This window comes from Anser cygnoides, chromosome Z, assembly GCF_040182565.1.
Source record: "Anser cygnoides isolate HZ-2024a breed goose chromosome Z, Taihu_goose_T2T_genome, whole genome shotgun sequence".
Taxonomy (NCBI): Eukaryota; Metazoa; Chordata; class Aves; order Anseriformes; family Anatidae; genus Anser; species Anser cygnoides.
This window is the reverse complement of record NC_089912.1, coordinates 21,512,639-21,656,817: the sequence shown is the minus strand read 5'-3', so window position 1 is coordinate 21,656,817 and position 144,179 is coordinate 21,512,639. Positions and strand designations below refer to the sequence as shown.

At 36.1% G+C, this 144,179-nt stretch overlaps 2 protein-coding genes across 21 annotated transcripts in view; one reads left to right on the top strand and one right to left on the bottom strand.

Moving 5' to 3' along the window:
• Positions 1–31,556: 31,556 nt before the first annotated feature.
• CSNK1G3 (casein kinase 1 gamma 3) lies at positions 31,557–106,829 on the bottom strand. 19 transcript variants are annotated; one of them, XM_066987999.1, is made up of 15 exons: positions 106,705–106,820; positions 97,968–98,039; positions 93,907–94,342; positions 89,519–89,559; positions 83,303–83,372; positions 64,443–64,591; positions 63,153–63,387; positions 52,787–52,872; positions 52,569–52,653; positions 49,319–49,467; positions 48,185–48,280; positions 47,427–47,522; positions 39,769–39,875; positions 39,371–39,394; positions 31,557–33,164 (listed from the first exon to the last, which is right to left on the bottom strand). In XM_066987999.1, exons 3-15 carry the CDS (start codon positions 94,079–94,081, stop codon positions 33,110–33,112), a joined length of 1,368 nt encoding a protein of 455 aa, XP_066844100.1. In that variant the 5' UTR covers positions 94,082–94,342; positions 97,968–98,039; positions 106,705–106,820; the 3' UTR covers positions 31,557–33,109. The 19 variants fall into 19 exon arrangements, 17 of the variants coding, with proteins under 17 accessions (XP_066844100.1, XP_066844105.1, XP_066844101.1 ...); XM_066988004.1 differs by having other exon boundaries at positions 47,433–47,522; XM_066988000.1 differs by lacking the exon at positions 106,705–106,820 and adding an exon at positions 106,497–106,697.
• Positions 106,830–133,905: 27,076 nt separating this feature from the next.
• The window catches only part of CEP120 (centrosomal protein 120), a 61,715-nt gene continuing 51,441 nt past the window's right edge, over positions 133,906–144,179 (top strand). The window contains exons 1-6 of one of the 2 annotated variants that reach the window (XM_048048794.2): positions 133,906–134,106; positions 135,537–135,693; positions 136,611–136,725; positions 137,692–137,833; positions 140,853–141,001; positions 142,760–142,957. In XM_048048794.2, coding sequence (XP_047904751.1) covers positions 134,055–134,106; positions 135,537–135,693; positions 136,611–136,725; positions 137,692–137,833; positions 140,853–141,001; positions 142,760–142,957 — 813 coding nt within the window. In that variant the 5' untranslated portion in view covers positions 133,906–134,054. The remainder of the gene's footprint in view (positions 134,107–135,536; positions 135,694–136,610; positions 136,726–137,691; positions 137,834–140,852; positions 141,002–142,759; positions 142,958–144,179) is intronic. The other variant, XM_048048795.2, reaches the window with a different exon arrangement.

Here is a 144,179-nt window from a genome sequence, read left to right as displayed (position 1 = left end):
ATCCACAAGGGCAATCCACATCCAATAACCAGGTGCATCTGTTTTATCCCAAATTGTTAAAAGGGGATCTAAGAGATAGTAAATCCTAGAACTGTGTAGGTTAGAAAAGACCTTAAATATCATCAAATATAACCATCTACCTGAATCCCATCACTAAACCATGTTCCTTAGTGCCATGTCCACATGTCTCTTAAATACCTCCAGGGATGGGGACTCCACCACTTCTCGGGGCAGCCTGTTTCAATGTTTGACCAGTCTCTTTGTGAAGAAATTCTTCCTAATGTCTGATCTAACCCTCCCTGGTGCTACTTGAGAAAGCTTCCTTATGCCCTATCACTAGGCACCTGAGAAAAGAAACCAACACCCTCCTCACTGCAGCCTCCTTTCAGGTAGTTGTAGAGAGTGACAAAGTCTCCCCTCAGCCTCCTTTTCTCCAGACTGAACAAACCCAGTTGCCTCAGCCACTCCTCACAAGTCTTGTTTTCTTGTCCCTTCACTAGCTTCATTGTTCTTCTCTGCACATACTTTAACAACTCAATATCCTTCTTGTAGTGGGGGGCCCAAAACTGGACACAATTTTCAAGGTGTGGTCTCACCAGCACTGTGTACAAGGGATAATTGCTTCCATAGTTCTGCTGGCCACATTATTTCTGATGCAGGCCAGAATGCCCTTGGCCTTCTTGGCCACCTGGGCTCACTGCTGGCTCATGTTCAGCTGGCAGTCGACCAGCACCCGCAGGTCCATTTCTGCTGGGCAACTTTCCAGCTACTCTTCTCCAAGTCTATACCACTGCATGGGAAGGCTATGACCTAGGTGCGGGACCCAGCACTTACCCTTGTCAGATGTCATGCAGTTGGGTTTGGCACACTGATCTAGCCTATCCAGATCCCCCTGCAAAGCCTTCCTACCCTCAGGCACTTCAACACTCCTGCCTAAGTACATACCAACTGCGAACTTACTGAGAGCACACTCGATGCCCTCACCCAGATCATTGATAAAAATGTTAAACAAAAATAGCCCCAGTACTGAGACTAGTATCTGGGCACACCACTTGCGACCAGCTGCCAACTGGATTGAATTCCACTCACTAGTCCAGCCATCCAGCCAGTTCTTCATCCAGCAAACTGTACACTTGTCCAAGCTAGGAGCAGCCTGTTTCTACAGGAGAATACTGTGGGAGTCAGCATCAAACACTTCACTAACATCAAGGTAAAGAACATTAATGGGGCTCAATTTTAGGGGTAGTTCTCTTTAACATTTTCATAAATGACTTAGATATAGGACTAGAAGTTGTTCTTTATAAGTTTGCAGTTGAAACTAAATTAGGAGGAGCTGTTGACTCTGTCAGGGGTAGAGAGGTCTTGAAGAGATCTTGACAAATCAGAGAGCTGGGTAATCACCAATAAATTGTAGTTTAACAAAAGCAAGTGCCAAATTCTGCACCTGTGAAGGGGCAACCCTGGCTGTATGTACAGACTGGGGGAACGAGAGGCTGGAGAGCAGCCCCATAGAGAGGAAACTGGGCATTTTGGTCAACAGCAAGTTGAATATGAGGCAGCAGTATGCCCTAGCAGTCAAAAGGGCCAACCATACCCTGAGGTGCATCAGGTACAGCATGGCTAGCTGGTGGATGGAAGGGATTGTCTCACTTTGCTCTGCATGGGTGCGGTCTCACCTTGAGTAATGTGTGCAATTTGGGGCACCACAATATAAAAAGGACATAAAACTATTAGAAAGAGTCCATAGGAGGGCTACAAACATGGTGAAGGGTCTAGAGGGGAAAATGTATGAGGAGATGTATGAGGCCCAGATGCAGGATTAAGTGCAAGTTCCTGCCTCTGGGCTGGGACAATCCCAAGCACAAATACAGGCTGGATGGAGAATTATTGGAGAATAGCCCTAAGGAGAAGGACCTGGGGGTATTAGTTGATAAGAAGCTCCACACGAGCCAGCAATGTGTGCTTGCAACCCAGAAAGCCAACTGTATCCTGGGCTGCATCAAAAGCAGTGTGGCCAGCATTTCAAGGAAGGTGATTGTCCCGCTCTACTCTGCTCTCATGAGACCATGCCTGGAGTCTTCTGTTCATCTCTGGCACCCCCAGCACAAGAAGGACATGGATGTACTAGAATGAGTCCAGAGGAGGGCCACAAAGATGATCAGAGGGCTGGAGCACCTCTCCTATGAAGACAAACTGAAGGAGTCGGGGATGTCTAACCTGGAGAAGCAAAAGCTCTGGGGAGACCTTAGAGCACCCTTCCAGTACCCAAAGGGGGCCTACAGAAAAGATAGGGAGGGACCCTGTCAGGAAATGTAGTGACAGAACAAGGGAAAATAGCTTTAAACTGAAAAAGAGTAGATTTAGATTAGACATTAGGAAGAAATTCTTCTCTCACAGGGTGGTGAGGCACTGGACTAGGCTGCCCAGAGAAGCTATGGATGCCCCATCTGTGGAGGTGTTCGAGGCCAGGTTAGACAGGGCTTTGGCAACCTGGTTGAGTGGAAGGTGTCCCTGCTCATGGCAGGGGGGTTGGAACTGGATGGTGTTTAAGGTCTCTTCCAACTCAAACCATTCTGTGATTCTGTGAGTGGCTGAGGTCCCTTGGTTTGTTCAGCCCAGAGCAGAGCAGGCTGAGGGGAGGCCTCATGGCGGCCTGCAGCTCCCTCACGAGGGGAGCGGAGGGGCAGGTGCTGAGCTCTGCTCTCTGGGGACAGCAACAGGACACGAGGGAACTGCATGGAGCTGGGACAGGGGAGGGTCAGGCTGGGTGTTAGGAATAGGTTCCTCACCGAGACAGTGAAGAAGAGAAATGGAAACTCTAATGAGCTCCACAGGGGAGTAGACACAGCAGTGAGTTTTCTGTTGTTCAAGGTGTGTTTAGACAATGCTCTCAGACATATTGTCTCATTTTTTGGCGGTTCAATGCGGACTGAGAAGTTGGACTAGGTGATCCTTGTGGGTCCCTTCCAACTCAGGATATTCTGTGATTCTGTGAACAGCATTTCCCTCAGGTCATCTTGATATAGAAGGAGATCAGCTTAGTCAGGCAGCATCTGCCTTTCATAAACCCATGCTGGCTGCATCCGATCCCGTATGTATTCTGTGATGGTATTCAAGATATGTTCCACAACTTTCCCCAGTACTGAGGTCAGACTGACAGGCCTGTAGTTCCCTGGATCCCCTTTCCTGCCCTTCTTCTAGATTGGTGTCATATTCGCTTACCTGAAGTCAACTGGGACCTCCCCTGTTAGCCAGGACTGTTGGTAAATTACTGACAGTGGCTTAATAAGCACTTCTGCCAGCTTCTTCAGTACCCCTGGATGAATCCTGTCTGACCCCATAAACTTAAGAACATTCAAAATATGTAGTATACCACCAGCAGTTTTCCATAGGAGATTCATCTCACTCCCTGTTGCTGCCTTCCAACTCAGGAGGCTGGTTACCCTGAGAGCAATTGGCCTTGCTAACAAAGACTGAGGCAAAAAAGGCACTAGAAACGTCAGCCTTATCTTCATCTTTGGTCACTGTTTCCTTTCATATTCAGTAAAGGATGGAAATTCTCCTTAATCTTCCTTTTGATGTAAATGTATTTATAAAAGTATTTTTTATTGTCTTATGACACTAGCCAAATTGAGTTCTACGGTTGGGCTTTGTACCTTTTAATTTTCTCCCTGCACAGCTTGACAACTTCTTTATAGTCCTCCTGAGTTGCCTGCCCTTCCTTCCATAGTTAATAAAATCTTTCTTCTTGCTTTCCTGAAGAAACGTTATGTTCATTCAGATTGATCTTCCAAGCACAGTTTGAACCTAATTCTAGTCTAAGATTACCGTATTTAAAGGAAGGATTTTCTCCAGTCAAAAAAATAAGTACATATTTCTTCAGTGACCTTGATTGGGTCACTTAATCACCTAATCACCTTTTTTCTCAGCTGCTTCCTCCTCCATATAAAAGTACTTCTCTTAACTCTGTTCATTTTCATTTATACAGCAGCTCCCTTTGCACAGCAAAGGCTCTTATTCAAGATACTGAGACTTCATTAGACAAAAAAAAAAAAAAAAAAGCATTATTAGTCTGCTTTATACAAACTAAGATGTTCTAGTTACAAAGCATGTAAGAAAATTCTCTGGACAAACATTCTAATTCTATGGCCAATGAAGTTTTGATAGAGAGGACTCACCTCTTTGAGGATTTAGCTAGTGCTTTTGAAAGGAATGACTTGTGTTAAGATATGGTTTTTTGCAGGTGGTTTGCATAGGAGAAGAAAAATAAAACGATAAGATGCAGGATAACTGTTGCTTCCAGGTAGAGTATACAGAATGCTAGAAGACATATTAAAATGAGAAGGAAAAACAAACTATTTCTAATGAGGTTAATCACAATGCACCTATCTAAACGTGTGCAAATTTTTGTAATGTCCAAGTTTATTACCTACTGGCATAAAGAATCTTTAGTTCCTTTCTGGAAATAAATGTTCTTTCTGCATTATACTTGAATAGAGAAAAGTTTATCACTGAACAGGAGTAAGAGAGTACCAAAGGAAAGCATAGACTCTGAAGAAAATGCAAATATGGTTGCTGTGTTCTGGCATTAGTGATACTGCACTGGATATACTTTACACATTTTGGTCAATATGTGGTGAAAAGAACAATGCTCAAAATAACTTTGGTCAAAAGGACAATGACAAAATCATAAACAGCTCTCAAAATTATTCAAGAACTTGAGTATACAAGTTTGCATTTAAAACTAAGGGGAAAATAGACAAATGACAAACCATGAAAACTTGAAATAAGACAAACCTATAAAATAAGTCAGATTAGTAGCCAATAGTCTTTTTGGACTTAAATGGGAGAGGGCAACAAAGCCCTGTTGCACCAACACTGGCAGCATATGGAACAGAGTGCCACAGCAAAGAGCTGGTGAAGATCAGTTTAAAGGGGATTTGACAAGTTTGATGAGAAGGAATGCGTTAACATATCAATAAGCATTCTATTTGGGAGCAAGAGCTGAACATAACTCATTCCCAAATGGCCATGAATGCACTTTTCTGTATTATTACTACTACTTTATTATGCACAAACTACAACAGCATATTTCAGAGGGTGTGACAAAGAGAGCACTTACAAAGCGTGAGGACATGGAAGAGGCTAAAGGTCCATTTGTGGTAACTTATACAGTAGGGCTCACATGGACAACTAAATTCATTGCACTGAAGGGACGACCAGTTCTTTGACAGTGCAAGCAACACACTGTCTGACTGATTAAAATGATTATGATTTCTGAATAGCTTCAAAATGGTATGATTTAAATTATTTTTTACCATTCTATTTTTTTTTTTTTAAATCCATGTTGGATTTGTTGGTTTTTGATAGACTTAATCCTAGCTTTTATTATTCACCTTACTTTTGGAAACTGTGTGGGGAAAAGCTCTTTCACCCTTTCAAACATTAAGACTTTCATTTAGGAATCATTTTGTTTAAGCATTCGTCAAGAATGAAGGTTCTTTAATTGGTTGTTGTTATAACACAAATTTCAAATATGCATTGGGAAAGCAAACGTCTGTGACAAATTAATCAATATTACAATTCTGGCCTAAAGTTCCTTTTCAATGACAGCCATTTCTTGGTTTGATTTGGGATTCTTTTCTCTTTTTGTCCCTTGCCCCTAGACTCCTAAAAGATCAGAAACTATGATTCTTATGAAACGAAAAATGAATGTTTGTATTAAAAATGTCATAGTGAGAAGGCTACAGGTGAAATGAGGTATCCAGATTCACTGCATTTTGGATTTTAGACCATATGATGTTGCTGTTTTACATCAGCAATTAAGTATTGCTCACAGACAACTAAGAACCAAAAGATCAACTACACAACAACAACAGAGAATACACATCTGCAGGATGGACACACTATTTATTATTCAGACAACATAACTATATCATCTGTAGAGACCATTTCAATGCAGATCTAAACACACCCAATAAAGATTCTAACTACTGGGACATTTTTATGTGAAAAAGCATAAGTACCTAAAATGAAACAGAGATTTTAAATACTAGCAGCACTTACGAATAATAACCATTAATTTGGACTGGATCTTAATGCCATTCTCCCATTCATCAAATAGCTCAGTACTTAAAGAAAACTGTAAGCAGTGAACTCTAAGTTAGTATGGCAAAGAAAAAAACATTTTCAAATGACCTTCCATTCTTGACATTCATGCACAAGAGTTAGTCTATAAATCAAGTCAACAATTTCAACCATCTGATTTAACTGACCTCTCCCACTTAAAGATATCCAGCTGAAAAAACAGACGTCCTGCAAAACTAATATTCTGTAATGCCCCTTAAAACCACCTGAGAAATATGCTGTGAGGATGTGCCAACTTGTCAGTGATAAAAGAGAACGCATAAGAGCAACACGTACCAGCTGGAGGGAAGGAAGATCCTGTACACAGCAGCAAGCTGACAAATAACTATTCTAGCTGGCATAACTACTACTTGTCTATAGCAAATGTAAGGGGCCAGCAACCAGCAGTACCTCCCAGAGGAATGTAGGAGGGGTGAAGGTGGCAGTAAAAAGGGATGGAAGTTATATTTCTGTAGAATTTAGTGCTGACCTGTTATCTACCAAGAAAAATGTGTCAAAAATAAAATATTGTTTAGGTTGTGGGGAACATACATAAAAGTAATTTGCAAATTCTACAGTTACAGTTCTTGTGATTAGCATGTTTTTGTTTGAGGATAGTTATAAAAGTTTGTATATATATATTAAATAACACTATGATTTAAAAGTTCACTTTGCTCTTATACTATAAGAACAAGCAGTAAAAAAGACCTCAGTAGTAGCCTGAGATAAGAGGTGCAGAGCAATGTAGGGAATGGAAGGTCCAAAAACCTTGCCCTACTCAGAATAACAGAGTAGGAATGAAGTATGAATGAATGAAGTATGAATGAAGTCGGAATGAAGGGCCCAGAATGAAACCCCTGGTACTAGACAATTCATCCAATCCAGATATATCATCACCACCCCATCCTTCCTCTCCATTCACCCTCCTCAGTCTCAGTCACACACACACAGATACACACACACAAAGCCATCTCACTTTTCATGTATCTTCTAAGCACTTATTTTTATTCTATTTTTATTATTTATTATTTTTTAATCTGAATTTGTGTATGTCCACAAGACACCTAACAACTTGGATAGTGAATACAATGTACTGTGATAACCTGTGTGTGTATCTATTTCTACTATTTATTGTAAAACTTAGAGAAATTAGACATGGTACTTTGATACTGATGCCGTACTACATGAAAATATTGCAAAGTTCTGTGTCTCTTACCAATATATTTATTCTTCTCATCATACTTTTAATGAACCAGGATTTTACTGTTATGTTACAGACCACAAAGATAGAATTAGAACTGTAATGTTCTATTTATGGTCCTCATTCTTTGTGCTTATTCATCCTGATTTTTCTAGATCTCAAGCTTTCATGTGGACATACATATGTGTGTGTGTGCATGCACATGCTCTTATTTGTGGGTTTAGTATTACTTTTGCTGTTTTTGCTTTTACGGGAAATAACTCATTGAAAGACACAAAAAACAAGCACTGGTATCGGACATGTCAATACAACACAAGCAATGTTTGTCTAGTGTAGAAAGGAAAGTACAACCAAAATATGAATACAAAAGATGCTTCCTCTCTCTCTCCTTTACAACTTCCTGATCTTGGACATTCTGCTTAAGACTCAAGAGCATTTACAGCAGTTCCAAAATGCTGACTTTCTTAATGCACAGACCTCAGCAGGACAAGGAGTGCTGAGGACGATTGATTGAAATTGAGAACACCTTAAAATAATGATTTGTTTGACATACCCAGTAGGGAACTCTTGTTTGTTGAACTTGTTATTCATTCATGTATTCATGAAAAAAAAAAAAAAAAGAAAAAAAGCATAATCCATCCATAGTGCCTGAATGATCACATTGAAATGAACCCAGAGCTTTGCAGTGCTAAGCAAGGACTTTGCTTTGCTACAGAACAGTTTTATATTGCGATATCATTACCTGAACCTAGAGTTTATATTATACTTATAAATCAGCAAGGGAAATTTATCCTGCATTGTAATCTAAAGTTATGCTGAGAATCAGATATTATAAATACACATGCATAATAACAACTGCTTGTGTGACTTTTTGATCTTCTTCCTCCTAAATGATTTGGCAATTACTGTGTTGAAATGTAAGCCTGTGAATCTGTTTGCACTTTGACAACTAAAATACAGCTGAAAGGAAATAGAGAAATAGCAAATATGCTTTGATGATTTGAAAAAAGTTCCTAGAATAGATCACTATTACAGGGGGAAAAAAAAATGAAAAAGATAACTGGCAAGATTTAAACAGGACTTTCCTGTGTTCAAATTAGTGAGAAAACAAAGAACAACACTTTACAGGGAAAAAATATTATCATAAGCTCCAGCACCGAAAAGCACATATATTCATAAATGTGAATGGGCTACATGTAACTTTTTCTGTACAGTACGATACCAAATAAAACAATGCCTGATTTTCCCTTACTTCCTAAACTTTCCTAGTTTTTCTCTTTCTGCACTAAACTTTTGGATGTTTTTATTTTGGTTGTACTGGTTTTACATTGTATATTCAGATCCATTCCTATCCCAAAAAGAACTTTAGAACTATATTCACACATGGGGGGACAGGGACATTTGGTATTGCATTACTAATTTCAATCATTTATAATGTATTTTCAACCACAGCAGACACAGAATTACTTGGTAACTCACTGTTACTGTGTGACCTTGCCATTGTCATAATTTTGCGCCAGACCAAAAGTACTTCTGGAAATCATCTTGATTAGTTGTTTCTGCTTGCTGTAAAAAGAATCTCCCCTCCCCTCTCAATAAATGCTTTTAACTTGTGATAGAAGGACAAGGAGTCTTCCCTGACTCTGAAAGGTATGCATCAGTTTTAATCAAGAAAACCAGGCATGAAAAAGCCTCAAGTTAATGAAGTGCATCTGAATGCATAAAAAATTAATTTGTTTTTGGAAGGGATTGATGGAGGAATTAGGCCCAAAACCAGCTTCTGAAGCTGAGACTAACCAAAATAATAGTCACCTATCTCTGTTCTCAAAATGAAAGTTGCATGACTTCTGTTAGGGGACACCTATATTAATTACCTTCACAAAATTGTCTTCATCTTGCATTAATCTGTGGTCCAGTTCCTTCAATTAGACAGAATACTTTAGTCAGCAGAGGTAGTGTGGTTGCCCTGTTCACCTTTCACAAAGCATGTTGATAGGTCCCAAACCACACATAAGGTTTTTCCTTCCTCTTCCGTTCCTCTGATCTAAGCATAGAAGATTTGCATGATGTCATCACAGCAGTAGGAAAAGCATGAAGTTTCATCTCTGAGGTGATACACTCACAATAGAAAAACAGCTAAGTTTGTAACTAAGAAAGATTTCAGCCTTCTGAATGAACACCTTAAAACTTTAACACAAAGTCACTTAAGGCTGTCTTCATTAATAATGCCAGAGTTTCTAGCACTGTGCGCAATCACACTCTATGCTGTAAAAAAAAGGTGCATTTTGTTTTGTTTTGTAGTTTTTTGTTGTTGTTATTTTTAACCGGTAAAGTTTTAAATATTCCATTTTATTTACAGTCAACACTTTGATATGCCCTTACTCCTGGTAAGCAGCTTGCTGTGTTCACAAACAGAAAGACTAATACTGATATCTAGAAGACAATAGTGCTATTTTCTAGACAGCAATGAAATAAGAGTCTTTTTTTAAAAAAAAAACAACAAACAAACAAACAAACAAACAAAAAATAAACTTTCTTCAATTGGGAAACAGTGCCAATTTGTTAACAGCTTGTTGTCACCTCATCAACTACTTCTGAAACAACATACAGTTCTTGAATTCATTTCTTCTTCATGCTGTTAATGGTATGAGCTATAGATCAACAGGAAGCCTAAAACCATTACAGGCAACTATATACCAGCTAACAAGACATTCTGCTAACAAGTCAATTAACAGTAAAGCTTCCAATGCATTGGGGATATCTAGAAATGTCATTTCATAGGAAATGTCAACGTTACTTTAAATGGTGGCTCTGATTTGAGTCAAAATGGAAACTTTCAGAAAAAGTCAAACTAGTTAATAACCCCATAAATTGCACAGCTTAAATTAATAGAAGATGATTTCAGTCAAATAAAAAATTGGAAGGTGCTTGCATTAGAATTAAATGATTAAAAAGAAAAAAAAAATCAGTTTCCAAAAACATATGTATAACCTCATCTGTTGGTGGAAGAAAAGTGTTTTGCATGATGGCATGGGAGAATTTTTATTTTACTTTATTTATTGCTGAACTGAAGAAATTAATAGTCTCTCCTTCCTCATCTCTTCAGAGATGGGGTCCATCAGAAGGGTTGCTTAAAAGTGTCTCCATCTTCCTTCTACTCTCCATATCTTGAGTCTTACAGTAGTTTCAACTAGAAATATTCAATTTAAGTTTTCATCCTTCAGTCTCGCCATCTCATTTTTCCTCCTTATCAAGGACATACAAAATTTTCAAGCCACTGTATACCATACAAAAGTGTATTTGCACATCAGCCTCCTGTATCCACATGACTGATAATGCAGCTAGGCAGGGATGATAGTTCAGTTTGCAGAAGTACAGTTGTATTCACCCTGAGAAGCATGATTATTCAGTTCTATAGTAGTAACTAAATAGTATCTTCACTGAGAAGGACCAGGCACCCTGTGAGACCAGCTCAAGACCACAGTAAGTGAGTCTTCTGCTATAGTGAAGGCCTGATCAAATATCAGCTGAAGTCAGTGGGAGTCAATGTATTTCAATAGTCTTGCTCATCTGTATCAGGAAAAAATGCTTATCCTCTTAGTCAAATCACAAAATCATTCCTTACTACCTACACCTGCAACAAACACCAGTCCATTAGGCACACCGTATTCAACAATTCCTGTATTTCTAGACACGTTAAAAAATTCTTCCTAAAAACTCTTCTTCCGCCCTTATTGTAGAAAGGTTAACTTCAAAGAGTTTGGCAGCAGCAGTCTTTCTTGCTCATGACCAACTGTTTCACCAGGTAATTTCAACAAGCTTTGATAATGCCAGTGATTTAGACAAGTGTAAGCCCCTGTTCCCATGTGAAATTCATTTTAAGATCAACGTCTTAGTCAGTGTAGCCATAGTAATATCAATTTTATTGTAATATATTAATATACAAAACTGTTACCATGGAAACCAGTGACAAAGATTTGGACGATCAATTCCAATTACTATAGTTAAATAGTCATGCCTTAAAACCTATCAACAGTAAATGTTATATGCATAATCAAATGAAAAAATATATTTACTGTGGACATGAGAAGATGTGCTCAGCATTGTAATACCGGCACAAGTCATTCAGGATATAATTTGCTTTGACAATAACACAAGTTGGTTTTTGTTTCTGTGTTGTTTGTTGTTGTTGTTGTTGTTTTGTTTTCTTTTGTTGTTGTTTTGTTTTGTTTTGTTTGTTTGTTTGTTTTTTAAAGGGGAGGGGAGGGAAGGGTGGAGAGCTGGGCATATTGAGGGTTGGTTGGTTTATGTGTTTGTTTTTTAACCTACAGTCAAGAGGCACGCAAAAAGGTCAGCTCCTGCTGTCTTTGAGATCAAAGAAAATCAAGAAAATTACTTCCCATCTGATCCTGAGCAATCAAATGTTCAGCTGCTCGATATTTCAACAAGCAAACACATCAGCACCAATTAGAAGCGGCTTTTGCAAGGTAATTTTTTACCGTGTAGCCAGATAATAGTACCACTATATTTCTGTGTGAGATGATTTTGGAATAAAACAGAAGAAAGCTGAAGAATAGAAGTGGGTGATTCAGAGAAATTTTTAAATCTGGATATTATTTTAGAAAGAACAAGAATAAACTGTAATTTTAATTTCTTTCTGACTGGAGGGAGAAGCTAGAAGGAAGAGAATGGAGTGATGTAGCAGACTACATCAGCAAAATGCTTTCTTGTAACAGATGACAATGAATGCTTTATCAGCATATACCCAAATACACTATCTAGTGATCAAACAGAATCAAATATCACAGCTATGCCAGGAACACAGTTGTTTCTTGGATTCTGACAGGAAAATAAGCAAACAGAATACACCCTTCAGCAGAACAAATGCAGCCTTTTCCACTCACAGCCCAAGATACTTTGGGGCCTAAACATAAGTTACACCTATTGCTCATTTGGACAAAGGATGCAGAAATCAAAACAGCGAGTTGTTTATTTTTTGCCATCTGCTACCAACATGACAAATTTGGACAGCATAATCCATTATAATTTGTAAAACAACAGCATGAAGGTGTTTACTGGGAGCAAGAGTTTTGTTGAGAAAGTGTTTATTTTGCAATTGTTCACAAAGATTTCAACCTGCACACATAATTTCTTGGAGGAATGCTCTATCAGTTGAGTGATCAGTTGAGTGCTTGAAGTCCTGTTCACCCAGAAAAACTGATTTACAACAAGAGAAACAACCAAACAAACTACATACAACATCATGACCATAATATCTCTGCAAAGCAAAAAAATACTTGCAGTAAAGAACACCATACTGATTTGAGCACTGCTGTCAACATTTGCTTCCTTTAAGCCCCAAGGACCAATAGACTCTTATAAGAAAGCAAATCTGGGTCTTAGAGACATGCAAAGCCCCTAGTACTGATTATTCACAGTCAGGTCCCCAGGAACCCTTACCACATTTCATATTTTTCAATTTGAAAGAATGCAGTACTTATCCTGAAAACTCCTTTTTCCCAGAAACATAATCCATCAATAAAAATGTAACATCAGCACAAAAACAAACAAAAAACAAATAAACAAAACAAACCTGCAGAACTGATGTTTGCCACTGATCTTGCATTGTGTTCAATAAATTAAAATATAAATATCAACCTCAAAAAACAATATGCAACAGTATTGTTCATAATCATAGAATAATTTACTGATCATTTACTGATGTGAAATGACGTTAGAAGTCTCTCTAGTAATCATCACTGTCACAGTCTACTTTTCATAACTGCAACTGTATTTTTGCTCCTGGTTTAAGAAAGACATAGAGGAACTGAGTTTGACACTTAAGTAACCATTACAATAGTTAACCATTCATTTCTTCTAGCTGCTGTTTCATCTTCATGAACTGTAAAATGAAAAAAAAAAAATGCTACTTTAAAGTTAATGTTATACTGAGTTCAGAAAAAAATAAAAATAAAATGAGAGGAGTAGAAAAGAAATAGCAGTGGCTCAGGAGAGACCCAAAAACTCAGAGACCTAGTTCAGAGACCTACAAATGCTGACACAATCCAAATCTACACTATTATGGTGCATTACATTTCTTCTCCTTTTTTTATGATTGATGTTGATGTTTATGATACCAAAGAGCAATAAACCTTGAAAAGCTACTCAAAAAGTAAAGAGCACAGCATATATTTACAAGAACAATTGTTTATCAGGTCTAAAAAATTTAAACAAAACTTGAAAGAACATCATCAGCATTTCTGATTTATGCAGAAGAAAAAACAACTTATTAAAGATTTACTATGTTTCTCTTCATATTATAGCATGTCAAATTTTACTCCCTACCTAATCTCCTCTGTTACCTAATTATAAAATATTCAAGAACTTCCCTTTATCTAAACACTCAAAAATAGTTTAAATTTGTAACTGTGCACCAAACCAGTGAGGTATGTGGATATAATTTTGTTTCTGCTCTTGACAGGAGCTAAATCTGCCTATGAACTGCTATATACTGATCCTATTGTTTTTTCTGTCCAAACAGGACACAGACTATATGCAAGCTTCTGTCTAGAAATGGGAAAATTATCCTCAGAGGCTTTTTTGTAGATATACCTTCAGGCATATCAGGTAAAGAGCATATATAGGGGCATATCAAAGCATAATAGAGCATGGAGACTTCAGATTAGACCATGTCCCTTTTTCAACCAGACTGAAATTCAGACAGAGGAAGAGATGTCTCTGTATTAAAGAAGTAGATACAAATACCATATATATGAATGCAAATGTCTTCAGTTTTAACAACAAACTGCAAATATTTTTTTTGTTGATGACTCTACAACTTTAAAACTCCAAATCTTGCATCAAATGAATGAGGAAGTGGCATAAGAAGAGGGAAGAGGCACATACTACTCTTACATGTAGTACCTCATTTTTTTGTGCTAAAACAGTATTTTTAAATGGCCATTGCTTAACCTTAAGCTGAAAAACAACAAGTAGCCCTGTAACCATCAGAACTCTTGAGATCTTGTTTCTTACGTTTTTCTCTGATCTTCTTTACCAATAGATCTGATGTTCCTTCCAGCCCCTATTTCCTGTTTAAAGCAGTGAGTAGTAATGTGTGCTAATTGAGGCTGGTGCAAAAAGAATGGCTAATGGCTGACTTCTGCCTGCTGTTCCTGCCACTCTCTTACCACTGATTTTCATGAATCTTGAAAGAATGTAGTTATGTTTAAGAAATCTAACTTCCTTTCAAAATTAATTTGAAACTGACCTATTTTGTGAGGGAATGAAGACAAGTGACAAACAGATGACTCCCTTCAGAGCCTAGGTCTTCTTACAGAAGGAAATAATGGAGAAGTGTGGATAATAATTTTTACTCATCTGTTTTTCATTTACCAGTTTGTTACAGTGCTCAGATTAACTAAGTTGGCACCTACTAGATGACATAACTTTTGCTACCATTACTTGAAAGAGTGAAGTTAATTAATTTTTTCCAGACCCTAAACTTTTAATTCAAAATTTATGAGAAGAAGCAGCACCATAATTGCATGCAGATACACAAGAAACATGGCACAAACGCATTTGGTGCACTAAAAACACAAGTTTATCCCAAAGTCTGTGCAAATTAAAAACAAACAAACAAACAATAAACAATCAAAACAGCCAGTATTTTGCATAAGAATATTCAGCTCATGTTTTTAAGTTTCAAAAAAATATGTGCTACTACTAAGTGTTCAGGTCCACTTACATCTTTGATATAATCAAAGAACACATTTTGGAGAAGAAGGTCTCAACAACAGAACTATCTGAAGAATAGTTACCAGGTAGAGAACATTGATTTAAGCTGGAAAGGAAGCAGGATAACACCAAAAATATATATATATATATATATATATATATATGCATCTGTTTAATCTCTCTAAACTAGATAAAGAAGAAGACTGATAGAAATGAGTCCAATCAAAGAAAAATAAGCTAAAGTAAAACAAACTATTCTTTTACTATGAAAGTTCAGATGTTATATTTGTGTCCAATCAAGTTGAATGGTCAGAGATAATCTCTTACATTGAAGGACATTAAAAATACCCAATACTCAGTATATACCATGTGTTCTTTAGCTTTTTGCTTTTTTTTAGCTTTTTTTTTTAGCTTTTTCCCTCATCTTCTGTCAGCCCTCAAAATTACTCATAATTTATTTATGTGAAAACACTAGAGATACAAGATGTTTCCTAGCTTGAACAGAAGAGCCTTGAAGAACATCTGAACCTATCACGACCTTAAAGATTACTAGCTTTTTTTTGTATTGCCAAGGCCTAACAGTGAAAAAAAAAAAAGAAAAAATTAAGATAGCAACTGAACTCACATAATATAGACCACAGTTTTAAGCTGAATCAAAACCATGTTCACATTTGGCTTTGATAATACTGAAATCACAAGACCGTAGGTGAAAACTGCAGCACTATTTTCAAATTTCAAGAACTTCCTTTTGATTTTTTTCACCTTGAGGTGGAATCACATAAGAGTATTTGTGTTTTTCTAGTAATCTTGGCAACTGAATCAGCAATAAGGAAATAAACACCTTATATATATAACTACCAACAACAAATACAGGGACTTTAATTAGGCCTTCAAGTTCAATATTTACCCATAAAGAAGTTCAGTTTTCCCAAAATAAAGTGTTTCTGCTATTTCAGCAGCAAGCAATATCATTTCAGTTCTCAAATGTAATTATTGCATAATATGTTCACTTAATGAAAAAAATGCCTGGTCTGAGTCAAGTTTTCATTGCAATTATTTGTACCTCAGAATAACAAATATGTTAGCAAAATATTTCAGACAGACCTTCCAAATCTCACTAGTCGAAATTGTTCCAACTTAACCACATTTTAAATGCAATAAAATTCAGCAACTATAATCTAAATCATACACTTACCAGTCTTTTTCCCACAAGCCTTGAAGCCTAAAAGTTACCATGGAAACAAATTCTACATTTCCACAAATTGGAAGAGTCAGTTGAAAACAAAACAAAATTAAATTAAAAAAAAAAAAAAGATTAACTCATTATTAACTATACTTCATTCAAATTATAAAGGTAGCAATAGCTAACTAGCTTGTACTGAGGAACATTAAGAGTGACAGTAAAATTATTCAGGGATCCAAACAGCATGGCTTTCATAACAAATTCTAAAAATCAAGATAAAATAAAAATAATAAAGCAGTTTTTTACAACAAAGCATTTTTACAGTATATTTAAAACACGCCGTTGTATCCATTAATGTGTGATGAGAATGACACTAAACCACAAATTATCCTATAACTTGAGTGTGTGCAGAACTACTGGTTGAAGCTTTAGATTCAAGCAGCATATTGTCTAGCAAGGAGATTTAATCTCTCACAGCTTTTGTTACCTATCTCTAAAATGGGGATGGCAATGCTTTTGATAGCAGATAATACTTTGGGAAAGATATGGCTTATATTTGTCTGCATGGCTACCTAATCATGCAACATCATATATGATGTGCAACATCAAAAAAATGCCAGATTGTGCTATATAGGGTTAACCATGCTGTGATGGTTATCTGTAACCCTGAACCAAAGAAGCTACAAGGTTGCCTCTTATATCTCTCGAGGTAAAAAGATGGATCTCCTGATACCTACTTTACACAAAAGTCTGATACATATCAGATTATGCATGGCCTCAGAGCATATGAAAATTCAAAAGAGAGCCAAGAACATGCACATCCAGGGATCATCTATCCTCATTTAACTTAAGTGCATGGAATTTCTACTCTTGGATGAATTAGGACTAGAATTCTTGTTACTCCAGAAATCCTTTCTTATCAATACAAGAGAAAAACAATCAGAAGTGGTTCTGACATGGGAATATGCTTGCAGCCTCCTGCTCCAAGGTGACAATCCTGAAAATATCTGCAATTGGAAGGCAGCACTCTCCAGTTCAGTTTCATATATCTAATTTGTCATTTAAATCATAATTTTTTTAACCTTGTTTAATCACTGTATTGATTTATATATATTGTGTCTTCTGAGAATGCCAATGAATGTAAGAGTCCTGGTGATGGCTCATGTCATGTGAATTTTGTCAAATATAAACCAGTTCCAAAGCATTAATGTCACTGAAGTATGTCAGGTAGTGACTGTTCTTAACCTAAATGAGATTTGAAAACACAATATAGAACAACTCTGTTTGGGTTTCTCACATCTGTTTCAGTACATACTTCTAAGAGATCTTTGAAAAGTAATAAGCAGGAGTTTTGAATTTGTAGAGAGGCACATAAACTGAAGAAGTTTTAAATCAGGTGTTGACCAATAGACAACACACCTTTGGAATGCATTACCAGCCTATCTTAGCAGGATCCCTAAAAACGCATGAAAATTTCCCCTTTTAATATTGTTGACAGTTAATGTCATGTTTTAGGACTTTAGTCCTTGGCTGTACCTCATATAAAAGATGAATAAGGTTCCAAAAAGGTTAAACACATTCTAGATGTATATCCTAAAACTTATATAATTTCTGCCTTATATATACATATATATATACATATATTCTTTAATTCTTATGGTTTAGAATGATTCTTATAAAACAAGAGTGCTTTCTTCAGCCTCAACTGCAAAACAATAAAGATTAAAAAAAAAAAAAAGACAGCAAATACCTAAAGAATCTCTACATTTCTTTACTTAAAGTAAGTGTAGTGGGGATTGTATTTCTTTTCTTTAAATTATGTATTTGAGGCAGACTATCTTTTTGTACTTCTCAAAAATAAATATGGCTACAATGGAAAGTCTTAAGCCCTCAGTATTATTCTTCCATGTTGTTTCATTGCAAACAGCAAGACTATCTCTAGAATTCCAACCACTCTTGTGAGTGGCAGGTTGTAGAATCAAGCCTATTGCTAAAGCTAGGTTTATTCTTCTTTTGTCCTAAAAAACTTCCTCCCATGGAACAGAAGTCTGTATGCTATTTTTGGATTTGTAAAGACCACCTATGGTCAAAAATTTCATCAAATTACCTACTGTCTGCACAGGATAAACATTCACTGCTTTTACTCACAGGAATATTTCAACATTTCCAGATGAGAGAAGCTAGGTACTCATGTGGCTCCAAGACATTCTCCCAGTTTTGGACCAGCTACTGTTCTCAGGTCATTGAAGAAAATGTCTGTGATTAATAGAGCTCATAAGTGCTTTTTAACATGATAAAATGGATAAAATAGGGGGAAAAAAGAAAAAAAAAGTAATAGACATTAAAGGAAAGTGACAGAGAACAAGAGGAGAGAAAGAGCAAGGTGGAGGGAGCAAGGAAGACTGCGTGTTTTCCTGTTTTTCAAGAGATACAGCACAGAAGATACTGAGCAACCAAAACCATCTAAACCAGAATATTCTGAGGGTGTTAAATCCCAGTCAAGACTTTGATAGAAGAAGTTACTTTACATCTTTCTCTGTTAAAAAAAAAAAAAAAAAAGCATACAGTGAACACCATCCAAAAAAAAAAAAACAGTCTCTAAGTCACTCTTTGTTTTTGTCTTTAAAGCACCTTTGTACTGCTTTTCTAAGTCCATTCTGCTGATGTGGTTTGATCAACTGCAAATCTCTTGTGCTGGAGACCCAACATTTATTTTGGCTCCAAAATTTTTACATTTCCCCTATATTTTCTCTCAAACAGGAAAGAAACAGGAAAATATTCAACATTCTTTACTTCTATAACATGACTACTGTATGACTTGGAACATTACTGCTTTTTGAAACTTTTTTTTTCTTCAAATATTGATAGAGCGCACATACTCTGGTTCATGTGAAGTTAAACAACAAAGTTTCCACTCACAAAAGTATAATCATTAGTTCACCACTGACCCTTCAACATTTTCTACAAATAATTCTTCCTTACTACATAGGAATTACAAAAAAACTTACTCACTAAATAAGGTACATTTTTTTCTTTAACCAAAAGTTTCAAAACAATGTGGTTTCTTATTATTTCTTAGTAACTGTCTAAAAGAATTATTTCTTTCTCCTCACATAACAAGTATTCACCCTGCAGATCAGTGCACACTAACCTTATTTGCATACTGAATATTCTTCCTTACTCAGTTCACTAACTCTTCTGCATATTCCTTAGAAATCTGTAACACAGTAACCCAGATGATAGTAGTGTTACCTTGTTTTCCAAATTCAAGGCTTGTTTGATTATGTTCTGTAACATGGAAAATTCCAATGTTCAAACATCTTGTGTATGTAACACATTGCACATCAATCATATCATTCCCAGCTGTTAAGAATGGGAGAAGTCTTTGATGCATTTGTGGTTTACATGTTTTGTGACACTTCTCCCTCTCTCAAAGTTTTGAGCATAGGATTAATTTTTTAGTCTTATGTACACACCTAAAAACATGTTCACGCAAATGGACTACCAGATATTTCCATCCTCTGAAAATCAGCTCTTGAGTAAGACTGATCTTAAACCATCTAACTTATAATCATATCCCTGTTTTAACTAGACACAATTAAGTTTTACCGACATGTAGGAAGCACCTTAAACTACAATATCTTTCAGTCTCTTAGAAACCAGGAAACAATTACAGAGGACATTAGCGTCAAACGACAGTTTCTCAGGTGAAGAGAGACTGAGCTATTACATTTCTTAAAACCGCTGACAGCTTACCCTTATTTAAACAGGTATTAGCAATGCCTTCCAACAGTAGACCCAACGCTGTTCCATTTCTTTTCTATGGCTAGGTAAAGGGCAGAGATTCCACATTCAGCTAGCTGTGCAGATCTTCTTAGCAATTCTGAAGTTGCCAGTCAGGACACAAGACAAAACTCAGTTAGGGTAGGTTCTGCATTGACACGCTCCTACCTTCATATCTTTAAATTGCTGTGGAAACCACTCAAATTGTATTTACAGAGAAAACTGAAATAGTGTCTCTTCTTTGAATCTATTCTCTACTATCAGAATACCTGTTTTAAAACTGTTTTCTCACAGAAAGGCCTTCCACAATTTATTATTTCCTTTGAGAAAATCATCATCTAGATTTAGAACACACAAATGTTAATGGCTAAAAATATAATACAATCTGATTAAAAATTGAATGCCAAAAATATATATATATATATTCTGTAGTGAAAAACAGATAAATAAACATAACAAATATAAATATAACCCTACAGTTACAGATAGAACTGACTTTTTTGTTGCTATACTGTGAAATGTGTAATCGGGGCCAGATTATTACCTTTGCATTTTTATTTGTCTTATCTGCACTGTTGTGTTCGCAGGCTACTACAAACATTGCATGAAGTCTTGTTTATATGGTAAATAAGCTCTATCCATAACACAAACCTTACTCTATGAACCAAATAAAAAATTCGTCTTCTAAAACTACAAACTTCAGGGAAAATGACAAGTAGGTGTTCTGCCAGAACATGTGATATATATTTCACATACATAATATCCTGACAAATTTCCAAACAATGCAAGGGAACAATATTTAATGTGATTTAATTTAAAATTTTATGCTAATTGTAAGTGACCTCTGAACTCTGCAAGTAGTTCTACTGTCCACATGGCAAATGTAATTATGGAATTTGATTTCCTATATATTGTAAGCAATGAAACTACTTTAATTGACACTGATGTATATTTGTAATAACTTCTGTGTAAATTAAAAATCAATACCAATTTTAGTTCCCTGGATACTATTTTTTCATCAAATTGGTTATTTCTTTGGAATAGAAAGTATACCGAAGCAAACATTTTGCAGAATGTATGATTTATGTTTTAAATCATACTGCAGTTTGCATGCATGCCATTTTTGCTTAAAGCTTGTGTGTCTCACACTTGTGCACACACACAAAGACAAATCCCGTCAGATCTAGGCTGCCTTCAGGAGATTTTGCTTCTAGATGATTTTTGATTGATTGCCAAGCATGCTTCACAATGACTAAGTGGGATATCATTGTATTAGCTGATATCAATGCTGCAATGCACCATAGGTATCCAATACAGAATTACAAGAGAAACTAAAAGTAGGGTAATTCACTTGGTTGTTGGTTGGGTTTTTTATTATTATTATTATTTTCATTTTTAATAGAACAGTCCATATTTAGGAAATATTTCAACGTTGTTGCACTTTCAAATAAATGCTTGGCAAGAAAGAAACAAATTAGTAATGTTTACTATATTATTTCTTTATCCCCATACACAATGATTAAATGTTAGAATGCAAAATATAAATACAGGTATCTAAAGTAAAGCTACAGCTCCATACAAAGGAGGGCATCTTTATTCGGGTCAATCAAAATATTTTGCCATCTGGGAACCAGTGTTCTTTATGAATTCAAGTGAATTTCAGGCTAGGCTTTGAAATGGTTACAATAGTTGTTGTGAGGAGTGGAACGTGATCGTTGTGGTTTCAGACCCCCAAACCAGTATGCTGTATTGTGTGAAATATTTTTCTATTGTCATAAAAATCATGTCATATTCTTCACTAAAATTAAAAGGACAAATATATTTTGAAATGACCTTTTATGTTTAAATGGTATTAACTATATAAGCTACATACTGAATAAAGATTGATTGAGGAACAATGAAGAGAATAAGAACACTCACAGCTCAAAGGTCTTGCTCTCACACATAGTACAGGGCCACATCTGATCTCCCAGTGTTTTATCCCGCTGTGACCACATAGACTTCATTAAGCTTCATCCTTTATACAAACACAAATGAATACATAAATAGAAAGCAAAGAGCTGCACAGATTTTGCACAAGGCTGGAAAAAAACCTTAATCAGGAATCACCCACCAACAGTGCCAACTTTGTTTTCAAAAGCTCCTGTTTGTTCACACTATACTCCTTAGCAAGAGAGCTAATTTACATCACAGGTGCAAAACAGAAAAAAACAATGTGCTTTAAGGTCTTTGGAAAAATTTTCCTTTAAGAGAAATAGCATTTCTCACCTGTAACAAGGACTCGAAGTGACCTAAACTGTGTCTGTCTTTAAATTAAAACATTACAGGCATTTTACAATCCTTTTTTTTTTTTTTTAACTCTATGTCAAGTGGAGAACTCTCTTCTTTCCTGAATCCTCTCCCAGCAGTACTAGTCGGTCATCATCAGTATATATCTAGGATGTGCACTCCATAGTGAGAACTGTCCTTCACACCCCATGCTTTCTTCAGCAAACTGGGTTTACAAAGAAGGGAAAATAAAAAAAAAAAAAAAAAACATAAATAAATAAAAGTGAACCATAATTGATTTCTGCTACCTTGCAAGAAGATTTTTTTTTTAATGAATGATTTTATTATATGCAATTTCTTATAAATTAATCTCTTCTGCATATAAAATAATGGGAAGAAAAAATTTTATACACCCATTTTCATAAATGCCACAGAGGCCTAACATAATCCATTTTACCTGTAGTTGCATTTTACTCAGCAAACAAATCATCAATTTGTAATTTGCTTTTGATGTAGGCTAAAAGCACTTTAATATAATAAAGCTTATTGATGCCTGTAAGGCCCTTTTACCTACAAATATTTCAAATGTAGTGAAATAATGCAACACTAATCTCTAAGACTTTTATTCTATAATAGATGTTTTTTCTCACTAAATCAATTCAAAGGCTAATTGGGGTGGAAGGTGACTATCTCTAGTGGTTATAGATACATTTGCATTGCTATCAATCTTTTACACGACTGATGTTTAACGAGCCTGAACAGGAGCTCAGACCAGCCCTACAGCTACAAAACTGCAAACATGTAGTCAATGCTTCCATCAAGTGGCAAAACCAGGAGTTGCAATACCCGTAATTTCCCAGCTTACACCTCTTGCAGGCACTCAAGAGGCTTCACAGCTCTTCCAGCATGCGGATACTCTCGTCCAAGTTCTCTCAGCTCTGCTGGCCACCTGAAACTCAATACATTACCGTCTACCAAGGTCAGTACAATAACAAAAAGCAGCAAACACACCATGACTTTTCAATGCAGACGAGCCTAGCCTCAAGAGAGACCACAAAAGGTCAATGATCCCTTCATATATACACTTTATATGTGTATATAAAGTATACACTTTAGTCTACGTGCTTTCTAAACCAATCACAACAAATATAAGTACATTTCATCCTCCTGTAAATTAAAGGGTCTCATCACAGTCTTAAATAAACTTGTTCATACTTACATCCCAGGAAAAAAAGCCAGACACTTTGCTGCTATACTGGAAATGCAATTTAAGGTGCTATGTGTACTCCACAAGACTTTTAGGTGTCAGAGAGGGAGAAGAACCCTTTGTGTCCTGGGAGCTCATACTCACAATGCTTAACATTTGACCACCTCCAAAAAAATGTATAGGCAAGGCTGCTTACAGTATTACTGTGAGCTATGTAGAACAGCATATCCAAAATAGAGAAGCCCAGTTTACCTTGCAAAAGATGTAGAATTTGTCAGAAAGACATTCTCTCTCCTTAGACAATAACCTCACTAAATATTTTGGGCTGAATTGTGTTTAAAAACACTTCAACATTTTTTCGCCTAATGAACAGAAAATACAACTATATAGGATAAACTATAAAGTAGCTGGTTTTTCTATTCAGAAAGTTATTCTGAAAAAAAAATGTTTATTTTTCCCACCTGGTTTGTCTATGAAACAGATTATCTAAGTAAGCTCAGTGGCTCTTTCCTCCATGGATCATTTCTGCGTGGACAGCTTGCAATTAAGTGTATCTTCCTCTTGAGGAAACAGTGATCTAAAGCAATTCTTTTGTGTACACCTGGAACTTTTAACCATCCCCAGTCAGACAGTTACAGGCATTATACTTGGAGGTGTCATACTTACTGAATACCAAATGTATAATAAGCAAGGAACCATAACAACCTTTATGATGTTACATCATTACTAGATTACTAGATGCTCCAGAGTTTTACAACCAGAAATTTAAAGTAGCCAATTGCTGATATGACAAAAGACTGGGTTTACCGAAGCTAGCTATTATGATTCCAGAATTTTGCTTTTAATTGCCTAATGTCGCAGTAAACAGTTCATAAACCATAAGCAATGGTGTTAAGGTAGCAGGAAGAAACATGTATTTTGTCCTTTATTACTGAGTGTTCTTATGTATAGAGCCACAAAACAGTACATTCCCAGTGTAAACGTTAACAGCATAGATAAGCTTTTGTGTCAGTGAATATGCAGGCTAAAATGAGAACTGAAATAGAAGTAGAAGCCTAGGGGAAAATGACATCATGAAGACAGACAAAATCCACAGAATAAGTTAAATCAATTACAGGCATAAACACATAATGTTAGTTAATAGCACTCTAACTGCAGTGTAAATTTACATTGTTGTTTCAAAGGAACTAGGGGCTACACTTGTCAGAATATGGGGGGGTGGGGGGGAAGACAGGATTTTAATCATGAGCCAAGAATTGACACTTTAAAAGGGGGGGTGGGGGTGAGGGGGAGAGAAGGAGAGGAGGGAGAGAGATTCCAAGATCACAGCTGGGACCATCTGGTATCAAACTAACATCTTTAATTTCTGCCTTAAGTACCTTTAAAGAGAGATGTGTGGAGAAAGACAACTGAATAGACTACATCTTACCATTTATTAGTTGGTCATAAATTGAGACTTTCACTGTTTTTTGAAAGGTTCAAAATATGACCAGTTGAGGACAAGTCTAATTGCCTGCACAGTTTAAGCAAATGTGAAAAAAAGAGATACCAAGTACAGACAAAACATACAAGATGGCAAAACAGACATTCCATATATATAAAAAGTCTATTTCAGATTATTTTCTTTGACATCATGAAATATGGCAGTACATTAACAACACGTATGCACACAGGAGGAAAAAAAAAAAAAAAATTGCAGAACTGTAAATTACAGGCACTTATAATGTGCCAGTGCAACCAACTCTACAATCAGAGTGCCAATTCAAGCAATGTTGCAGCTGTTACTGAACTTCCTCACTACTACGCCACAACAATATAGGGGACACTTCTGAAATCAGGCTCTAATACTGTGATCAGGCACTGCTATAGTGGTTCAGTTCCAGTCTAAGACAAGTTTCTAAAACCCTCAGAGCTCTAGCACACTGCTGCATCTTACAGCCCTTTGCAGTTAGTATAAAGGAACTAAACCTGTGATAAGCAGAGCTGGTTATTTAATGGGGAACAGAATTATCCCAGCCAAGTGGCAGCATTTTATCATCATGCATTCTAAGAAGCAGCCTCTGAAGTTCTGCAACTGTTGCACAGAACTACCAGATTTTAAATAGAAGGGCTAAAGCATATTTTCAGGAAAAAAAAAAAACAGTCAGATATTGGATAAGCACAGTTGAACTAATCTAGGAAGGTTACCAGCAAGATTGTCCAAGTGTCTAGTGTCTAAAGAGGTACATGACAGTTAGCTCTCTGCAGCACATGACAGTGTCAAAGATGCTGAGGACACACATAGATGTCTGAGTTCAGAAAGCAATCAAGGCAAATTAATGGTAGGAAAAAAAAAATCCACCACTAAACAAGAAAATACTGCTTATGATGGAGGAAGTTCCTAACTGTGGAATGTTGAAAGAGGCAACTACTAAGGTAAGGATTACTACAGGCTTTTCACATATTCTTCCTGTAGTAACTGATAGCGATCATTGCTGGCAACAGAATTCTCACCAAGTATACATTCAGTCACTATAGCTATATTGCAGCAGAGATTTTTCAAAACCGTATCTGTTTTCACTCTTAATTTGAACCAAGCATATTTGGATAAACTACATGTGAAAACATTTACAGAAATTCATTAGACATGTCTTTGTTATCATCCTATGCTGGGACTGCTTGTGGTTTCTGATAGACCATACGACTTTAAATGTACTTCATTAAAAGCCTCACATCTGTTGGGTCAGACAACCTTCTATTGTCACATGAAATACTGACTAGGAGTGATCTCCTGAATTTCCATGCAAACTGATTTTTGCACCTTTTTTCATGGGTTATGATGGTTCACTGCTGCATTGGTCTAACTTAGTGTACTTGCTGAAGGCAAGTCGCAAACAAGCACAAGGTCAAGAATTATCAGCTAACTTTTCACTTATCCTAACACTGGACACTTGAATTTAAATCACCCAAACTCTTCAGCAACCATAAAGCCAAGTTAATAGTTTAAAGTGAAAAAAATACATAACAGCCAGCTATTTATCCATGCTTTCATGTTATTTTTTTTTGGATCTAAGAGCAACGTTCATATTTAAAAAGACATTTTTTCCTGCACAGAAAGATTACCCATATAGAAGCAGATGCACGTTTTTTTCTGCTGAATCAGGCCCTAATTTATGTCATGTATTTTACCCAGTAGAAATGCCCTAGTTTTGTTGTACTATGTTACCTCTATTAAAACAAAATTGGAATCTTTTCAGTCCAACAGCTTGCCTGAAACTCTTATAGGCAGGTTTGACCTTTACATTATGAATTTCATTTCATTATAAGCTCTTACATTTATATTACTGCTTAACATGAACTCTCACTGAAACGTGACCTGACAATTTCTATCTATATTTATTCATGCTAAGCTTTGTGCTTAACAACTATCAGGCTAAAATATAGTTACTTGAGAAATAAAATTTCCTGCTATTTCAAACAATGAAGGTCATACCAGCTTCACATAAAAGGAAAGGAAATGTTTCATGTTTTACAATTGAGGCATGCAGTTTAAATTCATTGTTTTAATCACCTATAATATACAGTATTGGCCAAAATTGTTTTTTTTTTTCCTCGTGTCCCTCTTTGCACTGTTGTCAAGTCAGACATATAGTTTATCATCATTAGCACTGCCCCACCGATAGGACAAAATACCAAATACAGATTCAAAAATTACTGAGCTATACAGCTGGAAAAATAATAATATGAAATGAAATGAAATGAAATGAAATGAAATGAAATGAAATGAAATGAAATGAAATGAAATGAAATGAAATGAAATGAAATGAAATGAAATGAAATTTGTCCCAGGCCATATTGTGTCTGAGTTTTATTCCTGTATACTATCCCCTTGGAGAAATACTTTTACCTTTCTGGAGCACGATCCTTTTCAAAGAAAGGATCCCAAAGAGATCTATAAGCTGTTAGCTTGGTGTTTTTATAAACCAGATCAGTAAGAATAACTGCACAAGTATAGGTCCCTGATGAAAGATATGATCAATGTCTAATTCAGTTTTGTCTGAATACCAGTGTCTCATTTTCCAGCTGGTCATCAGTATGCAGTAATTATAGCTACTGTGCTAATTTAAGTATTACACACATGTACACTAGACTTCCACAAGTATTTGGAAGGCTCAGAACAACACTTATTGCTATCATGAAAAGATGTCTACTAAAATCGATCTCTTTTTTCTAGTTAGGAACATTAATTGTTTTTTGTTGTTTTCTGTTTGTTTGTTTGTTTCTGTAAGCAGATGAATGTATTTAGAAATATGCATATATATATTTTTTGCTATGTATAATTCCATGAGAAATGCTCAAAAAAAATACTCTACTACACAATTTATAACAATTTCAACAATTTGTACAATATACAAACATTTATAGCTTAAAAAAAACCAACAAGGTTACAATCTTTTTTGTCAACTGGCTACATGAAACACCTATTGAACATTCATATGGTGTCAACATTTTCAGTTTCACATACTGAACACAAGAACAGTTTGGTCTGGTTTGTTTCATTTTTAAAACAATGCCTTTTAACTACAAAATGGAACGTTTCCTGAAATACTTATCCCATTCCTGGTTACAATTCCCAATAATATGAATTTTATTCAGTTGCAAAGCACACGTTATGAGAACATTCAAATGCCCACTCTATGTGGTAGCTAGCATTGCAGCACAGCTGAAAAGAAGTATTTTAGCACCCAGAGCAGGAAATACAACCCCACGGGAAAAAATAAAATAAAATAAAATAAAATAAAATAAAAAAATAAAATAAAAAAATAAAATAAAAAATAAAATAAAGCCGCAATGTCAGTTTTTAATCTGCACAGATAGTACAAAATGTTTTAGTCCGGGCCTCCTTCTCTCTCTCTCTCAATAGCTCCATGCTGGTGATCCTAGCCAGCCAAGCTTCTGGCTCACAAAAATCCTTACCTCGGTCCTTCCCCCTTTCCACAAGGGATTAAATTTGTCAGGAGACTTGAAGTTTACCAGCTGTGCAGTTAGATTGGGAAACAGAGGTAAAGAAGTGTGTGTTAAGTAAGGATGGAGGTTATACAAATGCTTGCTGTCAAGGTGTTGCACTTGTACAAGAATAGATCAGCTGAGGCAGGGACTGTGTCTGTGAAAATATGGAACTTGATAGAAATAACCTCAACACTAACAGCAACACAAAGCATGCCAGATGTATCCAATGAAATCCAGCAATGTTGATTTAATACACCATAGAATTCAGAAAAAAAGATGATGTTATATGGGGATGGGAATAAGGTCATTACTGTTATTTCAATAGGAGATACACAAATGGCAACTAGCTGCAGAATACTATTGCCTATTAATGCACTCATACGTGATCTATAATTACAATAGATCAAAATGCAGGGCAAATAGCTCTCAATCTACTGAATGCATAGCACTAATAATCAAGTTTTGAGCCATGAGCTCTATTACTAAGTCCCTACAAAGTTGCATTCAAAAACATGCTAGCATATCAACTATGGAATTCAGTGGTGATATTGAATGCCATACAACCAGTACAGGAATATTCACTGTTTTATTATTTGTAGACTTCACTATTAAGACACAGTATTACAGAATGATTACAGTGTGCTACTAGACAGGACTAGATAATCAGTCACTAGAACAGATTACCCAAAGCCCCGTCCAATCTGGCCTTGAGCAATTTCAGGGATAGGGCATTCACAAACACCCTGGGCAACCTGTTCCCAGTGTCTCATCACCTCCCAAGTCAAGAGTTCCTTGTGTCTAATCTAAACATAACCTTTTTTTTTTTTTTCAGTTTAAAATTGTTACACTTTGTCCTGTCACTACATGCCCTTCCTTGTAAAAAGTCACTGTCCACCTTTTTTACAAGCCCCCTTTAAGTATTGAAAGGCTGCAACTAGGTCTCCTCAGAGAGACTTCTCTCCCCCAGGCTGAACAACCCCAACTCCTTCAGCCTGGAGGAGAGGTCCTCGAGCGCTCTCATCATCCTTGTGGCTCTCCTCTGGATCTACTCTGTCTTTCTTGTATTGGGGGCCTAAGAGCTGAACGCAGTGCTCCAGGTGGGGTCTCAGAAGAGTGGAGCAGTGGAGGATAATCCCCTCCATCGGCCTGCTGGCCATGCTGCTTTTGATGCAGCCCAGGACATGTCTGGCTTTCTGGCCTGCAAGCACACATTGATGACTCATGTGGAGCTTCTCATCAACCTACGCCCCCAGGTCCTTCTCCTCAGGGCTGCTCCCCATCCTTTTATCCCCCAGCCTGTATTCATGTTTGGGGTTGCCTGAACCCAGGTGCAGCACCTTGCTCTAGGCCTTGCTGAACTTCACTAGGTTCAAGTGGGCCCATTTCTCAAGCATGTCCAGGTCCCTCCGGATGGCATTCTTTCTACCTTATGTCAACTGCACCACACAGATTTGAGTCATCTGCAAACTTGCTGAGAGTGCACTTGATTCTACTATGTCATTAATGAAGGTATTATTATCCTTCAAAAAAGCTCCTAAAAGCTCCTAAAATACTACAGAAAAATGCACGAGAGTGTACTTTTTAAGCTCTCAGGTGTTAAAAATCCAAGTGTCAAAAAAGTTCAGAGGAAAACTTTAGTTGAAATTAAAAGAAAACATGAACTTGAAAAAAAGAATTACATTAGTTTTATAAATCTGTAAGAGCACAAGCAAATGAAAACACTGCCTACAAAGCAAAGTCCTAGGAATATGAATTAGAGGTCTAGCAAACTATTTTGTCTATTAACATTTTTCAAGTTTATATGCCCCATTTTTATTTTTAGAGCTATCAAATGTTCTACAGCTAGGAGTGATCACCTCTACTGAACAAAAGTTTGTGATGGAAGAATTAACTGTATTTATCTTCCTTTTCTAGATACCTGTCTTTCAAAATTAAGACACATCTATTCCACATCAGAGTATGTCTGATGGCTTTTATTCCTTGTGGCACAGACAGCAACCCAAAGAGATCCTGAGTAGATTTCCCCATTAGAAACATTTACTGAAGTCTCTTCTCTCCATTGTTATCATTAGGTGTATTAAAACTTAACAATAACACCTGTTAACTAAGCAGACATACCTATAACTGCATGTTGAAGTAGTATTTTGAATAACTTACTTTCAAATTTCTTGACATCAAAAAACATTAAAACAGTTAAGCAATTTTTCAAACAACATTTTCCATCATTTCATCCAAGACTGCAGGAAAGGGGAAAAAGCCTACCTTTAGTTCTCTTTTCTTACACTTAAACAGGAGTGTATTTTATTATTTAGACATCCAGGCAATGTTGACTTCATTAGCATGGACAGGAAACAAAGTATAGAAATGCAAAACATATTTTCATAACACAAATAAATCTGCATTACTTACAAATGAGCAGTTTGCTTTGCTAGAAGAAAACCTTCTTCAGCATTACAATTAAGCACTTGAAAATATTGCTGAAAAGCAAGTGCCTGGATAGTGGTCATTTCAGCAAATACACAGCTTTCATACTTCTGAATATTTCAAGTCTATAACATATGTATTTTCTTGATATGTGTGCTGTGTTCAGAATCTACAAACACTATACAGGCCAAGAGCTTCAGACAACAAAACCAATTAGGTATGTGAGAAATACACATATCACAAATATTTACAAATATTATGATGTAACAAATTTAGTCAAATACTAAAATGAGGGATGCATTTTCATATGAGAATGGTCAAGAAACCTCTTACCTTTTCAACTCACATTAAAAAAAAAAAAGGCAACTCTATGAGTTTAAAATAATCAACAGTGAAAACAGGTGAAGAGGAAACTTATGACCAAAGTTATACAGTATGTTTTGGTAGGCCAAGTTCAGTTTTGTTGTTGTTGTTGTTTTATATAAAACAAAACCTTAAAATCATGAACAGCAATAATGACAAATATCAAAGTGTACCATGTATTCACTGACCAAATAACCCAAACAATATGCTACACTGTTGGCCATTAAGGAAGAATAAATTACAAAATAGAATTAAAATCCCCATAAATGCAATAATGAATTTAATGGTGTGCATTTATTTTTAATATACATTTTAAATGTTACCACAAAACAGTTTAAAATAAATATGTATGCCTATGCCAAAAGGCATCTGTGAACATATACACACACACATACACACAAATCACTAGTTAGCCTTAGAAGAACTTTAAAGTCATGGAGATAATTAATTTGATTTTTGGTCAACAAATCTGTCTAGTCACTTCAATCTTTTATACCCTTTCTTAAAGTAACTAGCAGCTAAACATGACAAAAGCACACCTCTGTCATTATGGCTTTAAATAAAGCATGTATTTTCTTTAAAAGAGAATATAAAATGGGCTGCCTTGTCTACAAAAGTGCTGGTTTGTTCATATTGCAGGCACTTCATTGGACTGTGGGAAAAGTACGTGACCCATCCTTGCCATCCTATTGTACTAGCAATGCTACACATTGAAGTATTAGAAAATTCCAGAAAAAAAATAAATTTGGCTGTTAAGGGCTAGTATGCAGAGAAGAGAGAAGCCTAACAAAATTCCATTGTCTTTCTCTTCTAAATCAAAGAGAAAACTAATTTACAAACATATCTCTAATATTACATGGCACATCCATATTTTCAAGTTGAAGATGTTGTCAATCAGCAGTTACCTTAGTGAACATATGGGCTTTAATATCAACTTTGCTTTAACCAGATTCACATTTATTTCTCCTTTTATAATTCCTCTGTAGATCCTCTCTTGTGAAGGTAAATTCAATCTTACTAACATTACTGGAAGCAATGTTACATAATACAAATTTTTGTATTCTTTGTACAAATGCTCTTGTCATTTCTGCTATACTGCAATAGCAAGCATATAAGCATAACAAAAGCAGGTTTCCAAACCCAGAAGCTACAGGAAATACTTTCAGGTCATTAGTATCATCAGCATTTAGACAACTGTCATTAGCTAATTGTCAACCTCCTCAGCGTCTCTGGACAGTGATTGTACCACAGTAACAGAGAGAGGACTTAATGCTGATATAATTTGGCTACAGTACCAGGGTTAGGCAGTGGGAGTCAATGCAGGATTTTTTTTTTCTAAATGGCTGTGCATTTATATTTTTCTTCTGCATTTTTTTTTCAAAACTGCTTTTGATATGCTGTTACAGACTCAAATACCAGATTCGTGACATCTGTCTTCAGCTACTACTTCTTCACCACTAGTACTTTCTAGGATGGCAGAAATACTTCTGAAGTTTAGTTTTGCTGTAGAAAGTGGTCATTTCTACCATTTCATTGGTCCATTTGTTGATAGTCAACAAAGTACTTATATGTCACAAAACCTTAAAGCTTTCAGAAGAGATGAATTCAAGAAACAAAATACGGATGTAGAAGAACCTACAAAACACAGAAATATAACACTGTTTTGAAGGGAGTCCTTGGAAAACGTGTAGTCATTACAGAGGTGTTTTTTGTTGTAGTTTGTTTTCGGTTTTTTTTTTTTTTTCTTTTCATGCCTTCTCTTTTTTTTCAGGATCACAAGACAGCTGTTGAACAAATGAGCAATTTCCCATGTTCTGCTTGGTTCTAGTCATTTCTGGTGCTGAATGGTTTTCCTTCTTCTTCGCTTGAAAAAACAGCAGCACCTGCAGGTGTGACATGAATTACATACAATTTAAAAAGAAGCCCCAAAACTGTTGGCATTTTGTTTCACTTGAAGTATGTGGCTCAGTTATAATGACCTCCACAAGGAATAAATTAAGTTCTAAGTATGTGATTGATTTATTTGTGAAAAACTGAAGCAGAGAGAGCTACTGTTGACATAACAAGGTCTGTCAAAGGAAAAAAGCTATAACAAAAATAGGTAGTGAATCCAGAGTATTGTGTGAGGGTATCAAAAACATGGTCATTACGGACTGACTTAAAAATGCATTTGTAAAAATAAGTAATGTTCCATTACCTGAACACTTTTTCACATTAACTGTTAATATGACAAAGACAAGCTTGAGCTTATCTTAAGCTTGCATCTCCTGAACTGGGCACTTAAGACTCTACGGTGCCTAATACAGGAACTCAGCTTGAGCTTCTTTTGTCAACCAGAACTTAGAAAAGCCTCCCCAAAGCTACTCCCCAAAAATATTTTAGAAAACTACTTTCATCAGTAACAAAATTAATACTCCAATTCATTAGTGTGATGACAGCACTGCAGTGAGAATCACAGCTTTAAGTGTATTAAAGTATACTGACATTTTTTCCTCTGCTTCATTGCATATTACATGAAGGAAACTAAAATTGAAACTGATAAATACTGCCAATTTCACTTAGCAGAAAGAGGCAGTCTGAAAGTAACTAAGAAAACACTACAAAAGGAAAAAGGATTGGAGGAAGTTTGAGAGGAAGACTGAAGGAGTCCAGGAAGCATTTTTGAAAAACTAGATGAAAGCAACAAATACACAAAGAAAACTTTTCATCTGCATGTCATGGTAGTCTAGCTTATTTTAAGCAACTCCTAGCTCCTGACTATCACTTTGAAATTAAAGCTTTGACTTAGGAAAATATTCGTAATACTTTAATTATAATCAAAACTGAACATGCAAGCATTTTAAATGGCAGATTTTGCCACTGTTAGTTCTGCTGTTTGGTTACTGAATTCTCAACTGCAGTGCTATACACTACTAAATACTGATATTGAAGAGTTTTTCTCAAACTATTAAATACAACGAAAGTGAAAACTACAGCTTTACTGTATCAGCAGCCTATCAGCAAGCCCTTAAGTTCACCAAGCATTAGATGTCACTAAACTTCAAAAGGAGTCTTGACAACTTAATTTGGAATATGGGAAAAGGGAAAAGCATTTGAAAATCAAGGAGAATAGGGTTCTAAAAATGAAGTTCTAAAATGGGTGAGAACATCCAAAGTAAGTGGAGACTAAGTTACCTTCTCAAAATATCCAATGGCACCCTGTTGCTCAGTCACTGAAAAGGTAGCAGTGGGCAGAGGCAGACCAGGGCTGCTCTGAAAGTTATGTAACTTTCAGTAGAAAAAAACATTGGTTATTGAGAGAGAGGAAGACCCACATTAAAATTCAACAGGGGAAACTGCAGAGATAATATTTTTACTAGGCTAGTTAATACCATCTGTAGCTGAAATCCTCCATAACCGCTAGCCCTTTTTCTTACCAGCTGTCTACAACCACTAACATCCATTATTACTTAAGCTATTACTGAATTTATAAGCAGATGTATGGAGTACAAACTAGCTTTATCCTTTTTTCACCTCCATCTTTTAGCAAGTATTTTATGTATGTATATATGCAATAAACACCGTATCAAAACAAAGCATTTTACAGTGGTCCCTCCCTTTCAGTGTGGATTATTCTATGATCCTGTAAATCAGGAAATGCTGACCTGGAATGTGATAGTAAATCACTTTTGAACTTGTTCCAGATTAGGAAGCCTCAAGAAAAGCTTAAAGAAGAATTTCGTAGATTCATAGTTAATATACAGAGCACATATTATGTAAGTAACTATATAGGAAGATGAAATTGTGGTGGACAGTTAACTCAAATTCTAGAAAAAAAACCCTTGAAGTTTAACTCATCACCTTTTAAGTTCATTTAGTTTAAATGGAATATGTCCCACGGAACAGCAGTTTACACTTCATAAGTGTTTAGGACTGCTTAGACCCTCTGTGTAATTCAAGGACTTTTTTTTTCTCTTTCTTTCCAAGCAAGTTGTTTTAACCTATCCTTTCCTGAAAATCTTGTACTGCCCTTTATTCCTGCTCCATAGCTTGTTTTATTTGCTCCTTTTCTGTCAATCAGAGAACAGAATCATGTAATGGGGAATTCAAGAGTGCTACCTTTAGCCAACATAAAGCATTGCTTTTGTAAACTCTGTCTTCTGGATTTTGTATAATACTATTATAAAGAGTATTCTATTAGCAGCTATCAGTTTAAAATGATAGAAGCTATTAAACTGTATTCCAGTACAGAAAATTTAACTAATCATGCTAAATGCAGTTATTTGGTATGGGAAAATTAATGTCTTACTAATGTGTGTAGAAAGTATTAAAGAAGTATAAATTCCACAGAGCACTGTAAATCATAGTATTGACTTGAAAACTTACTGAAATAAGTATTCTTTATACTTACTGTATACTTAACAGCCTAGTAATCTAGATCTGTCAAACCTTCTAAGAACAAATAAATATCATTTTTAAATATACGCACATTTACATGGAACTAAGGGAATTCAGAATAAGCTGTCAATTTACTTCATGAAAGAAATGTAGCCTTAATGTTAAAGATCCATAGTGTATCATTTCTTGAAGAGCATCATGCAAAAATAGAAATACGGACTTGTTCTTAAGAATACTGTCACTAGAGGGCATCATTATCACGTATAGATTTTACACTGCTTGAAGACAAATTTAAATCTACAAAGGATGGAGGGGCATTATTCAGTATTAAAACACAAACTTCTCCAAATACTCAATATGTATGAAAAATGCATGAGAATTCATGCATGAGACTTCAAGAAATCTCATTCTAGGAAAGAAACTTCTCTTTTCTTTGTGAAAGCATTTAATGACTCCTAACTTCTTTCTCTGTGGGTAAAATACAGTGCGACTTATATACTAGCAGGCAGTATAAGCTCTAAGTATGAAACTAGTGAAACTACTTGCTTTTCTGTACAATCCAATGTGACCTTTGTGATAGTAGCTAAGGTAGCAGTCTCAGTATTATGCGTACTACCATTTCTTTTCCAAATCGTACACCTTTTTTTTGTTAAATATCCTCCCCTCTATCACTTCAACTGCCCCCTAGCAGAACATGCTAAAGCAACTTCAGCTTTCACTTGTGTTTATGCACCAGTGTTTTTCTATTTATAAGCTGGCACGTGACACCACTTTACGGTAAAATTATTAGTATGTGCTTCGAGTGACTAAAAGTATGTGAGATGCAAAAAGCACAGATCATCTCACCTGTTTCTGTTTGTCCTTCTCTGTCCTCCTGTGGCAAAGCCTTTTGGTTATGCAAACTACACGTTTCAGAGAAGCAACTGTTGTGATGAAGATGTCTAGCAAAGAGTTATGGAAATAAACGCTAATTGCTCAATGATAAATGGAAGACCAGCTGAAGAAGCTAAGATCTGCAAGTGTCAGGGCAGAACAGTGATCAGGTTGATTTTCTTCCTGCTTTACAACTTTAATAAGTAACACTTGAGACAGGGCTGAATGCTACTATTTTACAAAAACAAGTGAGTTAATTTAAGACAGACCCACTTCTAAGGTCAGGCTTGAAGCACAGCAACATCTGAGGAGCACAATGGTGACAAGCTATAGACTTCAAATATTATACTCCATGTGTGTACATACATAAACGAATAATACACCAAATAATGGAGTGTTCTATGAATAAAATAATTAAGTGCTCAATGAAAAAATCTTAGCTTTTCTAATTTGTGGCATCCCACTGAAATGTGAACAGATCTAAAATTCAACTAGGCAGTATTTGTATTCATACTTAAAACAGCACATTAAAGAAAGTTCCCTTTCTTTAGTATTTTAAAACACTATATAGTAATGCTAAGTTTCTAAAAGTATGAAAACATCTAGAACAAAAAATGAAGCATTCCTGGAAAACATTCAAGTTTGTGTCCTCAGAGGATGAGGAAATTATACATATGGAAGATAAAAGCAAGGGACTAACTTTGTTCACATTTTCAGATGGAAAAAAAAAAAAAGATTACAAAAAAGGTAGAGTGATACACTTTTGATGAAACACTGTCTCCTTAAAAACAAAAGAGTTTCTATCACATACATGAAGAACCTATACTTGCATTTCCTTACACTATTCAGCAGTGTTACATCTGCAAACAGATGTACCTCAAATACCTCAACTGCTTTTGGTATTAAGTTTGCAATTACCATGTTAAAATGTAAAGTTACTTAAACCTTTTGAATTATTCTTACTGAGAAAAGAATGTATACATTGGTGTATGGTGGCAATTTTGGACGGATGTGCCTTCATTACTGACAAAGTATAAGACAAGTTCTAACAGAATAGTGAACAAAGAAACTGCAGTTTAAACAGATACTACTGGAAAACTTATTTTTTGTTTCCTACTGAAGAAGAAGATTAATCCGTAAAGTAGGATATCAAGAACTGACATTTCATATATAAAAAACAGTAAGTATAGGTCCAAAACAGTCAAGGACAGCTTGTTTGTCCCTCCTTTATTCATATTACACTAAATATAAATATGCTTTAGCAAGGTAGGGGTTGGCCTATTCTCCCACGTGCCTGGTGACAGGACGAGGGGGAATGGGCTAAAGTTGCGCTAGGGGAGGTTTAGGTTGGATATTAGGAGGAACTTCTTTACTGAAAGGGTTGTTAGGCACTGGAATGGGCTGCTCAGGGAAGTCGTTGAGCCACCATCCCTGGAAGTCTTTAAGAGACGTTTAGATGTTGAACTTAGTGATATGGTTTAGTGGAGGACTTGTTAGTGTTAGGTCAGAGGTTGGACTAGGTTATCTTGGAGGTCTCTTCCAACCTAGACGATTCTGTGATACTGTGAAATGAACAAATAACTTCTACATTTTTAATTGAGCCAACAGCACCTAGTTTCAGAGAATTCTCTTTTTTTCCTGTATATAAGTAAACATAGGTTTAATTGTGATGAAAATTACCCAAAGCTTTGGAAATTTAATCTTTTCCTGTGTATACATACACTGGGTACAATAAAGGTTATCACTGCACTTACCCAAAGGGAAGGAATTGGGAATTTCTCTACGTGCAGCCTATCAACATCCTTGTTATTCAAGACTTTGGGCCTTTTTTGTTTGTTTTGAAATAAGAAAACTAAATTCTTGTAAGAAAAAATAAAAATAGTACAGCACTCTGCAAAGATTGCAAGTAAAGAACTGGTCTTCTCAGTGCCCAATAGAAAGATAGTGCAAGAAGTGTGACAATAAGCACTGCCATTCACGATTTTTAACTATTTATGCACATAAATCATACATATTAAAACTAGACCCTACAGAACAATCACTTCAATAAAAAACTGTACTTTATGAACTTTATCTTTGTTTAAAAATTCAGAAAATGGGCCCTAGAAAACAAATTCTACTAATGAATGCTTACTAGATTTTTCTGCTACATGCTTCTGTGCGTCTGTAATCAGCTAGATCCATACCCTTCTGAAATTCTATTCCAAGCGCAATTATAAAATAAAGTATCTTGAAAGTTATCCTGCCTTTATCTATCAAAACCTTTTTTTCTGCACTGCTTTGCAGGTTTCACTGTATTACTAATATATATACATATATATTAGCCATCTTGTGTTAACCAACTTTAGTGTTTTCCCCTTTCATTCCACTGTAATTCTAAGGTACCCTGAAATTATGGTTTGGTTAGCAAGTTGTCAAAGACTAATATTTTGGTAAATACTGTTTACAGAGGTAATGGGCAAAGCTCAAACATCATATAGCATTTATTGCTTGTTCCTGTGAGTTATTTTCTAGATGCTAAAACACTAGCTGAATGCTGTAACATCTGAAAACAACTTCTACCCCTCCAAAACAACGTAGCAAAATACTGTACTACCCTCTAAACATAATTGAATAAGGCACACCACAGACTACAAAACTTGAACAAGCAAGATCTGAAGCAGGCAAAATAGCTTCTCAAGGTGGCTGTTTGTAAAAAGTTAGTTGTTGCATGATATTAAAAACGTTTTACGATTTCCAATTGGACTTGTTATTTTAAAGTCCTCTGAAATGAGTTTTACGCAAAATAAGGAGAATAGTCCTTGGGGCTATTTCTGCCTGCCTGTGCTGTAGAACTCACCACATGTTCAACACTTTCTCGCAGCTATACAGAAAGAGAGTAAGGGAAAAAAGAGAATCAGATACAATACACAGAAAGAATTATACATCTTTCATAGATATGTTTTTTTAGTCAGACATTATGTTAAAATAAATATTTCAAAATTAGTTAAAATATAAAAAATGCATGCACTTCTCTAGTATAGGGAAATGTGTTATTAAAAACTGAACCTAAAAAGCACAAGCTACGGAAGGTCTATTACTTAAATGTTTAAAGCCAAAATTAAGTAATGGACCATAATACTTTGCCACTCACCAGTGTCTTTTCAGTTTAGACAATGTTCTTTGAGTAACTAAACAAGAAAAATTTTGAAGTAGCTGAGAAGACCAGATCTAAAGAATACAGAAAGAAGAACATACTTTGTTTCATCCGTTACTTCTACTTCTGCAGGAGCTGTGATGGGCACATTTGAACGGCCTGCAGTTGGGTCATCTGTGTTCAATTCTCCATTTGTTGAACTTACTACCTGAAATCACCAGAAATATTTGAAATTAAGCTAGTGCCAGAAACACATTTACAAATTTCTGAAGTCATATCTTCAAAACTCAATTTTTGTTAACTCCGTAAGTCTTTTAATTACAATAAAAGTATCCATTCCAACTGTTATTCCTGCATTCCTGACTTTCTGCCTTTTTCATATGAAAGAGACATGAAACATAGCATAACATACATCTATGTGACATTCAAATAGAGTAGACTAAGCAAAGCAATGCAGCTCATCAGGCTTGCTGGTCTTCCTCATGTCTCTTAAGAACCTTAATGGAAGGCACCAGGCCGTTTTCTGATAGCAATTTAGTCAGTCTTCCCCTATGTCTCCTTCAGTGCATTCTGGTTCCTTTGTGTCCTTCAACTGTACCTCAAAGAGCTCTCATCAGAAAAGGGAAAAACAGTCTATACATTCTCTGGACCAAATAGCAGGGTATTTGCAATAACTCAGAATTTTTCTCTTTTCCTACAAAAAGCAAATGAAAACATTTAGGACTTTTATCCTTCTCAATGATAAAACACTCTGTTCAACTCTGTAATCTCTGGAGACTTCATATGACATTCTCCTTCACACTTCTTTCACAGGAGTGCCTATTCATCTCTACCTCCTTAAAGAGAAGATTCAAAAAACAGGATCAAACACATACATCAAACACATACATATTCTTCATATAAATTCACAAAACATGAAGGTAGTTCTAAAGCCCTTTCAACATTAATACTCTAGCTATAAATATTATTTTTCAACTGTATATTTTAGCTTCCTCTTCCATTTTGATGTGTTCCCTTTTTTTAAACAAAAGTTAAAAGAAAGGAAAACATTTCAACAGGAATAAAAATATACCTAAGCTTTTTTTTTTTTTTTTTTTTTTTAACATTATGCCCTTCTGTCACTTCTGGAAGAGGTCTACCTTGGAGACGCAGATCAGCAAAAAAAAAGATTTGCTGCTCTAGTTTAAGATTTGTGGTTGTTTTGTATCAGCCTTTGTCAACAACTTTATCAGCCTCTTTGGAACCTCTTCTGTCAATGCTTTAAAGAACATTTGCAAGATTTGAACAGCTCATAAAAACAAAAAATCTCCTTGTTTCTGACATGGTTGATTCTGTTTTTGTTATTTGTTCTGTTTAACTTTTTAAACCACAGTTGAAGTCATTGTAATCTAAGGTGACTTCAACTTTAAAGGAGTAATAATAATCTGCTTGGGTCAATGAAATGCCATATGGTAATGATGAACAAAGTTATTTTAAGGGTTTCCCTATAAGTTTATGCACTTACAAAAGAGGATGCAGAGGCACTTTTGAAGCTGTAACAACCTGTTTGGTGATTCTTTTCTTTAAAGTCTTCATACTAACTCCAAAACTGAACACTATTTCCTGAGAGCTGTTTCCTTTAATGGGAGAAGTCTTTCTGCTTTTTGAAGATAGCATTTGCCTTCCTTTTTTTTGTTGTTGTTTTGTTGTTGGGTTTTGTTGTTGTTGTTTATTTTCTTTTTAATCAATTTAAGAATGCAGTTTTCTCTAAGAAACTTCTACACCAACTTTATAGAAACCTTTGCACCAAGAGTACCAAGAGACTGTCCTACCTCCCTCTGGGTGATTTCTCTGGAGGCTCAAAGACAACGAGACCTCATTTCTTCCTATATATGTAATACAGATACATCCAGCAAACATGCATCCAAATGTAATAAAATACAATGGCATACTGTAAGGCTTGGTTTAGATGGGAGGAAAACAATCTTCATATTTCTGGAAAGAGATGCAGCCTCTTAAGATGTAAGTGAACCAAAGGATATTCATAGCCCCAAAAATAGCAACAGGCATGTTTCTCAAGAATCACAAACACCCTGAGTTTCATTCTAGTCTACTAGTGCAGATGATAGATCTAGTAAAGGTCTAAGATGAAAAGAATTAACACAACTGCAGCAGTAAAATGTGCAAACTTTATCAACCTTATTTACTTAAATATTAATAAACTCATTTAATTGGTAGTGCTCAAGAAATAGGTAGGAATGCTCTCATTCCAGCATCAGTAAGGCTAAAAGAGTGTGATTTTACAGTCCTAATTTCTGTAGCTTGCTAAAATAAGCTACAATGCTATAAATTCCCTATGATGTTAGTAAATAAGTCAGTATTTAAATTGACTGTAAAGTATCTTAGTATCTGACTAAAAAGTGCATTTGTCAAAAGATTGATAATACAGGGCAAATGAAGCAGTATTACCACTTCACTCCCAAACCTGGCACACGGGCTCTTAAGTTAGACCAACCATAGACTTTTCTCTCTCAGACTACCTACAAATAGTCAAAAAAATCAGCTCAACACAGGAAGAAAGATATAGGAATCCAACAAAAATTAAACAAGAGTAAGTCTAGAAGACATCTGGAAGACAACTCATGCAGTAAAGGTATGGTACACCAATTTTTTTTTGATGTACCACCAATAAGGCACAAAGAAGAATCATCTTTCAGGCTTCACAAAAAAAGGCTGAAACTTTAGGAAATGAGGGGGAAAAGTACACAAAACTAATAATGTTTAAAGAGAAGCTTTTATTTTCATTTCTTTACTTATGAGTAGAATTGGACCAGATTTCCTCCGTAGGCTGATGATCCATTACGGCACAATTCATCTCATAATAAATTTGTATACTACTGCAGGGAAAAATGCAGATATAAAAGTTATCTTTTTTCATCTAAAAATTTTGTTAACAAGAACTAAATGATTTTTTTTTTCCATGAACAGTAACGGACAGAGGTTTCTGAAAACTATTATTTTAAACTAAGGTTCAAATTTTTTTGCAATGTTAAAGATGAAATTAAGCTACTCACTTGTATGCAAGTTGGAAATTAACTACTAAACTAGAAATCTAAAACAACTAAGCATTGTGATAACAGATCTTATCTTGTTTTAAATTTAGTTCATACAAATTAAATTGGTCTTTGAAAGTTCAATTGAAGAGCACGTATATGAAAAAGTGTATGAATCACAGTTTCTTACCATCCTCTACACGACAAGACAAAAAAGAAAATTAGACCCACTATCTAATAATAAGCCATAATAATAGTGAAAGATTAGTTTCTTGGATGTATGCTTCTCTAGAAACTTAATAAAGGCCAGTTAAACTAAGACAAAATTAAGCCTAAATACCAATTCCCCAAATAGTTAAAGTAAATCATCGGGCTAGCCCTATGCTTTTGTTTTGAATAGGCATACACATAAACTAAACTTTTACTTGCTATGTTCAAAAATCAGTCAAATTCTCTCATAAAACAAATCAGCCTATTGTCAAGAAGACACAGAAAATAATCCTTCATTTTATTACAAATCTCAGTAACTGAATTCCTCACTCTCCAAAAAACAAAGTCAGCCTTCATGCCTAAGCATGAAGTTATTATTAATGATACTATAGAATGATATATTTTACTTTCAGAAACTATCCAGATAAAAGAATAAAAATAATTGACACTACCTTTATCATTCAGAAAAGCTTAGGCAAATTGATTTGTTTCATCTAACATATTGCTATCTTAACTAGGATAATGAGTACATGAAATATTCTATAAGCAACTAAAAGCTTCACGATGCCTAAGGCTAAGGCTGAGGTACTTAATGCCTTCTTTGCCTCAGTCTTCATTAGTAAGGCCAATCATTCTCAGGGCACCCAGGCCCCTGAGTTGGAAGATGGTGACAGAGTAAGATGAAGCTCCTATAATTCAATGGGAAACTGTAAATGACCGCCTCCACGTTTTGAATGTTCATAAGTCTATGGGGACGGATGAGATTTATCCAAGGGTACTGAAAGAGGTGGGGGAAGTGCTCAACAAGCCTCTTTCAATAGTTTACCAGCAATCAGTATGGTGTTCTCCAGAGCTCGGTCTTGGGTCCAGTTTTGTTTAATGTTTTTATCGATGACATGGATGAGGGCATTGAGTGCTCCCTCAGTAAATTCAGAGATGATACTTAGGCAGGACTGTTGATCTGCTTGACAGCAGAAAGGATTTGCAGAGGAATGTGGACAGACCAGATCAATGGGCTGTGTCCAGTTGCATGACCATTCAACAAGGGTAAGTGCCAGGTCCTGCATTTGAGTCATAACAACCCCATCCAGTGGTATAGGCTTGGGGAAAAGTGGCTGCAAAGCTGCGCAGCAGAAAAGGACCGGGGTCAGCTGGTCAACAGCCATCTGAACTAGCAGTGAGCCTAGCTGGCCATGAAGACCAAGGGCAACCTGACCTGGATCAGAAATTGTGTGGCCATCACGACTAAGGAAGTGGTTGTTACCTTCTACGCAGCACTGGTGAGACTGCAGCTAGAATACTGTTTTCAGTTTGGGACCCCTCACTCCAAGAAGGATATTGAGTTGCAGGAATGTGTTCACAAAAGAGCAACAAAGCTGGTGAAGGGACAAGAAAAGAAGGATAAACCAAGGCAACTGGGGTTGTTCAGTCTGGATAATGAGACTGAGGAGAGACCTCATCCTTTTCTACAACTACCTGAAAGGAGGTTACAATAAGGAGGGTGTTGGTTTCTTTTCTCAGGTGCCAAGTGATACAGCATGAGGAAATGATCTCAAATTGCACCAGGGGAGATTTAGATTGGAAAATAGGAAGAATTTCTTAATGGAGAAGGTGGCTAAGGATTGGAATAGGCTGCCCACTGAAGTGGTGGAGTCACAACCCTTGGAGGTATTTAAAAGTCATATGGATATGGCACTAGAGAACATGGTTTAGCGATGGGACTCAGTATGTCAGGCTGATGGTTGGTCTTGATCTTGAACATCTTTTTCAACCTAGATGATTCTGTTCCTATGACTACAGTCTTTGAGTGCATAAGACGTTTGGAGTTCATGTAGAGAAGGAAATAATTCAGTATTATGCAACTACCGTTTCTGGTAAGTGAGGAAAATCTAAAAAATAAAGACAATACATTGCTGAGTGGATTGCTGGGAGGTATAAGAAGTTGCTTTCATTACTAAGGCTACACATACTAGAAAGACAGACTGGAATTAGATGAAAATGCAGTAGCATCACAAACACAAATATGCAGAAGAGAGGACCATTTCTGGACATCTTCCTTTTACAATTCAGTTCTCTAGTAGTATTTGAACTTTTCTCCTGAACTGATCCTACAAACCAAAATCAGATACATTAAGCACATTAACAGTGACACAGGCCTAGATAGTCTAAGATAACTTAAATTTATACAAAAAAAAAAAGAACAATTACTGTTAATTATCAAACCATTTAGAACCTGAATGCTTCCAATTGAACATCATTACTAAGAATATTAGCATATATACTAAGATACACACTCCAACAGACAGTCCACTGGAATTTAGTAAGTAACACTGAGGAATCATTAACACATTTAAATAACCTACTACAAAAGGATCCCATAGATGACAATAAATGAAACCTGTAGGGGCAGTGTACCAATATTTTTGATGTCTTCCTTTAAAAGGAAGCTCTCTGCCAAGAGATTTTCATATCTTGACGAAAATCTGGTAAATCTGCGTACAACTGATCTCACAGATATGCAATGACTCATGGATGACACAAAGAAAAAATAACAAAACCCACAATTCAGTTTCACCTCCTAGAGTCAACCTTACTTTGAACAACTGTACCTGGCACTTTTAAAATTTGGCTTATTGAGGGCAATTAGGAATCTAGATAAACTAGCTAGCTAATGGTCCAACTCACTAGCATGACTTGGTTAGTATTATTACAATGAAGATATTTGACAACATATATACCCAGTATCTGGGTATTTGACAACACTTAAGGGCTCAAACTTCAAAACTAAATTGACTATACTATGTGGTTTTATATCTGCTTTTAATAAGGAAGCATGACCATTTGTACATTAAAAATCAATTCAGCTGGCTTGAAAACATCCTTCTGAACAACATGATCTTCAAAGACAGAAGAAATGGTTGCAGTTTTGCACATTGCTCTTTTTACACGGTAACTGTTTATTCTCAAGCGATCTACATTATCTGAACTCAGAATACCCATATTGTTTGCCAAAAAAAAATAAAATAATAAAAAAAAATTTACAGAAATGCAGACAACTGGCATTTCCTAGAAAATCTTCCCACTCTACCCACCTTCAAAATGTATGTAAGGCACTCTACAATGAAAAAGTCTCTTGCAACATTTACATTTTACTAGAGAAATTAAAAAAAAAAAAGGTTTAAGTGCTAAGATTGCCAGAACAGTGAAGTAATATACAATTTAAAAATTCTATTAACTGGAAGTTAATAAGTTTAAATTTTTGTAACGTAAAAGATTAAAAAAGTAAGAAATGTAATAATTTTGGAAGACACAACTCCAAATCTAATTTTGATTCCACATGCTACACTGTTCTCAAAGGATGTATGACTACCTTTAAAATTGATGTTATTGAAAGAACTATAATCTTCAAGTTAATAATACTAGTAAAATTTCAAAATATTTGTGACTAGGAACTTCAGAACAATTTTTATACTTTTCTTGATACACAGTGGTAATTATCACCTATTAGTCTTTCTTACACAACGTGTAACAGTGGTTCATAAAGCAGCAAAATTTGAAGAATGTTAAGTTCAAATTAAATTCCAAAGCAATTGAAGAAGACACTTCATTATCACAGCATTAAGACTGCAGCATTGTTTCCATTACCCTGGACTTCTCATTCTTTCTTCAAACATTGACATCGATTTTCCAAAACATAAAACTTCAAAAGAATTGTATGTAACTTTTATTCTCAGAATCAAAAATGAATCAGGTGACAAAAATATATATTTTTCCCCATAACACATTACAAAATAAGTTATTTTCATTTCAGACCAAAAGGTCAAAACTACATGCAGCTTGGCAGTTGGCATTCTGAATCCTTCTGCATTCAATTTAGCTTTTTTTATGTAGCGTTCCAACCATTCCACTCCAGAGTATGTTCAAAGAGCAAGACACAAAAAAATAAAGTTTAGAGCACACAAGGAAAAAAAAGCTCTTTGAAGAAAAAATGTTGGTTTCTACTCATTTTTCTATGGCTAAGTACTGTCCTGGTAAACACTCTTCTAGTCACCTAGTGTTTGAAGAAAAGTAGCAGTTTAAGTAAAATCTGCAATTAGTGCTTTCATTTGGAGTTTGCTTAAGGAACATAAAGTGTGACTTGAACAATCGTGAACTAAGTTAATAGTGTATTAGCTGCTAGTAAAACCAAGTAACATATCAAATGTCAAAACTTCAGTTGGTTGCACTGATGTAGGAACATATTCCTTCAGGAAGACAGATAATTCTGTTGTGTTAGACTATTTTTTTCTGTTTTAGTAAGAATCATGCAGCAGATCTTCCACTTACCAAAAGACCTACAGTTTTCTGCACCTGTTTTCATTTCAGTTTGGCAATTGTCAAGTAGTGAAGAATAGGTACATTCTGCATATAATTGGAGAGCAAGCTTAAGAGGTAAGCAGGAATCGTTGCCATGCAGTAAAGGAGACTAGTAATATGTAATGTGAAAGCAATCTGTCAAGCAAAGAAGCAGAAAATACCTGTACCGAGCCACCGTGTCTGTCAGCTGCTAGATGAGCCTTCAAATGATGTGGATTGGCCTGCTGTGAGTTCCAAGCTGCCCTATGATCTGTTGCCTACGTTTTTTGGATATATTAGGAAAATATGCAAAATGAAAATAAAAATTCCAAAAATAAGCAATTCATGTAAAATATAAATTATTTTTTTAAGCACAGAATAACTAAGTACTCAATTCCTGTTCAGATTGTATATCAACATTACCTACAGAGTAAAATAAAAATTTCATAAAGAAGTTACAAAGTATCTAAACTAAAAATTCCGTATAAAAAATGAACAAAACCCACTGACACAACCCTGTAACTAAGCTTAGATAAATAGTCAAAGATTTAGCTTCTTAATGTGTTTACAACCTTGGTCATTATCCTCGTTTAAAAAAAAAAAAAAGTAAAAATGTTAGAAATGCATGTTAAAACCCCACCAGATGATATAGGGTAATGGGAAATGTGATTTAAAACAGAAATTTTAAAAAAATTTGAAGCAGAGAGAAAATTCAATATTGATGCATGGTAAATTATATTATAGCATCAAAACAAGTAACTGATTACGATGTTGAATGTCTACAGATGTGAAACATATTAACAAGGACCTACTTAAACAAAAGAAAAAAAAAACCTGGAGTCAATTTTACTTTGAAGTTATAATAAAAGTAACAACAACATGGCACAGATTTTTAGATAAAAGTCAGAGTAATGCTGACAGTCTTACATAAGCATTTTACCTGATTTTTGGATTGTTGCATCTTATCTCTGTGCTGATAAGCTTCTCTGTTTGATGACAATGCAGTGTCTGAATGCATTGAACCCAATGGAGTAGGCTACAAATATAAATAATACGTAGCAACTGGTAAAAAAAATAAATTTCTAAGTCTTACTAAAAGTTCTTACATTGTAATCCAAATAAATCCTTAAATCTGTCAGTCTCCCATAATCTAAAACTATAAAATTAAAGCAAAACTGTCACAAGGTATTTGCCAATAGCTGAAAGAAAAAAGCAAACCAGGTCTTACACAATTTCACGCATGAGCAATTCTGAGTATTATCAGATGATATTTTTTTCTGAGAGGATTTAAGCTGGTATTTTCTGCAGTTAGCATTTGTTTATGGGATAATTTTGCTGACAATCTGAAAAGAAGCTTAAAGTAATTTTTAATGTTAAACACTGAAAAAATATTTAGCAATAAAATTCCACAATTCTTCCAAGGTGTCACACAAGGAACTTCAGGGTAAAATGTATAATCTAAAATAGTGCAACTTGCACACAAAACTCTTCTCCAATTTATTAGAAGAAGCAAGGAAAGCTCTGAGGTCTTGAAAAATTCACTTTTTACCATTTCTTTAAAGAATATAAACACAGTATTTTCTGCAACTTTTATATGCACTGTAATGGAAACTGATATCCTACACCACATTTCAATAGAATAACTCAAAAAAAAAAATGACAGTTTCTTCATAATGAAAACCTAAATATCTGGAATATATGTCAGATGCAGAGAAGTGATTGCTTTATATTCTAAAAATGCTTGGAGTAAGAAAGTCCATAAAGGAAGAAAATATAAACAATGACAACAATCACTTGCAAAGTTTTAAGCTTTCTTCAACTCAGAAAGCAGTCTAAATTCCTATAACCTCATTTTACACTGAACAGAGGTTTTCTTGGATGGAGACTCAATATGAAGCAGTCAAACTAAAACACAATGTTTCAAAATGCAATAGAAAATGTGTTTGTCATAGGTGTTCACAACTCTAATTAGCTGCCATAAGATGTACTCATATTCTAAAACTCAAGACTAACAGTGGCTCAAAACTGATTAAACAATAAAACAGTATCTTATTAATAGCTTAATCATACTCACCAACTGTTTGCCAGTCCAGTCATATTCATAATCAAACACATAGCCTTTTCGATCAAGTAAGTCAGTGAAGAGCTTTCTTAAATAGTCATAGTCTGGTTTTTCAAAAAAATCTAGCCTTCTTACATAACGTAAATATGTAGCCATTTCCTCTATGTAAAAAGAAACACACCTAATTGTAACACATTTTAGTGGCACTCAAAAATAGTATTTATTATTGTATTTTAAAATAACTTCTGTCGTAACACAAAACATGAATAGTGGTTCACCATGCATGTGTACATTACCAGAAAGAAGCGTTGCTTCATAGTAATTATATTCTTGAAGATATACTGCCACATTCCAAATACATCCTATAAAGTGATTCCCCCTAGAATTTTACCTTTGCATCACCTGTAAGACAGGTAATGTAAGACAATTCATCTTTCGTTTAACCTTTCAATCCTCATGCATAATAATGTAACAAAAAAGTGAGGAGGGAAATGCCTCCACTTTTCAACTTTTTTCAATGTTTTGCATACAGACAAGCCTAAGGAAAGGTAAAGAAGGGGTATATATAGGACAGGGTGGACTGTGTCTCTAAGAGCACGAGTTCACTGAATGCAAACTTCCTTTCTGAGAGGATCTACAACTGCTTCTTGAACTGGGAAGCTCCAACTGTCCTGACACATAGTACAGGCTGTGATATTGATCAGATGAAACACCTGACCTGAGTCCTGAAGCATGAATTCAGGAGGACAGGCAGAGATCTTGAAATCTACATTGCTTTGAATCCTTTGAAGCCCATGAAAGGGCGGGAAATCACACACTGGTAACTCGTTCTGAGAAAAGCAATGACTCCTCGCACTCAAGCCAAAAAGACCATTCAAATGCCTCCATGGCAGAAGAGAAAGCTTACACAACTACATGATCAGAGAGTCAGAGGCTGAATAGGGTTCAATGTAGTTTCCACCAGCACCCGGTGATGCCTACAGTATGTATGTGAGAAACCGAACCACAGTATCACCGCGTGCCTTCCCTCACCTACACATCAGATTTCCATTAAGTGTGAAAGACCAGACATTTTGTAGTACAAAGAAGGTACCTGCCCTCTAACAGAGGATTGCAGAGAAGTGCACAGACTGAGCTACACCATGTTAAACTCTTCCAGAGGCAGAGGGGTAGAAAGAGGGTTTGAGACCAGCTTGGAAAAAAGAATTTGGAATGCAGCTTAGTGATGTTGCTGTCAGATATGCAGCTACTCTTACTCATTATTATTTGCAAGAATTGCAACATACACCCTCTACATTAGATTTAACGTATTTGTTTATGCTTGGTGAACTAATTTATGTTCAGACATTTTCTCCAGTTCTGTAATTAAAATCCATTTTTTTTTTAACAGAATACACAGAAATTAAAAAGGAAAGCATCAGAAAAAAATAGTAATGGATTAATTTTTACAAGAGTGTTGGAAAGAAATTCAAGATGCCACCTAGTACACCAAGCTTAGCCCAGAGTATATCAGTTCCAGCCACATTTACATAATTGGTTTTCACACAACTCCAGTGAAAGGAACTCCACAATCTCCTCAACAATCCCCTCCTGTTCTTCATTGCATATGAAACAGACGAGTTCAACTCTAAACAGTTTTACAATGGATTACATCCACTACTGTGTCTTTTTTACTGTGAATGTAGTAAGCTAATTCCTTTCATGGCTGTACCAAGGCAAAAGGTACAGGGGAACTTAATTCCCTCACAGTCTTATTTTGGCCAAAACAGTTTCTATCACTTCAGTCTTTGGAAAGAGGTATAGCAAAAAAGTATCCCTGCTTTTGCACCCTTAAAATAGAGTATATTTCTTGAAGTACAGTTCCCAGAAATGAACATACTGCTTCAGCTGCAGTTTTACAGAATCAAATACAGGAGAAATAGCAATTCATGTATCTTTTTAGTTTATAACTGGTTTATATAATGCAGCTTAGTACATGTTTTTGTTTGGTTGGGGGTTTTTTGTTTAAAATATAAAATATTAAAAAATAAAAAATATATAAAATATAAATATAAGATATAAATATAAATATAAAAATAAAAATATAAAAACTATAAAAAATATTTTGTTTGTTTTAAATATAAGAGCATGACACTATTCACTCATTTACCTTATGACTCATCTTTAAGTCATTACCTAAAGAACCTTTCCATATCCAGTAATTTTTAATCTGTACTTGATCCTTTATTTATATACTATTGTGACTTATTGAACTGTACCTTGTATTTTTAGACTGTATTTATAATTTGTCAAAATCCTTTCTTTCCAACCCCACTATCAAGCCCATGAATTTCAATTTTATCATTTGGAAGCCTAATAAGAATTCCCAATTATACAAGGCATTAACAAAAATACTGAGCAGAACCATCATAGATCTGTGTGGAATTCTTTTTCATTTTTCCGATTTGGTAACAATGACAAGTTCTTGAGTACTTCAAACAGTTCAAAGAGTATACTCTTTGTCCCACAGCAGATTCCTCTCAATTATGCTTTTAATATTACTTATAAGGATATTTAAAAGCAGTGTCAAAAGCAAAAGTACTAAGGTTTCATGGCATTTAACATCTACCTCTTGTCTACAAGACCCGCTGTCTTGTCATAAAAGACGATCAAATATGTTTGTCATGACCTAGTCTCAGCAAATCCATTTTGCCTATCGATATGCTGATTATCTTTGAAGGTGTTTATTTCTATTTTAGCAACCACACCATACCTATCCTGTTTGTTAATCCAACTTTTAAAAAAGTATTTGCTTCTGTCTGGTCTTCCAAATACCTTATTGGGAGGTATCTTCTCTTAAGAACAATTATAAGTGTCACAGGAAAACACCTGCAAGTTATATATATATTTTTAATATTATTTCAAGCTGCTTCTAATAATCATGTACCAGCTGAAAAGCAGATTCTTTTTAAAATGGTTATGAAGCAGATACCAAAATTTTGTGTTTGAAGGCAAAAGTGTGGACTAGCTGATCACTTTAAGAATAATTATAAATAATTCTAAAGGAAACATTAAAAAATTATTTTCAAACAACACCAGCATTAGTTTACTGTTTGTTTCAAAAGATATATATATATACACACACACACTATGGTGATAGGTATTTGGAAGTATTGTTTAATTTATTTTTAAAAACAGATATTAAAAAACAATAATGTATACTAGGTTCATTTTCTAAATCAACACATCAATACACAACATTTTCATCAGCAGCAGACATTACCTGGGAAGTTTTCACACAATACTTCTATAGATGTTGTTTGTTTCGTTTCTCCAATTTTCTGGTAACGTTCTTTTAATGTTTCAGCCTATGACAGAAGAGCAAAAGAAACTTATGAAGTTATACAGCTTTCAGACAGGCTTTCAGAAATTAAAAGATCATACCAAGAAAAGCTGACGATCTAAAAGCAGGAAGGAAGTGAAGATATAAAAAACTACTACCTTTAAACCTTGCCATGGAAGGCTTCCTCTGAGAAAATACATAAACATATGACCTAAAGCTTCCAAATCATCTCTTCTACTTTGCTCTGAAACAAAATTCAAATATTATTAGAAGTCAATCTGCTTAATTTAGCATTATATTTTAAAGCCTAGGTTCAAAATTGTGTAAAAGTAATTGAGAGGTGTAAAGTACTTGAGAGCAAAACAAATATTTAAGGCTTCTTAAGTACATTAAGAACAGAGATAAATCAGAACACGCAGATGCAGACTGCAACTACATAAAACTCAGCAGTACATTAAACAAATTATCACGCTATAATAAACTGATCTTATTTTAAAATACATTTTGATCCTTTACATATATAATTGCACTTTTGTCCCACATTTTTTCATATATTAGTTACAGACTTGAAACAAATTTTAAAAAGCTTTAACTTAACTTATTTTTCATCTATAAAATCATGGAAGATGACTGATTTCTCAGTCTCACTTTATTGGATATATAAGTAAGCCAAAGGTCTTCTGAAGAAGGCTTAGAAGTCTTATTTGATCAGAAAGCAGCATAAAGAGACATGTACGCATAGTCTACTCTCAGATCTCACTGACTTGAAGTCTAAGTAATGAAAGAAGTGTCTAGCATGAACCATAACATTGCATCTGCAGTAGCATCTGCAGTAGTACAATGGCATTCCTGCAAAAAAATTTATAGAACGTTTGAAAAAAAGAAGAGTAACAAACAAAATGCAGTTTATTCAAAGTTTTCAAAATATATTCCATATTATTTTAAAGTAAAATCAAATCTACTTAGGAAAATTCAATGTAATAGAATTAGTAAAAATCTTTAAGGACTAGTAGAAAAGGAATTTTACATTTTCACCCAACTTCATTCTGCTCTGGTGTTGAAAGAGCTGTTACACACTGTATTATGTTTTGTAGTAACAAGCACAATTTCCCCTCTAACTTTGACTCCCTCCCTTGCAGAAGGCAGAAAACCAACATACTAGTATTGCTTCTACTCAGCATTGTCACAAAACCACTTTGCCTTGACAGCAAGAGAAATTGAACAGAAAAGTACATGATGTTACATTTTGAACACAGGAATGTTAAAAAAGCGATCCTGGGTTTGACCAGATCAACACAAAATATCGCTGCAAATACACTGCATCTGAACAACAGTTCTTAATATAAAAATAAGTGTTTATTTATTACTGTTTTCTATGCCCATCTTCTCACTTGAACACTGAATAAACCATACTAGCAAGTAAATAAAAAAAACACCAAAAAATTATTATAGTCCCGAGCTTGGACTACACCTGGTCCCTTGCTTCATCACACATCTGCCAGCCATGTGGAGGTGTTTCTACAGTCACTTCTCCTTCACACTTCTTCGTCTTTCCAAATCCCATGCCAACACTCATCTTGTTTGCATCCGCTCTGCTACTCCTCTTGTCCACTGCTGTCTTTTTTCAGTGAATATCCTCCAGACAACCTAGTTTTCTCTAAGTTTCTCTGCTGATCCTGCAGTATCCCATTTGCTGAGCATATGCAATGCTGATACCACTATTGAAGTTATTGGAGTGAAAATAAGCAGCGGAGTTTTATGTTTGACAGGTTTCAGAATGTGCAGTAAATGTTGACTTCTGTTACCTGTTGGAACCCAGAGCTCTTTATGGGGTGGACATAGAGATAACAGGTACTTCATGAGCACTGCTCATAACAGATGTTTTTTGCAAAGCAGTGCATGCGTTATGTAAATCAGTTCAGTGGCTGCAAGAAAATGGTGGCAAAGCATACAAAAATGTTGCAAGTGTGCAACCCAAGGCCCATCTATGAACAACACTGAAGTATGGCTCACAAAAATAAATCTGGAAAGTTCTACTTGGTATTTGCTGATGGATAATAATTCCTCCCCTTTGCACTAACTTCTACAGGTTACACTGATGAAAAATTAAGCTCTTTGTAAAAAACAACAACAACAAAAAACACATATATATTAGGAGCAATTGCTATTTCACTGAGAACTATTTCTAAAAAAGGAGCAACTTTCAATTCTTACCCTGAAATGATTTCTCATTAAGATGATTTTTGTATGAGCTTTGGGCACTTTGAGATACTTCTGTAGAATAGTTCCATAGTAACTACTTCAAGGATGTGCCATTTGAGTTCATAATGCCCTCAAGATTCTGCTATGGGAAAGATTTTGGTGGCGACTTTTTTTTTTTTTTGTCGTTGTTTGTTTTATATTTTATACTGGAGAGGGATTATTATTTAGAATTCATTTGAGTTCTGTGGTCATAACTTTAACTTAAATAGTAGTCAAATATCCTTTCTCATGGATGAAATTTTTCAAGACAATCCTGCCAAACGAGAAAGCCAAGGTTTTTATTGCTGTTGTTAGAGAAAGGGCTTTTGCAAGCCAGAAAAACTGAGCAGTGGACAAGCAAAAACAAAAGGATTTCAAGCATCAGCTGGAGGAAGAGTTGCTGATATTTGCTGATCCTAGTGCATCACAAATTAATGAGATTGAGAGGATTTGTTGTAATACAATCATAAGATAACAAAAATACAAGATTTTAGGGCACAGTCTCTCTCCCTCAAGGAGGTGAGGTCACCTGAAGCCAGCTAAATTAGTCAGAAACTAATACCCATTATTTAGTTTACAAGCTATACATAAATCTTGACTCAAATAGGTTGGTTTTAATCAAGACTAGAACCTCATTCCTCAGGCTATCTCCAGAAATTACCTCTTAGCCTACATGGTAAAGTAACCATAACAGGCCAAATAAGACATTTCAGTCTTAGTATAAACCCATTATAAACACCATACTCCCCCTCCAAAGAAAGTTTTACTACTTGCTATAGGAATGCTGAAACAGCAGAAACTTGCTATCTGTTTGGACCAGAAAACATGGTTTTAACTGCCAGGAATGACTGCATGAGACTGTGCAATACTCAGGCTCTTTACTATAACCACTAAGCAGATGGCAAGTGGCATACCTACATGTCCTGTAGGTAGAGTCAATCCTGTAGATTTGAAATTTATCACCCAGAGTTTCTAATCTTGTTCAAAATGATATGATTCCACACAATAGCATAATTTGAGGGAAAGAACAGCATCCCTTCATGAACAAAATCATTATGTTTAAAAATGAAATTCTGCCAATTTTATAATAAACACATTGTTTGCCATACTGTTGCATTAAGAATAATGTGGGCTTTAAGCAATCTGTTTTCAGTTATACCTTTATGTGAGCAAAGAAAATTACCTTGCATTTGTTAAGTCTGAATCTTGGACAATTAGAATCTCAAATCATTTTGTATTAGAAGCACTGTTTCATATAATTGTAGATTTCCAGGTTTTCTTTACACAGAAAAAGTTATTCATCTCATATTACATATTACTTATTACCCTTACCCAAAAATAAACTGAGATCAAAGGACCACAAATTTTAGATTTTTTTGTATTGCAGAGATACTTATTTTGAGCAATATCATTTAATAACTATTATAATTCACTTCAAACACATTGGTTTACTGTGACAACACAGCTCTGATACCTGTTCAGAACACAGTTTTGAAGCTATTCTACTAAATTGGCTATAAAAGCAATTAATGTCTCAAAAATCAAAGAAGTGCATTTTCGTTATGAAAAATTAGGAGTAAAAATCCTGGCATGAAAGCAAACGACCAACAAAACCTTCAACCCCACTTGCTGTTCAAATGCCACGTTGTTCATTCCCCTTCTCTTTCATAGCAGAACACCTCACTAACCCTGGTTCTGCTTGCCAGACATACTGCTTTGTATTAACTCCATAAAGGTTATGGCAATTTCACTTGCTGTATCTACACAAGATCAGTTCTTGAGAGTCACTAGCTCTTAAGCCTGCCTCTCCACAACCCTGCCCCTGAGGTTCAGCAATTATACAGTGATGAGGACTAGTCAATCTTCTAGGTGTGAGTACTAGGTCTGGAAAAAGATTTCGTTCTGCCCCACTGACTCAGCAACAAGCAAGAGTTCCTAGGCCCTGAAAGGCTATGGCCCCTTAACTGCCGAAATTGTTTTTTTCTTCAAGTTTATGAAAAAGCTCTAGAATGCAGGCTAGTACAGACATTTATTGTGAACAAAACTACGTTAAGAAATGCACTAGCATTGATCCAATCTACAAATATTTTTGGTGATTTAGATTACAGAAAAGCCTGGTCCTAAAAAAATGTATTTTAAATCTAGAACATGTAACAGCTCTGACAACAGAGTGGACCTACCAGTGAAGGGTAGGGGGCTCGAAGGAGGGGTGTTCTTTGTTTTGTTGCTGTTGTTTTTGTTGCGTTTTTTTTTTTCCCCTTAACATAATTACTGTTAAATTACTGTTAATTTCTTCATTTGGCCTTTCAATGAGCATTACAGGGCAAAGCTGTTTCATTCCCAGGAGTCTCAGGCATTCGTGGTAAAATAACTAACCTCTGCCTCTTCAATAATCAAGCACTACCAGGAAAAGACCAACATAACCAAGGATATTCGCCATTCCCCAGACACCATTAGATGTACCCATTTTATAGCAATTACCACTTAATTTGACCATGCTTCTTTTAACCAATAAATTAAAACAGAAATCCAGCACACTGTTTTTCTGAATTTAGGGAAATCCCCCAATTACCAATGTAGATTTCCTGCAGATACAAAAAGTTCATAGGACTCTTACAGATGGAGATTTTTAGCTCCCATACAGAATCTTTATTCTCTGGAATCCCACTCTCCCTTCCTGAAAATGAAGGGAACTGAAGAAGCATGGAATAATTTTATCCCCAAGAGAAGTTAATTTATAGAAGCAAGTGCACCAACCAAATGCTGAAAAGGGCTGCAGAATATCTATATTTCCCTCAAACAGTTATCTGAATAAATCCACATTATTTTTCACATAGACAAAATATCTTCTATTCTAGATACAAACTTCCAGTGTATTACAAAGCCACTAGAAACATTTGACCAAACGCACATTTGGGGGGAAAAGATTATTGAAATGATTGGCACCACAGTGCTTGGTAACTATAAATCACCTTCTATATACACTTCAAAATATTGGGCCTTGGCAATTTTGTGCTAGTTTCAACTAAACATATGCAAACACTTAAAACTCTTTTCTTGTTGCTATGCATTTGTTTTGACACTTGTAAACAATCTGGATCCTAAACTATATTTTTGGTCATGAGAAAACACAATTTCTTGTTTATAAGTAATAATGTAGAGTAAGTTGTAGTTCAATTAAATGCATAATTGAGATCAACCTGTAACAGAATAAGAACATGACAGTCTGTCTCCCTCTTTACTCAAAAGGCTTTTATTTTTCACAAGGGTCACCTGAAACCTTGGATAGTCAAGCAGCAATAATATATCCATTAGCTTTGCTACAAGACCATTGATATTGTGAAAGGGATTACCTATAGACTGAAAATACTGTCCTAAAAATTCTCTCATTTCCTGTATCTTTAGTGCTGAATGTATCCTCTATTCCACTGTCCCAGTAACTCTAAGAAATTCAAAACAAACAGAACTTGAAGAACTTCAGTGTACTGTATGTCCTGCAGCACAAACTAAAGAAATGCTACATTTTCAGAGAAAAATCATAGAACTTATAAAAATAAATTAAAAAAAAAATCTACATAAAGGAGAGGCTGGGAAAGTAAGTGCCCCATTCATAGTGTTCAATGTGTCATAAGAGGTCATATTCAACATGTCTTAAGAGGTCATATTTCTCTGACACCCAAGAAATGCTTACAAAATACTCAGGTCAAGGAGAATCACTGTTCTGAGTTTGAACTGAAGAAGTTTTTACATGAGGTTGTGGTCTTTTGCATGGTATAATCACTTACAGTCCCCAGTCACACCAGATTTCAGATATGCATGCTAAAATTTTTGCACTTACATTTAAGAATTACATAAATATTTATGTAACTCCTGTGAGAAGGAGACATATCACAGTAAAGACAGACTAGCTACTGAAAAGACTATTAGCTTTGCCACAGCTACCACGGCCAGAGGAGTCAGTATATACCTAACTACTCTTCCCCACAGCCTTGCTGAGAGGTATAGGACTACTCACAATACAAAAGTTAGATTTGACAGAATTTTCAAACAGACATGTCATTTAAACAAAAATAAGTCTACCCAACTAGAGTTCAAGATTTTACCTAAAGAATGCAAAAGACTTTCCCCTTGAAGGAGAAAGTGTCATTTATTATGCCAATGTGTTAATATCAGACATGTAATTCCCTAAAAAATCAGGTGTGTTCTCCACATAATTACCAACTTTAAGTTATGTGGTTTTCTTTCTTAAATGATTTGGGGGTAAGAGGGTTGTCTTATTTAAGAAGGATTAAATAGGTTGACTCTAAAATTGGTTGTCTCTTCTTAAACTGACACCAATTTGATATACCATGCACAAAACACAAATTAAATGCTTCCTTGAGAAATTTACATTCTAAAAAATATGTTTAAGAAGTTCAAACACCATTATCAAATTTTAAAATGTGTTCTCAGTAAAAAATATTCATGATACTACAAGAAAATGTTAATATTTACATTGTTATTCTTTAAATGAAAAAAATATTGCAACTAATCTTAAAGCTCTTTGGCTCTAATATGGTTTAAAAACTGACATTTTTGAAGTCTTTACCTGGTGAAGAATAGTAAATCTAGCACATGATAAGCTTACAATAGTTCAGTTACTTCTTACACATCCAATTACTGTGTGAACGCATGCAGACTTGAGGGTAGTTTCATGTACCACGCTTTTTTCAATGCATGAGTGGGTGGTTTTTCATCATATGTGTATACTAGGAATATGCTATTCCACCTGTTTTAGTTAAGAGACTGCTTCAGATCAAGCAGTTCAAAACCCACTGACAAGACCTGAAGCAGCGACAAATATATCATTATTGTGAAAATAGAAAATATCGTAGCACTTTAGTAAATACTGCTGTATCATTAGAATAGGTTTCTTTCCATTTTCAAACGCCAAAGTACTTGCTGGAATAAAGCTGGCATATTGTACTCCATTTCAGAAGTGGGAAAAAAGCCAAAAAGTATTCTAGTAGGCCAGTTTTCAGTAATTATTTTGATACCTTTGTGGAAATAATTTAAGTAGAAAAAAAGAAAAAAAAGGAAAAAAAAGGAAAAAAAAAAAAAGATTCTTATTTTTACACAACTGGCATGCCATAACAAGATAAAATATGAGTATAAACTAATGACCGTTACCTCTAATAAATATCAAATAACGCATGGCCAGGTTGCCTTAAGAGCCTGTAGAGTCTTCACCACTGGAGATACTGAAAAGCTGTTTGGACGTGGTCCTCAGCTCTAGATGGCCCAGCCTGAACAAGCAATTGGACCAAATTACCTCCAGAGCTCCCTTCCAACACCAACCATTCCATGATTGGAATCTCTATTGGAATTCTTCTACTGGAATCCCTGCTGGATTCTTTCTTTACTTGCCAAGGGTTGGCAGACACTTCCATAATGACTAAAGGAACCACAGTGGTCATGATGCTATGGCAAATGTGAACATAATCTCTAAAGCCATGAACTTCAGAAACAGTAATTCGTATTTTTAAATCTGTGGATTGCTTTTTCAGACACTTAATATGCAAAAGTGCACATTACCACTTTTTGTTCATGTCAATCCTGTGAAGAAGTTGCTGAAGTTTATATTATCAGAAAATTAAATTAAATTAATAAAGTTTCAATTGCTTCTCACAAGACTTGGCTATATGCTTTAAATTACATATATTTGACAAACAATGTTCTTTAAACTCATGCATTCCTAATGTATAAATACCAAGAATTACACCAGTGCTTCATACACCTAGCAGAAATTATCTCAAATGTGTTTTACTTTAATTAATTCCATTCCGACTACAGAAGCAACCCCACAGAAAATGAAAAGATGGTCAGAAGAGCACAATCTCCCACCTTTAAAAAGGGAAGCAATTATTATTTAGCCTATTCTTAAAAATTCCCCATAGAACACGTATTTAAAGAAGTTAGCCACCCTGTGAAGATGTTCCCAGAACATGGGACTGCAAGTGAGATTTTAAAATCTACAACAAGGTTACCTCCAAAATCAGGTTTCAAATACAAAACAGCTACACATTAAGTAACACTTCTGTTTCTCTAAAACTTGCAGTGTGTAGGTGTGTAATAAGTTTTTTCAATGTAGATTAAAAGTACCCAAATATAACTCTTACCAGACATGAGTGGGGTGGCCGTTCAGCCATTGTCTAATGGTACTAGAAGCCTTCCACTACTTAAAAGGGGCTTATAAGAAAGATGGGGAGGGACTCTCTATCAGGGAGTGCAGTGACAGGTGAAAATCATTTTAAACTAAAAGCATGTAGATCTAGACTACATATTAGGAACAAACTCTTCACCACGAGGGTGGTGAGGCACTGGAACAGGTTGCCCAGAGAAGCTGTCGATGCCTCGTCCCTCGAAATGTTCAAGGCCAGGTTGGACAGGGGTTTGAGCAACCTGGCCTGGTGGGAGGTGTCCCTGCACATGGCAGGGGGGTTGGAACTGGATGGGCTTTAAGGTCCCTTCCAACCCAAACCTTTCCCTGAGTAATAATAATAAACCCCTCCAATAATCTGGGGACCTTACATGCACTGTCAGTCTTACACATGAACGTACAGCATAGCTATACATATACCTGCTTCTTTCTCCCTATATAACGGAGAAAATTCAGGCTGTTTTAGGAATTTGGAGGGAAAATCCAAGATCTACAGTTTGTTTGCACATCATAAATTAAATCTTTCAGCTTTGTTTGTGAAGAATGCACAGATATGTCAGGTTAAACATCTGAAATGTTTTGAATTATAAAGTAATGTTTAGCATTTTAAAATCAATACCTTTTTGAATTGTCACCATAGAAAAATATCTTTCCGTCATCACCTACTTAAACCCTCCTCTCTCCTGTTCTGAAGACTTGTTCTTTTTTTTATTTAATTGAAAAAGCTCCACATTCTTTAACTTGCCCAGAGATAGAGCAAAATTCCAAAGTTTACTATCCTAAAGTGATGTTGAATGACATTTTGTAAATACTGGTCTATATTTGCCGTGGAATATACTGAACAAGGAACATATATATTTTTTCTCTACGTTTGCATGGAAGCCAGGTAAGTAGCTGAGAAATTTAGAAAGATCTTTCTAATTTTTGTTGAGACTGAGGCAGGAACCAAGAGAAAAGCATAAACAGGTGGAACAGTTCCACACTGATTAAATTAAAAATTTGCCTATAGACAAGGTAACTAACTCATTTCTTCCTATTTTGAAGAAAAATATGAAGGCTGAATATATGTGCCTATAATTGTTATGAAGGGAATCTATTGTGACAGTATTATAAAAAATGTCAAAAATCAAACTACTACAAAACATCTACCATCATTTCCTCAGCTATGGCTGCTCACCACTAACTGAACTTGTCTGAATTTATGGATTAAACCCCCCTATCACTCTAAGAAAAACATGAACAGTATCATATTTGTCATATTAACATGAACTATAAGAATTGTGCAACAGTCTTTCTGATCAATTAAAACAGCAACCTATTTACCATGCAATTATATGCTGCTGGTTTACGCAAATTCAAAGATGTCAGCCCTATTGTCACTAGAAATCTTCTACACAGCTTGTCTGGTGGGAGGTGTCCCTGCCATGGGACAAAACAAAGACTGCCTTGTATGCTCATGCACCTTTTTCCAGGTAAATTTATTCCTTCAATTAAAATTATTTCTCTCTATATATATCCTGTCATTTCCTTACTCCATCACATCTGCAACACAAGCATAACATTTAGCTACTCTGACAAAGCCTCATTAGCAGTATAGCCATTAAAAAAAAAATCAACAAATCTGCATGAAAATGGAAACTACTATTATTCCACTAGGCTAATATTCCTAATATTCCTATACTAATATTCCACTATTATTCCATTTCAAAGGGATCAAAAAACCTGGCAAGGCTGCATAGAAAACCCATATCGCTGCAATCTATTAACTTGGATATCTTTCTCAACAATACCTACCTTTATTTTCCCCATAGCATACTTCTAATGTGAAGATGTTACAATATAAAGATACACCTCTTCTTCTGAATAAATAACAAAAATAACATAAATGTTTGCTGAGACACAATCATGATCAATAGAGACCCAGAGAACCTTATTTCCATAAATAGCATTTTAGCAAGTCCAAACTGATTTTGAACAGTACTTTAAACTTCACACTGTAGAGAAAAATTACAACTTGAAAAGAAGGTGATTTCACACAAATGACAGCTGCTAATTCTTGTTTCTGCACTTAAAAGCACACGTACCTTTTCCTAAATGTGTGTTTATACTCATGTATCTAGCTGTTCCTGTAAGGCTCTTGTGTTCTTGATATGGTATGTGCTGCTTCGTTTCTGGATCTATATACTCCTTTGCCAAGCCAAAATCTATAATATGAATAATTTGCTGGGTTTTGTTTCCAGGTTGTCCTATTAAGAAGTTTTCAGGCTTAACATCTCTGTATATCAAGTTCTTTGAATGGACATATTCCATACGAGAAATCTTTAATAAAACAAAAAGATGACAAAGTTTAGTTTAAGCATCAGGTTGCCACATGAACTTGTGGTAGAAGCTAAATATCTGACATTTGCTTTACATTTAGAAGAAGTCACCCCCTTACCAAACGGCTATTGGTCTTAATACAGTACCACCCAGTCAATGAAAACTATACACATGCCCTTAGTAGATACACCAAATCATGTATAGCAAACTAGACATTAGACACGAATCAGTATATAATAGGAGCTGATCTTTAAGAACAGCTGACACTCGGTATATTCTGTGCATATTACTAGGCATAGTTTTAATGAATAGTTTGCATTAACCAGAAATTATGTCACTAAAACAGTGGGAAAACAAGTTCCACATAGATCTACTATATATTAAAGGAATAAAACCTTTATGCCAGTAGAAGAGAAGTGCTGGAATTCCAGCAATATACATATAGCCCCAATATCAATATCTATTTATAGAATTGGAGACTCAATACCTTCAACATTTCAGATTTACTTAAAGCACATTATATCAAGGCAAACATGCAATGCCTTGTTTCCTCCTTCCATCACACACAGTTGTCCTACTGGAAACCAAATCAAAATGCTTCAAAAAATCTGACAATTTTTTCACTGAGTAACTTTGCTATATTTTAGTATTTCTGGAATTTTATTTTTTCTCTTTGTTCCTGAGACAGCACAGGTTAAATATTTATGCTATTTAGGAATCCTAGCTTCCACCTCCTTTCATAATTACAATTATTTATATTTCAAGAAGATGTTTTTTTTAATTGTGTATGTCAAACTAAAATCCATAATTTCAGGTTGTCATTAGGTAAGAGACTCAGAAGACAATGATAGTACATTCATGCAGTGATTTTTGAAAAATTAAAACAAAGCAAGTGAAAATGACATAAAGTCAATCATTCTGCTAAAATTGTATCACAGGCACAAATACCAATTTAAAACATGCTAAGCAAAAGTCTTTGAAGTGAAATTAGTATTTAATCCATTGAAGACTAAGTTACTCTAATAAACTTTCAAATTCAAATGTGTTCTACTTACCAACTGTATGGCTACCATAAGAACAGTTTTAAGAGAAAACTTCCTATCACACAAGTCAAATAAGTCTTCCAGACTAGGTCCAAGTAGTTCTAGCACCATAGCATTATATTTGCCACATGGGCCAAAATAGTAGACCTGAGGTAGTCCATCTGTAGAAGAGAGAGACAACGTAATTATAAGGGGTTAAATAATGTTAATGAACATAACACTAAAATTCTTACCTGACCTCAAGATGATCTTAAGTAAAAAAATACATATTTCACAAAAAAGCAACAACAAAACTTTGTAAAAGATACAAGTAAAAGGTAAAATAGGAGTAGTGAAAATAGTATCAGTAGTATTAAACGTCTTAAGAATATTACATGTTTGACATGAAAAATTTACAATCTTTTATAGAAAATGAAAAAAATCTGTTGGGTTTTGTAAAAGTAAATTGAAATGGGGTTTTAAAAAGGTATTGAGAGCTTTTAAATAAACTGATTTTCAAAAAAACAGTTTTTTTACATTAAACTTTTTACATTAAGGCTATATTCAGGAGATAAAGCGATATTCAAGAGTAAACTGCTTTATATTAATCATTTAAAAATCCAAAAGAGATTAATGAATCCTTAAGCTTCATGAGACATTAAGTCAAGTTTCAGATGCATTATCAAAATAGGAATGCCATAGATAACAAACTGTTGTAGTCGTCACTTGTTAGTATTAATGGTTTTCCAAATATGAGCTAGCAGTGCGAACTTGCAAACACAGGAGCAGCCAGCAAGCTGAGGGAGGGCACTCAGCCAGATTGAAGTGCACCTGGGGGACAATGCAGTCATTGGTCCCAGCCAACATGGGTTCATGAGGGGTAGGTCCTGCCTAACAACCATCTGGTCAATCAAGGAAAACCAACTGATGTGATCTTTTTGGACTTCAGCAAGGCTTTTGACACGGTTTCCCATAGGTTCCTACTGGACAAAATGTCCAGCATACAACTAAACAAAACCATCATACGATGGGTGAGCAATTGGCTGACGGGTAAAGCTCAAAGGGTCATGGTAAATGGGGCCACATCCGGCTGGCGGATGGTCACTAGTGGGGTCCCTCAAGGCTCCATTTTAGGGCCAGTCCTCTTCAATGTTTTTATAAACGATTTGGATGTAGGACTAGAAGGTGTTTTGAGCAAATTTGCCGATGACATCAAACTTGGAGGAGTTGTAGACTTGGCCGAGGGTGGAAAGGCCTTGCAGAGAGATCTGGACAGATTGGAGAGCTGGGCAATCACCAACCGCATGAAGTTTAACAAGAGCAAGTGCCGGGTCCTGCACCTGGGACAGGGCAACCCTGGCTATACGTACAGACTGGGCGATGAGATGCTGGAGAGCAGCCCCACAGAGAGGGATCTGGGGGTTGTGGCTGACAGCAAGTTGAATATGAGCCAGCAGTGTGCCCTGGCAGCCAGGAGGGCCAACCGTACCCTGGGGTGCATCAAGCACAGCATTGCTAGTCAGTCGAGGGAGGTGATTGTCCCGCTCTACTCTGCACTGGTGCGGCCTCACCTCGAGTACTGTGTGCAGTTCTGGGCACCACAGTACAAAAAGGACATTAAACTGTTGGAGAGTGTCCAGAGAAGGGCAACGAAGATGGTGAAGGGCCTAGAGGGGAAGATGTATGAGGAGCGGCTGAGGTCACTGGGCCTGTTCAGCCTGGAGAAAAGGAGGCTGAGGGGCGACCTCATCGCAGTCGACAGCTTCCTCGCGAGGGGGAGTGGAGAGGCAGGTGACCTATTCTCCTTAATCACCAGTGATAGGACCCGCAGGAATGGTGTCAAGCTGAGGCAGGGGAGGTTTAGGCTAGACATCAGGAAGAGGATTTTCACCAAGAGGGTGGTTGCACACTGGAACAGGCTCCCCAGTGAGGTAGTCACTACACCAAGCCTGTCTGAATTTAAGAAGCATTTGGACTGTGCGCTTAGTCATATGGTCTGAAATTTTAGGTAGACCTGTATGGTGCCAGGAGTTGGACTCGATGATCCTTGTGGGTCCCTTCCAACTCGGGATATTATATGATTCTATGATTCTATGAGGGGATTGTTCATCTCTGCACTGAGGGGCCCCACCTGGAGTGCTGCATCCAGGTCTGTGGCCCCCAGCACAAGAAGGATGTGGACCTGTTGGAATGAGTCCAAAAGAGAGCTACAAAGATGATCAGAGAGCTGGGGCACCTCTCCTATGAAAAAAATCTGAGAGAACTGAGGATGTTCAGCCTGGAGGTGATATGGCTCTGGGGAGATCTCATTGCAGCCTTTCAATACCTAAAGGGGGCTTAAAAAAAGATGGAGAGTGACTTTTTGCACAGGAAGATAGTGATAGGACAAGGGGAATGACTTTAAACTAAAAGACTGTATGTTTAGATTAGATGTAAGGAAGAAATTCTTGGTGGTGAGGCACTGGACCAGGTTGCCCAGAGAAGCTGTGGATGCCCCATCCCTCGAAGCGTTCAAGGCCAGGTTGGATGGGGCTTTCAGCAACCTGGCCTAGTGGGAGGTGTCCCAGCCCATGGCAAGGGATTGGAATTGGATGGTCTTCAAGGTCCCTTCCAACCCAAGACTTTCTCTGATTCTACGATGAAATATAAGCATTTTTTACTTAAATTTGCACTGTCTTCTCTTCCTTGATTACTTTTGGTTTCTGTACAGATGGCACATAATAGAAAATATTTTTCTTAAATCTGAGTTGGTTCATTACAAATCTAAACACCACCAAGTCGAAGTCTTAAAAATTTTTTAAACATCTAGATTCCTAATAAAGTGTGGGGTACACTGAGATCTATTAATTAAACTGTATGAAGGTCAAGTTTTTTTTTTTAATGTACTCATAAGAAACGATGACAAAGGGAGTTTTCATAAGTCTCAAGGGGAACCTATGATAAAAGGATTCACACTGATTCCTCTTCTAAAGTATCCCATCAAATACCTCCCTTAATTTCTTAAATTCCTTTGAAAATTGAATTCATGGTGTCCAGAAATGAACCACTAACTCCTACAGCATTAAATCATTAAAGTGATTTAGAAGAAAAACATATTTGAATAAAAACAGAATTTCATATTTTAAAGTTTATTTTAAGAAACAAAGTTCTAAATCTGTAGTTGTGTATTTTTTACTTTGAATTTTGTTAAAATAAAGAGCAAAATTTCCAGATAAAACATATGTAAACATAAATATCTCACTGCATGTTTCACTAACAATCTCTTAAATACTGTGTGAATAAGTATGAAAAAAAAACTATTGAGAGGGGCAAAAGGCTAATTCAGTGTTAAAGCTGCATTTGTTTTCAAATCTTGCATATAAATAAGTAACTACATTTAAGCTACTCTTGAATTTAAAAGTAAGAATTCTTAACCACTTGTTTTATTTCACTTTAGAAACAAGTCATTTGCATTTGCAGTATCACAGAAAAGCATGTTAATACTTAAACTTTGGATTAAATGCAGTCTAGAATGTGAATTGGCATCCTGATGTCTTACTTCCTCAGAGATAAATGGGCCTTACAATTTTCCTGATATAAAAGTAAAAACAGTGACACAAAACTTTCAAGAATACATTTTGCTAATTTGTTTGTCATAAAAAGCACATTAAAGGACTGTGTATTTTTCCTTTCACATGAGCTTTTCTATGGTCTCTATTATTACAATCCTGTACTACATATAACAACCATATCCATTTTCAGAATGTCCCAAACACTGGATATTGCCTTTCTTCTCTGAAGATAAAATGGGATTTTATATGTGAAAACACTCCAAACATTGGGTGTACTTTGAAGTACATCTTCTATGACAAACTGACGTGCTTAGTGAATGAGGGAAAAGCTGTGGATGTGGTCTACCTTGACTTCAGTAAGGCTTTTGACACCATTTCCCACAGCATTCTCCTTGAGAAACTGGCTGCTCGTGGCTTGGACTGGCGTACACTTCGTTGGGTTAGAAACTGTTAGAAACGGTTGGATAGCCAGGCCCAAAGAGTTGTGGTGAATGGAGTTAAATCCAGTTGGAGGACAGTCACTAGTGGTGTCCCCCACGGCTCAGTACTAGGGCCATTTCTCTTTAATATCTTTATCAATGATCCGGATGAGGGGATCGAGTGCATCCTCAGTACGTTTGCAGACGACACCAAGTTAGGTGCACGTGTCGATCTGCTTGAGGGCAGGAAGGCTCTGCAGGAGGATCTGGATAGGCTGGACCGATGGGCTGAGGTCAACTGTATGAAGTTCAACAAGGCCAAGTGCCGGGCCCTGCACCTGGGGCACAACAACCCCAAGCAGATCTACAGGCTGGGAGATGAGTGGTTGGAAAGCTGCCTGGCAGAGAAGGACCTGGGAGTACTGGTTGACAGTCGGCTGAATATGAGCCAGCAGTGTGCTCAGGTGGCCAAGAAGGCCAACAGCATCCTGGCTTGCATACAAAACAGTGCAGCCAGCAGGGCTAGGGAAGTGATTGTCCCCCTGTACTCGGCTCTGGTGAGGCTGCACCTCAAGTACCTCTCACTACAAGAAGGACATTGAGGTGCTTGAGTGAGTCCAGAGAAGGGCAATGAGGCTGGGGAAAAGTCTAGAGAACAAGTCTTAAAAGGAGCGGCTGAGGGAGCTGGGATTGTTCAGCCTGGAGAAGAGGAGGCTTCGGGGCGACCTTATCTCTCTCTACAGGTACCTTAAAGGAGGCTGTAGTGAGGTGGGGGTTGGTCTATTCTCCCACATGCCTGGTGACAGGACAAGGGGGAATGGGCTAAAGTTGCGCTAGGGGAGGTTTAGGTCAGATGTTAGAAAGAACTTCTTTACCAAAAGGGTCGTTAGGTGGTGGAATGGGCTGCCCAGGGAAGTGGTTGAGTCACCATCCCTGAAGGTTTTTAGAAGACGTTTAGATGTAGAGCTTAGTGATATGGTTTAGTGGAGGACTTGTTAGTGTTAGGTCAGAAGTTGGACTAGATGATCTTGGAGGTCTCTTCCAGCCTAAATGATTCTGTGATCTCGTATTTTCCATACCTTAGTACAGTGCTAACTTACACTCAAGCCACAGATGTGTAACTGTGTCCAAAACCAACACCTCTATATTTAAGCAAAACTAAAAGCAAACAAATGCAGCATTTTCTAAGAGTATTTTCCTTGATATCTTTTCCTACAAGTGATAACAATGAAAACATAACCCTTAACAACTAACCCGTAGACTTTCCATTTATTTATTTAATTTTAATCACAACTATACCCTCTATACTTAACATGCATTATCATACCCATTCCAGAGAGTCTGCAATAGCAGCTCATTCCTACTAAGTAACATAAACCACATTACATGCTACATGAGAACATGGTACAACAAAGCTTGATTTTTAAAAGATCATCTCCAATCATCAAATAATGGCTCAGAAAAGCTGTCTGTGCAGAAAAGGATATCATAATTCTAGATATCCCTAGTAGCCAAGTTTCCTGCCTCCACTTTACGGTATTGTGGAATTGTACATGGAAATGTGGTTGAGTATGCAGCAGTGAACTATGTTATCCAACAGACGTACAGAAATAAGTCCAAAAAACAAACAACTGAGCACAGACAGGAAGAAAAAGAACAGTAAGAAGAAAAGAGAACATATGTGATGGTCTGAGACACATTCCAAGAATCTCTGCTCTTGTATCTTCACGTTTAAAGATATGAACTACAAAATTCCCCTCTATTAGCACTGCATTTGTTCTGTGTCTGTTTACAGGATTTTAAAATACTAAAAGAACTTCTTCAAAAATATGGAAGTCGGAAGATTTGGGGGCTTCATCAAGATTTCTAGAACTGGCTTCTGTGAATACAGGTGGAAGAAAAAAGAATTGTAGACAGGAATTCATTTCGCAGCATTTTCAGATTTGGAGGCAGAGTTGCCAATTTCAGAAATGTGTTCAGATGACAGGTCAAAAACACCCTTAGAACATTTATTCTACCAAATCACATCATTTATTTAACATGACAAGAAGAGTACTTGTATTATCTACAATACCAGATCTTCTGACTAAACGAAGTTCCAAAATACCTAAAAATTGTAGTGCGTAATGTATTAAGTTACTAATTCTGCAATACAAAAATTGAGTCCTATGTCTAAAATCCCCCATACTTATAAAATTATTTCATATTAACAGGTCAAAGGACTAGAAGATTTCATCATATTAGACCTTGCTTTTGCTTAAAAACAATAACCTAACATCATTCCATCACTATATTATTCAGTCTTTTCTCCAGATCACCTGGTATGTGTACAAGTAACGTGCTATTAATGAAGAGCATCTGTTTTATTCGTTTTGTTTTTCACAATAAAGATTTAAGTGGAAGCTTTCTTATATAAATCTTCATGAAAAATAAGGTGAATTAGAAAAAAAATTTATTAACCCAGACAACATCTGAACTACTCAAAAAACACCAACTTCTTAAAATAACTTCTGAAAACTGATTAACAAATGCCAGACTTATTTTAAAATGAAATATTTTTATTCCTGTAAAGAAGTGATCACGTAAGAAAACAAACTCCTATCATGGGGAATAGCTGCAAAAGGATAATGCAATGTCTTCTTGCTAGCTTAATGACCATGTTAATTCTTACGGTTCGAAACACCAATAAAAAATAACTGTTATATTTGGACAAAAAATAGTTACAGCTGAAGGGGGTTGGCCTGTTTACTGCATCATTATTTTCATTAATAATCTTTAACTGTTAGCTGCAATACCATAAAACCTCACTTATTCTGTATATTTTCATAGGATTTAAAGTATTATAATTTTCCAAGCAATTTTGCCACACTTAAAGTATATTATATTTTTGTTAATATAACAGCTATCCAGAAATTATTTCATTTATTTATGTAGAAGGTTATAGAATGTTATATTTAATGTTATATTTTATATTTTATGTGCTATACAGCACCATGTAAATTATAGAGTATGCCATATTTCCAACATAATTCATATTTTATAAAACTGTGCTACACTGTACTTTGAGAGAGCAGACTTTGGCCTCTTCAGGCATCTCCTTAGTAGAATACCATTGGACAAAGCCCTGGAAGGAAGAGGGGCCCAAGAGAGTTGGTTAATATTCAGTGATCACCTCCTCCGAGCTCAGGAGCAACATATTCCAACAAAGAAGAAGTCAGGCAAAAACATCAGGAGGCCTGCATCGAGGAACGAGCTGCTCCTAGCCAAACTCAAATGGAAAAAGAAGGCCTACAGAGGGTGGAAGCACGGACAGGTAGCCTGAGAGGTACAGAGAACTCATCTGAGAAGCTAGGGATAGGTTATGAAAGCTAAAGCCCTATTAGAATTAAATTTGGCTAGGGACATCATGGGCAACGAGGCTTCCATAGGCTTCCATCAGTGATAAAAGGAAACTAGGGAAATTGTGAGCCCTATCTGGAAGGAAACCTGTTTACATCAGATATGGAGAAGACTGAGGTACTCAGTGACATTTTTGCACCAGTTTTCACTGGCAAGTGCTATAGCCACATAGCCCAGGTCCCAAAAGGCAAAGGCAGGGACTGGGAGAAAAAGAACTGCGCACTCTAGGAGAAGATCAGGTTCAAGACCAGTTAAGGAACATAAAGGACCACAAGTCCATGGTGCTTGATGACATACAGCCACAGGTCCTGAAGGAACAGGCAGATGAAGGTGCTAAGCTATCCATCACATTTGAGAACTCGTGGCAATCTGGTGAAGTTCACACTGACTGGAAGAGGTGAATCATAACCCCCATTTTTAAAAAGGGATAAAAAGACCTGGGGATCTACGAACCAGTCAGTCTCACCTCTGTGCCTGTCAAGATCATGGAGCAGATCCTCCTGAAAACTGTGCTAAGGCACATTGAAAATAAAGAGGTGACTGGTGACAGCCAACATGGATACACTAAGGGCAGATCATGCTGGACAAACCTGGCAGCCTTCTGTGATGTAGTTACAGAATTGGTGAATAGGAGAAGAGCAATTGACATCATCTGTCTGGACTCATGCAAAGCATTTGACACTGTCTCACATGATATCCTTGTCTCTACATTGGAGACATGGATGTGACAGATGGACCACTTGATTGGTAAGGAATTGGGTGAATGGTCACACAAGTAGCCGCAGTCAGCGGCTCAATGTCCAGGTAGAGATCAGGGACAAGTGGTGGTCCTCAGGAGTCAGTATTGGGACTGGTGCTGTTTAACATCTTTGTCAGCTACATGGACAGTAGGATTCAGTGCACCCTCAGCAAGTTTTCTGATGACCACACCACAGAGCTTGGTGTCAACACACTGGAGGGAAGGGATGCCATCCAGAGGGACCTGGACAGGCCTGAGAGGTGGGCCTGTGAGAACCTCATGAGACTCAAAAAGGCCAAGGGCAGTGTCCTGCACTGGGTCAGGGCAATCCCAAGCACAAATACATGCTGGGTGGAGAATAGATTGAGACCATCTCTCAGAAGGACTTGTGGACGGTGGTTGATGAGAAGCTCAACATGAGCTGGCAATGTGCACTTGCAGCCCAGAAAGCCAACCATACCCTGAGCTGCATCAAAAGCAGCATCGCCAGCAAAGCAAGGGAGGCAATCCTCCATCTCTACTCTGCTCTCGTGAGATCCCACCTGGAACACTGTGTTCAGCTCTGGGGTCCCCAACACAAGAAGGACATAGACCTATTAGAGTGAGCCCAGAGAAGGGTCACGTGGATGATCAAAGGAACATGGAGATGTGGAGATGACAAACGTATCATCCTTGTTCCTTCACCCGTTTACAGCATATTGCAGTGTGCTGCAGGTTACGTGTGCCCAGTTAAGTGGATTTATAGACTATATTGTCTAGTTTTAACTAGGCTACCCCTCGCAAAATGGAGGAGCAGTATAAAAAGACTCCTCCAAAGAAAACATAGACTGAAAGCAGTGCTTATAATGCAAACATGAGCAAACAAGAACAAGGCAGAGCAGACATTTCTACTGTAGTATAAGCTCTTCATCTGCCACATTATAAACAGTGATAAACTTTTCAATGAAAAAAATGGCCAAAAAATGGAAAATATCAAGAAAACTATTTGAAATATGGATTTACATCCACTCTTATTCACAAAGAACCTCACCCTGAGTGTTTATTATGCTATGATATATTAGCTAGTGATAGTATGAAGGAATTGCAGTTAGAAAAACATTTAAAAAAAACCTTAAAACTAAGCATCCAGGACATGAAAACAAGCCTCTACAATTATTTTCAGTAGCATTTCAAGACATGTTATTGAATCCACAACCTTTACATCGTTTCACTAAATTATATGACAAATCTTTGGCAGTGTCTTTTGAAATTTGTTAATAGCAAGACACAAAAAGCCACAGACCATTGAGGAAACACTTGATCTTCCTGCTGTAGTAAAAATGGTTGAAAATAATGCATGACGAAAAAGATGGTGTCAAACTGAAGTGCATTCCTTTGTCAGCAAGTACCATCAGAAGACAAGAACATACTGCTGAAGATTCAAACAAACAACTATTAGGACGAATTAGTCAGTGTGGAAGTTTTGGCATACAGGTGGGTGAGACCACATACGTTTCAAATACATCTCAGCTTATGGTGTTCGTTACGTTATACTTTGATAATAACATACACATAACTTTTTCTGAATCACTATCAGAAAGATGTACTGGAGTTGATATACTCTCAACACTAAATGACAATAAAGAACATGTTTTATGGAAAAATTGTCAGTATAACCGTTGCTCAAACAGGTGCTTGACCATGAAAAATCTTCTCCTTACCGATTATCTTGTGGCAAAGATCTTCAAGAAGTTGAACTTAAAGAGGAGTTGCACATTTTTCTTTTACGAAAAGACAAGACTTCCAAATATGTTGACCTCCTCCATGTAGTAGGCTACTTCACAAATTGTTCAAAAAACAGGTGTCACATAAGGGTGAAGGCGACATTTTAAACAATGAGCAAGAACATAGGTGATTTTCAAAAGAAACTTGTGCTATGGAGACAGCATTTTAGAAACTGTTGTTTGGAAATGTTTCCATTTTTAAGTGATTTCATTGAGCAAAACAATGCAATCTGACCTGGAAAAAAATCTCTTACAATCTATTTTACACTTTCACCTGGAAACAGAATTTTCTAACCAATTCATAGATCTCCTAAAGAGTTTAAGTGCATTTTAAACCTATTTGCTAAAAATACGAAAAATTAATATCTTCTGATTAGTTTTCAAGAACAAGTGATTAACATCTGGAAAGATGAAAAATAGTGGAATTAAATATAAAAAGCAGAATTAGTAATGAATGGGATTAAAAACAAGCACCACGATTTAGTAAGCACAGCCAGAGATGCACTTCTTCCATTTGGATCTACATATCTTTGTGAGGAACATTTTCCACTTACGACAGTTATTAAAACAAACTCAAACCAAACTTTGAGCCAGACATTCAAATCACTGTATCACAAAGTACAAAAACAAGAGTTTTTTTAAAAAATGAAGTATATTTAAGCACATAACTCTCACTAAGAGGCAGTAATTTTTTTAAAGAGCAAGATTGTGTACAATATATATATTAAATACTATTTAAGCTGTATCTCATCCCTTTAATTTCTCATTTTGTACATCTTTTAATGTACATAATATTAATACAGTGGTACACTTATTTTATAAATACACATAAAGGGGGGATTCAAAAATTTTTACTGATGGGATGTGTGACCAGTAACTCAATATCACTAAAAATACAATCTGTAATTGGTAAAGCTATTGGGCAGGTGACTGTTCAGTGTTTTATTTTAATATCAATGTCATTTTACAATTTCTTCCAAATCCAGCTGAGAAACACACCTATTGAAATGACCTGTTATATCTTATTACTTAGATTGTTGGTTAAATCAGAGTCCTAAATGACAGTAAAATACACAAGATTGCAATTACAGAACACACTATTCTGTATTCAGTTTCCTACATTTCACTGTCTTTTATTTGTAGTTTTACTTTTCATATATAGCAACTCAAGAGACACTGAAATAATCCAAGCTGAAGATACCGAAGAAATGCAGTAAGAGCTGTCTTCCACTGCACATTTGTACTGATACTGTCAACAATTGAATTCAACAACCTGCCACCAACACAAGGATTCCTCACTAAGACTACAGCATCTGACCTGAATCCTCCGGGAAAGAAGTGATGACAAAATTGCAGGATAATGCCGCATGTGGTTTTCAAGTTGAACCAAAATAGCATACACGAAAGCATGCATACAAGAAAACCAAAGCAGCATATGCAGAAGGCCATACAATCTCAGGAAACTCAGCACTTTACAGCTATGGAAACCACAATCATCCCTGCACATGACTGCAAAACAGCAAACTAAACAAGGACATAATATATAAGCACCGTTACTTCAGTACTTCTGAAGTAATGTATGAAGCCAGGCTTCTTACAGTCATTAATTACCATTTCTCAAAATCATTAACACATGCACATGTAAATTAAATTTAAATCTGCACAACTGCATTTCTTAACAGATCTCCTGAACTAATTATAGGGAAGAATACTTCAAATATAAATTGCAAAAATTCTGTATATTTCTTTAAATGAAATGCTAGAAAAGACTTGCCTAAAACACAAAAATTGCTTACTGTTTGTTCTTCTACAAAACATCCCTAGTAAAAATAGAACAAAAGTGTATGTAGGACAGCAGTACTAAAAGAATTTGAAAAAAAAAATCAGTGTTCAGTTCAGGAGCAAATTGCCACTACTTACCTAAGAATATGGTTCTAAGCAACTTTCATGCAGCATTACAAAAAAAATCACTGAGTATATATCGAATGTCTGCTAGCAAGATACACAGGCAGGTTATGAAACTTCAATAACTCAAAGCCACATACACAAGAAGTCATAAATATGTATATGTATATAATTAAGACTATCCTGAACTGAGTTAATTGCCAACTCTGCACTTAACAGCTAGACATGTTCTCTTTAACTTTTGTTTCTAACAATCAGTAACAGCAACGCGCTTGTTTCAGAAATGAATTTATCTCCTAAAATCTGAAACTCCAGTAAATTACTATTACTTTAATAAGGTATTGGAAATATTCAGTTAATTAATATATTTGGACATCTATTGCATTGGACTAATCTTGTACTAGTCTTTTTTCAAATTCGCTTCAAAACATGCTAACTTCCATTATTGTTATATTATAATAATGGCAAGTGCAAGGTTCCAATCCCCAATAAAAGTATTATTTTTAAAAAAATAGGGAATGGGATATTTTAGGTAATACCTAAAAAAAAAGAACCCATGAACAAAAATCATATGAAATCATCATATTAATCCAGCTACAATTCACTTCTAACACTAAAATCAGATGGAACCATTACTAAGGCGACTCCTCATTATATAGTAGAACATCAATTGTAATAAAGTGATGACAATTTTACATAGGGAACTTAAACAGCATTGTCTGCATGGACTCTGTTCCAATGCAGGTGAAGGGCTTCACATGGATGACACTTTTCTGATCACATTTGGTACTACGCTGTGCCATGGTACCAGAACATTGGTAGCTGTCATGTACTGGGATCAATGGGTTGCAAACGAGATGGGAGCAGGACATGAGGCCCAGCGCCCTGAGAATTAGGGGTCATTGTGGTGTTGGGAGGAGTTAGAGCAGATCAGATCAGAGATGCTGATACCATCCTGGTATGGTGTCAGCACCTGAAACCACCTTTTTCCATAATAAATGTCACCCTGTGGAGGAAACAAACTACCTCCCTTACTTATGAAGGTAGGCTGGCCATGGCCCTGGCAATAAGTCAGAAGTGATCAACGGATTGACCTCTGTAGCAATAAGAAATCCTCTCCCATACAGAATTAGTATTTTTTTTTTTGGTAGTGTACTGCGAAAGAGTAGGAAAAAAAAGTCTCCTATCAGTAAAGATGGGCAGATACTGGAAATTAAAAGGATGCTTAATCATGCATTCTATGCCCTGAAAGGGCTGTACAAAAAAAATTGGGAAGTTGGCAATGAACATTCAAACTTTTCATTTTGTCCCACACGATCAAGTTGGTCTGAACTGAAATTAGAGGAACAATTTTATTTTCATTACCTTAAATATTTTGGTCTTTACCTACAGGAAAGAGTACTGAACGCCAACTTTACTCTTGGCCTTCAGCTTGACAAACAACTTTCCAACAAAGAAGAAAAAACTATGACCAGCAATGTCTACTCTACCAAAGCAACATTAAATGGTGTATAAAGTACCTTGTAATAAATAAATGTTTAGTTTAACATATTCAACATTAAATAGTGTAGAAAGCACCTTGTAATAAATGCTTAGTTTAACATATTCTGCACCAAAAAATGAAAAAAAAAGATATTTCAAACCACTTTTGCTACTTTCCCAAATCAAAACCCAGTTATCAACACAGAGAATCCCGACATGCTCCAAATGCTAAAATAAATATTCAGCTGACCCCAATTGCCAAAACAGTGAGTAGATTCTACTCCTCAGTTGACAAGCTTGCAAAAATGCTTACTACTTCCCTGGCTGTAGCTTCTCTTACATAGTCCTGTTCTTAAACTAACATTGTTTTACCAGCCAATAATATATACACACATGATCTACTGGCTTCTGTATCGTTGAAAATCACATTACAACCACAGTGCAATGTCCTCCAACCAAGAGTAACTTTTTTTATTATAACCATCCAAGTAGTATGATTTTTTTTAATGTCTAAGGTAGGCTCTCATTACCTCAGAACAGAAAACTACATGTATTTTTAGATACTAATGCAGAGCATATTACCACATGACTACTAGTATCCATCTGTAGAAAAGACTGTCACGTACAGAATGCAGTACTTAGCATTCTTTTCACAGTGGCCAAAACCACTTAAGACACTATACTGTTTTCCACAGAACAAATACATCTCTTATACTTCATTGGTCAAGTGTCACATTTTGATTACACTGTAAGAAACATTATTTAACTGCTAATTTGAAGAGTCAACTAAACTTCATCTGAAAGAACAGATGTACAAAAGTTAAGAAAAATAAAATATTACCAATATTGGACTTAGCATGAAATGTTAATGCAGCAATTTCAGATTTATTATAATCCAGAGCTAAACAGATCTTTGTCTCTTTCACAAATTATCTCATATGAAAAAAATAAAATCTAACAATGGGTCCTCCTTGTTGCTCTGGACAGGTACTATCGTAACACTGTTCTCAGTTAGTCAGCAGCATTGCAGACAGAAGCTTGCTACGGCAGCAGCAGCTGTCTGCCTTTCTGTTCTACTTGTCAGATGGGTATGAGATCTCACTCTCTTGTAGAGGCTTCCAGCCGTTACAACTAATGGCCTACAGATTTGTTAAGAGATGTAAGAAAAAAAAATCAGTAAGAAGTTGAATAGTTTTTATACTCTCAAACACATACAAAACAACTTCTTTAATGTGTATGCAGACTCTTTATTTTAAGACGAAACTGAACCATACTGTAAATTCCTACCTGTCTTCTTCGAAAACTTCCTCCCTTGGAAGTTTTCACTCATGAGGGACCATTAAGTCCCACATTAAAACAAAATTCTCAGCTTTACTCCTCAAAAGTAGAACTGAGCCAACAGCTACTGATTTCTCTGACACAGTCTTTCCGAATCAAAAAGCACACTGAGTTTGGGTGTGGTTAAATTACAGACACTATGTCTGTAAGGGTTATTCAGACATAAAACGTGAAAAAGAGCTGATTTCTGAATTTCACCTTCTTATCATGAAGGGAAAGACTTAGTGTGAAAGATAACTACCACAAAATAAATAAATGAAAGCATACAAAACTGCTTTTTATTCATGCTAAAAGTCCTAGTATAATTTCAGATAAGAACTCAGCTGGAGTTTTATTTGTAGTACTGTGCTATAACTGATGTATCTTTTTCTTACCTTTTCTTACTGGGTTTTAAGAAAAATAATTTTAACTAAAATTATATTAGAATTCAAGGTATCTCAAATTTCATCTGTTGGTGCTTATTCACTTAACTAGAAACTTCTGCATACCAACAACTAAATGATCTCAGACTTTCAGTACGGTATGTACTTCAAGCAAGATTCTCCTGCCCACAACTACTAAACAACAAAGTTATAGTAGAAAAAAAAGAAAAGTAATATTCAGAAAAATCTCTACTGCTCTATATAAAACTTATAATGAAAAGTAAATTATGATGTGACCAAAATTAGTTACATCTTTAAAATGATTTAAGAACTATTTTTAGGAAGTTTAGATCCATTCCTCTGAGTAACTCAAAATGTTTTGAGAGTAGCCCCACAGTAGATAAAATGTTTCCTGTTTAAGAAAGAGACCTCACTTTTTTTTTTTCCTGACAAACTCCTACATTCTATTGAACATTCACAGGCGTGTTCAGTAAGAAGCCTATTTGAGGCTGATTTAGCGTCCTTTATAAGCAGATTCTTTCCAAAGGGAAACAGTTTTGAAATGTTTCTGGTTTTACATGCATATTTCTTGCCTATTTTTTCCTTGACTCTTTTGTTGTCAGGGAGGAGAATTACAAGAGATCTCCCTCCCAAAATGCTTTTTGCACCCAAGCACATCTTTCACCCATTCATAGCATTCAAGAAACAAAAGAAAGCAAAAGAGTAAGTCTGATCACAGTATTATTATTATTATTTTAATCTTTATTTAATCTTTAAGTCACTATCCACTACATACAAATCCTACTATCTATACTATCCTACTATACAAATCCTACTATCTATACTATCCACTACTACAAATCCACTACAAAAGAAACAAAAATGGATATTATAGGAATAAGTAGACCTGTAGCAGGCAAATACTGGCTAGAGATAAAGGAATACCAAGAAAATATTTCCAGGAATTTCAAAATGTTAATCTTTCCACCTAAGGAATTCATATGATCAAAGGAAACACCAAGCTACTCTGTTAAAAATGGTTAGAAAGCAAGGTAATAGGCTGCCCAATAACACTGTTTACTTGACTTCAAGAAGGTGTTTCAGGAAAATAACCTTATTTACTTCCAGAACTATTAATTCACATCAGAGCCTTCTTCCCATGCCAACACCCCAAATAAACTGTGATTTCACTGGAGCTACAAGTACCCATTAACCCTCAGGTTATTTCACAGTCACCATGGCTGTTTGTAGCATCACCTGTGGAATTCATAGTTCTTACTTGTGAAAAATGAAGTTATCTGTCTTCAGAAAACAATGGCTCTGCCATTTCTCAGAATTGGGAAAGAAATGAAATATTATACCCTTTTCCACAGTTACTTTTGAAAAATCGGTTCACACTCACTATACCAATTTTTAGTAGTCACTTACTATTAATTTATATGAATGCATGTACAGATGTGGAGAACAAGTGGAAGATATTTACTACAATTAAATACAAACTCAGTTTACTCTCAAGTATTAACTACCACCTAAATTATGTAAAGTTTTGCATAAATAAAAAACTGTTTGAGAAAAAAAAACAACTTCATGATGAAAGCCTGCAAATATGGACTTTTAGAAGCCAGAAGGCTCCAGACAACTGGAACTGATACTCCAATCAGTAATTTCTTATCAGAGAAACCAATCTGCTCACAATTACTACAGTTAAGACTTCTAGCAATGACAGCTATTTTTATACCTCCTAACGCCACTTGTACAATGAAGATACATTTTCGTCAGTTTACTCTGACAAAAATACAATCACTGCTTAAAAAGCAACACTGCCTATATAGCCAGAACTAGTATAAGATTTATCACTTGGTCCATCAAATATCCTCCATCATGGTTTTCAACTGTTCACATGTGAAAAATTCTTACACCCACACCTGACTGAAATGTGCACGCCAAAAAAAATGAACTAAAACAGACTGCCTCAAATTACATGAGGATAGAAAATAGATAATTCTGCAATTTTTCTTCTACAAGTTGAATGGCTTCCTACACATGAGTGGCCAATTCTGGCAAAGATGGGAAAACTGTGTTGCAGAAAGAAAAGGAGACAACAAGGTTCTGAACTTCTCTCTAGGAATATGGAAGCATGAATATTACTTTCTTCATGGTGCATCCCACATAACCCACTAAAATGAATCTCAACTGGGATGCTTGAGAAAGTCAGACAAGTCTCAAAAGAAGCTTAAAAGGGTTCTAGGCTTGATGTGGGAGGCTTTCACTTTGTAATAAAAACACTTGGAAAGTTACTTGGAAAACATAGAGAAGGTCACACCAAAGACCTCATCATCTTCAGTCAATATACAAAGAATCAGAGAGTTTATTCTCCTTAACAGCACTTAACAACACTTATAAGGTAACTGAACAGGTGATCAAGTTGTTGCTACCCAGAGTTTTGAAGACTGAATAATAAGTAAAACAGACTGTGCAATTATGACTGTCTCATTAGCTAAGGGATTAAGATCTCTGCTTTTAATTTATCTGCTCTTTCAGAATGCCAGCCAAGTGTACGTTAACAATTTACAACTACTTAAAAAAAAAAAAGACATTGCACCCTGACAGTTTTCTCACATTAGCAAGCATGTAAGACTCAAGATTTTGATGACACAGTCTGCAACTTAATTTTCCATCTATTAGAAGGAACAGACATTATCATATCTTATGAGGAGTTCTTTCTGAAGAAACATTCCTGGTGCAACAGCATCAAACACGAAGTTCTACATGAAGTAAAAGGTTTAGAAAGTGTGTTTCCCAGCAGAGGATCTTTAAACAAGAGGACAAAATTTTGAAAGCTACTCAACCAGAGAAATATCATCCAATCTGTGTATCAATAAATATAAGATCCTGAATTTTAAAAAATAAAAGTAGTATTAAAAAGAATTAATTAAAATTCATCATAACACATACATTCAATGCAATAATATACAAGCGGCATGTCTATTTTGTATTCCCTGACTTTTGGAGAGCACTTTTCAGCTTAAACAGCACTTCAATGCAGATTAAACATAACTTTAAGATCACAATTAAAAACAGCCTTTGACGGGAAAAAAAAATAGTTTGCATGTAAAAATAAAGTATAAACAAAATAGCCCATTTTGCAAAAGAAACATTATTAAAAATTGAAAAAAAGGTAACTACATGACCTGTGAAAAACTATTCTAGGAATTCAAGAGCATTTTCAAGCAACATATATTCTTCCTAGTTATATAACTAATTTAGGGAAGATTTGTACTCACTTTCAGTACAAGTAGCTTTATTCCTTGCTAAGTGCCTGTAGTTTTGTGAAAGGTGCAAAATTACATGAAAAATACTAGGGATAGCTCACCTATGGCAGGAAAAGGTGAAAACTGGACAATTGAGGGAACAATCATAAGGGTATTTCTGGGTATAAAAGCACCAAGAGGAATGAAACAAGCAAGTCTCCTCTGCATTTAAACTTTTTTTTACATGTGTTTTGGAGTCTAAAAATAATAAGCAGCATACAGATAGTATCAACGGAACTGAAGTAAAACTAAGACTAAAGCTATTTAAATATCTGATCAACTTTAAACAAAAATATTATTAGATCAGCAATTTATTTATAGTGTTTATTCAAAGAGAAAACACTTTATAAATTTTAAGACTTATTAGTTAAATGATTTGGTATGATTTGTGTGATATTTAATGTTTATTAAGTAGTCTGAGGATTTCAGACACTTTAAAGAAGAACAGAAATTTTACAATACCAGAAGAACATGTATATTAATCCACCGATTATGGGTCTTTTTCCTGCTTTAAGTACCTAGGGACACTTCATTAAATAAGATTCACACCCCTAAATGAGAAAATTGCTGTGAAAAATGCATACTGTATTACATTACAGTAAAACATATGATACTGCTTTTTACCTCCAGATCCTAGCTGCTTGTAGAATCTGTATTCCAAATGTAGCTGTGGTGCTCTCGACTTCATTGGCTCCTGATTTAAAAACAAAGACAACATTTAAAAGCCATTGAGCCTCCTGCTGAACCCTAAAAAACTAATACACTAACCTACTACCAGCCAAACTAACCCTGTTGCTCCCAAGATACATGAAAAGTTTGAACATTCCCTCCAAACCGACAGGTAATTAGGAAGCTAGGAAACAAAGCCCAGACAGGTGACACTGTAGTATAGAGGGCTTTTACATCTTGTATCACTCCACTATCCTGTAGTCCAACCTGCAAACTGATTCCCAGACCCTCAATGGAGTAATTAAAAAAAAAAAAATTTGTCTCCCCAGAGTATGTGTCAAAGCCCTCAGACAAAAGGTAGCATCGGTATGGAGCTTAACAAATCAGACAGTCCACATTCCTGCTATACATGATAAATGCGTTTTTATCAACAAAAATAGTTTTATGCTAGGTTCAGGAGAAAAAATAAATCCTTTCACCAAATAGCCACATCCTAACATAGATTGTTGCATCATTCTAAAACTTTAAGTACAAAAAAAAAAAGCACCAAAATAACTTTGTTTTTAAACCTTTTTTCCCTGGCATAGCTTACATAAGTTAATGAAATATTAGTTCTGTGTCATACGTATTAATGTTGCAAAATCTCAGAATAAAGTGACATGATATCAAACGCAGGAACACACAAGCAGCCTAAATCTAAGCCCTAACTTCTTGAGTATTTCCCCTTCCAAAGTAAATATTACTTTATCATAAGATTGTTAAAGTAATTTCCTAGAGCACCTTCTAGAAGATAAGCCTGGTTTATTGTGATATATGACATCTCCTAGTGAGTCAGTGACAATTTGGACATTAACTGCTAATTATTCCTGCACCAACTGCTGCTACTGGAATTGCAGCATGTACTTGGAAGATTGTTAATACGAACACTTACCAACAACAACAGATAGTGCTGAATGTCAATTTTCAGGAAAAGCTTGGGCAAGGTACTCATTTCTTTCCTCACATCATCTTCTCGAGAAGCTAACAGCTCATTAACCTATGTTCTTTCCAAGTCGTGCATCCAGGCTACAGAAGCCATAAGCCAATCTGCAATTGTAAGAAGCCGAGTTCCCTTCCTCAACCCATCTCCCTCCAACACTCAGATGTTTCAAATTGCTGCTCGTGCTACAGCCAAAATCCCTGTCAGAATCCATGTTATTTGATTCTGGCAGGATGCCAAAAGTTGAGGACCACAAGTAAAAATAGGCCAACACAGCAGCTTTTACAAAAACTAAGCACAATTTAATATATGTTTTTATCCTCCACAGCATTCATTCTAGTTGCTTACTGGAAATTTTTGCAAAGAACTGAGCAAGAACTTTCTAAAAACAAAAAGGTGTTAATGCTCTACACGCAGTTGTTAAGCTACACTAGCTGGGCCACCAAAAGCTCTCACTTCCAGTTTATGAGAATACTTGAAATTTATTATCACATATTAAAGACAGATTTCACTTAAAGCATATTATTGTAAATATGGGTCTCAGCAAATAAGTGCAATTATTAACCTCAGTATACAGCTTTCAAACATTTAAATAAATCCACTCTAAAGCATAAAACATTTTAACCTTTTACAAAACTACACAAAAATTTTGCTACCAGTTTGCCTGCAGTGGTATTATACAAACCTAACAGTTACACTATGTACATACATTAATGTATATATACATTAATTAAAGCTTGCAACTCTGCTAAGTGTAAAATATTTTAGTCCATAAAACTCTGCATCAGTTTAACACAACAAGACAAGACACTTAATTTCTCACTATTCAATATTGTAGGATGGTCCCATAACGAGGAAGAAAAACAGCTTGCATGTATTAAATTTATGTGAATAGGCAAGAAAAAAAAAATGGAGTTTCCTAGGGAAAAGAATTCTATTTTTGACACAAACATCTACATTGACGGGTCTTCAAATAAATGGCACTTGTTCACGTCATCAGCGGAAAACTTCTTATAAGTCTCCAGAAGGTACAGGTTCACAAACAGTCTAACAACTCTACTTGCCAGCTGGCCACCAGATAAAGACTAAGTTAAAATCCTGTCTAGAAGATAGACAATGTTAACACTTTTACTGCCTCCTGTAATGCAGAAAAATTTAACAAAATGTAGTTGTAATTTATTTACTGATTGAGAGTTTTCTGCAATTGCATGCATGTGTAAGTAGGCTTAGATGCTTTATTGACTGTTGAGTAGCTACAAACATACAAAGGAAATAATTTTTTTCGTTCAACAAAACTAGTGAGAGGGCAAGAACAGTAACCTATTCATACACAATTAGTTTTGTTCCTACACATCGTACTTTGAAGTATGGAGAGAACTACTGAAAAATTAGAAGAACAGGATACATAAGCTTAAATCCAGAAAAAAAGATATGTTACATGTAAACTTTCCCTGTAAGATGAAAATGAAGGATACACTACAAACAACATTTTTATTCCTGACTGTTAAAAAGAGAACTATATTCAAGAATAAAAAAGAAGTAACACATCATGGTTCTGTTTTCATTAGTGTTCCAGTAGATTTCAGGAACTAAAAATAAGCTTGGGAACCCAAAACTGAAGCACTGTTCAAATGCCACATTAATCCCAGAAGACTCTGAAGCCAGCACCTCCTCTTACCAAAGAAATTGGGTATATTTTTGGTTTACGTAATTAGTCTTGAATGTAAAAGCAGCATTGTGAATGTGATTTACAGAACACTGCAGAACTGGAACAGTTCCTTATGAATCCTTTGGCAAATACCTAAGCCATTATTATTTCAAAGCTGTTTCATTAATGTAGATACCTTCTTTTCGCCACAGAAGAGCATTCCCTCTTAATGAGGGGCCTGGGGTTCAACCTGAGTTCTCGAGATTTTCCTGCCATCAAAGAATTAGCATGCAGTTGACTAAGTACTGGTTACCAAAGAAGCAGAAAAAACAGCTCCTTAATTCATAATCTTTTCTCCCTTATTTCTTTTTTTCTTTTGTGGGATGCTTATACATTCAGACAAAAGGATAAAGACATTTGAAATGCAAAATCCATTTCAAGTTCATAATGCATTTTTATTGCAATTATTTTTGCTCCAAAGACGTGGAATAAGCTACTATACTTTTCACAATACGCCCTTTCCATCTAGAGGTCCATGACAAAACACTTTACTTTATCCATAGCGTTGTAAGTTTTCAACAACTTTGTTAGCCTAAAGCACAATATTCACCTACTACCTAGTTTTCATATTTTTAATAATCCAGTGAGAACTCAGTGTATATTCTGTCTCTATTTGATATTTTCTTAAGAAGCAAACAAAAGCTATTTTCAGGAAAATTTTCTGTAAGAGGTAGGGTTCTTGTTAAAGTTAAAGATCAGTCTATTAAACAGAGTTGCACGTGATTTGGATTTACTAGTCTACACATTTCAAGTAGAGAGGTTTTGAAATGGTAGCATTCTAGACTGCAGTAATTAAAAAAAAAAGGAAAAAACATTCTAGCCTTGGAACTGCTATCTTCCTTCCCACAAACCTCTTACAATTTTTATGGACTAAAATCTAAGAAGTTAGATGATTAATGAATCAATGAATTAAGCATTACAGATGAAAAGCACCAGTGACTACCTCGTAATTTGTTGCCTTTCACAAAGACAAAGGAAAATCAAGCTATTTGCAGAAGTAGCTCAAGCAGAAATTCCTTCCGTTGATATTTGGTTAGTGCTTCAGCAACCTCCCATGGAGGTACGTTTGGGCAATGGAGAAGTTAGTCAAAGGAGAAGGGAAGATGAATGAAGGAGAAGACAGAGCTGAATAACAAATAGGAGGTGCAAGTGTAGTAGAGAGTCATGTATTAAGAGAAGGAAATCTAGCAATAAATAAAAGGGTTAGCTAGGAACCATTTACAGTGCACCAAATGGTAATGTAATTGCAGAACTACCTCATTAAAAGGTACTAGTTTGCATACTACTAGAACAGCAGAAACCTACAGTTAGACAGCACAAAACCCATTCTTAACACTCTTTTTCCAGTTTAAAAAAAAAAAGCAGTTCTGGCCTTTCAGTCTTGACTACCTGTCCAACAAAATAAAGGTCCAAATGAAAGAAAATAGGCTGTAAGCATTAAGATCCTGGACCAGTAGCTGTTTTACTACAATAAATACACACTTTTATATAAACCTCATAAATTAAAACGAGTATCTGTGTGAGGCCTAAGGGTTGTAAGAACAAAATTACATAGTTTAAAATTTTTTCTTTCACAAGTAATCCCTAAGCTGCCACAAGTATCTTGAACAAGAACATACTTGTACACTGCACAAGACAGAAAATATTAAACACACTGAAAATTTGAAGTCAAAAAGATAATCATAAAATCCATTTAGTTTAAACATCAGTAACAGATACTCCGGCAAGCTTTCAGGAATAACCCACACCATCATTTTGGAACAAGGTATATGGTTACATTTACATACAAAACATCTGGCATAGGAGAAAGCAGATTCTCCTACCAGCTGCTCACAAGAAATCAGTAAGTAAATAGTACAATGGTACCATAAGGAATTAAAATACAGTTTTGGTATAGTGCAGGAGAGGTATTACAACCATATCTTCCACCAGTTGCTGTTCAAACTAGAATACATGCATTATTCAAATTACCTCATTCAGTAAACATGAACTACAACAGGTACAGACAATTACTAAAAGGAAGTTATGAGCGCCTTAATTAAGCTAACAAAACAAAGAGCACAGACCTGATGACTGCTCGCAAAACACAAAAAACAAATAAATGCTAGGCATGGGGAAAAGCTGTTAAACTAATGTTTATAAAAGGATAGGAATGTATACCATGAGCAGGTACAACCTCCCTAACCCTTACAGAGTCCTGGCATGCTCTCCAGCAGGAGAAGCAAAACTACAGAAAAGCAAAAATTCAGCAAAAAAATAACATATGTAATAAAAATGGTTTTATCACTGATTAAAAAATTCTCTCACTTGACATCAAGTAATTAGTACTTCAAAATATCACTCTCTTGCAAACTGTTTCTGAATGTGCTCCAGTAAGTAGTTTTTAACTAGGAGTTCTCAGAACATCTTCCAAGTTTTGCCAGACATAAAAAAAAAAAGAAAATCACTTAAAGATTGTTTTTAAAACTAAGTGAATTTAGAGGAGGTATAAAGCACACACAATGACCCATTGAACTGCATCCAGCATTACTCTTTCAAAGTATAACCTGCGTGTTTTTAAACCTGTAACTACTCCTGAAATAATTATTTTCTAATAATTATTATTCTAGTAATATTTTTTCTAAACATTGGATAGTTGCACACACATTTTTCATGGACTATATAAACATAGTACTTTTTAGACTTCCAGTTTTAAGCCATCTATTTCTCTGTTTCCATAGCTTGTCTTCCTCTTTACAGAGCCCAGAATTTCACCACTCTATGCTGTGAAAAGCATTCTGTAGCAACAAGAAACTTACAGCAGTCCCAAAAAAAATTCAAGGACAAAAAGTAAACTAATTGTCTTGAAATACCTTGGTTATAAAAACAGACATTTACCTAGAAGTTAAAAGGAACCCAGAAGCAAAACATGAAGTAAGTTGAATAGCTCTAATGAAAGATGCAGAAAAAACAGAACAGTATCACATAACAAATACATAATTTTTACATATTTGTAAATGAAAGGGAACTTTTGACACACCATCACAAATAGAAAGCCTACCAAATCAGAAGTGCAAGTATCAATGACAACAGACGAAAAACAGTTTGGTGCTGGAATAAGAGTGTTGAACTAAAGACATTCTGTAGAATTTCTGGAGCTTTTTGTAGTCATCTGATATCAGATTTGCATTAAATTTGGCTTTTATCTACTTGTGGCAAGAGAAAGTAGTCTACTAGGAGGACCACTGAGCATACTGCTGAAGCAGGAGTCAATCACCGACTTCAAAGACGTTGATTTAGCTCTCAGAATAGTGACAATTAACACTGGCATTATTCAATATGGCCAAAGCATGTAATTATGACTACCACTAACTGCTTTCATCTACTCTATGAAAACATACAAAAGTATTAATGATTTCAATTAAGGAAAAAAAGCCATTGTATATGTAAGGAAAATCCTGATCAGTTTTTCATCCCAAAACTTAACGAAAAAGTATTAACTTACCAACTTAATTGCCACATGTTCATTTGTGTATAAATTGTTTCCTTGAAAACAAAACAAAAAACAACAAAAACAAGAACGTGAGACTTCAGCAGTGACAGTTCATAAAAACACAAAGCTGCAGGAGATCTATTCTGCCAAAAACTATCCTCATAAAACACAGCAGACTTATGACTACTTTCCTTAGCAATTAAGTAAATTACTTGTCAAGAACTCACTGGAAGATCACAGATGACACACTCAGCAAACTTGGGCTTTAACAGTGTTAAAATAAGAGTACCTTTACAAGCAAAGTATGAATAGCATTTTAAACTCACAGCAAGTCTTAGGACTTCATTTATAGTTTAGAGAGTATAAGATTTTTGGTCTGAATTACTGAAATATACTTAATTTCTGTGATAATTTTCACTGTAGTTCACGGTAAAAAACACAGGGTTACTCTGCCATAAATGTCTTACTCAAAAGTAAAAAAAAGAAATAATAATTTAGTAAGGTTTCAGAGTTTTTTTTTATTATTGTTTTTAAAATGACAATAAGAGGACTACAAGAAACAAAAAAAAATTAAAAAGCACAAACACAAACATTTTCAACATGTCCTACAAATGCTTTAGGTATCCCAAGAACACAGAAGATAAATGGAAGAAGTTTACATCATGAACATATCATTACTGTACAAATCTGAGTAAAATAAATCTTCTCATTTCAAGATTTAAGCCTACCAATTAAAGATAAATTATATACACTTCAAGAATTGTAACTAAAAGCACAGGCTAAAAAAGGAAAGGCAAATTAAACACTCTTCAGTTACAAAAAAAACAGCAGAATTTGGTACTGTGAAATCAAGGAAAATCACATTTAAACCTCGCTTAAGGTTCTTTGGAACTGCTGGTCAAAGATAATAAATATTCCGGTACTCATTTTAAAACTGCAGCTTTTTTACTGTGATACCATACTTTATGGAGAACTTGGTTCTTGAATAGTGTCAGAAGTGGCAGTTTCATTGAGACAAAATTTCAGCTATTTCACCAAGTTTACAACATTCTTACACTAATGTACCAATTTGCAACCTTCTCTGGTATCTAAGTCAAATTTGATCTTCTATGTTTTCAGATTAATTGCTGAAAGCTTTTTTTTTTTTCTGAAATTGTTATATGGTTTTGCAACATTAGACTAACAGGTTAGAACTGACTAGGGTTTCCATCCCCATTCCCTTCTCCCCTCCAACACTCCAATTCTCTACATTACTAAACTCAAACTTAGGACAAAGAGAGCAAGAGTTACCAAGTTAAGTACTTACACCATTTGGAAAATGCATCTGCTGGTTTAAAAGCAGTTCTGCAACTGGATGAGCATATTTCAATCACAATGACTTCAAAATTTTACGCACTGACTGTAACACTAAAGCTACATAGACGTAGAACTGAAAAGTATCAGGTAAAGAAAAAAATAAGTAATCATTTCTGACACTTCTAATTTCCTTACAGGATTCAAATGTGTCCAGTGTGTACTATTTTAACAACAACCCTGTTTTTCTCTGTAACATTACTCATGTCCAAATTTCACATATTTAATTCATTTTTGTTAAAGAAATTGAACAGGAAAAGTAAGAAATGGACCAACACAAAAAGGTGAATATAGTTACATTTATAGTAAGAAACTGATCTCAGCTCTAGTCCTTATTTTTAAAAATAAGACTACTCTTGCAAAGCTGAAAAAAGGAATTACAAGATCATGTGTCTGTTACGGGATCAAATTTACAAAAAGCAAGCTACCTGAAGGCTACACCCTAACCTGATTACCAAGCAAATGGAGAATTCAATGATCTATCCAGGGACTACAGCAGACATCCCAGGCACCTAAAATACTTATTTACGGATCGACTTTTTTTGTTTGTTTTAAAATAATGCTTTGAAACTGTCTCTGTGTTTTTGCATTGTATTACCATATTGAAGACATTTAAAACAAAGTCTTGCAGGCAACATGCTCATTCAGTCTAACTAGATTATCTGTCATCTACTAGAGTAGTTAACAAATCCAGTTACAGTGACTAACTATTCAGTTCCAGTACCCAAGTGGAGTGATGACAGGTTTATCATTCTGAAAAAACATCAGAAGGGATATTGTAACTTTGAATATAATGAATCAAGACTATCATTTCAAATAATGTAGGACATCACATTTGATGCTTCTGATGATGCCTCTGAAAGCACAGAAGCAGGTAACATGTAATGCATCACAACCAGCAGGAACATAGACTGATGGGATAACAAAAGAAAGCTTATCTTAACTATAACTGAGGAATATAAAAAAGCTGTTAATAGTAAAACTTTAACAGCTCAATATTGAAAATAATTCAGTTCTTTGCAAGTTAGTGGTTGCACACTACAGATACTCGTTTGACATACAGCCAATTTACCATGCTAACCACAACAAGCCACAGAACTCTGGCAATTCCTTTCCTCTCAGGTGGAAGTAGTACTGCAATGGCTACTAGGCTGCAACTGAATTTCTTACTTTCTGAAGCACAACTTCATCACTCTAACAACTTTATGCCTCCTATATGGCTTAAGACTGGACCTTAAGACACAGGCTAAACATATTCAAGTTTGATGAAGTCCATAAATTAAGTGCTTGTGTACATCTTTGTTCACAACAAGGGAGAGATGCCTGCATTAAGTTGCTTTCTACTGTAGTAATGCATACAGAAAAATAAGTTAAAAATCTATCTGTAATACCAATCTTAGCTGTCACTTTCAGTAGTTTACACAATTAAAACATCTTATCCCTAATAAATTAGGACTTGAAGAATCTATGTATGAAACAAATAAGCAGATGTTCAAGAAAAGCCTGCTGCGCGTTGCAGATGGAAGGACAGAATACTCTTCCCCTCTTTCTCTCACCTGTATGCACAATTTATTTCACTATCACACTAATTTTTAGCTACTTCAATATTATTTCTTTCAAAAAGAAATGGATGATTTCACTCTGTATCTGCTGTAACCAAAAGAGATATGATAATAATCCGAAATTGATAACCAATTCTGCATGTTGTGACCACACCAAGATAATGGACAAGAAAATATTCAACTTAATTACTTCATAGTTACCTTCAGCAGTAAATGTGACATTAATTATACTGGTTTCTTTTATTTCATTGAGAGGTTTAAGTGAAAAGTAATCATTCAAGTAGAGTTTAGAAAAGTTTAAGACAAGTTCAAAACAGAGCTCCTGCCTGACTTCTGATTTTCAGAGACACATATATAACAATCTCATTTAATTGCTGCTGGAATAACTACAGTGCCTCTTACTGAGACTGTTTTAAATTCAGTATCCTCATTAAGGGGTACAGAAATGCTCTTTCATTCCTCTACAGCACTACTGTGCTCATCTTATTTGCATTCTGACACAGAGTATAGTGCCCCCTGAAAGCACTATACTAAAACCTGTTTGTATTATCTTTCTGCAGCACAATAAGTAGTTCTACCAAAAGCAGAATATCAACAGAAATGCAACAACATAGCCCACCCTACTCTCAGATGCCCCATACCTGAATAAGTCCCTTTTAACCTTTAAACACAGCATTAAGTCAAGTCTTCCATAAATACTGGAGCAAATTCTTGCCATTAACTGTTCAGTTAGGTTAGTTAATACATACAGAATTTCCAGATCTTAAAAACCCTGGACAACCATGCTGTCATCATGGAAATTTAAGCGCCCAAAAATAAATCGGTATCTCCTCTTCCAAAACCACATATCCATCATGTCCATCGTGTACTTTTTTATAAATGGTAAAAAATCCAGCCCCCCTTCCCCTTCCTTCTCCAAAACTCCAGACACAGTCTGACTGCCCCTAATTAACTGAAGCTTACTGTTTAGCCTCACTATACCGTTACTGGTGAAAAGGAAACCAAGGGATCCAACAGCTTGCGGTTGTTAAACCTTCTGGAGTGCCTGCTGCACTGTCTTCCAAGAGACCTCTTAAGACAGTATTTCATGCCAGGCTAACAGGTGGACGATATGTTTCATATACATTTAGCTTCAAATACATCTGAATAAGCTGCTTCTGGAAGTCAGGATAGAGAGCAAAATACGGTAACTATGAAAGCATTTCCAGCATCTTAGAAGAGATAACTGGCTGAATGTGGGATAGCACTGCACACAGTTATGAAATGTTGTTAGCCCTGGAAAGTCTCCTGCTGCATTGAGTCTTAATATGTAATAGTGCTTATATGGACTGGGGTTCAACCCCGAAGAGAGCTACAAGACAAAATGAACATATCTGAAGCTTGCAAGTAGTTTGAAGAGCTGTATGGTGTGGATATCATGTAGGTATCTTCATGCCTAGCCTACACACAAGGCTTTGAATAATGAATAAAGAACAGTCATCTTACCTAACCGTAGTTCTCCAAAGTTACCGCCTCCGATTTTTTTGCCAACTCTGAAGTTAGGTCCAACCATTAACACTCCTGAACTTGAACCAGTTCCACGTGGAATATGGCCTGACCTCCCAGAAGTCCGTGGGATTCTTTCATCTGGCTTGTCCTTGTCTTTTTTTTTATTATCCATGTCAAGTTTACAGTACTCCACTTTTATTTCTTCCTCTTTTCAAAATCAGTATAAGCAAACTCCAGTTAGACAGTGTGAGTATGCAAACATCACCAGCAGAGCGCCCAGCTGGTTACTGTCAGGAAGCAGTCAACAACAGAGCATTCATCCCATTCGTGAAGTTGCTTTTGTGGTTTTTTTTTTTCCCTTGGTAGTATCTGCAGCGAAATGTATCTCCAAAATGTACGCAACCAGCAATATTTACTAGCATTTACAAGAACTCTGTTAAAGGAAAACAAAGTTATTCAAGACAGTAAAATCCTTGTACAAAGTTACATCTTCCTTTAATGTGTCATACACTTAAAATGTAACTATTATTTGCTTTACAGATCTTCTATGAAGTACAACCGCATAGTTAAAAGTCTGTTTCCAGTACACAACTGCTACAGATATTGGTGCAACTGAGATGAGCTAAAAAAAAAAAATAAATCTCAAGGCTCTATATGAAATACCCTATAAAACTACTTCCTGACTGTGAACAGACGTAAAATTGCTATTTAAACATTCATTGCATCTAATGCCAGCTCTGCAAGAGACAACAGTTCACCCAAGTAGTATCTATTTACCAAAGGAAATGCTTAAGCTACACAGTTATTTATGTTACTGAAAGATACTCAAAGTGAAAATGATTCCATTATCTTTTCTGAATTAGTTTGAGATGCATGATTTATACACTTATGACAAGGACACTACAATTCATTCAGTAACTTGTGGAACTTGAAAATGTATTTACTCAAAATATTTATTCTCTCCTGCCCCATTTAATTAGGTCATACATTTGCTTTCCCACTCCCCCCATCCACCATTCGGCATCATTGCTCAGACACTAATTCCAACAGTTTTTTCAGAAAATGCATGTTAACTTACTACTGCAATAAAGAATTAAAGAAAGCTTTCAGCTTTACCTGGCCTCTAAGAATAGTGACTGGTGTTTTCTATTTGACAACAGTGGTTTTAAAAACAAAATTGAGAATATTGGCTACTACACAGCCAAAACTTCAGGGAGATTTAAATACCTGTTCACAATTATTTTGCTACAGTTGCTTCAATATTGAGAATACATGGCAGAACAACAAAACATCCCCTGAAACAAAATAATGTACCTAGTGCTGTTTATACAGCCTTTGTTAAAGATGGTCACCAGGAGCTTATTTTCAATGGTTTGAACTGAAGATGCTGTAATTTCTCAAACCCAACTATCATGAAATAGAATTATTATTACACACATTTCAGCTTATTACCGTGTCATAAAAATCAAAGAGCCAGCAGAGAAAAAGTCATAAGAGAATATGAAGAACCACCCCAATAACTGCATCTGCTGAATCAGGGATACTCACAGAACAGCTTTAAGTAGATGATGTTTAAAAAATCACTAATCAAGAGCTGACTAAACTTCTGCTGAACAATGAAGAGCAAGCAAATTTATTTGGTGAAGAAACATGATTACTATCAAAGGGGAATTAATGACTTGTTTCCAGAACAATGACAAAACACAAATATGGGTTCCAATCCAATTAGATAAGCCTAATGCAACAGAAAAGTACGATAGTAAGTAATAAATGTAGAGGTATAATGCAAGTAGATGCATTTAAGAGAAATAATAATACAGGCACATTTGGCTGCAATGTACTCTTGCAGGCTCAAGTGATGTTAGATATCCTAAAGCAACGTTCCAAGCCAGCGACCTTGAACTAAAGAGGAAAAATTACCTTTAGTAAAGTAACACACTTCTGCTATGTATCTGGTCATCAAAATGCCAATATCTTAACTGTGGACATCAAACTAGTGTTCGTCCCTCCTCCCCCTCATCCCCATCACCCAGAGAAGGGGTTGAGATATATGATCTTTACAGATCTCTTCCAGTTGTGGTTGTACCCAGGTGGGCAGCTGAACTCCACCACAGCCACTGCCTCACTCCCCCTCCTCAGAAGAGGGGAGAAGTATGCTGGAAAAGAAAGAAAAACTCACAGGTTGAGATAAGGATAAGCTAATTAAAGGGGAAAGGAAGTGGGAAAAAATAAGCAAAGGCCACATGGAAGCACTGAGAGAAAATAAGTATGTTACTCTCTACTTCCCATCACCAAGCAGGGTTCAGCCATGTCCTGGGAAGCAGGGCCTTGATACGCCTAGTGGTTGTTTGAGAGGACAGACATCTTTATAACAAGAGCCCCCTCTTTCCCCTTTCACATGTTTTATTGCTGAGTGTGACACTATATGGCATGGAATATCCCTTTGGTAAGTTTAGGCAAGCTGCCACGGCCATGTTGCCTCCCATCCTCTTGCCCACCCTCCTATAGCCTTGGTGGGGGTTGGACAGAGTCCTGATGCTGTGCCAGCACTGCTCAGCAACAGACAAAACACTGGTGTGTGATACCTGGGCTGTTTCAGCTATACATGCAGAGCCCAGCACGGTATGGGCCGCTGCAGGGAAAGTTGACTCCATCCCTGCCAGACCCAGCACGCCAACCCAAACCATTCTACGATTCTCTAACCGCTTACCAATTACCATCACAGACAAAAGATACAACTTGCGAAAAATTAATTTATAGCCAACTAAAAATGAACTAAGGTGGTGAGAAATAAAAATTCCTACCTCCTGCCCCTATTCTTCACAGGCTCAATTTCACGCATTTGTTCTCAACTCCTCTAACACCTCACCCCACACCCTGAGCAGTGCAAGGGGCTGGGAAAAAGGTCCTGTGGTCAGTACACAGCAGATCCTCTCTGCTACTCTCCTCCTCACATTTTTCCTCTGCTCCACTATGGGCCCTGCCCATAGGCAACAGATCTTCAAGAACTGCTCCCACATGGCTCCATACCACGGGGTCCATCCCCCAAGAGCCAACAGCTCCAGCACAGGTCCCACAGGCGGCAGCTCCCCCCTTAGCAGCGAGCAGCAGTCCCCCTGCAGCCCATGGGTCCCCCATGGAGCAAATCTCCACGCTGCAGCCCCCCTGTGGAGGAGCCCCCGGTGGAGCAGGTGGATGTGGCCTGGAGGGGGCTGCGGCCCACGGAGAGCCCCCGGCTCGGAGCTGCAGCCTGTGGAGAGGAGCCCACGCAGGAGAACTTCTGCTCCGTGCCTGGAGCACCTCCTGCCCTCCTTCTGCACTTGCTGTCCACCTTCTTGGTGACTGCAGGGCTGTCTCTCTCACATTTCTCTCGCTCCACTCTTCCTCAGCTGCTGCACAGCAGTTTTTACACATTCTAAAACGAGATTTCCCAGGGGGGCACACACACTTGGCTGCTGGGCTCAGCTGTGTCCTGTGGTAGGGTCACTGGAGCTGGATGGAGCAGCTGTGTCCAGCACAGGGCAGCCCCAGGCCTCTTCTCACAGAAGCTACCCTGCAGCTATCTGCTGTCAACGCCTTGTCACAGATAACCAATACACTTAAAAAAACAATGTTCATGTCTTTCAGATATGTGACACTCCAAAAAATAAAGGTAACTGCTTTCTAAAGCAGCAAGCGCTTTCAGTAGAAATAGTCTACCACAGAGTTTTCAATTTCATCTACTTCCAAATTTTTTTGTATCCACACACAGATTTTGCCAGGTATGCTGCTTTACATAAACTAAAATTAGCACCTTTCATCAGATTTCCGCTAACTGAACACAATAAGATCATTACATTTTTAACACACTATGTCAGAAGGAAGACACTTATGCATTCCTATCAGAGTTTCTGCAGGATACAATACTTGCTAATAAAATAATCTGCAGTTAATTTGACATATGGAGATCACTTCAACTTTCACCACACAAGTTCCTGTACAACATTTTATGAAATATCTACCTTAAAATTACAAAAGACATTAATGGTTTTGTTTGTTTTTATTTATATTGCACTTACCTATGAAAGAATAATGCTGCTCATGCCAATCTCTCTTCTTCATCATAATGCTCCTTTTTTAAAGGAAAAGCACTAAAAGGAAATATATATATGCAGCATTTGCAATTACTTTGGCATTCAAATAGTCCTGATGTAGAATGCGTATAAAGCATGTTATGGGGTTAATTGCATTAGTCTTCCCAAACTGTTAGAGAAGACCCGGAAGACTTTTTCAAAGACTCTACATAATATATAAGGCTTGTCTGCAACAAAAGCCATGAACAACAAAAAAAAAAATCAAAATTGTACTGCACAGCAAGAAAAAATAGCTATTAGTTACAAATTAAGTCTTCAATTCATATAGATGGAAGATAGAAAGTGAAATGAGACTGTAAGGAAGCAATTAACTGTCATAGAAATGCAAAGTTAATATGAGCTAATAGAGGTTTTATTTATTTGATGGAATGTAACAAATATTCCCAAGCATTGTAAAGAGATCACCTAAAAAGCGGGGAAAGGAGTGATAAAGACAAGCAAGAGTATTGAAAACAATAGCTAGACACATTTCAGCTGACAGAAAACAGTCTTACACCTTACACCTGCTGAAGTATAAAAGGAACCTAGGATTCAGTTTTAGAAACAGAAATTAAAATTGACAGTAAAAGACAGACAGGCTTCTGGTCCCTGTCAATATACTGCTTAGATTTAGAACACATGGTCACATCCACCCAATAAATATAAAACTAGCCATTAGACTACAGTAATGTAATCCTGAAACAAAATCCCCATTTTAAGGAAGAAGCATATGAGAGCAACTGCATTTGCTGGCTACACAGAGAATTACATACTTCTGCCAATACTGCTTTACATCGGCTGAAGTATGAAGTCAAAGGCAAAATTTAATAGCAAAACTAGGTTGACCACCATGCTGGAATGGCCATACCAACTCTGAAACTACAGTAGTTATTCCCACTAAAAGAGGGTTTGGCTCTGTGCTCTGCACCATGATAGGAACCTGTTGTTATAGTTTATCTACACATTACTTCTTTCAAACTTTTTGCTCTTGATGTTACAACTTCAATAATGTTATATCTAAATACAATAGGTGATTAAATGTTTGTTCACCAAAGTCAATGCAAGGATTACAAAGACCATTTCCTAAAGACTCTACTGTCTATAGTTAGATGATCGTTTCGTGATAGTTCTCAGCCTTCTCTTCAAATATTTCCTTGAGAGAACATTTTTACTCTACAGAACTGCTTTGCGCATTGCTGATTTGCTTGCTTATATAATCAACAAGGAGTTTCCAACTCAGAAAACGCAGCTTGTTTAAACGCTTGTTTTGCACACTCTACCAAACTAAATTCTACATACACAAAAAGCTGAGTTTTTTAATGAAACTACACAGATGTACACATAAAAATGAGCCTCAACTCACCACTACATTCATATTTTTTTTTAAATTCATGTTTTGCAGTAGGATAATCTGAAGAACCCAGAATACTGAAAATTCCCTAAGAATTAGACATACAGAAACTGGAAATGAGCAAATATCTCACTTCCAAATGAATTCACTGTGGGAAAAAGTTCTGTATTTTTTTCTTCTGACAGATCATGACCTTTGAACTACTTACAAGTATGCACTTAAACATCAAAAGAAAACAGTTTGAAGAAAAGGTACTGAAACAAAACACTGTAATACTATACACATGCTGAATAAATGGATGAGTTAACAAAAAAAACGGTCTGTCTTTTGTTGCATTATACACTCAGTATAGTCAGCAGCTTTGCTGCTATTGTTCCAAGTTCACACACCACCCAAAAGGAACACATCATACATTAAGCAAACACATGCTGGTACAGAAAGTCTGTGAAGCAAAACGATCCTTCCCTGAACCTACACTGGAGAAATTTTAAGTCCTCCTAATCTTTTCATCCTTGAATCAGTATTCATAACCTCAAAGCATTGCAACAACAGCTATGAGAAAAAAGGAAATCATGCAAGGCTACAAAAAAAAATGATCAAATCTCCCAATCACTTGTATTAAAAGTTCTCATTTTTCAAGTTCACTGGAAATGACCATCAGCTGTTTAGGTTGCACCACTACCAAAGATCTCACACTAACACTCAAACAATTTCTTTCACATTTACAGGTTAAAAAGAAAAATCTCAGACTCACTCAAGAGAGCCAGCTGGGCTAACAACTTTAAAGTGCCATTAAATTTTATCACCACTGGGGTGTTTCTAATATCTTGCACAGCCACACTCAACAGAACATGACGTAAGAAAACACTGCTCAAAGTCAGTTTTAGGGTCAAAGTCTAATCACAGCCAGTGTCACGTTGCTAAAATTAAAATTCTAATACAGGGGTTGACACTCAAGAAGAGCCTACAACCAGAAAAGAGTTAGACATCCCTAGATTACAGGTGCTGCAGCAGCACCACTGTAATTACATGCAAGCTTACACGTTCTGAGGTGTATGCCAGAATATTCTCTCTCAGATACACAAATCACCTTTAAAAGGAAAAAAGCAGCCAGAAAGTTTTTATGCTCCAGATCTACTCTTTAATAAAAATATTAAGTGAACACCAAAGCTGCTAAAAAAAATTTCCCTGTCAGGAAATAACAAAGTTAAATAAAACAAACAACTGTCACTTCTCCTTTAAGTAGCATAAAGTTAAATTAAACTATGTAAGATAATGCATAATTGCAGGATCCTGTATCAGTGCTAGTATCAGTACACTGACATTTTCCCCCAGTTTTAGAAAAAGCATACAGTAGCAGAAGAGATAGGGAGAAAAAGAAAAGACTCCATGAAACAAAAAGACTGTAAAAAGCACTTCATGTTTAAGCGCAAAGCGTTTGAACGAACCACCCAAGCCGCTACCATTTTCATGTCTTCAGTTTTGCTAGTCCCTCAGAATTCTTGGTTCACAGTACTTCCACTCTCAAGGTCTCATGGTTGTTGTTGTTGTTTTGTGTTTTTTTTTTTTTTGGCATTTTCATTAGTCCAGCAGCAAAGCTCCTCCTCAAACCTTCCAGAAACGTGCAGAGAAAGTTTCTAATGCCTCTGATTTCCAACAGTGTTCCTCTAACATTACATACAGCTTTTATGAAATAATCCACCTACTCAGTAGCCCTTATTTCAAACAAAGAACAGTCCTGTTCAATTTTCAGTCTTCACCTAAATGTTACAAGTACACATAGGCAGACAGAATAACAGAATTTTACTCAACAAAACTCCTTCAGAAGTATTTAATAGTACCAAAAAAAAAAAAAATGTAATTTATACTACATGTCAGAAATCTAGATCAGATTGAGAGCTCCCTTGTGAGGCAATCAAAACACCATTCAAATATCTAATAAGCTATTTATAGTATTGTTTTTACACATTATGGAAAGATTAAGCTCTTCTTTCTAGCCTAGCCCTGGGATGACTGCATCATTTTCATTCATTTTTATAAACACGTCTCCGTACAATAGAGGACATCTGTGAAATTTCAAATTCACAACAAAAAGGTTCACAACTGAACAGCCCTTGAAACTTAATTTTCTTATATCTTAGAAACTTTTCTAAGAGTTTCTAAGCTCCAAAAACTCTTGTGACGGTATCTAAAAGGAAGAATAGCTCTAAATTGATACACAATTTACTAAGATTCAATGTTTACTTAAACTGAAAACAATCTAGTTATTAAACAGTGATTTTTTAAATTTTATTCCATTTAGAGAAATTCAAATCTTCACATGGTCTTCACGTGACCCATAAAACTAGAGCTGATGTTCCTACAGCTTATATTAAAAATAATTTCAGTTATAACTGTAGTTTTCGTTCAAATAGATGCTCATAATATTGGTACTACACCACTTTGCCAGTTGTTTATCAAGCCCCCCAAATCCCAGCCTGCCATATACAAACCCTAAAAATAAACGTTAAAAAGTTAATTGCATAACTCACATGAACATATCCAATCTGATTTTGACTTAAGAATATTATTTCTTAATTTTCCAAATCACAGAAGTAAAGACAAAATTCTTAGACAACTCAAAGATAAGGTACTGAAACATTCAGTATATAATTTCCATATATGCTACTTACTTGGAGATGAGCTTTGAAAAACAAAAACCCATTTCAGAACAATTTCTCCTGGCAATTTCTTTCTCCAGCTATCAAAATTGCTGTATCAAAATTGCTAACTACTGTATCATTACACATTTCTTGGATAGCACTGTCTAAAAGTAACCTCGACATAATGGAAACTTACTCATCAGTAACTTAATTCGATCATAACAATGTCATCTACTTGACACACAAGGGGAACAACAGTCTAACTCTTGCAAATCTAATATAGCCAATCTTTTTGTGTGTCATTTTTTAAAACTCTTTAAAAAAATTTTTTTTAAAGTTTTTTTTTTTTAAGTTAAAAAAAACCTTTTTTTTAAGCTTTAAGACATCTTATTTCTTTAGAAAACAGACTAAAGGTTTTTGGAAGAACATTCCAAATACTAACAATGGGTCATTCTTAGAGCTGAAAGTCAGAAAATTTAAAACAAACATCAAAAGGACATTTCTGGAAGTCAGAGATATTTATCTCTGTTTGGTAAAAGCTGAAATTAAATTTAACCGCTTGGTCTTCCCGTTGGCTGTTGATAACATTCATCTCTACCCAGTTACTGTTACCCGTAAACTCAAGTTGCACCACTTGTTCTCTCTCCAGATTTAGAGATGCTCAGCCTATTTAAAGAAAATGTTGAACAGAAGTAAAAAGTGCAAGTTTCATAACCTGCTCCTGAGAACCCACTCCTAGAACACTATAATGAGTATCGTTTGTTTGAGGCAATCTTGAAGAGAAAGAATGGCACAATATTTTTTACTGGACTTCCTTTTTTTTTCTTCCCCACCAGTGTAACACATTGTTTTTCCCGGTCAGTGTAACACAAGTAAGAAAATACAGGTTCAGGCTGGAGTGACACATACCTCTCATGATCCTTATCAGGCCCCTGACAGCAATCTCTACAATATTACTGCATCTTCCAGAGACTACTGCACAGTTGTTTTTTTTTTTAAACGATATCTTCATTTACATTGATATCACCTACATGTAAACTGACATACACAATACCATAATCATTTGAAAATAATTATCAACTCCATTTTAAGATATTGGAACTTCTCTAAAGCAAACCTTTATAAAGTTATAAATAATTAATAAAATTATACCGTTACATTAAAAAGCTATTGAAACAAAAAGCCTTTCCTATTTTTACATATAGAAATGCTAGCTGCTCCATGTAAGGCCACATATAAATACCTAAAATGGAAATTGCTTAGTGTCTTAAGTCAAAATGGTACTTGAGAGATTTTCTGTGCAAAACAGCACATTTTTTCAATAGTACTGTCTTCTAGGCTGCAGAGGTGGGTCATACACTGGACTAAATCACAAATTCTAGCATCACAAAGGTAATCTGCCAAGAAGCCCCTACCTCCAAAGAGCTACAGTAGTTTTCTACAAAAATATATCCCAGGCAGCCTTCCAAACACAGCAGATGAACACTTACTAGCTAATTAACACCTCATGCTCAAAGAGGAGCCAAACCCAAAAAGGTCAGTTTTAAAGCTACAGTACAGACAATCTAAGTCTGAAACGGTTTTGGAAAATACAGTTAGGCAATATAATGGCTCAGCATGAAGGCTCTCCTCTCCTGCTGCATCTGGCCACAGGTACCTGCTGCTTTAACTGCTTAATTCACAACAGACTCTGAACTTAAAGCCTGCTATAAAACCATTAAATTCACTAGCCATGCAGAAAGTACACAAACTCACTATTGAACAGCAGCTAAATTAACTCAGGATACATAAGAAAGAGGCAGAGCAAGGGAAGAGGTACAAAACTGAGCAGGCAGGAATGAGCAAGGAGAAGAAACACCTGGCAGTAAAAAGGAGGACTCTTCCAGCAGCCAGACATTAAATCAGACCAAGCACCCCGCATAATTTCAATAGCTGATGTTTCACAGTAAACTTAGGGCATCTTTCAAAGAGAAAATGTTCATAGACCTCCATAGGCTAATTACCACCCATACAGTACTGTTACCTGTGACCGGTTCACCTACTTACTGTTACCGTACATAGTTTACTGGCTTCTCAGAAATACTCAATAAATAAACATAGAAGTTACAGTGTGACAAACCACACACTTCACCATGGAATCCAGGCCCTGCTTGTCAGAAGACACCACAGGATTTTTGTACCACTAAAAAGGACATTAGCTTCCATTCTTATATTCCACATTCTCACCAGCTTAATACTTGAAGCTAACATTGACAAAGGGCATGAACTGCCACCCTGGCAGTTACACCCCTGCAATCTGAAAAAATATCCACTACAGGAAAATTACATTACATTATCAACAGATTTTAAGTAAAAAGTTATTTTAAAAAGTCTTGGTATGGTAGAAGTTGAAGAGGGTAGTAAGCTTAAAGGGAAGATCGTAAAGCATTCATCTGTATTTTCTGAATACAGATGAGTACTCTACTACTTACTAGAAGTTTCAGAAATTCATTTAAAACTACTGCTTTCAGAAAGGTAAGTCATCAAAATCATAACCACTCCTACAGTACAGACTGGTATTCTCCCTATTCTCCTAACTTTTGACTTATTTAAAAAAAAAAAAAAAAAAACAAAAACAAACTATTGTGCTTTTACTTACACTAATACTTAGCTTAAATAAACACACATTTTCTCCTTCACTGAATTATTTCAATTGCAGCACACAAGTTCCCAGAATCCCAGTGATATTATCTAGGATGCTACTCAGAACTAAGCATAGAAAAACAAGCTCACAAACAGCAGACTGATTTCACTGCACTGGTTCTGCAGCAGCCTTGAGGGAGTCAAAGCATCCGTACTGCCAACAATCTTCAAATTAAGGTTTGCAAGAAAGTAAGACGATCATATAAAACTTACTTTTCCGTGATTTACTAAAAGGTAAAGACCTATCATATCGAAGTCACAAAACATTTCAAAAGAATGTTAAAGGCCCAGAAACAAAGCAAACGGCACGTTGCAGTTCTTAATGCTTCTGCCTACCCTTCCAGGTTGGATTCTCCTTGAGAATATCCCATCCCATTTTCACTGCTAAATAACTCTCACGTATCATGATCCGTTTAAGCTAATCTAACGAGTCAGCCACGGAAAACCACTGAGCCACTCCCCCTCTAAGCTCTGCATCAGCTTCTCGCAACTGCGGGTTGGGTAGGACTGAGCAAAAACTCCTGCAATTAGGTTCTGGTTGAATCAGTGAGCTGTAACTGGAAAATGACACCCCTTAAAACTCCTTCCTCCCGTGATTTGCCTGTGTCATCAATTGATTTATTACCCATAGCCATTTCAAAACAAGCGGTTAAAAATAAAGACCTAAGGAGAAAAAAAAAACATATAGGTATTTCTTGTTTAAACAGATTGAAAAAGTTATATTAGCCAGTATAATTTATTAATATAAATCAGACAATTAATACAGCCAATCAATACCTCATTCTTTATAGAGATACTTTGTGTCATTACACGATACTTGAGAAAAGTAACAACTAACACTTCCCTATTTCTCACATTTGACCTATTGTTATCTCAAAGTCCAAACAAAATGAAATTTATCCTGAACACCAGGATGCTTTGTAACATTTTCTTTGTTAAAGCTCTATTTTAAGACAAAAATAAAGATGCTAAAAATACGTGTCACTTTCACACTTCTAACTTTCAAACAACTCAGCATAGTCACTATATAAGCATAAACAATCTTATTTTTGTAGGATGCAACTTTGCAGGTGTAGCTGGTACACTAAGTTTTACAACACTATCAACTCCATTAAACCTGTTTATTTCTAGAAGCTACATGATTGATGAAAAGTGAAAAAATTAGCACTGTAAGTAAATTCAGTCCTGTTAACTGCATGTTAACTGTATGAGAAAGAACTCTTTTGCAGGGTCAATAATTTTTCTTGTGGGGAAGAACAACTTTAGTAACGCTATTACGACAGTGCCTGCAAGTCTTCAGAGCACACAGGTTGCATCTCCTAACTAATCTTTAAAACCTTCATCCTGATCATGCAGGATACAGAAGATGTGACTGTATCAGAGTTGTACAAGTGTCACTGTATCAGAATTGGTAGTTCTAGATTCTGAAATTCACTTACATTTTATCAACCAACACTGCTATATTAGCAAATCAATTTGATTCAAATGTACAAGTAGCAAGACAAAAGATTCATTTCTTTAGCTGAAAATCGACTTCTGCTGATGAACCCCTCCGCTGTTTACCAGCTTATTTCAGACCAGCATAATACAATACCACTTATTTCCATTGCGATTGCTGTTTCATTTGTTGAAACTTCTGCATTAAGAAGAAACTGAGACGAGAAGGATGTTGAGGGCAGCAGAACATCTCTTAAAATTTAGTTAACAAAAAAAAAAAGGCTCCGTTTGTTTTTTAAAAGAAAACTGCGCTATCCTCACCGTGAGCTTTACCACCCCAACCCTGCTTAGGATAACCCGCACCTGCTGCACAGTTATCCGCAGCGCTCAGAGGGCGCAGGTAAGTCCTTTATCCCCACAGCATGTGCTCAACAAGGCGCTGCGCCCACGGCCAGCCCCCAGCACACACCAGGCAGCGCTCGCAGGGAACGTTTCAGAGGAAAACAGGAAAAAGAAAAAATTACAAATAAGCCAGGCCGACAGGCAGGGCAGCTCGCGGCGGGCGACTCACCGGCGAGGCTGAGACCCCCCCCCGGGGCAGGCGGCGGCAGAAAATGGCCCCCGGCCCCGGCCCCGCCGCGGCCCCGGCACCGGGCGGGCGGGCGAGAGGGCGGGGCTCACTGTGGCACCTCCCGCCCGTGCGGCAGGAGATTGGCAGTCATTCCAACCAATCGAAAGGAGGAGAGAGTCGGGGCCCGCTGAAGGGCGGAGGAAGTAGCCAATGAGAGAGGGCGTGGGCGTCGCCGCTCTGCCGCTGCCTGGGCAGCGCCGGGCCGTGAGGGGCGGCCCGCGGCCCGTCGCGGTCCCAGTCGTCGCTTAGACCGAAGTTGGCCCGAGGCTCCGCAGAGTATAAGACTTCCCATAAAAATGATCTCTGCGTTTTCACTGGGAGACTTAAAAGTGTGTTTAAAAGTTCGTTGAAAGCCCGTGTCTCGGCAGGAGGAGAGCGGGTGGGAGGAAGAAGCGCTGGAGCCCCTGCCAGACCCTGGGCATTGCTTGCCCAGACCGATTTTCAGGGTCAGTTTGGAGCGTGCTGCATCCTTCCAGATCCTTCTGGAAGTCCTTGGTGGAACAAAGAATTGAAGACAATACAGCTGAGAGAGGCCTTAAGAGCGCTCAGTCCTCTTTCCCCAACTATCATAACCTAGCCTCAATGGGCGTCTAACTCCCTTTGCCAAAAAAACTCTAGGCAACCTGCGCTGTTACACCCAATAAGAAAGATTTTATTGTGATCTTGCAAATTAAACCCACTGTTAATTGCATTTATGCTAACCTTTTTGTTGTGTGCCAGTATACAAGGTGGACCTTGGTAACATTGTCGTTCATTCACAGAAGTGCAAGTCCTGTGAACAACTCCCGTCCCATGCACATTGCCATTTCTCCTTCAGGACGTCTCACTTCCTCACAGGAATTCACCTGGTTTTTTTCATCTCCATGTAGTGTGCAGTGCCCACAGACAGATCTGTACTTTGCTGTACAGCAAGTTTTCCATCTGTAAAAGTTGGTTTTGTTAAAGAGGAATGGACATATACTTACTAAAATTACTATTGCAGGATCCCGTCAGACACTTAAGCTTTCCACTCCTGTAAGTGGCTAACCAGAGACAAAAGTAAGCATGGTATTACTGTGATTCCAGATTTGTTTTGCAGAATCTATCCTCAAATTTGATATCAGCCTTAATCAGAAATGGACATATTCTCACAAATCCTAATATTGCATTTCCTGGCCTTTACTAAAGAGCCTATTGCAACCTATTGATGTGTACAGACTTACTGATGTATACAGACTTCTGTATGTAAAAGCTGTAGGGGCTTTTTGCAGTAAAGTTATCATTTCTGACTTCAAAAATTAAATTCATTTTCCTTTTGTTCAACTCAGCGTATTATTTAATAACCTTCAGTACTACCATTTAGCAGAAGAACAAAGGCAAAAGGGAAAGATGTCTTCCATATATCGGAAATTTGAAGAAAAAGTGCATCTGTTGGGGTGGTTGGAATTATGGTCAGTGCTGAACAAAGCAGATAATTGCTATGTATAAAATGTGTTTGCACTCTTAGTAAGAAAACACAGGCATAGCATACCATCAAGTACACAAAATCAGAAAGGAATGATGTGGCTTCAGCTTTATAATGTGAGGTATGCACGAACAAATGTTGTTCCAAGTGAACAAAAAATTAGCTCAAGTGTTAATACTAGGCTGAACGTTATTGCTGTCAGGGAATCTTTCAAAAACTCCTGTGCACACAGCAGAATAACAGAGCTTGTCTAATACCATGCCTCTTAACTTTCCAAAGCTTTTTTTTTTAAGTACTTTATGATAAATTTGTTGAGATATTTCATTCCCTGCGAATTTTCAACTTTCATTTTAATATCTATTGTTTTGCAGTGAAAATTCAAAGTCTATTTCTAGTAGCCTACACAATTTCATTTATGCAGTGTTTTCTGATGAACTTAATTTCACCATGGCATAGAGGAACACTTAATTATCAGATACTATTAAATTTAGAACTTGTGCTGAAAGAGCCCACAGACATAACTTCTGTTTTTTCAGCGTCACAGTTCAGATTTCCCTTAACAACAGCTATTCCAGATCTCTAAGATCTTTAAGAACTTACTTATTTTCACACACATGGAATGGATAATCATAATATTCCTCCTTCCATCCAATATTTCAAGTGCACTTTGAATTCTAAATAGTGTTGTTGTTGTTGTTGTTTTTCCACTCTCTTATGACTTGAACAAGCCAAGCTCATTTAGAATGATTGCTCTCACTGTGGTATCTTGATCACAGTACTTTCTGCCATTCAGAATCCTGTAACTTAATCCAGGCACTTAAGAAGATCTCACCACCTAAAAATAGAGTTAAACAGGCAGTAATACTGCTGCAGTAAATTAATTCTTTCTTATGGATCTTCTAAATTCTGTTTGGCTCTAACTTTTAGCTTAAGTTTTATTCTTCTGGTTCCAACTATGCAAAATGAAAATCCCTGTAATGTAAGTAAGCTACAGAGTCATGAGCCAGCTCTTAGCTCTTTGTGGAGAGACAGTGAAGGAAATCCGTTTCTGGCTGATGTAAATGTGTTTTCCCTGTACAAACAGGGAAAACAAACAAAACTGGGTATTTTTCATTTGTTCTAAAGTTCATGCAGTTTGGCAGCACTTGGTGTTTGTGAAGCAGAAAGCCTTACCTGGCTGGACTTTGCAGATTGGGGTTGAGGTACACGTGTAGGTTCCAAAATTTTAGAACCATTAGGAGCAGCGTATAGTCCTCAGTGTAGAGAACATACCAAGGCACCTAGACATAGCACTGTGTGAGAGAAAGGTTGGGCTTGCCTTCTGCACTGCATGACTGGAGCCCAACAAAAACATAGGAATTCATGCTCTTGTTGGTATAGTAATGTTATTGCTGGTGATGGTGGCAAAAAGCATGCCCAGTTTGAGAATCCCTGTAATACGTCATCCTTGTTCATCATACGACATTAAGCAGCTGACAGGATGTCTGTGCTTTAAGTAAAAAAGCAAAAGCAGACTTTGGCTGCTTCATTTGAGCTACATGCATACGTTGTTTTACTTTTTCTCCACAATCCTGAAGTTCTTGGTTGAACAGACTTCTTGGCAGTTTGCTGTTTTCAATTTTTCTTTAGAAGAACTGCGGATGAGAAAGAGATACAGAAAAGTGGTGTGCTCTGGCTGATTCCTTCCAAACTAATGGACCACAATGAGCTTTTAAAAGCTTGTGGAAATCACAGTTACAGAAAGTTCAGAAAGAGGACATGTCAATCTTCACTGGTGCCATTTCAGCACAACTGCGAAATTAATTTAATTATTAATGTATTTTAAAGATTTTTTTAATAGTTTTTTTTTTCAATAATGCATACTTTTGCATATTTTCTTTACCTCATTTATTGTTTTCAATATGTTTCAGAAATGTCTCAACTCCGGCTGGCTGCAAGTTGAACTGGAAAAAAGCAGAAAAACTGCTTCTATGATATAAACATACACAAATTGTTTGAGTATTTGAGGTCCTGCCTCTTTGTGTTTATTTTTCTGTCTTGTAAAGTAATAGTCTGTGAGTACAAATAAACCATTTATGTGTTTCAAGCTATTCTGCAATATTTTGACTTCTTTTCATAAAAGCAGTTAGTCAAGTTCTAGGATTTTTTAAATGCTGGGTTTGCTAATACATCCCAAACTGTGTAATAAATTGTACTTCTTTCATATGCCAGCTGCTAAATGATTAATGAATTGGCATCACCGGCATCACTGGTATTTATAGTAATTCCTAATCCTTTCTCTGGAAGAAAAACAGTGAATACTCCATTGCTTGAATCTAGATTTTTAAGCTTTATCTCCAATACACTGTCCTCAAATCCTGTTCTCTAATTTATGAGTTATTTGAATTCTACCTTAGAAAATCAACAGTAAATTAGTCACAAAGCACTAATTCTTAGCACACATTGTGCACTAATGAAGCAACTCTTCTGTCATGCAGAATGTAAATTTTCCAGCCATTGTTTTAACTGCTGCTCCTCAATAACTGACTCACCCACTCTGCCCACTAATCATTTCCAGAATAGGTTACATGAACAACAAAGCAGACAAGAAAGGTTTATTAGAAGCAGCTGGCAAAAGTGCAAAATAAACTTTTTTTTTTTTTTGGTTGACACTGCTGCATCCCCCTCATCATCTACTATATCTTTTAATCTTTCCTATATGTCATTTAATGGCCTTTAATGTTTTCCAAAGGAAATTCTACCACTGTCTGTATTTTGTCTGCTTCTCATGAAACTTTGCCTGAAAGATGTGACAAATTTTTTCACAGTAGCACCAAGTTACTTTGTATGCTATTATACTGAATGTGGTCCAAGGTCACCAAATATAGTAGGGGGTAATTTAAATGCAGAGTATGTGGGGAAGCAGAACTGTACTCAGAACAGGGGATAATTAGCTTGCTGAATGATTGCCACTCTCTCCCAAAGCCAATTACTTTTCTTTCAATGTTTTGTAAGATTATCAAGAATACTCTGTTACTTCTAAGGAGAACGTATTCTGTAGTCTCTGTAAACCAGCTTTCTTGCACACATCAAGAGCTCCCTCTATTTCAACACAACAGCCTCCTGTGTGCCATCTTTCCGTAGGAAGCCCTTGGACTCTGTATCTACCACTATAGTGTGTATACCCTAATTTAGACTGTCCAATATGATGAGTTTCTTTTCCTCCTTTACCCTTACGTACCAAAATCTATGTCATTTGTGTGCCTTGTTTACCTTCTAGAAGACATTTTCCAACCTTGTTCTATCTACAGAGTGTGAGTACACTTCTATTTTGACATTTTTATCAAACCAGCTGTTTGATTATTGGAAAAGCATGAAGGCGCTTGAGTTGTGTCACTCTGCTAAACAAGCTAAACAGATTCTACAGGATTTCCATTTTCATTGCAACTCCTTGGCTTTCTAGTTGTCCACCTAATCAATAGCATTCTGCCCACCGACATTTAAAATGTTTCCTGAAACTGGGGAACTGTTCAAATACAGAGCTAACAGACAGATTTATAACTCTGCTACCTAGACCAAGGTGGAGGTTTTGTTGTTGTTATTTGTGTTTTTGTTTGTTTGTTTGTTTCCTTGTTTTGTTTTTGTGTAGGATAAAGTAGAGAATTCAATGAAGATTTGTGTCCCCCTATAAGGTGCTGACAGAAATGGATGGGACTGTATAGTTTTCGTTAGATAGTTAAAGAGAAGCGAATCATATCTATCATCACACAAGTCTTAGCCTCATGTTAGCATTAACTGGTTTTACAGTAGTACAGTTCATATTCAGATTTGGGTTGTTTTTGTATGGTTTTCTAGATACAAATATTGCAGTTTATTGATTGCTCTATTTTATGTTTTCTCTGAAAGCTGAGATCAGTGAACATACATGAAATAAAGGCAGAACATTGCCCTAAAAAGTAACTTGGCTGCTAACTCACATGCAAAATGATATCCCATTGGTTTTGTTTATATCTGTGTTTATGCTGTGGGTTTTGTAGAGCTTCTTCCACCAGCTCTGAATTAGAAAGCTTGTAATTTTATTTTACTTGAGCAGTAACCCTAAAGAAGCTGTACATATCTTTTTGAGATACGAATATTAAATTTCTGGAAATTGGATTCACATGGATTTAGAAGAAAGAAAAAAAATGCTCCATCCAGAAATAGAAACCACTTATTCTGTCAGGTAGAGCATGAGGGATGAGATATTAATTGCTTGGCTTCCTTAACATCATTACCTTTTCATTAATTCAATATAAGTCTGGTTTTGAGAGCTCCTTGCGTGCTCTCTGTTGACATTATATACATTTTTGCAGAAATTTACTAATAATATACTGAGAACAAGGCTAATTCCACAGAACTTGTCTTTTTTATTGACAAAAACTGATGGTATAGTTAGTATAATACTAAGCCCAGGGGATAATGATTACTATGAAAAAAATCAAAGACATTTCTATGAACTACTTTTCCATGAAAATCCTTGAGTCTACGAATACTGGCGGCTGCTTTATAAAATATTGGATTATCTGGAAAGGGTAGGTAAATAGATACAAAGTGAATTGTTTTTATATGTTTGGGGGGTTATTTATTTATTTATATATATATATATATATTTTTTTTTACAAATGAGTTGCTATATCTAAATTATTAGACATTCTGTAAAGAAACTAGAGGGGAGGGGTGGGAAGAGGTTTTCCAGGAATTTAGGTGTTGTTTTAATCAACAAAAAAGAAGACAGAATTCTTTCACAATCCTAGTCCAAGGCTCCACTTAAACTAATGTCAAATTTTTGCATCAACAACATCCTGTAGTAAGAATATTCACAGAAAACTTAGCAGTTGTCTGAAGAATTTTATTTGGTTTGGACTTGGTTCCTCCTAGCCTTGGCTTTTTTCTTAGAAGACCTACTGAATTTACTGATCCTTCTATGCTTCTAATGATGATGAAAACGACTTTGCAGACTTCTGCTATAATCCTTCCTTTTTTTTCCTTTTTTTTTCCTTTTTTTTTCTTTTTTATTTTTTTTTCCCAGACTGAAAATTCCTACTTTATTTAGTTGTTCCATGTAAAGAATGTGTTCCATGTTTTGGTCATCCTTGTGTCACACTTCTGTGATTTTTCCACCAGTTCCAGTACTGCTTTTCTGAGATAAGGGGATCAGAACGATATATGTATTATTGTTTTATTTCATAGTGCTTTTTAAATGATTTCTAACATCTGATGTTATTTTTTGGCCTCTATGAAGCATTAAGCTGAAGTTTTGCACAGACATGTCATAAACTAGGGTCTGCATAGTTATGATCAGCCCATCATTTTCTATATGATGCTAGGACTGTTCTTCCCCATGTCCATCATTTTATCTTTGTATATTTTGACGTTCTTCTGGCATTTCAACTGCTATGTGATTATATCTCATAACATGAAATATATTCCAGGAAATTTTATTATTATATTATCTAAAAATTAAGACTTAAATGTTATGTCAGTCTTGGATTTGTAGTAATCTTTTGTCTTCATAAAGTGAAGTGGCAGTTTCAGACAAAAGAAGTGAATCACAAGACATGGAAATTTGGAAATTCCCTTATCTTAAGATTGTAGCAGTACTTTAGGAAGCCAACATACCACTGAAGAAGGATCTCTGTGCATCTGACTCTGAAAAATACAAGCAATTTTGTCTTTTCAAAAAACTGCATTGCAATTATTTTTTTTTCCATTCAAATTCACCATATTTTTGTTTTCCCATGTGGCAGAAGAACACCTTGCAGTGTAGCTTTAGGTGGAAACCACAGTACATAAAGGCATTTAATACCAGGCCCACTACCTACCGTAAGCTGCAAACAAGAGAATGAACGTTGACTTCATGGGTAGTAGGGCATAAAAACTGTTCATCATGATGTTTCTCTGTAAGATTTAGAAGCTGTTGAACTTGAGCAATAACGAAAGCCACCCTTAAAAACAAAGAAAATCATGCTAGGAAATATTTCAGCTGGGAGGTGAGAGAGGGAGATGAAAGGAAATTCTTTGAGGTGTCTGGACGAATATACTTCCATTGTGAGAAGAGTGTAGCTCTTCTGTTCCTAGTGTAGTTCTGAAACTACACTAAAAGCTCTGGGAGTATAAAATGTAGACATTCTACTTCTTTCCCCAAGAATCAATAACACCAGAAGGAAAATAAAAAGTATGTGAATTGCCAGGCTGAAACTCACAAAGTCTGAACAAGGAAATGCATGAATAAGCACATACAGTAGGCTGAATATTGTACGATCCTGAATAAACATAAGAAACTATCCTTATGGCTAAAGAGTTCCTCCCAGGCCTCAGAAGAAAGGTTACGAAGAAAAAGTTTTGGATTCTATTAGGAAATATCAGTAGCTGAAACAAGATGTCAAAGGAAAAGGAGTAGAAAGACTTTAAAGGACAACCCCAAGCCTTGAAAAGGTATCTGAGATAGTATGCTTCTAATTTAATATTTTCTAATTCTTCCAGTAAACAGCTGTGCGGTTCTCTCTTAGGATGTAACATCTTCGAGATTTTATGATCTGATCCACTTTATGGCTGTTTATTCTTAGCATAAATTCTGCTGAAATAATTCCACAATTTGCCTTCCATTTGTACATTTAATAACATTTACAATTATCTGTCAATAATGCTACATCTTTCAGCATTACCAATTTAAATGTTTATATTTCTACTGTAATTTCTCTACTGTTATTTCTAGTAATTTCTAGTAATTTCATGGACTAGAGCCTTTTAGAAATATAACTTGCAATCTATATAGAATTTATTTCAAGTTTCTGTCAACGTAGGCTGTAACTTTGCTTGTGGTCTATGCTATTATTTCATTATATTTTCTTTTCTGCTTGAAATGTGAAAGGTGCACACTCCCTCCCTCCCGCACTCCTTCCCCCTTCCTCTTTTGTACTTTTTCTGTTAGCTTTATTTTTGATATTCAAATTATATAAATTACCATATACTCTACAAAAAAATCTATTTTCATACAGTGAATTCTCAAGTTTTAACTAGTTAAGTGCCTCTTATTTTTTCCTCTGCCAAAGCTAAATGGAACGATAAGGATTTTTAGAAATTATGAATGAAGTCTTCCCTTATTCCTCTTATTTGGTTAATATGCTATCCATCCTCAGAGAGCCCATTGTAAATATATATATAAATATGTATATATATATAGTAACTTCTAATAGGTTACTTTCTCAGTCTTTTAGATCATTGTGAAGAAAAAAAAAATCAGCTAATTAATTCCAGCAGGAGGAAATATATTTGTATCCACACACAGTATTTTCAAAATTAAATGGTGGTGTTTACCCAATATATTTTTAACATTCAGACAAAGGAAAAAAGAATTGAACATTCTTTTATTCTCCATCTGAACAGTATTACTATTCAAAGGAATCATTTTCTCTCCCAGTTTTGTAGCCTTTTCAAAAACAAATACCAGCATTTTATACAACTTTATCTAACACTGTTTTCTGACTTCTGATAAATTTGATCTTTATGTTTGTGATCCACAGTCCTCATTTCTTGAAATTATTAATTAAATCTTAAAATCATAAATTTGAAGTTGTCAATACATGTATTGTAGGCATCTGACAATTAGACAATTAAATTAAAAAATAATGCTTAAGAGGCCCTTAGAGATCCTTATCTCCAACTCCCTGTTTCAAGACCATACCTACATTAATTTAACCAGATGCTTGTTTAATCTGTTCCAAAGAGATTTCCTATGGCCATGTAACTGGAACAAAATAGGCCAAAAATAACTCTCACTTCTATGTCAATCTATAAATTCTCTGCTTCTGTAAAATTAGGGAGCATCAAGAATAAGCATCATTTTCCTTATGGGGATGATATTTATATTGTTACATTGCTTCCTAGCTCTGTGAGATAAGGATAGATCCAAACTGAGTTTAGAAAAAGCAATAGTTGCACTGAACTTCCATACGAAAAGAAGGTAGAACCAAATAAATTAATACCAGAGTAGCTTGGTCTGGAAGAAATGAATTAATGGCCTAATCTAAGTACGATTTAAAGTCACTGTAGAAGCTATTAAAAATCCAGTCCTATCGAGCACTGGAGTGCATAGAAATAGTGAATTTATTAAAGTAATTTTATGTTTAGATATAAGCACATGCAAGATATCATTGTAGAGGCTTAATACACATACAATCAAAAATGATCAAGAACAGTCAGAAGTAGAAGCATGCAGGCAGGTACAAACTCCAGTCCAGGAGCAAAAGGAAAAGTCAAGACAAAGAGCTGCCCAATCCACTTCTTTTTATCTTTGCAAGGTATTAATTATTAAATAAATAACTTGTGTGCGTAGGGTTAACCCCCAGGGAAATTACAAAAAATAAAAAATAAAGAAAAAAAATTCAATCACCTTTCTAATAATTTCATCCACCTTTCACTTGAATATCAATTATTTTTATTCATATAAAATTGAATTTTCTCTAGGAATATATATGATCATTTTGTCGTAGAAAAAAACCATGAGATAGTCATCAATTATCATTTCCTCTCTCAATATATGAATTTTTGAGACCTGAAGGACATATGTTTCTCTACCATGTAGAATGACTGCAAGCCAATTTTAAAATTGTGTGCATTCTTGCTATTGAGAAGTCACAAAACAAATTTAAGACCTGAACCTGAAAACTCACAAGCATATGAATAGCTATTGTTCCATATGAATTAGCCTGTTGACTTCAGGAGGTCTGCTCATATTTTTTTTAGTCTTTGCAGGATGAAGATTATAATTTTTTTCATATTAAAAAATCATTTCATAGGGTGGCAGAAACTCGTTAATACTAGGAAACCACATCAAATGGTGGAAGAAAACATCAAATGAAACAGATCTAAAGGTATCCAATAAAGTGTGAACTATTTTTCAGGTTTTGTATCATCTTGTAAGTCAACATTATCCAGTGTATCTTTTGTTGTCAAAGTACGATTCTCACCAACATACACGTGAGCTTTTTATTCTGAGGTATTCATATGATCTTGTGTAATGCCCTGGGTGAAATCCACCACCCATCAGTGCCAGTGAGAATTGTTCCCTTGGCTTCAGTCCCAGAAATTCCTACTTGGAGTCCTGGTTACATGCAAGCTAAAGGCAAATTATTCTATTCAATCTTAATGAGAGGATATTCATATTTTAAAACAGATAAAGCAAAAGTGCATGGTGGTGATAATAAATTATGCTCTCTGCTTTTCTTGGTAATAGATAATACCAGTGAGACAACTGTCATCACATTCATTGCATGAATAAACTACGGGGAAAAAAATCAATGTTGCAAAATTCCTGACTTTAGAAAAATACATATTCTAGTAACAGTTCAGTATTGGCAATGGATTGCTGTAAATCTAAGACTGCAGATTCAAGGGGAAAAAATATTTCTACGATTTATCACACTGACTTCAGCAATACAAGTAAGGCTTTCAATCACTACAAACAGGGTTTTAGAAGTTATTTTAACTGATAGTTCATTTTTTTAACATTTTACAAGTAAAATTATATCCAAGAAAAGAATGAGCACTAGAATATCTGAGAAATACTGTCTGAATTTGCAATTCATAGAAGCTTCTAGAATTTGAAATAAATATATTCCATTCTTAGATAAATACTTTTCAGACAATGAGGCCTTATTAATTTTCTACAGAGAGTTTTTTGGGGGCTTGGAAATACTAGCATACAGCAAAAAGTATTAACTTGGAAATTCATACACTACATTTATTCTTCCCAGAGGTGGGGTGATCTCTTAAAATTTTGCATATTACTAAAACTACATGTCTTGGGAGCAGTGTCCTTTGCAATCTAGTCATTCTGCTTGCATGCCAGGTTAATTGCAGTTGATTCATTTTATTTTTTTCACGGTTATTTATAGGATGCAAAATATAAAATACAGGCATTGATAAATCTTATTTGTCTGGAACTGTAAGTGAATATATTGAGTTTTACACACCACTTTTAAAATGTAATAGGCAGTAGCAAAACTAAAATCTCCTGTGTCAGTAATGTACTGAAAAGGTAAGTAAAAAAAAAAAAAAAAAGGTAAAATATTCCAAAGTAAATTAGATCTTGTTTACTCTTTGGGCACTGCCCAATTTGAGTGAAGAATATAAGACTTAAAAATGTTTATGTGATACTTGTATGAAGTCAAGTGCAAAAGGGAATATTCAGACTAGATCCCTTTAGAAAAATATGAAAGCATTAACAAGACAAAGTTCTTAGGTTTTCAAGTGTAAATTATTTTAGTGGGGAAAATATGCAACATGCAGAATATTCAGTAATATAATATCCTATAATAACATAAAATTAAATATTGTCATTTGGATTAAATAGTCTCCAGCTTGCTTAGCATGCTTACAATCAAGCGAGGATTCTTGTTTGAAGAGTGCTATGCCTGACAGACGTCTGATAATTGATCTACCTTAGTAGTAAAGAAGAGAGCAAGACTTTTTTTTTTCCTTTCACAGGACAAAAAAAGTCATTGAATCAACATCTTTATTTGTAGAACACAGATGAAAAATACAAACTTTGGACAAATTTTATTATGCCTACAAAAATATTATATGTCTTTAGACTAGGCATTTCATCTCACCAGTATACCCAGCTTTGATTTTTCTCATTAAAAAATCTATTTAGCAGAAGCTATTTGCAGTACAGTACAGCATCATTTAATGCATTAGAGAACATGTTTCAAAAAAATCTCCAAGTGGCTTATATGTAGTATGAGTGTATTTATCAGGATTTTTAATTAATAGCATTTCCTTAGATGGGAATTACACAATGAAGTAAAATTAATTCATTTAAACTTTATTTTCACTAAAATATATCTTTTATATATATATATATACCATTGACTGCTACTAGTAGCCTAGAGAACAATAATTCTAGTTTACTGAAATGATAGAGCACCTGAAGAGTAGCCAGTGAACTCAGCAACTGATGTTGATGCTATTGCAATTCCAGTAAATATGTCTTCAGAGAAGAAAATTAACATTCTGCTGAGTAGAGGAAAGCACTCATCTCCATAATAATTTTAAAAATTCTGTTGAAACTAAATGCAAGACATAATGTATGTTATGACGGTTGCTTGGGTTTCTTTTCTGCTACTTAAGAGTTGTAACTCATACCATTTACACTAAAAAACTATCCTGAAATATGTTTCCATTCCCTCTCTCACCATGATCCTAGAATGTAAAATCAGTGTATCAAGATCCATGAAGACTTAGTGGGACTAAATCATCTGAACATCCACATACTCCATCTCTTGTGTGTACACAACTATCAGCAGATGTAATTTTCAAGTCTAGAAGTTGATAATATCATGTGTGTAAAAATCTTTTACTAAAAATCTGATACAGTTTTACACTAGTTATATGGGAAATAACATATTTGGCAATAAGAGACATGATACTGTTAATTCCCCTTTTTAATTGCATAAACATGACTGAAAATAAAGAGCTATGTGTTCATATTATTTTGTTTCAGTTTCCTGTTTCAAAGACTGAGTGAATGATGACACACTAATAACTAGTACCAGAAATAATATTAAAAAGAATTTAAGAAAAATAAAGATAAGTTCTTTTTTTTCCTTCTGAGGTGTATTGTAGTCCGTTGTTGAAATCCAAGGACAGGTGAAAAGCTTTTCACAGAGAAATCTACTGAGCATAACTCCAGGAAAAATCAAAGCAAACGCTGTACGTGGCACATTTCCCTAGGCAAAATTATCACTGCTAGCTCATGGGAGACAAAATATTTTGCCTTCTTGAAAAATCAAAATGGACCTTTCTTTAACAAGCCTAGGAAACATATATATATATATATATATGTATATATATATATATATTGGTCCACTTTATGTCTTGTCTTTATTTCTTTTTGATAACCATTTCAACTTTGTTTAGCACCTCAAGCACTATCAGGCTGGTGAACTTTCCAGTGACATAACAGGAACATAGGCTGTTCCATCCAGTGTGCAAGCTAATTTGCACCCAGCTAGAACACTGTACTGGTATTTGATAAAGAGCTGATAGTGCAATGCAGCAAATAGTTTGTCCTTTTCTGCATTTCATGTTTATGCACTGCACAAAATTTCAGAAGTGATCTATCTTGTTAATGAGAAGACAGTTCTTTCATTATCATACATTTTGTTGCATTTCCACTCTGCTCTTAAGATGTCCCAATATAGTAAGGAGTCATAGAGAAGTCAAAGCAAGATGAGCCTCAGCACACCTCAGTGTGTCCTCCATGCACTCGGGCAGAGAACGAAAATATATCGTCAAAGAGCATAACTGATGACTAAGATGAAAGCCAACTTTCAATGGTTAATAACTGATCCATTTCCCTTTTTTTTTTTTTTCTTTACAATGGAAATGTTAACCTCTGTCATAACAACGCTTGTGGATGAGTCCATGTTGTAACCAGGAACACAGGAACAATTTCATACAGAAATCCTAAGTGTGAGATCCATCTACTGACATATTGTATCTGATACAATTGGCCACCCAAAGATGCCAAATATCATTTGAAACACTGTAAAATAACCTAACTGGTGTTAAAATAACCAGCTGCCATTCCAGGAGGATGGAAGTCCACCATAGGCCCTGTGAGCTTATCTGCCTCTACTACGGGGATAGCTAAGGCAAACTAGATCCTAGGCACATATGTGAGGGCAATTGAATCAAGCTTCTCATTTCTGTGTCCTTACGGACTGACTTCATTGAACACAAATGTGTTGAGCTCTGAAGACAAGATGAGGAAGAAAATCAGTTTTTCTTCTGTGCATATCTCACGGGAATTCAGTCGATGTCCCTCAATGGAGTAAACACTTTTGATTCTTGCTGACTGGTGAGAGAGAATGCCCAAAACTTCAAGGGTTGGTGGTGTAATTAATAAGCCCATGACGGGGTTATCTCTGGAGCACTCCATGTAGAAACAAAAAGAAGCTCAATGGACAAAGTAAGCCAGATAAAAAAACCTTTATACCGTTTTTCTCCTCCAGAGTTGAGTTGTAATACAGAGAACCCAGGTAGCACGCCACTGTTGGTCCACAGAGAACTCTCCAGATCTTCGACAACATGCCAGAAACATGCAAATACAAGGTGATATATTAATGGTTATTTAGTATGCTGTTCCACTGAATCTGTTCCAAGTTGTGCTGCAGTGCAACTCCTAGTGTGGGTGAGCAACACAATAGTTTTTGGTAATATGTTGTTATTTGGATAACATAATATCAAATCTAGCCTATTAACTGTCACTAAAAGTATCTGGAAACTTTTCATAAAATCAGCAAAGCTAATAGAGAATGTATTAGCAAAATGCTACTTTGCTAAGAATCCAAATTGGTTTTGCAAACACCTATGAAAAATATCTATTTTATTTTTAAATAAATATCTAAAAATTATAGTCATACTAATTATTATATCATTTACATATAATCCTTATGGCTAACTGAAGTTCTCTCTGCAGTGTTAACCAGGAAGGTACTCATTTCACATCTCAAATTACTGTGTAACGTTTATGGGTGTTGCTGTATTGCTTCTCAGTTCCACAATATATCTAGTAGTCTGACAGCTCTTTGTGAAGGATCCTGAATGCAAATTGTGTTTTACATTGTAATGCATGTCTGGAGGTGATAATATATGCAGGTCTGTTGAAAAAGCCTGTCATACACACATGTGCACCTGTAAGCATAGGTCTGCATTCATTTCCAGTCTTAAACAGATCTGAAGACAGCCTATGCTTTCATTTATTGTGGCATCTGCAACAAAAAAATAACAACAGAAGTCACATTTCCATTGCTTTAGAAAACATATTTCTTGAGAACTGACTGACAGTGTTTTAACAGTTTTTTTTCCTTGAAATCTGAAATGTTTTTCCAAAATGTTTGATTCTGTTTAATCTGAACTGTTTTAAAAATGCAGAATAGCTAAATATGTGTAAAATGGGTGGTTTAGTTTCAGGTAGCATGCAGTTCACCTGGAACAATTCCTACAAATTTATCTGAAGTTGGACCAGGATTTTAGAAATCTTTTAAGATTACTACAAAGAGATCCTTCCAGTAATACAACAGATGTCATGTAAGAAAGCTTGATACAGTATGTTAAAATGACAAATCCAGGAGGGCATTAGGAAGAAGCACAATATCAAATCAGCAAAAGATATTATTTATAGAGTCTTTTAGCCAATTTATGTACAGTAACCTATACAATGTGGCTAATTACTTAATTTTGTTTCCTTTTTAAAGGTGAGGTGGTTCAGGCACGTGTTTCAGAATTCTGTATTGTGGATAGTTGAGTAATTCCAACTGAAATCACTGACAATTCCAAGTTTTCAAAACTACTAAAAAATCATGAGTAATGTATTTTAAATTAGATATCCAGAAAGCAAGAGGCACCAGCTTTGCCTGCTCTGAAAGAAATGTGTCCATATTTGATGCAAGCCATGCTCCAAGAGGTTCATCCTTAAAGCTGGAGCTAAAAAAGGAAGTAGTTCCAGCTGAAACTGCAAGAGTCTGGTTGCCTTCATAGAAATCAGAACTGGGTTCCTGTGGTTTCATCCTAACACCACTGAATTACCGAAGTGTAACTATGGCACAATTCACATTTCTTGTACAGTGATTTTCTGTGCTTTCATTATGCTAAAAAGTAGCAAAAATAAGCAAATATTTATTGATCATTTGGTTCTCAAGTGATGAAAAAAAAAATCCTTTTTCTTCAGGAACATGGTGCTGTGGTGCATTAACTTCGGCTGTCTGCTATTCACCCGTCCACAGTGGCACACTAGTGGAATTACCCTGAGAAACAATACCGAAGGAGAGAGAAAAGGTACTAAAAATAGTTTGAAAGGGTATTTATTTTCATCTTCTTTGTCTTTTCACACCATCAGTTTTTTTGTTTGTTTGTTTGTTTGCTTTTTTAAATGGGATAGAATGCAACTAAGCAAAAATATCTCAGCTTTCTGCCAGAGGAGGCTATGTAGTCTATTATGTGCTGGGCTAAGGATTATAGAATCATAGAATTACAGAATGGTTTGGGTTGGAAGGGTTCTTAAAGATCATCAAGTCCCACCCCCCTTGCCATGGGCAGAGACACCTCCCACCAGACCAAAGGACAATCCAAAGCTCAAAGCCTCATCTGGCCTGGCCTTGAACACTTCCAGGGATGGGGCATCCACCGCTTCTCTAGGCAACCTGCTCTGGTGCCTCACCACCCTCAGAATAAAGAATTTCTTCCTTGCATCTAATGTAAATCTCTTGCATCTAAATCTCCCCTCTTTTAGTTTAAAGCCATTACTCCTTGTCCTGCCACCACACTCCTTGGAAAAAAGTCCCTCTCCAGCTTTCCTGTAGGCACCCTCTAGGTACTGGAAGGTAAGGTGTCCCCAGAGCCTTCCCTTCTCTGGGCTTAACAAACCCAAATCCCTCAGCTTTTCTTCACAGGAGAGGTGCTCCAGCCCTCTGATCATCTTCATAGCCCTCCTCTGGACCCACTCTAGAAGGCTCCACATCCTTCTTGTGCTGGGGGCCCCAGAGCTTAACACAGTGCTCCAGGTGGGTTCTCATGAGAGCAGAGCAGAGCGGGACAGTCATCTCACTCACCCTGCTGGCCACATGGATTTTGGTGCAGCCCAGGACATGACTGCCTTTCTGGAGAGAGCACATTTCCAGCTCATGTCAAGCTTCTCATTAACCAACTCCCCCAGATCCTTCTCAGGGCTGCTCTCAATCCATTCTCTGCCCAGCCTGTATTTGTGCTTGAATAATACCACGTTATAATACACGATATGGTATTGCCATATCATATATCATGTAATAAGTCATGTTATAGGGAACACCCACAGTTGCTTATGACCCACGTGGTGAAGTACCACCATGTGATCAACCCAACTGCAAACTCTTATATTTACATAGCAAATACGGGAACTGTACATACAGAAAAGGACAAGTAAAGTATCCTCAGAAAAGGAGAGGTGACTGAAAGAAGCCACTGGGACCATCCAACAGTCTGACTAATTATATCTATTGTTTTGTTGTCTGTTTGTTTGTTTGTTTTTACTGCAGTTTTAGACTCTCTGTGAAAGCAATAAAGCATACATATATTTTAAGTGATCCCTATCACTAAAACTTATTCCATTGCCTCACACATTATGGATTTAATTCTCTGGCAGATTAATATTGTCCAAGAAAAAACTGCTTAATGATGAATTTCAAAGAATATACAGTACATGTCCATAATTTCTAATGTCCTTTCTACTAAATAATTTAGACCTGATGGGCACTGTACTTCAGATACCACACTGCTGTAAAGGACCAGTTTACTCACTATGCTCTTCACAGGAACGTGTTGCTAAAAAGAACTTCATGGCTCAAGTGGTTATGTGTCTAATTCAAAAAGAGAACTAACTAAATTTTGGGCAATGATCGTTTCTGAGCAGAGTATTCGTATGGATATTAGATATTACTAAATAATCTCTAAATATCCTGCTTTTATAAAATAAATATATACGAACATTAAATATCATATTTTGCATGAGTGCCAATCCATATATTAATATCTTAAATATAAACAGAATCAGAGAATCACAGAATCATTAAGGTTAGAAAAGACCTCCAAGATCATCTGGTCCAACCATCCCCCTACCACCAATGTCACCCACTAAACCATGTCCCTAAGCACCACGTCCAACCTCTCCTTGAACACCCCCAGGGACGATGACTCCACCACCTCCCTGGGCAACCCGTCCCAATGCCTGACTGCTCTGAGAAGAAATGTCTCCTCATTTCCAACCTGAACCACCCCTGGTGCAGCTTGAGGCCATTTCCTCTTTTCTTTTACATGACAGTTTGGTTTCTAATATACATTTTCAATATATTTAGACTTCCCAAATCACATCTTTAATGTAAGTAACTGCAGAAATTTGACACTATTCACTAAGGTAATGAAAGAAATATATATTAGGAAATAGAAAAAGGGAAATAAATTTGTCAACATGATACCAGTGGGCTTTGGGGATTTTAATAACAAACTGTAAGTTCCTGACAAAAAATAAATAAAATAAAATTAAATTAAATTAAAATAAAATGTGTTCAGTATAAAAAAAAATTGTACAATTAAACTGGTTGGGTCACTGCAGTGCAAAATATGCCTTTATAATTTCATACAGAGAAATCTAGGAAGTCAGACATATGCTTGTGTTAAGGCAAAGAGAACATTTAAATGCATGATTGTTTTAAAATCCTCTTTAAAATAATCCAGCTTTAATATCTATTATTGCTTCAACATTTATTGTGAAATCATCTTAAACTTCTGACCCCAAATTCACCTCAACCTTGTCAGAATCAATGGGACTGCAGCCATGATTTGTGGTTTGCTCAGCCATTAGCAGCCTATACATTAATTAACTTCATCCTGCTCATCAAAGTCATAGACTGAGAGGTTACTGTTATATACTGTAAAAGGTAGTAATAATTAATAATTTCAACAATCTTAACAATTCAGCTTTTGGCATAGAATGTTAAATCCAACTGAAATTTCACAGTCAACTTTCAGAGAGTCAAATAGATTTCTTTAATACCTAAAGTGGTAAATTAAAAATATCCATATTGACAACTTCCTGATAGCTGTCCACTTTTTCTACTGTAGCCTTGATGTTTCATTTTACAGTCAGTTTTGAGAAAAAAATAATGGGTATACCCCTTCTTGAGTGATTCAGATGCTGTATACCATAAACCTGATACAAACTACAATTTTTTCCTTCTTGCAGAAAACGTACATGTAGTAGAAGACCGCTTTACAGGTCTAATCTGGAGATCATTCAACACAGTAAAAAGAAATCAATTAAATTAGTAAACACTAACCTAACTACTAACTCCACAGATGATACAGTAAAAAGCATAACAGGAATAGACCTCTAATAGCCTATATCCAACTATTTTGTAAGTAGTTTTCGCTCGAACAGTATCTTACCTAAACTTTGTGAGAGAGGAGCAAAGAGTCAGTTTGACTTAGCAGATAGTTGTAAATTTGTCATTTTGGTGACTGAGACATTTAAAAAGCAGTTACCTTGTAACATGCATAACAATTAGAAAAAGAAGAAACAATATATATGGCAGAGAACATGCCATCTAGTATCTAAGGAACTTCACAGTGCAATATAATTAGCTCAAAAAGCAACTTTTCAGAGAAAATGCCATCCCCCAGATAGGACACCTTACTGAAATGTGGAAAAGATGTTTAAATTCATGGCTTAAATTCATGGCTTTATCATTCTTATGATAAAGCCATAGTCATGCCTGGGCAAGTCATTCAATATTTGTATTACACAGTCGTCCATCTCCATAATGGAACTAATAATCCTGTCTCTAACTCTTTATTTATCTGGTCCATCTAAACCCAGACACTAACTCACACTGGCACACAGTTACTAATGTAAGTGGATAGTTTGCATGAGCAAACGGTTGCAAATGCAAGTATGGATTACTGGTTGTTAGTCTTGGGACTTGGACTGTCTCTATGTGAGTATCACTCACTGCCTCTGAAATATGTAGAGATACAACACAGATCACCACAATGAAGTCACCACTGCCTTAGGGATTATCTTTAGCACAATTCCAGTATTCTGGTCTTTGCTAGAGCAAAGCATCTGGAGCTAGAACATTGGTATCTGTTATTTATTCCTAAATATACAGTTATATACATTGTCTCCATATTCTCCTCTTCATACTATATAGCAAAGAGTAGTTTCTAAATTAATCTTCTATGAGGATTTATTATACATGTGCAAATATATTCAAAAGCAGATAATGGAATACAACGTGCATCACTAAATTCTGATGTTCACCAACATGTATTTGACATTCATTTGAAATTTGTCTTTGTGCCCGACTGCCCTAGAGAAATAATGAATTTGTCCAGAATGTTATGTTGTGCACCTGCACAGATAAAATCTTAGAAATCACCTATTTAAGGGAAGGAATATAACTCCCAAATTGGAAAGGTGACTAAGTGCCAGCAGTCTTTAATTAATATTGTTCCCTTAGGGCAGAACAGCACTAATGCTTCTTGTCATATGTAGTTTATTAGACTGCATAAATAAGTTTTGCCACTGATTTGGTAACTATTATACCTCCTCTGAATCTTTCTCTTGCATCCTTATAATTAAATTTACCTTGCTACCTGTAAAAAAAAAAAAAAAAAATTATTTTCCTTTTCTTCATTACACTAATGTCACTAATTAAGAATACTTACTCTGTAATCTTAGCACACACAGGCTGGTCCTTGCAGCATCCAAATCATCTATGAGTCTACATTTTTTTTTTTTTTTTTGTAGGATGTTCTTCTGCCTACTACTTAACCTACTTCTTAACCTAAGCATGTTCAGCTTCCAAAATGGTCTCTTTGAAAAACAAAGGTGATGTCTTGATTTATATTAAGACCAGCAAGGATTAGGGGGTTAAAGGTTCTCAGTTATTCACTGGCCTAACATGACATCTTGATCTCCAAATTAGAGAGATGGGAATTTGGAGGGTGGACCATTCAGTAGATAAGGAATTGGCTGCACCCAGAGAGTAGTGGTCAGTGGCTCCATGTCCAGGTGGAGGCTGGTGACAAGTGGTGTCCCTCAGGGATCTGTATTGGGACCGGTGCTGTTTAACATCTTTATCAATGACGGAAACAGCGGGATCAAATGCACCCTCAGCAAGTTCGCAGATGACACCAAGCTGAGTAGTGCAGTTGATACAACAGAAGGAAGGGATGTCATTCAAAGGACCTGGACAAGCTAGAATGGTGGGCCCATGTTGAGCCTAATGAAGTTCAACAAGCCCAAGTGCAAGTTGCTGCACCTGGGTCAAGGCAATCCCAGACATAAGCACAGACTCATTGAGAGCAGCTCTGTAGAGAATCTCTTGGGGGTTCTGGTGGATGAAAAGCTCAACATGAGCCAGCAGTGAGCACCTGCAGCCAAAAAGAACAACTGCATCCTGGACTGCATCAAAAGAGAAGTGGGCAGCAGGCCAAGGGCAGGGATTGTCCCCCTCTGCTCTGACCTTGTGAGGCCCCACTTGGAGTGTTGCATCCACATCTGGAGCCCCCAGCACAAGAAGGATGTGGGTCTGTTAGAGTGGGTCTAGAGGAGGGTCATGAAGATAATCAGAGGGCAGCAGCACCTCTCCTGTGAAGACATGCTGAGAGAGCTGGGGATGTTCAGCCTGAAGAAGAGAAGGCTCTGGGGAGACGTTATTGTAGCTGGTCACTTGGGATATGATCCAAAATCTGCTAAAGTTATCTGTTCAAAGAAGCCTTCTCACTGACTCCCATGGATTCTAAATTAGGCCCTTAGTTTAACTTAGATTTATTAGTGCTCTCAAAATGCAAGGGGTTTCCTAGGAATAAATGAGTGATGGGGAGAAAATGGTGATATAAGAGATTCCCTTCATCATTAATCACCAGGAAATGTCATTCTGTGAAATTATTTCAGTTTAAATTTCAGTCACAGTGTAACCTTTAAGATGTCTTACCTCAAGACAACTATGTTAAAACTTCGAAAAATGTGGATGTCTAAGAATACCAGAGCATGGGAAAATAGAGACTGTACAGTATGCTCACTATAAATAAGTCACTAGGTATTTTTTTCCCCAAAAATATTGTATGGAAGTTTTTCTCCTTCCAAGTGATTAGGCTTACTTACCAGGAAAGCAGTGAGTAGCCAAATAACAGGAGACCAAGTGACAAGACAATCAGGTATACTTCCCACATGCACACGCAATCAACCACAAAAGGAGTAATTCAACTCACCCTTTTGAAACACACATTACTCTTACAATTTCAATTCCTACTATAAATGGATAAGAGCATATACTACACTCTGTGCATGAACACATGAATTATTTTTGGCAAAATGATCTGTGAATGTTAAAAGAAATGCAAGACAGGTCAAATAGGAACTAAATTAAAGATCTTGAGTCAGTTACTAACTACCCTGAGGTTATCCATTAATTCATTCAGAAACAAATATGATGCATTTTAAGCTGAAAACAATATGAATTTAAAAGTACTTTTTTTTTTTTTTGAGAGAGAGAGAGACATGTTATTTATAGAACCCCTTCCACCCTCCAACATGAATAGTGAATAAAACAATACAAACTTCCAGGCAGAAGGATGTTCAGGACTAAGCTACTGTGAAACAAGATGCCTGAGTGGGAAGGATAATTCACTCTTTTTTGAATTGTATATGTACAATCTGTTCTCAGCTAACAACATGATAATGGTATTCTAGCCTGTTTGTAGTGTCCAGAGGGAATCTTTGAAGCTATTACAACATGCCTCAGTGGTGACTGGCTGCACAAATGATCTGTAATGGGAAATACAGTCTTCTTAATTTGAGCAAGCTAACAGAAGGCAGGCTCAATGAGAAAGGACTGGTTGCCTATAGTGTGGCGAACTTGGAAATGAAACAGAACACTTAACAGTCTCATCACCTTCTAACCTTAGTTGAAAGCTCATCTCACTGACATTTTTAATATAAATATATATTCAAAATAATTCCAAAGCAAATATTTTCTGTATACATTCTTCTTAAGGGGAGAGTCAAACTTCTAAGACATGCTTATTGTAGGGTTCAAATCCTTGGCTTACTAGAATGCTGAAAGCAATGTAGAACAGATACTTAACACACAGATAAACAGAATGATCAATTTGTAATTGAATGATGTAATTTTAGTAGGGAACATCAAATTCTCTTAGCTGTGAATATAGATAGAAGGGCAACAAGTACAAATCTTCTGATGTTAATAGAAAGAAATATTAAAATGTTTGAAAGAATGAAGCAGGTAACCTAAGTAACCTTGCAAAATGAGGGAAACTTTAATATATGGAAGTAACATTATGATATCGATGGGAACTGAGGCTGGAATTGAAAAAGCAACCATGCCAAGGAAAATTTGTTAATAACTATGAAGAACTATTACAGCTGAATAACCTCTGGAACAAGAAGATGAAAGCAATGAATTTTGACTAAAGCATTTAATAATTATAGTCATAATTTATTAATTCAATAATTCAACCATTTACTGTATGAAGAAAATTCAGTAACCAATACTAACTGAAATATTGTGTCAAATATTCACTATTTCATTTGCTTTCCTGACCTTTTTGATCATTTGTATTTACCTAATTTTAATTATACTGTTTCCTTAGTGATGTGGGATAAGTGAAGATAGTAATGAAGCACAAGACACTGGACAGACTCTATCTTGTTCATGAAAATTGGATTATAAATTGGCAAATGGATCTTGAAAATGTTATAGTTCTAATTCTATTGCTCAAGGAGAAGCATAATGGCATTAATTTGCCTAATGTGCATTAAACAATTAAATTTAGAAAATGGAAAAACATGTTGCCTTCCACATAACATTTCATATAATCTGATAGAAATTGACTGCATTTGAAAAAGGGTATTTTATGAAGAAAACAGTTTCATTGTTCTTAGTGAGGATTTTTTGACTCTATTTGAAATATATATATATATATTAAGCATCTTTTTTGGACAGATTAAACACAAACTCACAAGTAATTAAAAATGAGTGTGCTGCATGGTAACATTTAAAATCTTATTAATACAATCATTGTCTTTATATTGTTCTGTTTAAATTCCTTTCCAACTCCAATATACTGATGGAGGTCTGACAGTTATCAGATAGTCCTACATGGGTGTCAAAACATTCCAACATTCCTTTCAAAAAGGCATAACAAATTTAAAGAAAGCAGATTTTAGTGAACTCAAAGGATAAACAAGTAAATTTTGGGTGGGGGGGTGGAATATGTTTATTATAAAATTAGTTTAGGAGAGACTGTAGTCCCTGAAGAAACTCTGTAAAAATGTATATGCAAGGTATTCAAGCACAAAGAATAGGAAGAATTCTAGTTTACCTAAGCTCTTCAGTGAACTAGGCTAATAACTAAGGAAGAATGGGAGGATTAGCCAAAAATACAGAACAGTATTAGGCTGGCAAACACATGAGTTTGAAGTACAACCAGGCAAGATCATGAAATTGCAATAAAAAAACATTCTTTGGTGGTAAAGATTAAAGAAAAAGACTTGGGGTTCTACAAAACAGAGGGAACAAATGAAGCAGAAGACCATAGATGTCCTAATGTCTTCCTAATGTCTTTTTTTTTTTTCCCTTATTCACTCATTCATTTTTAAGTCTTTACTGGAAAAGGGTAATAATGATTAGGCTCCTGGCACAATTAATGCCTTTAACATATCAGGCTACAGCATGGAGGGAGTGTCTAAGGATAAAGTTTCACAAGGTAGCTGACCTGATTTAATGACTTGCTGTTGCTGAAAAGGGAGATCCCACATGGTTTGCTCTGTGGGATCCCAAACACTCATAAAGTAGCAATTAGCCACACCCTCTCATTATTTTGTGTTAGCCCTGGCATTTGTCTGACCCTTTGCTGAAACAGTTCGGCTTGCTAAATAGGCAGGAAACAAATCCAAGAACAATAACGTGTTGAAGTGATTGTTTTTCCATCACTAGTTCAGAAGAAGAAAGCAAAGAGCATGCAGGAAAACAAGCAGTAATTCTGTTGTATAAGGTCTCACCTGATAAAGGCTATCCAGCTGTAGATACTGTCAATGAAGATGGGTGTGGACTAATTAAGAGTTCAGAGAAGGGCCTCAGGGATTAATAAAATCACAGAAAACGGCTAACAGAGAGAACTCAGAGACCAGAGACTATTTAGGTACCACCATCCTCCCCACACCCAGGAAGAAAAAAGAGGAAAAAAAAAAGTGGTGAGAAAAATGACAACAGTCTTATTTAGGTAAGAGGTACATATTAGAACAAAATTAATTAAAAAGGAAAGAAATTGATTATAAAGACTGTCTACAGAGGAAGATAATCAGACTAATGTTGTGTTCTGTTTTGCCCCCCCCCCACTACAAGAAAGACATCAAGGTACTGGAGCATGTCCAAAGAAGGGCAATGAAGCTGGCAAAGGGTCTAGAGAACAAGTCTTAAAGAGGAGCGGCTGAAGGAACTGGGGCTGTTTAGCCTGGAGAAGAGAGTCTTGGGGGAAACCTTATTGCCTTCTACAAGTACCTCCAAGGAGGTTGTAGAAGGGTGGAGGTTGGCCTTTTCTCCTAAGCAACAAGAGATAGGACAAGAGCAAACGGCCTCAAGTTTAGGTTTCGTATTAGGAACAATATCTTTACTGAAATGGTTGTGAGGCATTGGAACAGGCTGCCAAGGGAAGTGGTTGTGCTACCATCCCTCAAGGTATTCAGATGTGCAGATGTGGTGCCTAGGGACATGGTTTAGTGGTAGACTTAGCAGTGCTAAGTCCATCCAATGGTTGGACTTGATGGTCTTAAATGTCTTTTCCAACCGGAATGATTCTATGATTGGGCTGAAGAGAAGGTAAGAATGAAAGTGGAAAAATCTCTCACAGCATTAGGAAGGTTAGAGAGACAAAACACAGGAAAGTATGAATTAGTGAAGGAAGACCAAAACTAGAAGTGAACAGAAAAATGATGAAATGTAGTTGAACATTATGAGGAAACGGAGACACCTTTTCCTGATTAGAGATAAACCTTAAGTAGCTGTTTCACCTAGAAAGCACTAGTGGCTTTAATTTCAAGAGCAAGCGTTATTTAAAAAAAAAAAAAGTTTTAAATCTTTGTTTACTGACACTAGTTTAGTTTGACAACAAGCCGAAGCACTTTGATATGGAATAAGGTCATGTAAGTCACCAGAACATGACGTTATTTCCAGGAATCACTCCAAGAGAAATCAATTTTCAAACGAAAGAGGCTGACAGGTAAATTGTACATTTTGCCAGCTTCTGTAAACATGTCCCCTCTATAGCCAAAACTACTCACTCTTCAGCAGTCTGCCTCCGGTCGTTCTTTTTTTTTTCAAAATAGTTAGGAGCTAATTTTCAGAAGCTTATACTATGTTAAGAATTTTAAGAACTGTGACCGCAAACGTGAGGTAGAGGGCTGTAGTATCAAATGCAGCGTTAACAACAGAAGATGCCATGACAGAAAGCACCAGACAAAAACAACTCAGATTCCATTTGGAATTATGAAAATGCATTTAACAGTGCTTCAGTACCAGAATAAACTACAGCTAAAATAAAGTGGTTCTCCATCTCCTTATAATTGCAAGTTGAGTCTCCTTCTGGAGTATTTGTAGTATTTAAATGGAAGGTTTATGTGTCAGGACAAAGGTTTTACTAGTCTGTCATGAAAACAATAATAAAAAAAATAATGTGAAGGTTTTCTTTTGCCATATAAACTCAAGGCATATGTGTAACTTAGGATACTGGTGGCACACATTCCTGTTATTACTGCTTAATTATTACTTCACATTAAAGATTTAACACGTTAGAAATTATGCAAAAGCGACAACGTTGCGTTTTGCTAGAATTTATTCACATTACCCTGCCACAGAATACAATGAAAACGGCCGTAACACCTCAGCGTTACAACAGGAAGGTTATAACGTGAGGGTTATTTACAACATACGGGTTATAAGGGAGGTGTCTCCCTCCAGAACCCAGCACCGCCATTATTGCCCCGCACCCTTCACCCCCCCGCCGTGACTGGGCGGGAAGAAGGTGCCGGAAGTGCAGGCGGAGCGGCGGGCGGGGCCCGCCGTTGCCAGGCGGAAGTGCGCCGGCAGGCGGCGGTTGGCGGCGGTTGGTGTTTAAAAGGCCGTGAGGCGGCGGCAGTTGTCCTGCCGGCAGCGGTCGCGACCCGCGGCAGCCCCCGGGCGGAGCGGGTCGAGATCGGAGCGGGGTGATGGTGCCCAGGGCTGCCGATCGGCTGCTGATCGTCGTCTCCATCCTGGAAGGTGAGCGGCGCGGCGGGGGCTTCCTGGCGGCAGCCGCGGGTGTAGGTTTTTCTTCGTGATAGGCTGATGTTCTCTATCTGCTGTCAGCGATCTACTGTAACGCTTCTTAATGCTGACCTGTGTGCCTGACTGTGCAAGCGAGGGTTTTGTTGTTGTTGTTGGGGGTGTGTCTGTGCTTTCTGTTTGTAATGTGCGTTATTATTCTATTACTATTACTCTATTGTATGACCTATTTTACCCAATTACTCTATCAGGCAGTGTAGGAGTAAGGTAAGGAGTAATGTGTTTAAGCTAAAAGAGGGTAGACTTAATTTAGACACTCGTAGGAAACCCTTCACCCAGAGGGTGTTGAGGCACTGACACAGGTTGCCCAGAGAAGCTGTGGATGTCCCATCCCTGGAATTGTTAAAGGCCAGGCTGGATGGGGCTCTGGGCAACCTGGTCTGGTGGGAGGTGTCCCTGCCCATGGCAGGGGGTCTGGAATCAGAAGGTCTTCAAGGTCCATTCCAACCCAAACCATTCTATGATTCTATTTCTCTGGCTATTTATGTTGTTTGCCAAGGTAACTTAACTTAAAAATTAAGATTCAGTCCTCTGAAAGGCATGTAGCCCCTTCCTGTGTGGTGACATATGCAAATTTTAACAATTCATTTTGCCACTAAAGTTATTAATCAGAATATAGAATGGTGCTGAATCCAGGACAAATCATAAAATCATTCAGGTTGTAAAAGTCCTCTAAGATCATCTAGTCCAACCATTAACCTAGTACTGACAAGTCTACCACTAAACCATGTTCTTAAGCTCTACGTCTACATGTCTTTTGAAGACCTTCAGGAATGGTAACTCAACTGCTTCCCAGGACAGCCTGTTTCAGTCCTGCAGAACTCTTTCAGTAAAGAAATTTCTTCTAATATCTAACATAAACCTCCCCTGGTGCAACTTGAGGCCATTTCCCTTCATCTTGTCAAATAGTATGACCTTAAACATTCTGTTAATCCACTAGTGAATTTTTTTGAAGTCACGAGTAACTGGAAAAACACCCTTCACTATGTTCATGAGGTCATGTTCCCTGCTTTGATTTAAGACAGTGGTCAAATCTGTAATGAAGGAAGAATGTTTAAACTTTCCTGTTTGTTACCTGTTGGCTTGATCTCGTCCTTGTCATAGATTTCTCAAAATTAAGTCATACTGGTTGCTCGGTTTCTTTCTTAATTATTAGGTGTTACGTAATATCTCACCGTTTCTGGGTGCTTCACAAATGGTTTGTTCTTTCTTAACTTTTAAATAGCAAGAACGCATTCTTAAAATACAGTTTTAGAGTAAGTTCAGGGAAGATATGGGAAATAATTTTATGAAATTGTTTAAGATGAACATCTGAGCTCGCACTTTTTTTTTTAATGATGGTGTCAGGCAATTACACTCTGTTGCAGGGCGGTATTTTCCAAAACGACCGAAGTACGTGCTTATAGTTGAAGCAAAGTTTGATGGTGAACAGCTGGCTACTGATCCTGTAGAGCATACTGATCAGCCAGAATTTGCCACTGAATTGGCTTGGGAACTAGATAGGAAAGCACTTCATCAGCACAGGTAATGGTGGAAAGTTAAATCTGAAATAAATTTTCTTTGTAGATAAACTTATTTTTCTTATCCTTACAGCTACTGAAATACAAGGTTTGTATTATTTTTGTCTGAGCTTTTTTGGAATTTTTCTTAGAAGCCTTCTTTTACCTATATGCTGATCTACCATTTTGTTTCCACAGCAAAATAAAGTCGTATGTGTAAAGATAAGTGAGTTTAAAAGTTTCTAAAGCTTCCGTTTATACTACTTAAAAAACAAAAAGGCAAATTAGAAAAGCTATAGTTTAAGCATTGGATTCAAGCTTCCCTTGTGTATGCCATGACACAGAATTAAGTTAACTTTAAGCTTGAAAAGTCTACGTAAAATCTTTTTGAAAACTTAAAATAAAGCTGAGAAATTGGTTTTGGTTTCTATAACTGTCATTGGTTTTGACTAAAAATATTGAGGTAGTATTTTAATGTGTCAAATAAGTTCAAAAGACTATATGAACTTTGAGGAGCGAAAAATGGCTGTATGTACTTTATGCTAGACACTTCATCTATATGTTTAAGTACTTTTAGGTGCTTTGCAAAAATCTTTTTCTCACAAGTGTAACTACAGCTTAATGCAAGTTGCATCACTTATTTCATGCACATGGATGAGGTTGGGTTTATTTAACACTACTGTTCTATTTTAATAGCATTTGAGGCTTTGTGAGACTCCAAGCAACTCTTCTTACAAAATTATTCATTTGCTCATTCTATGTTGCTTCATGCTGAATTTTTGGAAGTTTAATGTAAACTCAGTTGCTGACCTATTAGAACTAGCTATGTTATGAATTTCAATAAGTTGTTGTTGGTATGCTTGAAACTTGTGAAACACTTACTGTGAGCTAATTGCAGAAGTAACTTCTACAGCTTGGATTTCAACTGAAATGTTCTTACAGGTTGCAGCGTACACCTATCAAACTCCAGTGTTTTGCATTGGATCCTGTATCTTCAGCTAAAGAGAATATAGGCTATATTGTACTTGATTTAAGGGCTGTTCAAGAAAAGAAACAGGTATAAAGACTTTACAAACTGATGTTTTCACAACAGTGCTGCTACAGATAAATTAGAATCTGAATTGAGGCAAAGGCGTAACTTCTGAGTCTTGTTTTGAAGGAGTATGAGTCCTATTTAATAGCACTTTATTTTTAAAGAGATCTTGACTGTATAAGAGCATGGGCAAACAAAAATTATTTGTACTAATCTCAATAGAATGCTCTACAACATGAGAAAGCTAAATGTGTAGATTTAAATAAAATTTTGCACTTCTGAATTTGAGAATTTAAACACTTCTAAGCAATGTATTTAAGCATTGCTATCACTTAATAACTTGTAAAAACTTACTGAAGTCGTTGATATTGAGCAAGTGAACTGAGTCTCCATCAAATCAAGACTTTAGAGCCTGAAGTTGTTTTTGGTGTGTGCATGTTTTTTTGGTTTTTTTAATGGGTTTCTGTGCAAGATGTCTTAGGGGTTCTGAAGTTCTAGCCCCTTACACAGCAGGGGGGTTGGATGGGGAGGGATGGACACGGGACATGTAATATTGTCTATATAAAATGCATTCATGAAAATTCTGTGTTGTGCTTGATCAAAACAACTCTGATGTGGGTCATGACATGACCCTGGTTTCTTATTTTAAATCACGATTCATAAGGATTTGTGATCCATATAATGTATTCTGCACCCTTACAGCTGAAAACTTAAAAGTTCTCTTCTAATTGAAAATTTATGGTGTATTTTGCTAGCCAACTTGTCTACTGTGCCAATCAGTGGAAAAGAATGTTCAACTCTTCTTTCATTCTATGGCATATTTAGTGTAGTAGCATATTCAAAACAGACTGTGTTTTTAGAAATGAATGCTGAGGTATATTCCTGTAAGTGACAAGATAGTAATACCAGAGCGAGTCTGTTTTCTGTAAGCATATTTTAATTATCCATCTGTTTTTAAAATGCCTTTGGCCTTTATCTTTGTTTATGCAGACACCAAAATGGTACCCTCTGCTTAGTAACAAGTACTCTAAATTTAAATCCGAAATACAAGTAGGTGTGGTGTTGGAAACTGATACAAAAGCATTGGTGGATGGCTTTAAAGCAAAGGAGGCACCCCCTAGAGAAGGGAGGGGTAAGTAACATGATGTCATTGGCTTTGAATTAGAGGTGTTCCTGTGACAGATCAACATATCACTTGTTGCAGACATGTTGTTTGAGCCTGAAGAGAATTTTTTGTATTGTAGCATTAACTAACCCTAAATGATATGTATAGGAAACGTACTTTGTGATAATAACTTCATTCGTTACTTTGGTAATAGTGTGATTTCAGGTGGACAGAGATGCAAATTAACTGGTCTTTAAAATCAGAATCAGGGACTCAGTACTAATGGCATTTCACTCTGGTTAGATTTCAGGGTTTTAGAAAGTTACGTAACCATAGAAATAAGAAACCTTCTTTAGAGAAGGCAATTTCACTTGTTTGAACTTGGAATTGCAAGTTGTACAGTAGGGTACTGTACTGTTTGTTGCGTAGACTGCTTTTCTTTACTGATTTTTTTTTGTCAAGCTTAACCACTCAACTTACATTGTGTTTATTTACAAGAAGTATTTGGAGTAACATCTACACTAAGTTAACTGTTGGGACTAATTCTAGTTCTGGATTCCTTTGTACTTTCCTTTCAAAAAGTAATTAGTGAAATGTGTCAAGTCTGTTAGAACTTGAGTATTGCTTGACAGTAGTATAGTAGCAACGCTCTTCATTTGTGCTGTGCTGGTCAGTCAGTCTTGTGTCTGGGATTTTTTGTGAGTTGTTTATTTTCTTTAAATACCCTTAGAAGTGTGATGTTTTTGTTTAAAACAAAAAAGTATGTATTTACCTTCCCCCATCCCAAAGTCAACGTATTTCACTTAAAAACTGAGCCTTCATTAGACTAGTGTATTTTCTCCTGCATTTGTTCTGATAATTTGTGTTCCTGCCCTGAGGGTAACTTTTTTTGTAATTCTGCATTAGTCATTTGCTTATCATAATCATCTACATCTGTGGGCTTGCAAAAACAAAATATTCAGTTGCAGTATTTTTCCAAGATTTCTGGCCCTGACTTTGTCTTCTCAGCCACATTGCAGGAGTGGCTAAGGAGTCTAGTTACACTTAGCTTTCATCCTTTCATGTTCACAACAAAGCACCAGGAATTTTACATACCCTAAAGTTTGTAATAGAGGCAAGGAATGTGACTTGTTAATCTTCTAACTCTACTGTGATTTTTTGATCCACAAGCTGTCTAACCTTCATGACACTTGCAGGTGATATAGGAAATTCCTTCTCCCAGCACTGTCTTCCACTTTTTGTTTTCTGTGGAGAATTAATACAAGTTTGCAAGTCCTGTTCATTTACTATCTCAAAATTAGTCAATGCCATACTTACACAATGGAGGAAAATAAGCATGTAGGCTTTCACAGGTTTAAAGTTCATGTTCTAAGCATTGCATATGACAACACTAGACTACTCAGTTCCAGTTTTGTTGGATAGCTAATGAGATGTTCTTGTTTTTCAGATTCATGCACTTTGATTTTTACTTCACTGACCTGAGTGGTCTAATGTTTCCAGTGTCTGAAACTGTGCCTTCTGGCTCACAACCAAAAGTGCTGTGTGATTATTAAGTGCTGTAATCTGAGGTGCTTTGAAATGTATTGAATTACTGGTACTATGGAGTGGTAACTGGTAAACCAGAATGTAAAGGGCTTATTCTTGAGTAGTCATTCTTTTTTTAATCCCCGTTTTTTATATCATATCTTATTTTTAAAGATGTAGGATGTGGAAACTAGAGATATGTATTTTAAGTGTGCATTATGTATAGCTACAAGCTCTGCATGCCCTGTCTTCTAAACATGCATAAAGTACATTGTATAACATGTTTTTGTAAGTATTATTTTATATAATTGTTCCATTTGCCTCATTTTACTGTTTTGAAGTACGTGTAAACTATTTTGTTAAGTACAGTCTCAGTGTAGCTCTACAAATAACTATGGTTTCTCTGCCTCCTTGCCTTCAAGAACTCTCTGAAGACGAGTTTCAAAATTACATTGGATCATAAGTGAATTCAGTGATTTTTAGATGTATCAAGGCTACTGGGCTACCTGCCTGGGGCATAAAGCAGATGTTAGAAATTCTGTCTGCCCCAGTAATTGAGCTGGCTGTTACACTAGGTATGCTGTCTTTTCAGTCTGAGCTGTTTAATAGTCCGTGGTTCTGAAGTCTGACCAAGAGTTCAGATTTCACTTTAGAGTTCATTTTTAGAGGTTGAAAGCATTTGGGCTGTCAGGATCTTGCAACTGCAGATGGAAAGCAGTGATCCATAGGCAGTAGATGGTGGTTTTCATGTTGCATATTTCTTCATTTTTTTTATTTTCCTTCTGATAAAGAAATACAGGTGAGCAAATCAATGCTTTTTTTGTTGTTCAGTGACTTGACCAGTCAGCTTGTAATGCACAGTGTATATTAAGTGGCACAATTTTCTCGCACTAAAATAAGTTAACTGCAGCCCTCTTTAAATGGCTTTACTTTAAATACCTCTATGTTGCTGGAGGCTAGCTCATTAGAAACAGTGACCATGGAGCCCGCACCCTGTAATCACACTCACCTGTGTCTGAGTCCTGTTGTGACCATTTTCCTCTATTTTCTAGAGTATTATAAAAACCTGTAACGCAAGTCTCCACTATTTTATACGCTGAAGACTTCAGATGAAGTCTTCAAATGAGACATTCTAAAGCTCAGTGGAGTGAAACATCACGCTTCTGTCAACAGTTAGTCTGTCATATGCAATTACTGTCTTGCATTCCTTTTGACAGGTGAGAGTGTGATGGACTCAGCCTATGAAATGAAGTTCTCTTCATTGTAACAAACTAACATTCTTTCTAGTAGTGTGCAAAACAATGTGTCCACTGAATAGAAATTATCTAAAAAAACCACTCTAGCTATTGTTAAGTATACTTAAACTTTTGTTTTGATGAAGTGCTTTGGAAACAATCATAAAGATCTCCATTGCATGTGTGGTAAGAAAACTTACAGATAAGTAAAGGTAAAATTATGATTATATCAATTGCTGCGGGAATCTTGTATAACATAAGTTACTAATTTTTCTCTTCCCTGTTAGTATCTGTCCTTCTTTCTGGACTAGACCCTAAAAGTATTGTACCAGTCCTGAATGAAGAAGAGGGCTATCATCAAATTGGACCAGCAGAGTGTTGCAGAGACTATTTTGTTTTGTCTGTAACCATTGCATTTGCCACACAGTTGGAACAGGTTTGTTTCATGGCCAGTTTAGTTTTGAAGAAGTACTATGCTACGCCTGTATTTTTGCCTTCCTATGCCTTATTTCTACTCAGGATTTTTAATCTTGTTGCTTGTAATAAATAGCCTTGTTGCCATATTGAATTAATAAAAAATTGAATTTTGAAACATTATGTAGTGCTTATATGTCAAATTACAGATGAAAGATCAGAATTGGGGGGGGGGGGGGCACTAAAACTGTAACTTTAAACTATGCATTACATTAAAGTTCATAATTTATACTGTAACATAAGAAATGTGCATGGACCACAGCAGATTTACCTTGTGAACTGTTCTACAAAAATGTAAAAACGTCAATATAGCAAGTATGTTGGAATATTAAACTTCACCATCAGAGCTGCTTTCCCTAAAGGAAAGGGGAAAACTTCAAAGCTTCCCAGACTGGCTCTGGAAAAGTTTGCCTAAAATTAGAACCAAAGGTGATCTTGAACTTAGGAATTGACTTCAGTTTTCTGTATGACATACTTTCTTTCATGAGTGCAACAATACAGGGTTTCAGGTTCCTGGTCATCCTGCATGTTAAACAATTCAAGCCCCTGCTATTTTGTCAAAAGGATTTGGTTGACTCTGACAGATATAGTGTGACTTTGGGGAAGCTCTCAGGCATATGGTATACTTTGCTATTTTTCAAAGAAAGTCCAGAGGACAGCAGCTAAATATAGTGACTGTTTCTTCCAGGCTAGTTATATGATAGGCTTAATCTTCTACTTGTACAGCTGTTAAAAACTGAACTGAAAGTAAAAGCCTTATCTGAAAGCTGATAAATCTTAGGATTTGATAGAATGTGGTGGCCATATGCTAAAGTTCTGAAAAGATTAAATACCATTTCATACAGATTGTGAATTTAAAAGGTAGAGTTCATATGTTGCTTAAGGGAAGGACGTAATAGCTTGGATAAAGTGTCATGCTAATGTGATTAATTCAGCTTTAGACAGCTATTGTGTCCAAGCTGTGCTGTACCACAACACTGATACGTTCTTCAGGTTTCTCTGCATTGTCTGATTTCAAAGTACAGGCTTGCCCAAGTTATGATGGCTAGAAGTTGTGACTTTGATAATGGTTTGGAATTATTGATAGCTCATAGTATATGACAAACTTGCTTGGTCTTATCCACTTCAGGGAAAATAATGTAATTTTAAATGCCAGAATTACAGGGCCATGTGAAATAAATTCACTAATCACTCCAGAGCAGTTTGTGCCATTTGAACTCACAGTTGCAATGTCTAAAGGAAGGAGAAGCTCTGTTTTTGAATGTTCCAATGTTTTATGCAGTCACATAAGTAATGCTATAACCATGTGGATTAGATACTGAATTTATTTACATTATAAATATTTCGTGGAGGTGTTGTTTTTCTTGAATATTTGTACAGGGCTTGTCATTATTGATTATATAGTATCATTTACAGCCCTTGGTGCTGGTATGTGTTGCCAGTAGTTTGAAAGGGATCGTTTTGAAAGTTTCTGGTATCCTTGTTAAGTAAGTCTGCTTTTGAATTCGATTTGAATATTAACATGAAAATTTTCTTTTTAATTTTGTTGGTACTGTAAACTGGGGTTCAGGATAGCTGCTCAGAAGTTTGAGATAATTTAAATCCTTCAGTTTCAGAAGTTTTGAGATCATTTTAAGCCCTTTAGTTTCCAACATAGTGCCTGAAGTTTGCAGTAGCTGTACAATAATGAAAGATTTCTTCTTCTCCATTTCTCTTTTAGTTAGTTCCTAGTACTCTGAAGCTTCCTGAACGACAGACTGAGTTTTTTTTCTACTACTCATTACTGGGAAATGATGTAACAAACGAAACTTTCACTGATTTAATTAATCCAAACTTTGAGCCAGAAAGAGCTTCAGTTCGAATTCGTAGTACAGCTGATGTTCTTCAAGTTTATCTTTGCGCACAGTCAAAATTGCAGGTAAGTGTTTTCTTTTCAAATGTGAATGGAAAACAAATTAAATGATGAAAAAAAAAGAAACAGAACCTATCTCCGGATAAAAGGGAAAATATTTTTTTTCCAAAACAAGATTGTATTATAACTTGGTTTTCATAGAGGGTTTTTCATGGAGGGAAATACTGTAGCAGCAAGTTTTCTGCATAGATGGAGTGCATTTTTTTTAAATGGTGGGTATATAGTGAACTGGGTTCCACATCATGATGTAAGATAGAATGAATGAAACAGGGCTTTCTCGAGTGCTCTCAGGCCTCCTTGGAAATCAGACCATCTGAAACACACAGCCCTGCTTTGTGCTGCCTGTTAGAACCTCATCCATGCCAGTCGTGGAGTGAACTCTTAAATAAGTTCTATAATCTGTGCCATCAACATGGCTTGTGAATAATAAGAGGTCTGGCTTTCTCCCCAGTTCTCAGCCAAATGCTATTTTAAATAAACTACAGCAATATTTGGGCTGTTAGGGGATGTTGCTTATCTGTAGCCATGACTTTTGAATGTTGTGTAGTATGAAAGTGTTTATGGTGATCTGCTTTGGCTTACACTTAAGTGATCACAAAATTAGACAACTCTACTGAGGATAGTACAGGGTTTCTAAATCTTGCTGGTAAATAAGACAGTTATAGAATGTAATTCTGAGTATGGACCCTCTAAAGTTGTGGTTTTTTTCTTCCTCCTCTGTGCTGGATTATAGGATTTAAACTTGTATAGACAACTCTCGTTTTGTTATCTAGGTTAGTTTAAAAATGTTACAGGAACTTTTGTTTTAGATTTTTTTTTGTCAACCTGAAATATTCTTCTAATGCTTAGAGAAACATAGGTACTGATGTGTTTGGGAATTCACCTTAGTCTATTGCATTGAAACAAAGTACTTAATATATGTACACATACACATATTCACACAGTTATGCATATTTTTCATCAAGTTAAAAAATGATTCTTTCCACAATAGATGTCATGAGGTCAGATCCACATACTGCTTTACAGTTTTGTTTCTCTCACTTGGCTTCTTAGAATTTGGGATATAGGATCAAAGCACTGTATTCTGATCCTTAATATTTAATACACTAATATACATATATACATATACTAATATACATATATACGTATATACACCTAGTTTTACACCTCTTAGCATTAATGTCTTCATTTTCTGGGGAAAAAAGCGTGATAAATGTTAAGGATCAGA

Bases quoted from the DNA above. Each gene is read 5' to 3' on its own strand.
- CSNK1G3 (XM_066988001.1), bottom strand. From the start codon at position 94,081: ATGGATAATAAAAAAAAAGACAAGGACAAGCCAGATGAAAGAATCCCA. The intron at 64,592-83,302 runs GTAAAAAGCAGT...TCTCTTCTACAG, and splicing joins CAAGCAGCTAGGATCTGGAG to ATGGACTACCTCAGGTCTAC. The intron at 52,654-52,786 runs GTAGTAGTTTTT...CTTCTGTCATAG, and splicing joins TTCCATGGCAAGGTTTAAAG to GCTGAAACATTAAAAGAACG.